Source organism: Brachypodium distachyon, chromosome 2 (genome assembly GCF_000005505.3).
Source record: "Brachypodium distachyon strain Bd21 chromosome 2, Brachypodium_distachyon_v3.0, whole genome shotgun sequence".
Lineage (NCBI taxonomy): Eukaryota > Viridiplantae > Streptophyta > Magnoliopsida > Poales > Poaceae > Brachypodium > Brachypodium distachyon.
In genome coordinates, this window is record NC_016132.3 from 30733068 (window position 1) to 30872761 (window position 139694).

General features: G+C 46.1%; 11 protein-coding genes and 2 long non-coding RNA genes across 27 annotated transcripts; 7 read left to right on the forward strand and 6 right to left on the reverse strand.

The window, feature by feature from the left end:
* Positions 1-9372: 9372 nt before the first annotated feature.
* LOC100843343 lies at positions 9373-21011 on the forward strand. Of its 6 annotated transcripts, XM_024458285.1 has the most exons (13): positions 9373-9548; positions 10455-10514; positions 10951-11445; positions 12555-13123; positions 13370-13420; positions 13514-13633; positions 13766-13885; positions 14222-14341; positions 14444-15463; positions 15656-16212; positions 16365-16627; positions 16739-16920; positions 20773-21011. In XM_024458285.1, the coding sequence occupies exons 3-9, from the start codon at positions 11269-11271 to the stop codon at positions 15396-15398; spliced, it is 2112 nt and encodes a 703-aa protein (XP_024314053.1). In that variant the 5' UTR covers positions 9373-9548; positions 10455-10514; positions 10951-11268; the 3' UTR covers positions 15399-15463; positions 15656-16212; positions 16365-16627; positions 16739-16920; positions 20773-21011. The 6 variants fall into 6 exon arrangements, with proteins under 6 accessions (XP_024314053.1, XP_024314052.1, XP_024314054.1 ...); XM_024458284.1 differs by lacking the exon at positions 20773-21011 and having other exon boundaries at positions 16722-16873; XM_024458286.1 differs by lacking the exons at positions 9373-9548; positions 10455-10514; positions 20773-21011 and adding exons at positions 11848-11958; positions 12078-12249 and having other exon boundaries at positions 11305-11445; positions 16739-16873.
* Positions 17359-22501, reverse strand: LOC104582711 (protein FAR1-RELATED SEQUENCE 5). Of its 5 annotated transcripts, XM_024458282.1 has the most exons (6): positions 22271-22501; positions 21298-21369; positions 21078-21152; positions 20830-20916; positions 18918-20502; positions 17359-18469 (listed from the first exon to the last, which is right to left on the reverse strand). In XM_024458282.1, exons 4-6 carry the CDS (start codon positions 20837-20839, stop codon positions 17530-17532), a joined length of 2535 nt encoding a protein of 844 aa, XP_024314050.1. In that variant the 5' UTR covers positions 20840-20916; positions 21078-21152; positions 21298-21369; positions 22271-22501; the 3' UTR covers positions 17359-17529. The 5 variants fall into 5 exon arrangements, with proteins under 5 accessions (XP_024314050.1, XP_024314051.1, XP_024314049.1 ...); XM_024458283.1 differs by lacking the exon at positions 21298-21369; XM_024458281.1 differs by having other exon boundaries at positions 21078-21369.
* A 280-nt stretch (positions 22502-22781) lies between these two features.
* Positions 22782-28686, forward strand: LOC100830108 (quinone oxidoreductase-like protein 2 homolog). Its single transcript, XM_003568641.4, has 6 exons — positions 22782-23225; positions 23738-23846; positions 25767-25858; positions 25951-26209; positions 27033-27176; positions 28283-28686. Exons 1-6 carry the CDS (start codon positions 22879-22881, stop codon positions 28370-28372), a joined length of 1041 nt encoding a protein of 346 aa, XP_003568689.1. The 5' UTR covers positions 22782-22878; the 3' UTR covers positions 28373-28686.
* A 1237-nt stretch (positions 28687-29923) lies between these two features.
* On the reverse strand, positions 29924-36786 carry LOC100830421 (putative MO25-like protein At5g47540). Its single transcript, XM_003568642.3, has 11 exons — positions 36367-36786; positions 34332-34499; positions 34038-34156; positions 33722-33796; positions 32389-32482; positions 32014-32073; positions 31500-31568; positions 31212-31310; positions 30860-30904; positions 30632-30734; positions 29924-30562 (listed from the first exon to the last, which is right to left on the reverse strand). The coding sequence occupies exons 1-11, from the start codon at positions 36583-36585 to the stop codon at positions 30504-30506; spliced, it is 1110 nt and encodes a 369-aa protein (XP_003568690.1). The 5' UTR covers positions 36586-36786; the 3' UTR covers positions 29924-30503.
* Positions 36787-37843: 1057 nt separating this feature from the next.
* LOC100843958 (putative pentatricopeptide repeat-containing protein At5g08310, mitochondrial) lies at positions 37844-50132 on the reverse strand. 3 transcript variants are annotated; one of them, XM_014897995.2, is made up of 5 exons: positions 46740-50132; positions 41222-41469; positions 41003-41115; positions 39820-40060; positions 37844-39726 (listed from the first exon to the last, which is right to left on the reverse strand). In XM_014897995.2, exon 1 carries the CDS (start codon positions 49415-49417, stop codon positions 46904-46906), a length of 2514 nt encoding a protein of 837 aa, XP_014753481.1. In that variant the 5' UTR covers positions 49418-50132; the 3' UTR covers positions 37844-39726; positions 39820-40060; positions 41003-41115; positions 41222-41469; positions 46740-46903. The 3 variants fall into 3 exon arrangements, with proteins under 3 accessions (XP_014753481.1, XP_003566393.1, XP_024315835.1); XM_003566345.4 differs by having other exon boundaries at positions 37844-39739; XM_024460067.1 differs by having other exon boundaries at positions 37844-39739; positions 41222-42099.
* Positions 50133-63204: 13072 nt separating this feature from the next.
* Positions 63205-68725, forward strand: LOC100844260. Of its 2 annotated transcripts, XR_002963449.1 has the most exons (8): positions 63205-63910; positions 63985-64058; positions 64487-64559; positions 65268-65365; positions 65562-65654; positions 65857-66022; positions 66527-66654; positions 68208-68725. It is a non-coding gene; the product is annotated as an uncharacterized LOC100844260 (long non-coding RNA). The 2 variants fall into 2 exon arrangements; XR_002963448.1 differs by lacking the exon at positions 68208-68725 and having other exon boundaries at positions 63206-63910; positions 66527-66823.
* Positions 68726-69984: 1259 nt separating this feature from the next.
* Positions 69985-73572, forward strand: LOC100830731. Its single transcript, XM_010233263.3, has 6 exons — positions 69985-70274; positions 70623-70799; positions 71185-71310; positions 71592-71768; positions 72094-72258; positions 72841-73572. The coding sequence occupies exons 1-6, from the start codon at positions 70044-70046 to the stop codon at positions 73183-73185; spliced, it is 1221 nt and encodes a 406-aa protein (XP_010231565.1). The 5' UTR covers positions 69985-70043; the 3' UTR covers positions 73186-73572.
* Positions 73573-74453: 881 nt separating this feature from the next.
* Positions 74454-75305, forward strand: LOC104582712. Its single transcript, XM_010233264.3, has one exon. The coding sequence runs from the start codon at positions 74804-74806 to the stop codon at positions 75143-75145; it is 342 nt and encodes a 113-aa protein (XP_010231566.1). The 5' UTR covers positions 74454-74803; the 3' UTR covers positions 75146-75305.
* A 26706-nt stretch (positions 75306-102011) lies between these two features.
* LOC100831035 (RING finger and transmembrane domain-containing protein 2) lies at positions 102012-108409 on the reverse strand. Its single transcript, XM_003568644.4, has 8 exons — positions 107739-108409; positions 106451-106527; positions 105654-105822; positions 104888-104976; positions 103968-104132; positions 103783-103860; positions 103087-103190; positions 102012-102678 (listed from the first exon to the last, which is right to left on the reverse strand). The coding sequence occupies exons 1-8, from the start codon at positions 108304-108306 to the stop codon at positions 102573-102575; spliced, it is 1356 nt and encodes a 451-aa protein (XP_003568692.1). The 5' UTR covers positions 108307-108409; the 3' UTR covers positions 102012-102572.
* Positions 108410-112326: 3917 nt separating this feature from the next.
* LOC100831641 (putative zinc transporter At3g08650) lies at positions 112327-116721 on the reverse strand. The gene is made up of 6 exons (XM_024460123.1): positions 116436-116721; positions 115632-116198; positions 114674-114958; positions 113559-113687; positions 113362-113458; positions 112327-113285 (listed from the first exon to the last, which is right to left on the reverse strand). The coding sequence occupies exons 2-6, from the start codon at positions 116037-116039 to the stop codon at positions 112471-112473; spliced, it is 1734 nt and encodes a 577-aa protein (XP_024315891.1). The 5' UTR covers positions 116040-116198; positions 116436-116721; the 3' UTR covers positions 112327-112470.
* A 1413-nt stretch (positions 116722-118134) lies between these two features.
* On the forward strand, positions 118135-129632 carry LOC100831950 (protein SSUH2 homolog). Of its 3 annotated transcripts, XM_024460122.1 has the most exons (8): positions 118193-118352; positions 118432-118680; positions 118762-118831; positions 123371-123407; positions 125644-125975; positions 127958-128099; positions 128266-128391; positions 128944-129632. In XM_024460122.1, exons 2-8 carry the CDS (start codon positions 118603-118605, stop codon positions 129323-129325), a joined length of 1167 nt encoding a protein of 388 aa, XP_024315890.1. In that variant the 5' UTR covers positions 118193-118352; positions 118432-118602; the 3' UTR covers positions 129326-129632. The 3 variants fall into 3 exon arrangements, with proteins under 3 accessions (XP_010231568.1, XP_003568695.1, XP_024315890.1); XM_010233266.3 differs by lacking the exon at positions 123371-123407 and having other exon boundaries at positions 118135-118352; XM_003568647.4 differs by lacking the exon at positions 123371-123407 and having other exon boundaries at positions 118136-118352; positions 118429-118680.
* Positions 129633-131303: 1671 nt separating this feature from the next.
* LOC112271002 (mucin-1-like) lies at positions 131304-133458 on the forward strand. Its single transcript, XM_024459856.1, has 4 exons — positions 131304-131784; positions 131928-132027; positions 132113-132230; positions 132330-133458. The coding sequence occupies exons 1-4, from the start codon at positions 131592-131594 to the stop codon at positions 133272-133274; spliced, it is 1356 nt and encodes a 451-aa protein (XP_024315624.1). The 5' UTR covers positions 131304-131591; the 3' UTR covers positions 133275-133458.
* Positions 133459-135164: 1706 nt separating this feature from the next.
* On the reverse strand, positions 135165-135664 carry LOC112271006. The gene is made up of 2 exons (XR_002963781.1): positions 135511-135664; positions 135165-135387 (listed from the first exon to the last, which is right to left on the reverse strand). It is a non-coding gene; the product is annotated as an uncharacterized LOC112271006 (long non-coding RNA).
* Positions 135665-139694: the final 4030 nt, after the last annotated feature.

Consider the following 139694-nt stretch of genomic DNA (forward strand, 5'->3'; position numbering starts at 1 on the left):
CGCTCCCCTGCAAGTACCCCGCGAGAAGGAGGTGCTCGAGGAGAGCGGGGGCGGATCTGAGCCCAGCTGACCCTCCCTCCAGTCGCTGGACGACGAGGCGGGCCAGGCGGCTGCGTCCCTGGAGGTCGTCCCCGTGGACGACGACGACGAAAGTAGCGACAGCGCGCCCCTGATCGTGAGGAGATCGAGGGCGTTTGCAGCAGCAGCAGCTATCTCCTCGACGGCGACGTCCGCCCCGGCAGCGGCCACCAACCTTGCGGCGGCGGCCGCTTCAGGGGCGCCCGTCGGTACCTCGATGGCATCCGCGGCCACAGGGATCGCCCGTGCCTCAGCGGCAGCCTCCGCCTCAGCGGCTGCCGCTCCCGGGGCACCCGCCGGCACTCCGGTAGAGCCCGCGTCCGCAGGGGTCGCCGGAGTCTCGGCAACGGTCTTTGCCCTAGTAGCGGGAGCCTCCCCAAGGTCGTTCCCGGCACTGCGGCGGCATCACCGTCAACACTTGGGACACTCCGGGTCGCGACAACCCCGCGGGCGCCTACGGCGCCGCCTGCTCGGGGGGTCTTCCGGGGCTTCGCGATCCGGCGTAACCCCCCGAAGTCCAACTCACCGGCAGGTGCCAGCAAGAGGGCGAGGAGCGATTCCCCGCCCGACACGCCAAGCAAGAGGGCGCGCACAGACGCCAGCGGCGCCGCTGCCCCACCGCCGCAAGGGCCGGCAGCGACGCGATCGCACCCGATGACGGCCCAGCCCCCACGGAGGCGGGGCCGGCAACCGGTATGTCTTCTTTACTTCTCCGCAGCTGCATTTTTTCAGTTGTTAGTCAAACTCATGAACGTACCTCTTTCTGCAGTGGGCAGCAGCTCGCCCGCGGCAAGCCTCTTGAAGGCTCTCCCCGGCGCAGGCGAGGCAAGAGAGGCTCCCCCCGCAAGCCCGACAGCCGCGCAAGGTAACCATGCTGGTCACCCTTGTCCGTTTTTGACAGCTCCATTACTCGCCGATCCTCATGCTTCTCATCGTCGCAGGCACAAGTGCGCCCGCACCTGGAACGGGCGCGACCGGGGTCGATCTTGACCCGGTCGTCGAAATCGCGGGGGCGGAGGTGGAGCCGGAACCGGCTCTCACGTCAAGCCCCACCGCAACTGGCGCGGGCTCACCTGCCGCCCAGCAGGAGACAGCCCCCGCCGGGAGCAGGGTGGCCTCCCCAGCCCCGGGGTCCCCGGGCGCAGGCGCAGGGGAAGTTGCCGGGGAAGGATAGCAGGAGCAGGCTGGCGACCCTGCGCACAGCCCTACATCGGCAGCGGGGGCTTCGTCGTCCTCGGCTGCTCTCCCCGGTACCGACCTCGGCACCCTCGCCGGGGTCGCTTGGAACCCCATCACCTGGGATCCGAGCATCTTCGAGCGGGGGCACCGGTTCCTGGACGCCGTCAGGGACCAGCAACAAGCCTTCGTCACCTCCTTCAACGAGGTGAGGGAGCATCACGCCGCCGCCAAGAACCAACCTTGCGAGGTGCGGGAGGCCATGGAGAGGGAGCGGCGAGAACTGTCCGGCTGCGCATGGAGACGCGCCTCGCCAAGGAGGAGGCGCGGCTGGTCCGGCAAGCCTTGGGGGACGCCCGGGAGTCGGTGGTCCCGGAGGCCGAGCTCCACCGGCAGCTGGAGGCCCAGCGCATGGAGCTTCAGGGGAAGATGGACTCGATGGCGGCCACCCTCGAGGCGACCAGGAAGGAGCATGCCGAGGCGGTCGCGACGGCCCAGACCCGGCTGGACGAGAAGAGTGACCTGATCGCGAACTACCGCGGCGAAATCCAGGGCCTTCGCGTCGTGCTAGAGGTGTAAGTCAAGGCCACTGAAGATGCGGTGGGAGCGGCGGCCTGGCACGAGCTCCAACTTGGCTCCGCCAAGGACAGAGCAGCTGGACTTGAGACCGAGTTGGCCGCCGTCCGGGAGGAGCTCGCTAAGGCCGCCAACGAGATCGCGGTGAAGACCGCGGAGCTCGCGGCAATGGAAGGCAATGTCCGCAAGGCCAAAAAGGCCGCGCACGACGCTCGACTCCATCACGGCACGCTGATCGGGCAGTGGCAGATTGAGACGGAGAAGCTGCTGAAGATCACCTAAGCGCTGCGCGATTAACTGCCCAAGTTCGAGCTGCAGGCGGCGGAGGTGGACGGCACGGACGTCACAACGTTGATCCCCTTCTTCTCCGACCTGGTGGGGAAGCTTGGGGCACTCGACGTCCGGATCGCCCAGTACGGCGCCAACGAAGTCGTCAACTGCGCTCGGGAGGTTGCCGGGACAATCCTCCCGCGGATTCTTCTCTGGGACCCGGAGTTTCCCTTCGAGTCCCTGCTGGACGCTTGGTACGACAACGAGGACGAGCCCACGCGCACCCAAGCAGTGCGTGAGTTCGTCGACGAGGTGGTCGAGCGGATGCAGATGAAGCCGGAGCCCGACCTGCCCGCCGAGCCCCCGGCCGGAGATGCCAGCGACTAGTTGCCGCAGTCCCAGCCGCTTTACTGCTTCCTGATGTATCTTCTTTTGTTTGCTTTCCCTGCAAGTGTGGCGTTCAACGCCGTTTGAACAATTATTCTCTGATTAGCCCATGTAATCGTTCGACTCTTAGTCAATCAAGTTTTTCAACATGTTCATTTTCTAGTTCATTGTTCCCGGTGCTGTCTAGCGGGGCGGCCCTTTTAGCCTTTGTGCATTTTGCCTTGTGTTGGAGGGGACTCGCGCTCCTCACCCTTCACCAGACCAGGGACCCGGGACGGACCCGCGGCGCCGACCTGGGGTCAATCGGTAGCGGGGAGCCACTCCACTTGGGGGTAACTACTCCAAGCCGTGCCCTTCCGGGGCGGACCCGCGAAGCCACACGGGGAGCGCACTCCCCCCGCAAGCGTCCTTCTAACACTCCGGCTACGCGCAGGATCTGGGGCCACACCCAACGAGACAGTGCTCAATTTCGTTCAGTTCTTAGCGAGTTCAATGTTCATGTTCACGCACTTAGCTTTTCGTTCCGTCCGATGCCTCAGGACGCTTGTCGGAAAAGCGCACCTGGAGCACTGCCTTGGTAGGGACCTACCCCGGGTACCTGTTCAAGGAAATCTGTTTCTGAGGGATGCGGCAGGAATGCGGCGGCAGGATCGCCGCCAGCGGCAACCGCCAACAACGATGCTACCACCACGCTCATGCAGCAACCCTCGCCTTCAGGGAAGAACCCTGGCCTAGGAGGACTCCGCCCCGGGAGCGGCCGCAAGACGGCTATAACGTCCTCGCTGCCAACTGCACCCCACCCTGAGTGGCGGCGCGGGTGGCGAGAAAGTTATAGCCTCCCGGCGACAGCCCCCGCAACTGGGGAGACCTGGTTTTTCTGGGGAGCTCGTCCCGAGGGGTGTAACAGCTCTCGTTGCCCGGGAGCAAAACTGCTCGAGGGCTGTGGCAGGGACGCGGTGATGGGTCGGAACGGGCGGTGGGCACCGGCACCGGTGCCATCACAGCGTCCTCGCAACGACCCGCGCCCGAAATAAGGCTCTCTCAAGGGGAATGCGGCCGGGACACTATGGTAGTGCACTCGTCGGCGGAAGGCACGGATGGCATGCACGACCATAGTGTCTCCGCGGCAGCCCCTGCTCCTTGCGGAGGTGTCTTATGGAGGGATGTGGCAAGGGCAATTCACCCCGTCGGCGCCGAACGCTGATGGGATGCACCACCACAGTGCCTCCGCGGCAACGCGCAGCAGGAGCACGGCGGCAGTGCACCTGTCGGCGCGGGACGCTGATGGTATGCACTCCCACCGTGCCTCTGCGACGCCCCTCGGGGCGGGCTCGATGGGGTGATGTGGCAAGGGCGCGATGGCCGTGCACCCGTCGGCGCTAAGCGCGGATGGAATGCACCGCCATCGCGCCTCCGTGGCACCGCCCGCCTTAACGGCCCCTAACCCGGCTTCGCTCTGAGCTGTTTCGTGGCTGGGGCACGCCTTTTATAGGCGTGGAGAGGGACTTGCCACCGCGCGCGACGGATCCGCGCTGCACCCGTGGCATCCCTCCTTTGAAATGCGGTACAGTCTCCGCCACCACGCATGCCAAGCCGCTGTGGTACACGTGGCGGCGCCCTCCCGAGTCTGAAGCCTCGGAGTGCGGTGAGTCCCTTGTGTTGCGGTCATCCCGCACCACAAGGCGCCGGCGCATGCCGCGACCCGTGGGCAACCCACGGGCATCACAGTGCACAAGATTTCATCCTTTTCCTGCAGGTTAGATTCTTACCAGGCCTGAGGTGCTGCAAATTTTTCGAAATCCACGAAAATACACAAAAAGCAACACGGACAAACTCCTCCTGCCTCCCAGCCCCCGGGCACAAAGGGGTCGATGCCAAACTTGGATGTGAGCATTTCATTTCCCAGGCGCAGCGACTGCGCGGTGCACGTTGCGGGGAGCCCGGCAACTGCACGTCCCTCGATGCATGTTGCGGGAAGCCCGCCAACTGCATGTCAAGTGATGCACGTTGCGGGAAGCCCGGCAACCGCATGCCCCGCGTCGGAACGGTCCGGCAACGGGTTTATGTTTTTGAGGCTCCAACAGCCCCCTGCTCACAACCAAGTATGGAAAGACAATTTTGTGCACTTAAAGCAGGAAGCAAAAGAAGGAAGAACATGTGAATAAGCAAGGCGAATTCAAAGCTCAGGAGCGAAACACTTATCTTTATTCACAATAACTAGTGGTTTACACACGGGGTTGCCCGGCTACACTAGTTCGAGAGGTATGCATCGGCGGCATCACCTGAGTGTCGGGCTCCGCCGCTTCACAGGTAGAACTTGCGCAAGTGCTCAATATTCCTATTGGGCACTGGCAAACCGTCTTCGGTTTCCAGCCGGACAGCCCCCGGCCTGGTCACCTGCACTACCCAGAAGGGGCCCTCCCATTTCGGAGTCAACTTGTTCCTGGCCTTCGTTCCTTGTATCCGGCGCAGGACAAGGTCCCCGTTCTCGAGCCCCCGGGGACGGATTCGCCTGTCATAATAACGACGGAGTCCCTGTTGGTAGCGCGCGGCTCGCACAGCAGCCCGGCGTCGAAGCTCTTCGATGAAGTTTAGATCGTCGACCCTTTGCTCGTGTTGGCTGGTGTTGCCGTATGCGCGTACCCGGGGAGATCCGTGCTTGAGCTCGAGTGGCAGCACCGCTTCTGCCCCGTAGACAAGGGCGAAAGGAGTTTTGCCCATTGCCCGACTAGGTGTGGTCCTGATCGACCACAGCACGGGCTGGAGTTCTTCGACCCAGTGCTTCCCGTGGCCTTTGAGCTTGTCAAGGTTCTCGTCTTGAGCCCCCGCAGCACTTCTGCGTTGGCTCGCTCCGCCTGCCCGTTCCTCCTTGGATGAGCGACGGACGCGAAGCGCAGCTTAGTGCCCATGTCTTCGCAATAGGCCTGAAACGCTGCGCTTGTGAACTGTGTGCCGTTTTCGGTGATGATGCTGTTAGGCACACCAAACCGGCACACAATGCCTCTGAAGAACTTGATGCCCGCCTGGGCGGTCACCTTCCGCACTGGTTCCACCTCCACCCACTTGGAGAACTTGTCGATGGCCACGAACAAATATTCATAAATGCCAACTGCCCTCGGTAGCTTGCCAACGATGTCGAGCTCTGCAGACCGCGAACGGCCACGAGGAATGGATGACATGTAGGGCATGCGCCGGCTGGTTGCTATTCTTCGAATGGAACTGGCATGCTTCGCACGTCCTCACCAGCCGCTCCGCGTCGGCCCGGGCCGTGGGCCAGTAGAAGCCGTGCCGAAACACCTTGCCGGCTAAAACCCGGGAGGCCACATGGTGTGAACATGTGCCTCGGTGTACCTCCTCCAACAAAGCGCGCCCTTCATCCTGCGGCACGCAGATGAGCTTGACACCGTTCGCACGCCTGCGGTAGAGGTTCCCATCCACCACAGTGTACATCTTGGCTTGCCGCACTACTCGTTCCGCGGCGACGTCATCTTCCAGGAGAGCCTCCCCTTTCGAGTAGCGGGTGATCTCTTCCGCCCAGGGAGGGATCTCCCTGCCAGCGCATGCCGCAATGTCAGCAGCATGGACCCCTGCTACTGTAGGAGTTCCTTCGGTTGCCGGAGGGGCGTCCCCGGCAGCCGGCTGAGGGGCGACGGAAGGAGCTGCTTGCTTCTGACAGAACACCCCCGCCGGAGGTCTCCGGCGCTCTTCTTCCATCTTGGCCAGCTCGTCAGCAGCGAAGTTATCCTTCCGCTTGACGTGCTCGAAACGCAAACCGTTGAACTTTCGTTCTAGCTTGCGGACCTCCTCCACGTACGGTGCCATCTGCGGGCAGTCGTAGTCCTTGTTCACCTGGTGGATCACGAGCTGAGAATCCCCGCGAACAACCAGGCGCTTGATGTCGAGGGCGACCGTCGCCCACAACCCGGCGAGCAAGGCCTCGTACTTCGTGTTGTTGGTGGAGTTCGTGAAGTCGAGTTGGATAGCGAACCTCAATTGGTCCCCTGTCGATGACTCGATAACGACCCCGGCGCCTGCTCCTTGAAGACTAAACGCGCCGTTGAAGTAGAGGACCCAGTGGTCCTCGTCCAGCGTGCCGGGTAGGCTGGTCTCCAGTTCACTCTCTTCCACGCCTGTGGACGTCCATTCCGCGACAAAGTCCGCCAAGGCTGTGCTGTTAATGCTTTTCGAGTTGGCGAAGTGAAGGTCGAACTCCGACAACTCCATCCTCCATTCGGCCACCCTCCCGGTGGCTTCACGGTTGGTGAGGGCCCGCTCGAGGCAGAATCCCGACACCACCGTGACGCGGTGCGCCTGAAAGTACTGGCGCAGCTTGCGTGACGCAAGGAGAATCCCCAGAAGGAGCTTCTGTACTTGCGGGTACCTCGTCCGCGCGTCGCGCAGCACTGTACTAACGAAGTACACCGGGTGCTGCACCACCCGCTTCCGCAGTGCCGAGGTTGCCGACTCGGGGGTGGTCCCCGGGTCCGAGGCGGTTGCCAGGGGCCGCTCAGCCCCCGGCCTCGCAGCCTCAGTCCCCGGAACATCTTGCTCCCTCTCGGCAACTAGCACCGAGCTGACCACCCGGCTTGGGGGCGATGAGGACGGGCGGCGATCTCAGGTACTGTTTGAGTTCTCAGAACGCCGCCTCGGCCTCAGGAGTCCAGTCGACTGGACCCTTCTTCTTCATCACCTTGAAGAAAGGCAGGGCACGCTCGCCCAGCCTAGAGATCAAACGTCTCCCGCAGGTCATCAATCAACGAGTCCCCACGCTTTGATTTGATGACGATGTCGTCCATGTAGGCCTCCGCGTTGCGGCCTAGCTGGGGCCCCAAACATTCGCGCAGGGCGCGCTGGAATGTGGAGCCTGCGTTCTTCAACCCGAAAGGCATGCATGTATAACAATAACATCCAACCGGGGTGATGAACGTTGTCTTCTCCTCATCCTCGACCGCCGTCTTGATTTGATGGTAGCCAGAGAAAGCATCCAGAAAACTCAGCAAGTCACAACCAGCGGTAGAATCAACTATTTGATCGATACGGGGTACAGGGAAAGGATCCTTGGGGCATGCGCGATTAAGATCCGTAAAATCTACACACATGCGAAGCTTATTTCCTGCTTTAGGCACTACTACAGGGTTAGCCAGCCAAGTAGGGTACAGAACTTCCCTGATCGCCCCGGCAGCCTTGAGCTTGTCCACCTCTTGTTTGAGGAATTCCTTACGCTCTTGTGCTTGCCGCCGAATCTTCTGCTTGACGGGGCGCGTGTCTAGGCGCACCGCGAGCCGATGCTCAATCACCTCCCTGGGGACTCCGGGAAGATCCGACGATTTCCAAGCGAACACGTCGGCATTTTCCCGGAGGAAGGTGATGAGGGCGCCTTCCTATTCGGCGGTAAGGTTCGCACCGACGGTGACGGTGCGTTCCTTGTCGCCGGCCTGGAGGGGCAGCTTCTTCACCTTGGCAGCCTCCTCCCGGTGCTTCTGCCCCTTGCTGGGGCACGAGCTCGAGCCTTGCGGGGTAGCGCAGGCCTTCTTCGTTGCTGGGGCATCGCCCGACAAGCTGTCGCCTCCGGCAGCGTCTTCGTCGCTGGCGTCAGCTGCGGCAGCGGCCCGGACGACTTCGCCAACGCACCAGGCCGCGTCCTTGGGGCCAACGAAATGATGTACTAGAAGTGTGCGCTAATCAAAGAACACATGCAAAGACGTTTTTACCCAGGTTCGGGCCACCCGGAGGTGTAAAACCCTACGTCCTGCTTGTCTATGCTGGTATTGATTGCAGATCAAGTGTTTACATCTTGCTGGGGGAAGGTCCCCAGGCTCTCTCTCTCTCTTCCCTTGCGTACGCTACCTGCTACCCAGAGCTAACCAAACTTGCGAACGTGGAGCCTTTGATCGGAACTGGAACCCATCGGAACCCCAACCGAGCAGAACTTAACCCTTTTACCGCTGGCGGGGCTCCTCCTTTTATACTCAAGGGGATGCCACAGGTGCCACGGTGCATGGGCTACAAATGTCGAGCGGAGAGGTATACAGCTCTCCCTCAGTGAGTTGGTGGCGCATGGACGCCATCTCCGCAGCGCCGCTAGGGGTCTAAAACCCTAGAGTAGGATTGGACAGCCACTGTTCACTTGACTTGGACGGGTAACGCCCCTCCTGTCGGCTCATTTAATGAGCCGCGCGCTTTACTTCTTGCCCCGGTGGGGCCACGCCCGCCACACGCCCGCGTGGCGCTGTTGATCTGCTCACTGGGCCCCACCCCTTAGGCGGGGGCATGCGCCCGGGAACCCCCTGTCCCGGCAAGTCGCTCCCCGGGAAGCGCCCGGGCCCAACGCACCCGGGAACCTATGCCCAAGCGGGAATATTCCCTGAAGCCTCGCTAGCCCTTCCGGGCTGGTAGCTTGCCGGGCTGCTCGTAGCCGCTGTCCTGGATGGAACCTTCCCGGGAACTCGGGGACGGTGCCCACGCGTCGCGCAGCGGTGGTACCTCGGGTGCCACTGGTGCGACATGCAATCAAACGACTTCTACTACACATTTCTGTATTTTGAATTTTCATAGGATTCATTATGCCATGACATTTAAATCATATGCTTTTCCTATTTCTATGTTTTTAAATCTGCAATCAAAGAGGCCCTAAGTATATTTTACTCGCTCCGTTTCTAAACCACGACAAGTATTTGGAAATGGAGGGAATACATTTACGGATTTTATAACGCGTGAACGTTCTCTCGATGGACTCCTTGCGCGACGCGCGCTCGTGCGTCCGATCGAGAGAGAAGCGGGTGGATGTGTTTCTGCTTGGGGGACACCCTGTTCCGGCATCCACGTCAGCGCCAACGTGGCGAGGTGGCAGTTCAAACATTGGGAGCCGTACCTGTTGTTATTCACAGTTGCGTTTAACCCCCATTACTGCCCACTGTCCGAACTGAATCCCGTAACCCCCTCTTCCATTCCACCCGTGTGCGTCCGTCTCCGCCCTATTCGTCTTCATCTCCGACGACCGCTGCGTGGCCGCCGGCGGCGGAATCGCTCGTCTGCTCCGATCAAGTCACGCCTAATACCAGGTACTCATCAGGGGGAGGCTTTTCTCCGTCAGATTTTTGGTGGGGATTTCGGATTTGGGGATTTCGGCAGTGATTTGTAGGTCGAGGAATCAGCCCGTGGCGACCTCGATTCGATTCTAGATGGGGGCAAGGGGGCAGATATGAACCGGGTGATTCCGTTCGCGTTCGTCTATGTGATTTTTAGGAGGCGATTTCGACGTTGTTGGTGCGGCTTGGTAGCTAGTCCTGCAAGACGATGGCCTCATCCATCCCTTGCCGCCTTTCCTTTCCCGTTCGAGTTTTGATTCGGGTTTTCGACGAGGACGGATCATGTGTTTGGCGCAGCGCGATGTAGTGGTTGATTTTCGCGATTTTTGGACCGTGATTTTTTGGGGATTTGCTATACGCGCGCGTTCGTATCTGGTGTGTACGGGGTCGGCATGCACGGCATGCATGCCGGATCCAGGCGATGATGGAGTTCAGAGAGTTCAAACGGAGTTCAAAACCTGCCCCCAATCAACAACATGGGTTGTATCCTTGTGATTCGTTGTGATTTTTCGTTTTTTACGGTCCTTGTGATTTCAGTTACAAGGAGTGTGTGTTTTCGGGGGGTTTCATATTTCTGTCCTATTTCTATTTCCTGGAGGGGATGCCAAATTTTTGTTTGAGTTCGTGCACTGCATGTATGTGGTGGATGCACCCATACACGCTTTAGTTGTTAATTTATGGTATAGTGGTGTGGTTGTGTACAATCTTATAAGTTGTACTTGTTAATTACTGTTTACTGAACATCCATGTCCAGAGGCAACTTAAACAATTTTAGGGTGGAAACTGCAGGATTATTTTTGAACTTGGGTATATTAGTGGCTAGTGGCAAGATGGACTATAAGAATTGCTTGAGTTGAGTTTATTTGTTTTCATTTTCAGGTGTTGGGAGCCATGGTCAGGAAACGGCATGATGTTGCTTCGGGCGAAGAAGACATCAAGGTTAACTGTATATTAATTGTTATTTTTTTACATTTGAGATGGTTACTATTTTCCCTCTCTGGTGGCAATTCATAAACATATACGATGGCAACTTTGTCATCCACATTTCAATTTTATGGTTACTGTTTTCCCTATCTGGTGGCAATTCATCAACATATATGATGGCAACTTTGTCATCCACATTTCAATTTTATGGTTATTGTTTTCCCTCTCTGGTGGCAATTCATCAACATATATGATGGCAACTTTGTCATCCACATTTCAATTTTACTGTATACATGATAACTGCAGTTTCATGCAGTAGCCATATCCTTTCCTCTGTTTTTGTTCACTCACCTGAACATATGCTTTCCTGAACATTCCTCTGGTTAGCTTTTCTTTTTGCTCACTCATCTGAACATATCATTTTCCTCTGTTTTGTTTTGTTGTGTATTAGCATGTCGCTGTAAGGAACAGGGCTTCTCCATTTGGGCTGACCAAACTATACAAGCATTTCAATGTTGCACAAAAGCTTGATATCAGGAACATGGAGTTTACGCCTTTCCTCCATATCAACACCACCAAGCTACACAATAAAGCGATGGATTGGCTTGCGAGTTGTTATGACTCTTCGGCCAGGTGTCTTCTTATCCTTGCCAAGGGCAGGATCCCAATGACCGAAGGATCTGTCTACAATGCTTTGGGGTGCCCCCGTGGTGAGTTGCCTGTCCCATACAGAGTGGACAAGGACATTGAGGCCCGGCTTGCACCATAGATGTTCCCTGGTATCAATCTATCCAAAGCCCCATTGCACAGCCAGGTGAATATAATGTTGAAGGATATGACGGAGTCCGGCGACAGATTCAAGAGGCTTGCCCTGATGTACATCATGAGCACTATATTGGCACCAACCACTAGCACCAGGATAAGCAATAGGTGCTATCCTGTTTTGGTACGTCTCTTGTTATATAACGCCTCTGTATTCTTTTTTTCATTATCACACAGTATGAACTTTAACACTGCCGGAATGGCAGCTGACTTTTACATGTTATAGCAACTCATATATACCCACCATGGCAAGTCATACATAATGTGCATGGCAACTCATATATTTTCATCATGGCAACTCATGTATTTTTCATCGACAGCAAGTCATACATCAGTTGCATGGCAACTTATAACAGTTCTGTATGACAACTCATCAAAGTTTTTTATGGCAATTTTTCATGGCCTATGTTTTACTTTCTTTTTTTTCAGTTTGCTCATGTAGCTCAATGAGATCTGTTTAATGTCCATATATTCTTCATATTTACAACAACAATCTTTTTTTTTGGGGGGGGGGGGGGTGTTCAAGGATGATATCGCCAACGTGCACAATTACAACTTTTGCAAGTTTGTCCTCAACCAACTTCATGAGAATTTGTCCAAGAAGAAATTAAACAAGGGTTGCTGTCTTTACCTTATGGTATGCCATTCAACCTTTTTCATGTGTGTTGTGTCTACAACTTTCTATTTTTTTTGTTTGTTCTGTTTTTTAATTAGATAACTCACCCTCGTGTTGACATCTATTTTTGTGTTTTGCAGCTGTTGTATGTTGATAGTTTGGATATCAGCGAGCTTGGGTTAGATTTGCCCGCTGCTCCGTTTGGAGTCACTGCATGGACAAACAGCTTGATTGATGAAGTTTTGAAAGCAGACACAAAAGAAGATGGATCTTTTGGGAAACGATATCTCCATGTTTTGTCACATGGCATGGGCAAGCGCTTCTCTTTTTGACGTGATGCGTGCTAATTACGTCTTTTTTCTACAATTTTTTGTTTTGTCACAGCTAATCTCTGACCATGCTGTGAACTATTCGTATTTTGGGGGCCCTGATCAGTTTTCCAAGTGGATTAACATGAATAGCCACCCTGATATCGAACCGAAGATTACTTTTTATTTTTTTATTTTTGCTTTTGTCGCATCCAATGTGGCCTCACATCATTTTTCACCTTCCATTTTTTGTTGCTGCTCACCATGATCTTTTCTCACCTTTTTTTTGCTGTTATGATTTTGTTGTAGGAGCGGAAGAAAGTTGAAACTCTCGTGGGTCAGTTTGCGTCAGGCATGACCTGTCTATTGGACAATCTTGTCCAAGGGTGGACTGGTCTGACGCCTCCCGAAAGTGAAGAAATGGCGCGACGTTTTGGTACGGTCACCGGTGGCGCGCCCACGCGCTCTCGTACTGCTAGGGGTAGGTTCGAGGGTTACAATTACCCGAGCGACATTGACGATGAAGATGAACAAGTTCAAGACAGTGGCGAGAGTAGCGACAGTGATGACGACTCACCCTGCAACCCTGGAGGAGGAGAAGGAGAAGGGAAGAAGGATGGCGACAATGAAGACGGGGGGATGGGCAGGGACAATGCTCATGAGGGTCAAGGTAGTGGGAATGACGGCGGCGGGAATAACTATGACGGCTCTGGCCGCAACGACAACGATGAAGCAGCACCAAACGACGAACCTGGTGATGAATCCGGTGGCGGAGGAGGCAGGGGTGAAGCCGGTGACAGAGACAAAGGTACCATGGACGCCGTGCACCGTGAAATCACCAAAATTGTGGCTGGGGAACTGAATTTAAAGAGGAAAAGGTACATTTTTTCTTTTGTTAGCACTGCATGGCAATTTTATGATTTTTTTGCATGGCAACATGTAGGCGTCATTCCACGGCATTCTTTATGGCATTGATGTGGCAACTATACTTATCATTCCTTGGCAATCTTTATGGTAGTAACGTGGCAACTCCACTTATAATTCCATAGCAATTTAAACATAACATGGCAATTATTCCCATGTCCCTTACAAAATCTTCATTTTTTGTTTTTTAATTCCCGAAGTATGAGTGATATGCCACCTGATGCCGATCTCGATAAGTGTAAGAAACCGAGGTATGTTTTTCCGCACGGTATCGATATGAGTGTTCAAAGATCGTTGCCCCCCTTTAAATTTAAAATGGCATGGCAATTTTACTTTTAACACAGATCTACTAAAATGGTTCTGACAAAGAGTACTAGACCTGCAAGGAGGTCTCCTCGGTTTTCTCCAACCAAGGGTGGGGCAAGAGAGGAGGATTCACCCGCCGGCGTCCCTGCTATTGAAAAGTATGGCGTTTTTTAATGGAAATTACATCACGAACTGACATGGCAACTTTACATCCATTTTTTATTGCATTTTTTGTTTAACACGATGCGGTATATTGATTTGAATGCTACATTTATATTTACGTTTGCCAGGGTCTTAAAGAAGGCAGTTACGAAGCATATTGCACCTTCAAAGAGTTCTCCTCGTCTTTGTCGAAACCCAGACGGGGCACAAAACGATGATCTGACCAACGCAGTCCGTATTGCTGTAAAGTATGGATCAATTCCACTTTTGTACTTATTCATTTGCTCCCTTTTATGTTTTCTCTGGGTTTAGTCGCTGCATATGGAAATTTCAAACATGAACATGTGGCAACTCTGGTTAATTACCAGTCACCTTTGTTGGCATTTCTGTTTTGTACATGATGTGGTAACTCATGCACATGAGCCTCCTTGCTATTTTATGCATGGTGTGGCAATTCAAACTATGCACTGATGGCAATTCTAGTGAATTAGTAGTCACTTTTGCTGGCATCTTGTTTATAGATGATGTGGCAACTTTGTTTTTTTTGTTAGGATTTTGATTGGTCTTGTTGTTTCATTCATCAGAGTCACTGAAAAGGCACCTGCAAGGAGGTCTCCTCGTGTTTCTCGGAACGGTCCTTCGCGGAAAACGGATGAGGCATCTATTGATGGTGCAAGCAGCACCGCATCTCGTATTCCTGAATTGTACGATCAATACCTTCCTCATTGATGTTTCACTGTTCTCACATCTTATACATGAAACAACTTTGTTTTTACCTTTGTCTTTCTTTTTATATTCATGTATAGGGCACCACGTGCTCATATTAAGAAGCAATCAGCAGATCAAGCACGAGCACATGCTTCAGTATGCAGAACCAACAGTATTTTTGATAGACTGCGCTCGCAGCTTAGAGCACAAAAGGAGGCAGATCCAAATGTTGCTGATGGGCACACCGTTGATGATCCGAAGGTGGCAGATCCGAAGGCGGCATATCACAAGGCGGCAGATGGGCATACTGTCGTTGCGGCGAGCGCACCCATTGGGTCGGCTGTGAGGCATGTACTGATTGCGTCGCCAGACCCTGGAGTGGTTACCGCCTCTGGAAGCAGGCCCGTCGACGCGGCGTCGCCTGCTGTTGGGACAGCATCAAGGCCGGTTGAGATTGTGTCGCCTGTTGTTGGGTCAGAAGCAAGGCCGGTCAATATCGTGTCGCCTGCTGCCCCATCGGCAAGGCCTGAACCTCTGCCGCTGAAACCAGGTGGTGTATCCGTCTCGGGTCAAGCCGGTGCACCGGGTGGAGAATTGATTGACGAGCTTTCGCCAACTGGACAAGAAGCTATGGAGGAGTTGGTTGGACTACACACGGGGATGTTTCCTGCATCTCTATTGTTTGAGAACCGTGGTCACCAAGTAGTTGTGCCGAAGACCTCCGGAAGAACAAAAGCTTCTGTTAAATTGGGGCTTGGACGGAGAAGTGTTGTTGCAAACCGGCAGTCGCCACGCATTGCTCAACAGCAAAGATGTGAAGCATCAGCAGGCACGACCGACAGGCGGGCAACCCCACTTGATCATGTGCATGCCAGCCACCGCCATCCTTTGGCGTTTACCCCACCCTCATGTGATCTTGGCTTTAGTCTGATACGTCGCCAACCTAGTCCACCTTGGGCGCTTGGCTTGGCTTTAGTCCTTTGGCGTTTACCCCACCCTCAAGTGCGGAGATGTCGTCCTATCAGCTGTGTATTTGTCACCGGAAGAAGTTGAAGCATTTGATATAATGGACAAACAAGCACGGGAAAGGGATGCGTCTGCCTCGGGTTATGCAGAAGGTATTTTGCATCTCATAACAGTAATGAGTAACAGCACCCTCAAAATGTGTTTTTCTTTTTTCTCCATGCATCCATCCTTAAGGGCAATTATTCTTTTACTTGCCTGGCAACTTTGGATAATTTTTGGTGGCAAATTTGTCACCTTTTCCCCCCATTGACAAGGTTATTTTTGTGCTATCTTACATGTGTCAGCCCCCGACAACCTGGAGACTCCTATGAAAAATTCATCCATTCAAAAAGCTGTGGACTGCAGTGCCACTCCAGCGACAACAATTATACCCAAGAGGATTGTGCAGCCCTCAAAGTATATGCGCGGGCCGTACGTCAAAATCAAAGCATCACTGCTGAGAATGAGTTATACCAGAAAGTCAAACGGTTTGGCGGAGGCAGGAAGACATCAAAGACGAATCTTGCCATTTTGCAAACATAGTACCATTATTTTTTAATTTGTTCACATAGCTCCATTTTTTCTGGTTAGTCTTGATCTATGCAGGACAATTGTAATCCAGTGCAAGTCAACATTTGCTGAGCTTGGTGAGCTTGCGATGGCTGTTAAGCCTAGGGGGAGGTTGGGGACCAATCTTGCCGAAGCCGCCATTGAGTACATCCAGCGGTTTGAGTGCCCGGAAGACAAAGTAGTGGTCCCGTATGTTGTTGCTAGGAAGCTATCTGAGGGGCACACCCGTCACAATCTGATAAATAAAGTGTTCAGTCAGGACCCTGTTTCAAAGCTCACTCGCAAAAAAGTTGTAAGTATTTATTTCTGCTCTTTTTTAGTCTGCAGTTACATTTATGTGGTAAGTTATACAGAAGCATTGGTGGCAACTTACATTTTTATATCAGGGATATAATGCTTAAAACTTGGGAATTCAAACTTCCCTTTTTTCTTTTCTTTATTCAGGTTATGCTCCCGTTCCTCCAGCTATGGGGTGAATCAGAGAAGGATAAAGAGGGTCATTGGTACACTGTTTCAGTAAACAGTAACCAATGGAAGTTTGAGATTCTCGATTCCCTCCGCGGCCCTGATGATGAGGAGCTGCGACTTCATTCTGGCGAGATGGTGCTGAACATTAAACGAGCATGGAGAGAGCATTATGCCGACGCCAAGATGCAGATCCAGGATTTTACGACTGAGCACATATCTGTGCCAATGCAAGATAATATGTGAGCGCCTTCTAAAATAGTTGCTTTCGTTCTGTCCATTTTTTCTTTGCTCGTGCGTTAACGTGATATTTATGCCTTTTTTTTGGGGGGGGAGGGGGGGTTGTGGCACAGTGATGATTGTGGCTTCTACATGCTCGAGTTCCTGAAGAAATGGGATGGTAGAGTTGTGCCGGCGTTTGGCCCGGATGAGATTGTCGAAACCAGGAAGATTATCACTCACCGACTGATTACGAACCAGGATTTCAATGAGAAGAAGAATGCAAAGAAATTTATTGAGCAACACTCAAAATAAGGTAAGCGACGCCAAGAGATTACTAGTTTGTGAAATTACCGTTTCATAGTTTTTATTTTTTTTGTGGGGCGCAGTCCGTATGATTACTCATGCATGCTCATGTAAGGCAATTCATACCCACGTTCTGGTGGCATATTTTAAAACAAACACGAACGGCAACTGCTGCTATTCTTGCCTGGCAACTTAATGTAAAAACAGAGAATGCAAATGGCAACTGTTACTGAACCATGCCTGGCAACTTAGTGTGCAATGGCAACTGTTACTGAATCATGCCCGGCAACTTAGTGCAACCATTTTTTCTGTGGACGCATGAATCATCCCCACCTGTTCCACACATCCCCTGGTGCAACTTAGTGTTCAAACAGAATCATTATTTAACGAAAATGGCCAACACAAAGCTGATATGAAAATGAGGAAACAACAAAATTAACAGTGCGTTATTTAAAAACGGTTTCAACTATCATATCACTGTACATGCTAGTTTTTAAGCATGTCATTCAACAACTTGCGTCTAATTTTCCTTTTTATATCATGGTTATTATGCTCCAGATCATAACGCTAGCTGCCATACAGATATATAAGTAGAGGAACATGTCTACCCACGCTCCCTCTAAGTGCATGTCGCGCGATTTGCCATCTTTTGCGGGCATGTCCTTGCGTCATGCTCAGCAGACCTGCAGATTTTGCAACGGCCTCGTTTCTTCGGTGCTTTTGGTTCGATATCCAATGGTGATTTGTAGCGCCTCTCCCTGGGCCTCCCCTTTGTGGCAGTCATTGGCGGATCCCTAATTCCAACCCCGTTGGATGCAGCGGATACTTCCTGTGTCACATTTTCACTTGGCGTAGCGTCCTCCATTGTATTCCCCCTGCCTTCTTCCCTAGCCCCTGCGGCAGATCCTTCAGTCGCAGTCCCTGTGGCAGATCCTACCGGCGCCGCCTCTGACGTAGACCCCTGTTGCGCAGCCGCTGACACCGATCCTTCTGGTCTAGCACCTGACGTAGATCCTTCTGGCAGAAGTCCTTGTCTCCTAGACATTCCCATTGCTTCTCTAGCTCTAGCATCTTTTTCTTCTCTTTTCTTTAGCGCAGCCAGCTCGCTCCTCATTGCCTTCATGTGCCTTTCCACTATTTTTGTCACATCCTGACCATAACAAGCGTCTTTAGCAATATCACTCAAACCCTTGTTCATCGTTGCATAACGCATCAATTTCCTGGAATCTTCCGGCATCTCCTGCTGTGCGGTGTTTAGTTGCTGTGTACCATGCGGCCCAAGTGCGACATCTGCATTCCAGGTCCACCTCTTGAGAATGTAGTGTTGCGGCAGGACTCTGACCCCTTCATGTTGCATGACTCTAAGAATGTGGCAGCACACAATGCCATCCCTATCAAATTTGCAGCATTCACAAGAGTACATGCATGTTGCTATATCTGCTGCCAACCACGGTATGTCTTGCTGCCCCGAATGCCCCGTCATTGACACGGCCTCATACATGGTCGCCCCTGTCCGCTGGCAATGGTATGAGGAGGTCAGCTGGAGTTTCTCTTGGAACCTACAAGTCAAAGCACAAACAATGCCAGGAGGCTAGTGTTAGACTGGCAACTTGGACCATACAAGGTGGCAACTCAAAGATCATACATGTGCTAACTCAAAGTATAGAACAGTGGCAACTTGGACCATAGAACCGATGTAACTAAAATAATAAAAAAATGGCAACTCAAAGCCCATAAAAGTGGTAATTAAAAGCCTTTAACAGTGGTAATTTTTTTATGCATACAACAGTGGCTTTTTTTTTTTACCATATTCCATATTGTTAAATTTTTCTTGTCACTGCAGTGTGGTAACTATAGTCATGAACAGTGGCAACTTGGAGCCAAAAAAATCGGCACTTCTTTTCTTAGATATGGAATAGTGATAATTGGCAACTTTAATCACATGACAGTGGCAACTTTAATCATAGGAAAGTGGCAACTATAAATAGAGTTTTGAACCTTTTTTACCTGTTGAACATCCTCCTTGTGTATATCAGCTTCACTTGCTCTTCAAGTGTGCTGAACCCCCATTTCTTTGGGACGGTAAGCGCTGTTTCAGCTTCAGCTTGTCTCTCCACGCCCAGTATCTTTTGCTGCAGAACTGTGTACTGCCATGCAAAGTCAAATATAGAATTACTGGGGCTGACATATCTCTTCAACACTGCGTTGAACCCCTCGCTTCGTTGTGTCGACTGTAAGAAGGGGTAGAAATTCATCATGAAGTATGCAGGGACCCAACTAGTCCTGTTTTCCCATAGAGCTGCCAGGTCTTCATTGTCATGTACTTGGTACTTTTCGATCATCGCGTTCCATTTCCACTCAAACTCCTCCGGTGTAAAGCTGTTGTCAATGCAATCTTCAAAATCAGCACGCAGCTCCAGGTTTCTCCCCATGAATCCCCCCAGCTTTTCCTGCGCTTTCTTCATAATGTGCCAGCGGCAATTCCTGTGTGTCGCATCCAGGAAAACTTCACTTATTCCGTTCCGCATAGCAAAGTCTTGGTCAGTTATGATATTCACCGGAGCTATCCCATCCATTGCTTCCAAGAATGTTTTGAATAGCCACACAAAGCTCAAGGTGTCTTCGTTCCTCAGGAAACCACAACCAAACTGAACGGACTGCCCATGGTTGTTTATACCAATAAAAGGTGCGCAGGGCATGTTGCATTTGTTCGTCAAATAAGTTGTGTCAAAGGAGATGCAGTCGCTGTAATATTTGTACGACCTTCTCGCTTCTCCATCGACCCAATACAAGTTGATAACCTTGTCCTCGTCATCCATCTCGAAGCTATAAAAAAAGTCACCGTCCTCCTTCTTGAGCTGCTCGAAATACCGAAGCTTGTGCTGCATGTCCATCACAGTGTGCTCCCTCCGCAGCGCTGCCTTGAAGTTAGCCATGTCTGTCCTCGTGTAAGTAAGATCGTTCAGTGTGCCATGGAGGTGGGATAGGAGCTGCATCATTTGGCTCGTCCGGAGGTTGCATTCATGTAGCAGTTTGACAAACTGTCTTTCCTCTCTTGGAATGTGTCGGTGTGACCTCAAGTATTTGCACAGATCAAACTTTTTGATCACGGGGTGATTATGTTCTTCCTCAAATTTTTCCACGATATATGCCGCACCATCAAGCTTAATCTTCATTCTTGCACGGCATCCTGTTATTTCTGTTATGCCTCTCTTCCTTTTTGGAACGACCGACTCGGGCCGCTGTGTGTCTTCTTTGGCCTTCTTGTTCTTGCCCACTTTGTAGCACACAAACTGGGTTCGACTTGTTTCGCCACTTTTAGTGGGTCTCTGGTAGTCAATCCTTATCCCAAAGCCGTTCCACCTCGCATAATTGACATAGTGTTGCTGTGCAGCTTCAATGCTGTCGAATCTCATGTTGACCTCAGGTTTCTTAGGCGGTGAAATCCCATCATCAGCATCATCATCATTATCTTCATTGTTTTCTCCGCCATCTGCCCTTTCTTCAGTTGATCTATGCAACATTGGCTCTGGTGGCAATGTGCTAGCACCGACATTTATAGTGGGCGCAGAGCGACCCATAGTGTTCATACCTGCAGCACGATGTGGAGCAACACAGTTCAAAATCACATGACAAACAGATAATAAATTAACTTTAAGGCGACAGTTGCTTGCAAGGCTGGCAACTTCAAAACATGAGGTGGCATTTTAAATCCACAACATGCGGCAACTTATGAAAGCTCAACACCTCGATTCTCATGCGGCAACTTAACCATACACTATATGGCAATTCTTATCGCACATTTCTCTTACACCAACTATCATGAGTATCTGATCATGACATTCTACAAATAAATCGACAGATAACCGGTCTGTTATGGGTGAGTAAAGGAGATGGGGGCGGGCAGGCTGGGTTCTACCTCCCGGCATCGCTTGTTGCTGTATCGCATGGGCTCAACTACCGTCTTTTTGTGCAAACTGGCAAGGCTGCCTTGTAGTGTATGGATCTGTAGAGAAATAACAATCATACATATATCAAACTATGGAAATCAAAGAATGTGGCACAACTTTCTAATATATGCCACATCAATATACTAGGCAACTATGTGTTGCAAATTCTGGCAACTCGTACAATGTGCGGCATATTCTTGTCCAAACTTTTTTTTACCTTGTCTTAAAACTGGATGCAGCACATTTTGAGTGGGGTTGGATCCATTTTCATCCACCTCTGTAGGGTGTTGACCTGCATTAGCAAATGGAATGAGTAGGCTTCAGTGCATGGCAATTTTAGTAGGGAATAGATGGCAACTTTTAGGATAATAAACAGAACCACTTCAAGTTGACTTTTTTTTGACAAGCTCATCTGGTATTTGGCCTAGTCCCCAAACCTTGCGAAAGTGATATGACTTGCTGTAGTAGCGGCAGCAACGGGTACGAGGAATGCACTTCATCAAAATTTTCTGCCAAAACATCATCCGGTGTCAACGATGCGAAGCTCCATGTTTGAAAAATTTCACCCATGCCTCCATCTATGTTTTCCATCCTTTTTTTCTTGTGATATCCCGTGGGGAGTAAGATACATGACAAGTTAGCGCATATAGTTATTATTTTACATGGTTCAAGTTCAAGCTTTTTTACGATGCATCAACTGAACTTTTTGTTCTACCCATACATGCATCGGTCAGTCTACGTCGACGTGCTCTTCTTGTTTCTTGACACCACACGGCTGAACAACTTGGAGGGGCCAGATATGGAGCGGCTTTAAGAATTCGTGAAGGACATAAACATGGTTATGCGCTAGGGTTTATATGGTTTCTAATCCTAGAGATGGGGATGGGGGGGGGGGGGGGGGGCGCCTGCAACATATGAATGTGCATTGTGGCAGTTGTTCATTTACTCAATTGGCAGTTTATGTACAGTTAAGATGGTAAATTTGGTGTCACCCTAGGATGATAACATGCCTCAGCAACACATGCATGTTGTTTTTTTGTGTCAGCTCACTGTATTTACAATACTTATTCCGTTAGTTACATATAGGATGATAAAATCTGGACTCAATCTGGTACTTTTAGCAACACATGCATCAGACTTTTCAATTAAATTAGGGCTCATGTGTACACAGGAAAACAAACCCAAGATTTTGATCCAACGTACAACTATCAACCGGTAGATACTTGGACCCAGATCCAATAGTCTCATGATTAAAATTGAACCAATATGAATGTAGGTGGGGAGTAGCAAGAATCACGTGACACCCAACTATAAATTATAAACTATTGATCGGCGCAATTTTTATGAAAGGGATTATGAAGATGAAAGATAGAGGGGCCAGAAAATTGTATGGGTTTAGATAAAAGTCACCTTCCTCTTCGGTTGTTTTTCCCGATCAATAACGCAGTGGGGGAGGAGGGACGATGGATGTTCTTCTTTTTTGGACTTTTGTTGTCGATTTCTTGGATCCGATCTCGGTGTTTCAAGAGGCGCCTCCTTTCACAGCCGCCATGGCTGCCGCCCGGAGATTTTCTCTAGCTTCCTTCGTCTCCCGTACTCTCTGCTTTCCTCTTTTCTGCGCCGTCGTGATGACTTGGGGAAGGAGACATTCGTGGGCTGTTGGCAATTATGGACCGCCACGTCTGGCAACTTCATCACAGGCCTCGCGCATGGCAACTAGCATCGCCGCGCCAGCGCACTACCGCGCGCACGGAGCCGTCTCGCGCTCGCGCGCTGCCCCGCGCGTGGCACTCGACGTGGCAGCCAGCGTGGCATGTACGGTAATCACGGCGCGTCGCTCGGAGGATCTAAAGCGCGACGTTCGCGCGGTATTCGCGTCCATACATTTATAGTCTTGAAAAAAGCGCTCCATACGCGCTCCCAACAGTAGCATAGGGAGTTCCGTCTCTTGGTAAAAAAAAAAGGCATAGGGAGTTCCGTCTTCTCGTCTCCCAGCCAACCCAATCAGACGACCGAAAATGGAGGCGCTCGTGGTGCGGCAGCTAGGGGACCCCACGCTGCCGCCTGGCGGCGAGGACTCGCCGTTCGGACCGATCTCCGGTGACCAACCGGTCCTGGAGCTCTCGTCGCCGACGTCCGTACGTGTACGCGTGGCGGCGACCAGCCTCAACTTCGCGACGTTCCTGCAGGTGCAGGGTAAGTACCAGGAGCGTCCCCCGCTGCCGTTCGTGCCAGGCTCCGACTACAGCGGTGTCGTGGACGCCGTTGGCCCCGGCGTGAGCAGATTCCGCCCCGGCGACCGCGTCTGCTCCCTCGCTAGTGTTGGGTCCTTCGCCGAGTTCATCATCGCCGAGGAGAAGGCACTGTGAGTTCGTTTTCGCTCTACTGGTTGGTGATTTCTGTAAGGAAGCGGTAATTTCTTTATGGAAGCTTACGCTTGTTTGTGTTATGTCTCGGTCATTAGATCTGAATAACTCCTGTAAATTTGTACGGGGCGAGAAAATACTTGAAATTCATCTATAGAGATCTTATCTTAAGCAGGCGCCCGAAGTACGGAGTATTATTGTTAACTGTTAGCATTTGGTCAGAATCAGAAACACAGACTTTGTAAAACTAATCCAATCTACACACTGGCGGAGCTAGACAAGAATGCCCGGGGGCGAAAGGGTGAAAATAGACCTAGCTACCTATTTTCTATAATTATAAGCCTAAATAAGTTACTGTAATAAAAAAAATCGAAACACTAAGCTCTGCCGGTGAATCGACAGAAAAATCAACTTACAATCAGGCAACTTTGAATAGCAAAACCTTCTATTTATTGTGATTTATTGTGGTGAGTTCTACTGCTAAATCGGTACCATGTTATTTCTGTACCAGATTCGCAGTGCCTGATGGATGTGACCTGGTTGCTGCCGGAGCATTACCTGTTGCATTTGGTACATCACATTTGGCTCTTGTTCACAGGGCTCAACTAAAGGCTGGTCAGGTGGGCTCCCCATTTGCTTCTGTTCGTCTACATAATATCCATTGGACATTCTGATATGTCATTCTTAGTTTGAATTTTATTTGGAATGTACTAAATTAAATTTTAATCTATGCTTTCACATGAGCTGTGTATTTTACATAATGTTTTCTTTTGTGAAAAATTGGTTCAAATTCTACTTGGATTAGGAAAACATTTTTCCATATGAATATGAATTGAATGGGGCAGTCCACAACTCCAATCCCTAGGAAGCTGCGATGAATCAGGAATTTATGTGGGGATTCTCAAGTTCTGCTCGTACATTAACTCTCATACTAGCTGTTATAAATGCAAAAGTCATATTTTGGTCTTCAACTTGGGAGCTGATACCTTTTGAGCCTTAAGTTTTGAGTTCTCATTTTAAGAGTTTAACTTTCTGTTGTGGTCATTTTAAGCCCTCAAATTGACTGTAATTAGGCCGATACAATCTTTTTGAATGACTTTGCATGTTTTATCATTTGTACAGACTATGCTACGTGATAAACAGTAATATCTCTGATGACATATACAAAAAATCAATTTTGCTCACACACATACTTAGGACCTTTTGGTACAGCTCTAGATCCTCATTTTCTGTCTCCCTTCTCCTGACTCTTAAGGATCCACTTAGGTAGGGATCTGTCTCTCGATCAATTCATAAAAGCTCTTAGCTGTCAGGTTGGCTCCTGAAACAAAAGGTCGCAACAGAGTGGTATGGAGGCAAACAGACCATACTATCTCTGGTTGTACCACTTCAAATGTATTTGTAACCTATTCCTTCATCATTCTGTTAAAAATCTAGATATTTTTTACAGTTGCCCGCCGCATCCGTATAACATGTTCGCAAAATTCCTTGTTCACAAAATTGATTGAATTGAAAAGGAATAAGCATGTGTTCATTCAAGCAACTCTAGTGTTCAGTGCATGTCTGAAATAAAAAATCTGAACTTCGTATATTTACATATATCTGAAAAATATACACTTCCAAACTTTGTATTAATTGTACAAGGACCCAGCAATCCACTGGGGAAAGTAGATTTATCAACTAGACCATGCACTTCTAGAAGTTCAAGCATACATTCTTCAACTGGGTCATAACTTTATTGTGCTTACACGGCACTACCTCGTGCAACTTTCCCTCTCCCGTTACCCTTTAGTCCATTACCATCTCTTGCCATCAGGATATTGGCCAAGTTCAATGCAGAGGATACATTGTGAAATTTGGATTTTCAAATGTGGAGGCAGAGGTGTTGGCTTGGTTCCAGGCTTGAATCTGGGACCCAGAGATGAACCGGGCTGGGCCTTATAGTGTTTATGCTGCATATGCAACTCAAATTCTACAGTTCTGTGGTACTGGGATGTACTTCTTGTCTGTTCAGGATCCCATATGGGTCATGCAACCCTTATAATTTGGACCCCCACCATCTGGTGTTAGATTTTTTTCGTTTAATTAGTCTCGTCAGGTTGATGGAATTAACACATTGCTTACTAATAATATGCATATCAGTTGCTGATGATGGCCCTGTGTCATACCAACCATCCGATTTTGCACCACAGCTTAAAACTAAGATGGGATTGCTCACCCTCGCTTAAATATGTTCTGTAAAAACACCCCGGTCTACTGTAAATTCGTGGATACATCAAGCAACACCACAATTTAGTAAAATAATTAGCGTCTGAACATGTTGTGTGATTCTTTCTTTAGTGTGTAGTAAAGAGTTGTGGTGGGTGATCCTTGTCGTGTATGCCGGTTCTTCTTAACTGGCCAAATATATGTGGTAAGCATGTAGATACCCCTAGCAAATATAATACTGCATAAGTTCATTATGCATTATTCAACCATCTGATGTACTCAGCTTCTCCCAGTACAGTGTTTATTTTCATTAATACAAGTTGTAATTTCAGGTGCTACTTGTACTCGGTGCTGCTGGCGGTGTTGGGGTATCTGCCGTACAAATAGGAAAAGTTTGCGGCTGTATTGTTATTGCAGTTGCCAGGTGATTAGCAAGACAAGCTAATTCTTGTGTCGTTATTTTGTTATGTGACCAATTTTTCTTTGGCCTCTAAATACTATTTGTCTTAATTTCAGGGGAATTGACAAATTGCAGTATCTGAAGTCCATAGGCGCTGATCATGTAATCGACTCAAGCAAGGAGGATGTTATCGGAAGTGCCAAGTCATTCTTAAAGACAAGAGGTCTAAAAGGTGTCGATGTATTATATGATCCTGTTGGGGGCAAACTTACTCAAGATAGCTTGAAACTTCTAAATTGGGGTGCACATATTCTGCTCATTGGATTTGCTAGTGGAGATGTTCCAGTCATTCGAGTTAACATTGCTCTTGTTAAGGTATACTAGTGTATTGAAATATGAAGGTGGTCTTCCTCGTTTTCATTAGTGAAATAGAATCAACCCTGGCTTTCAGTATTTAGCTTCAATGCTGTGTGCCCTTGATTGGTAGAATCAAAAGAACTTACTACATATACTGAAAATAGGCATTTTTCCATGACAAGTTTTAGCTTGCTAAAGGAGAGGTCCCACTGAGGTCCGTTGATTCCTGCAACATCATGTTGAAACTAATCCTATGTGCCTATACAATTGTCCCCTACTATCTATTTTCCTCAACATCTCCATAAGCCATATCATCAAGTAATAAATGTTGGCCATGCAACTCTTTCTCCTCTCTTTAAAGACTTTCTTTTTGGCCTATCATATTGATAGATATTTCACATGTTCACAATTTTTTTTTAAAAAATGGGCATTCGAAGGCCTCTTATATTTTGGGCCCATTTGTTTTGAGAAGTATTTAAAATTTTCTTATTTTGACCATGCATTCAGCATTCCTGCAGCAACATACAGGACATTGTCAAGTTTGATAATTTATCAGTCAGTACTATGGACTGCAATCCTATAATTTGCAACAAAACATTATAAGTAATGAATTTTGCTAATATAATACAGTCAGTTGATCTAAAGTTTTATTTGTTTTAATACGAAGTTTGTTGACAAGACTAGACTATGAGATGGCAATGCTGGGAAATTCAGTATATATAGACTTTACAGCAAGCAATAGAAATGAACTTCTGTAATAAGTATACTGATTATGGATAGAATTTCTTTCTGCACAATTTATGTTTATTAAGACTACGCTAATTGCGGTCTGATGTTTCAGAACTGGACAATCCATGGTCTGTACTGGGGAAGCTACTTAATTCACCGGCCAGCAGTACTAGTTGACTCCCTTAACGAACTCCTATCTTGGCTTTCAAAGGGTTTGATAACAGTTCAAATTTCACACACCTACAGGCTCCCTGAGGTAAGTAACATAAAGAAACTTCACAGTACTTGCAGTAGGTCAGAATGTCTCATTAGTCACTACATCAATCAACGATTGTGGTGCTTCATGATGGCGGAACTTTAAGGTGTCTGTGGACTTCTTCTAAAATATGTTTGTGTAACTTGTAGTTACACTGTTTGCATCATCTGACGGTTACCAGTTCATAGTATTATGTGATGTGCTTGTCATGATAGGCTGCTGGAGATATTATCTAAGTGAACGTTACTTCTCTATAGCCGTGTCAATATTAGTGTTTTGTTTCTAAAATGTGGATTGGTACCAGCTAAATGTAATATAATCTCATGGTTGTCATCGGTCTATTTCTGTTAAATGTACATCAAGCTATTCTTAATAAAATAGTTTGCATGTTCATTCTTTACTGTTAGTGCATGGGAAGTGTGTAGGTCGCTATCATTAATTGTTACTAGATGATGCCCCGCATGTTGTTGCAGAAATTTTTAGTTAACATATGCGATGAAATTGAGTAATCAAAGTGTATCCAAAATTGAAAACATATAATGAAAATTGTATGCTAGGTTCTTCACTTAGTGGGGGATAACTTGATGGAAAGTAGCATGCATGCATGTGCAAAAAAAAAGAGTTTCCCACTAAATAGGTGTGAACAAATTAATGATGTGATGATGTGTCATGCTTTCATGTTGAGAGAAATCAAATAATGGGGGTTCTACTTAGATATGAAAGATAACGGACGCGATGAAATTGAGTTGCAACGAAAGAATATCCAAAATTGAAAACATATAATGAAATTGTATGATAGGTTCTTCACTTAGCGGGGGATAACTTGATGGAAAGTAACATGCATGCATGCGCAAAAAAAATGAGTTTCCCACTAAATAGGTGTGAACAAATTAATGATGTGATAACGTGGCATGTTTGCATGTTGAGAGAAATCAAATAGTTGGGTTCTACTTAGATATAGAAGATACTCATATGTTGCATCTCTTAAATAATTACTGGTAAAAGTTGAGAAATTCATGGACCTGTGTCCAGTCACATGTATTTCTTCTGGGTTTTTGCATTTTTGTGTATGAAAATTTACGTTAAAATTTTCAAATTTTCTACAGGCCCATCTTGCTTTTGCTGCCTTGAGGGATAGGAAGGCCGTCGGTAAAGTGATGATTGTTATTGGCTCGTCAGCAAAGTCAAGACTCTGATTCCCCTCAAATCAAATGGGTTCCCTAGGAAATAATCTACTGTGAACTAGTTGTATTTTATTGTCGGTGATAATAGCATCTAAGGCAGCTGTAGCGTCCGCAGTGCATGCCAATGTAGCCAGCAGAAATGAAATGGGTTCATATGTACACCATGTGTAGCAATACACTTTTGAGACAACTCCTACTGGTGCAGTGGTCCAAGTAAATATGAATGTAATCCAAATAAATACGGTAACTAGTACTCAGGTAATTCCCCGTGCAGGTGTATTTTTTATTCTGAATCTAGAAATGTATGTTAGCTTAATGTTCGGTGCCTTGTTAAGGACCTGACTTCACAAATCTTCACTACTATGAAGTTAGCAACTTAACGAATCTTGCTAATATGAAAATCTTAATTGGTGGTGCCTTTCTGTCCACCTTTGGCCTGCACCTCCTGTTGATCCCGCGTAAATGGTTGGAAAGAGTCATAAGATGAAGGCTTTGGTCTGGCATAGATAGTTGTTAGGGTATAATAAACTTCTATATGTGCGTGACTACAAATCAATTTCAAAAAAAAAATCAATTTGTGGTGAACACCAACTAAAGTATTCACCCACTTAAGGTACCAACGAGGCTAGGCCTAGCTGGGTGGGTCGACATGTGAAGACAAGGACTCAAATGAGAGAAGAATCTTCCCCTTTTGCTTCGTCACTTGTGATGGACCATAAGGTCGTGAATACCCCCGCCACGTGGTTATAGCCTCACTTCATCTCACATTGAATAAGCTCAAGGAAAATGTCGTGGACCGAGTGTAGAGTTCCCGCGGACGCTAACCCTAAGTCCTGGACACAGCTACTAGACCCCCTTGGTGACTCTAACGTAGGACTGTGCTTGCTTAATGAGCGAGACCAAACCTACGAGAACACACAGTCGTGTCACCCTTTTTAGGCATAAGATACATTCATATTTGTTCAAATTAAAGTCACTTAATATGAGACGGAGGGATTATATTATACATACTCTTCTAATCAGATCGGCATTTAAAATCAGAACCTGACTTTGTGAGCAACTGTTGATTAACAACACAAGCATCTGACCCAGCAAAAGAAAAACACCAACTTCTGCACAAGAGAGAACAATTACACTGTAGGAACTCTATACTCTTTTTACTCGCTTTCCTTCTCTTTGCAAAGTTGCATCTTTTATGCTTCCTAAGGAAATGGAAAAGGAGGATAGAGCTCCTGGTAAAATCTCCAGTGTAAACTCCCTCTCCCTCATCTAATTCTTTTTGTTTGAGGGTTAAAGGCTGTATGCAAAATGCCTACAGTCATAAATTAAATAAAGAGTAACTGTACAATGAAAATGAAAAGAAATGAAGAAAGAACTATCTGAAACTAGCTAGCCATGAGGCCAAGTTGGAGTATTTTTTTTCCTTTTAGCTCTTTGGAAGACCAAATTCATCTCCTCTTTGAAATTTGCCTGCATCTGTAGAGGCTGGGAGTTGGTTGGTTGAAGATGAGAGGTGAGCAAGGGAATACCCTCGTCTAATTCTCAGTGTGATAAGAAGCTCGAGAAACAAAACACAGTACATGTCGCAGAACAAAGTGTAATGTAATGAGATGGTTACACTGGGAGGAATGTTTCATAGATATGTGGAACCAACGCAGGCAAATGGGTGGTATCACTTGGTTCTTCAACTCATTCATCTAACCATTCTCTTCTCCGAGCATTGTGTTCTCCGGCCAAACTTGGCCATCTCCGTAAACATAGAACCATTTCATTTGATTCTACTTGGTCCTGCCAACCAAAAACACCCTAAACCCTAATGCTCCTTTTGTTCCAGTTAATTTGCACAAAATTTCTAAATGCAGGGGAAGATTTCAGTTAATCAGTTTTTTTTTCTCAACCACTGTTCTAAATCGTGTCTATGTGGCTGGACATAATGAAAGGATGACATTGCCATTCCTTATTACACTACTATTATTAACTTTGTGTCCTATGAAAAAATAAACTAGTCCCAAATTATCGACTGATGGCTGATGTTGCACATTGTGTCGTCTGCACGTCCGAAAATGGGCTGGCTGGTATGAAGTTGACAGCCAGTTAACACAAGAAGAAACCAATGTGCATTCCAGCTTCTCCTATTCTTCAGTTACAACGCCGATATCTCGGTGATAACCTGAGCTTTGTCAGCTTCGAACTGCTTATCCTCTGCAGAGCACGATAAATTATCTTACATAATCGATCTTGCTTTATTGTGAATATAAATGAACAATTTACCTTTGTCTAGAGTGAAGTCTGCTAAGAACCTAAGGAGCTTGTTTTTGTTAGTGGCAAGTATGCCAACGATCTCAGGTGGCTTGTTCTGATTGGCAGCAAACAACTAGTGACAGATAAAAAGATGTTTAGCTTAACTGAAAGTAGAAAAAGCATGTCTATCTTTGATAATAAATTAACTGATGAAAATAAAGGTAAGGTCTCAAAAGATAAGTGGACTTGATACTGAACTTTGAAGACATGAAAGGCCTCCACTTGAATTGCCTTGCTTTGTCCCTGGTCATGTAGCAGGACAACAAGCTAAAGAGTCAGCATAGCTGTTAAGGAGTACATATGGTTTTGTTTGGTTAGGCTTAAATGTGGTTTTTTACTTTTGGCTTATAAGCCACAAAAACACCTATTTAGGTGCTTTCAGCTTTGAGTTTTGGCTTTTGTCTTGATATTGTCAGATGATGGTATAAACAAAAAGCCAAAGGTCTAACCAAACGGGGCCATGGAGTCTCCAACAAATGCAAATAAGCTCACACAAAGACAGTGTGTGGCTTTTGTTGAGTAACATATTTAAAAAGTATGAATATCTCACCCTCAGAAGATTCATTAGAATTATTAGGTGCTCCTTTGAGCTAACATACCACACCATCACTGTCATGTTTGACCTCTCCATTAGAATATCTCCCAAGAGCTGAAAGACATAGGACATGCCTAGGACAACTCAGACAAGATCGACAAATCATCTAAGAGTTGAGATTGTAGAGTCAAATATTTTTACAGGAAACATAAAGTTCAAAGAATGTTCCATGAATTTTATGTTTAGCGGGCTAAACAGAAATAAGTAACAACAGAGGATTACAGGGAGAATAGACTCATATACCTGAATAGCTTGCCTTCGGATAATGTAGTTGGAAGATGATAACAGTTTTGAGTTAAATTCTGCAAAGAACTGATACACGAAGTGCATTTAGAAATCCCAATGGAGTAGCTATAACAAAGGTTAATATGCATATCCAACTGTACTGTGAATCGCTCTAAAAGATTTAAAGAGAATAAGTAGTGTTAATTTCCAAATACACACACGCACAACGCCACGCCAAACCTTATTTGGGACATGGTTAATCTATGTTACATACCGTATTGTTCTTTAACCTCAAACAAAAAATGAAATGGTTTAACACACACAGTTCAAGAGATCTAAAAAACATGACCATTGTAGTAAGTCTACATGGACCATTAATTAGATATCTCTATATTTGACTGACCGCAAGTAATTTGCTAGTACTCAGTAACTCTTTATGTTCTAATGCACTTGACTTGAGTTACAACTATGTAGGAAATATAATGAGCAAATGTGGACTTGAATACCCAAATAATAAACCAGAAAAACTTACCCAATCATAATTCCTGGAAAAAAACTCAGCAACACTTGATTTATGCCTTGTCAAGAGTTCCTGTTACAAGTCAAATAAAAAACAATATCCAACAGCTAGAAAACAGCAGCCTGAGATTTAAGGAGATAATAAAAAATTCTACTTCAATAATTTCTCACAACTCTTTCTATGTGCTCCCTCCTATCCATAATAAGTGTCGGGGATTTACTACAAAGTTGTACTAGCTTTGTACTAAATCCCCGACACTTATTATGGATCGTAGGGAGTAGTAAATACAAAAGGAAGACTAAAACCAATTATTTATGTATAACGTGCATGATGGTCCTCTTTGTACTCTCTCATTAGGAAGGTGAAGTTTAAAAAGCATCTTCTAACCTTAAAAGTCCTGAAGGCATCCGATGCTATGTTGAAGTCTGGAAACTGTATATATTCGAAAAAATTCTTCATATGCTCAGAGTCTAGTACATACCTATAACATTAATGAAAATATTTTCTTACTTAAATGTCCAAAACAAGAATAGTCCAAACCTAATTTTTTTTGGCACTAATTCACAAATAAAACACAACAAACGATTTGGATAATGAATGTCTACTGCAATATGTAAGAAAAGGTATGGCTTACGAATAAACCTCTAACATTCAGGCTACAAGAGAATAAGCTGATTTTGATTAATGCATTTGTAGGACTTTGGACCTGGAACATTTGTATGAGACCCGAGTTGAACTACACAACCATAAAACCTGATGTCTCGGAAAATGAAGTCTAAAAACCAGTCAATTCTCTTTGTGGTTTTTCTGATATGACATATGATGTACTCACTCCATCCGGAAATAAGTGATGGTTATTTGTATAAGAATCTACACAAACCCATGTCACTTATTTTGGGACGGGGGGAATATAATGTTTCCCAATATGGCAAATAATGTGGTTTACAATGTGGATTTTTGATCCAAAGAAAAATCAGAAAAAAAATAGAAAACAGGAAATAAAACAAAAAGATCTTAAGAAATTCTAATTTCCTAAATTTTGAGTGTTGGGAATTGATATGATTTTTTGCATTTAATAAAGCTTTCCCTTTTTTCCGAAAAGGAGGATAACCCCCGGCCTCTGCTTCGGTTGATGCACACGGCCATATATCATTAAAAAGCAGGCAAAGCCAAAGTCGATCCAGAAAAAAGAAAAACCCGAGGATGTAGACCTCACGACAGTAACTCCACCAGAGTACCACTCTATGGTAAAATGCTGAAACAAATGAAAATACACTGCTCGTAGGCAAAGCCTTCAAGAAGGGATCACAAAGCTTTCCCTATACTGAGCTTTTGGAGAAATCACACCCCTAGCACATATAACGGTTGAAACAAAATATAATAAATTATTTTTTTGACCGAATATAATAAATTATTTTGACTGTAAATTTCTAAAGTTCAGCATAATTTTTGTAATATAGTTCAATACTTTTCTAAGCTCACATTTTATTAAATTGTCCACATTGACAGCACATCACATGACACTGGAAAAACCACCCATGCCATATGCAATGTCAGCACCCTCGAAACCGCCTGTTTCAAAGTGATCTTGTTTTGAATGTTCGGGACCCTGATGTCTGGTTTTATAGTTGAAGATTTAACTCCAATCTCGTAGAAAAGTTCATGGTCTAAAATGTATCATTTCCTTACTGTCATTATTCGCGTAAGATTACGGTCATACCGAGCTGCAACTTGGTGGCATATGCAGTCCCTCAACATAGTGCTATAATGTATTGCAATCTCCATGTTTTCATACCTGCACACAGACGTGAGACGTCAATTGCATAAAATTAGGTGGTTACTTCTTAATAAGAAATAACCACACAGAGTAAATGATGTCAAAATATAGGTTCCTAAATTAATAAGGAACCAAGTTACCAAGAACTTGTATAGTTTGAATCATTACAGATGATAATACGTGAAAAGGAAATCAACCAGCACAAAAATAGCTTGGGGTGAAACACAAATAGAAACTGATGGGTTGAACAGTTACTCACCCAGACATTAAAATATCCAGAAGATCTTGGTTCGCTTCCAAGTAATCAGAGGCAACCATTCTTGAATCAACCTTGCGCCTTTGTAAGTTTGCAATAACTTGAGTAACATCCTTTTGAGCCTAAACAAAATGAATGAAAATGAAACAGATCTCCTTAAACTAGCATGTGGTGACAATCATAAAACTATGGAGTTACCTACATACATAAGATATTTGCTATTGGTGCAGTTGTCTATAAAAGTTACATCAACAATAATTTCAAATAAATAAATATAGAAGGAATCCATTGACATACTTCTAAGTCCAAATAAGGAAGGCAGATTATTATTAGACGCATGGTATTGGTATTCTCTTTGAAGAACTCCTTGGTCAACTGTGTGCAAGCTTCAGCTATAGGATCTCCATCGCCGTTGCCATATAGAATGCATTTCATATCTCTGATGGTTTTGCTTAGCTCAGCTATCTGCAAGACAGTTCACCTCTGGAATAAATATTTATACACAAGAGTTTTGGTACAATATAAAAATTCACTGATAAGCAAATAAAAAAATTAAGTTCATTTTATTTTATTAAATACAACAGTCAATCTCTTACTCCCTCCTTTTCACAAAAAATGACATGCACAAATTTCGATATTTTACTTTGACCAACAATTAGACTAATAATTTTAAAGTTATGTGCTACAAAAATTTAGTACAATAAGTTTGTATTTCAAAAACGTTTCCGACGGTATAAAATTTATAACATATAATCACTAAATCAGCAACACTTATTATGGACCAGAGGGAGTACATATTGGTCTAATCGTTAATCAAAGTTCGAACTCAAAATGCGTGCGCGTCATTTTTTGTGAAAAGGAGGGAGTATTATTAATCAGTTCTGCTGCACGGATTTAAGCAATTGTGTTGTTACTCGCATAACAACTACTCCCTCCATTCCAAAATACACCTCATATAGATTTGTGCACTTGGACCAAGCCAGCCCTCGTTTCTAGTGTTAAACCACTCATATGGGGTTAATAATAAATGGATGTGAGTAGTTATTGGCCTGATGCGGGTACCATGAGAAAAATGAGGTGTATTGTGGAACAAATGAGAAAAATCTATACACGTTGTAATTTGGAATAGAGGGAGTACTATGCACTGGGAGGACTGACAAAAGACAGCATGATAAATAACAAGTTGCATATGATTATAATAAATTCAAGCAAAAATTAACTGAACACAATCGTATACAAAATATTTCTAATGGGTCATGTAAAATCCATGCAAATTTATTAGGTACTTAAACTTTAAACATTTGTTCTATGGAGGTACTCAATACTACTAATTTGGCGTGTGCAATGTACAATTTACAATATTTATTTTGCCGTTTAAACATTCATCAAAGCGAGCCGTCTCTGTCAGTTATTGGCATGGGGTATTTATAGCTACTAGGAGGCCAAGGGAGTTGGTGTGGAGAAAGAAAATAGATCAAAGAATTAATTAACCCACTCAAGTTCATATTTCTCTCCCTTAACTCTCTTAAATATGTGTAGCATAATTTGCAAAGGACCAGCTTGATGTTTAGCCATCAGATCATTTGGATTGCACAAAACTGGTAAGTTCTAGTGACTAGCAATCTTGTACTCCCTCCGTCCAGAAATAAGCGATGTGGATTTATATAAGAATTTATACAAATCCATGTCATTTATTTTGGGACGGAGGGAGTACATGCTTAATGAAAATATCACACAACTTATAGGTTGTGAAATATATACACACCGGCATATTCAACTCAAATGAACGGTGCATATAGCACAAAATATCTATTCACATCAAGTTAGATGATCTTGATTATTTGAAACAAACACAACGCTTTCTTTTATTTGGTATTTATAAGTGTAGAGTTGAGTGACCTTCACTAAAGTTAGTATGGGATCCTGAAACGAGTTTGAGCGGGTGTCACATTAGTTTTTCTGAACACCATTACACACACATTTTTATGAGTTATGCTAAAACAAAAGGTGGCAATAGAATACTAAAGTGTCTCATTCTAATTTTATGCCGTAAAATACTAAAACTTGCTAAACAAATACCCAACTAAAACAAGTAAAAGATAACATGATGACTTGATTATTTTGTGCAAACTTCGTCATATAACCCAATCTAAAATATAATAAAGTTCTCAAAAAATTGAAGCAAACAAAAATGAAGAAACTTTTGAAATATATATACCCAAATATGAAGTAACGTTAACAGAGCCATGAATAAAAATCATTTATTCAAATAAGACTGAAGATGAAACAGAAACAAAATATCAACAAAAAATACACAAGAAAAAAGCATCACCTTGTGATCGCACTTTGCTTCACATTTTCCGCTGCCGCTACTAGCTTCTTGATTCTCAGTGATGTAGACAAGAATCTCCCTTGCATGTTGTACCACCTCTGCTGGCCCCTTCACCCTCGACCGGAAAAGTCCGCCACCCCTCCTCCCTGCACCACTTCCTGAAGCCGTCACCGATGCAGCCACGGCCGCAGCCACACACGGCCACAGGCACCCTGTCATCCTATCTGCAACCAACTAGACTCTGTCTCCTTCTATCTCTTGCAAGTTTTTGGTATCCGGCAACAAATATTCAGCGGTGGTGTTGGCTCCATCGGACATGTCTATGCGCGATAGTTGTGATCCAGGGCTGCTAATTCCTAATGGTTTTGTTATTGCTGCTTTCTTCTTGCATACTTTACCGCTTCTCCGGTACCCAAGGTGGATATTAGATTTGACCAAAATTAGTTGTGAGGTTAGGAACAATTGGATAGTTTATTAGAATTAGGAAGATGTGGAGGTTGTGAATCGACTAGTGGTTCAGCATACACCTCCTTATTAGCTTTTCTTGTTGGCCACTTGCTATTTTTGTTACCTTTCTATATTTGCTACGGTTCTTTCCAAACCTTTTGCATGAGACATTGCCATTGACCATAACGAGTGGTTGTTGTGATGCTAATCGTTCGATACTTTTTATCTTCTTATTCCATGTTTTGTTGCTAGATTAAAATGATTATACAAGGAACTGACTGGGATTTGAATTACTTTTTATCTTCTTATTCCATGTTTTCTTGCTAGCTTAAAATGATTATACAAGTAACTGAACGGGATTTGAATCAAGTGCAAAAGAGAAGGAAGGAATCGCACTGGATCTCCCTGGACCTGCTCAAAGCGACCGGAGGGGTCTAAATCAAACCCGGCCATTCCACATACATAGCGGTGCATGATGTTCGCTCGCATATATCTCTCCATACACGTATCTCTGCATACGCACACCTTGTTAGGTTCCATAACTTCCATGATGTGTTTATCGTGAATTTGTTCTCTAGTCAAGTCATATGTTTGTGACAGCGATAATGGAGAAGGACCAAATATGGCTTGAGGCGTTTTCTTTGTTTTCGTAAGCCGGTGAGCTCAGCTTTCATGTTTGGCATCTTTTCAATAAACTTATGCTTGTGTGCATAAAAAAAAGAGAATGCAAAGACAGAGACTGACTTTTTCTAAGAGTTAAATACGGAGTAAGAAAGACGCCATTTAGAAAAGCCCGCAGCTTTCAAACCCAACTACACATTTGGCCAGTGTGGAAACTTTAGATGCAGTCGGTTACTCGCCGTCTCGCTCACATCCAGTTACACACTTACACCGGTGAATTTACTTGTCTCATCAACCTTCTCCACACAGACAAAAGAATTCCAAAGGCCGGGAATTCAAAATGTTCAGGTTTACAAGGTACCACCTCCATTCTGGTTTACAAGACCCATGCCAATTCTTAGATCATCAATTTGATAAACTAAATATGTATTATATTGCAGAAAAAGCATACATCTAGATTCGTATTCAAAAGAACTTTTCAATGATATAACTTTTTGTGATATTTCTTTTTTAGTCGACGTATCTTCATTTGTAGAAAGAAAATACATCTAATTGTTACTCGGCGCCTCTCCACATTTGCCCTGGGAGTCTATTAGAGGTGTGCATAAAAGAAGAGCTACTACTGAAAAGCTTGGCAGTTGTCCAATTTCTCCATTCTTCGGTGATCGCTGCAAGAAGCTCATTTATATTTGGGCTTTTGTTGTCAAATACTATGCCATCCCTGTGCTTCCATATCATCCAGCAAATCAGGTTAACGGCAGTGGCGAGCTCCTTCCTGTCATTGCCTGCGATCTGTAGATCAGTCCACCATTCAGCCAACCTAGATCCACAGTTGGGGTCCATTGCACCTTGTTCCAAGTGTCGAAGATGTTGACCCAAACATCCCTGGCGAAAGAACAGCCCAGCAACAGATGGTTGATAGTTTCAGGTTCCTGTTCGCAGAAAGGGCAAGCCTCCGGGTGATCCATACCGTGCCTCTCAAGTCTGTCAGCACTCCAGCACCGTAGCCGACGGACAAGCCACATTAAAATCTTGCATTTAGTGGGAGCTTTGGATTTCCAAACGAGGCCCAAACTTGGCATGGTTTCCCTTCCGCCAAGGAGAGCGTTATAAGTTGATTTCGACGAGAATTGCCCTGATTCTGACCAACACCAAAAGAAGTTGTCGTCCCCTTCAGTCAAAGTGTAGTTGTCCACGCATTCCCATAGAAGGATGAACTCCTGCCAGTGTTCTGCAACTACGTTCAGACGTTCAGATCGAGCAATCTAGGCCAGCGATGATTGTGAAGCGCCTCCGCCACTGAAAGATGAAGATCGCCCCTTGGCGCAGCAGCACAGATATTGGGAGCCGCATCTTTCAGTCGGGAGGCGAACACCCATGGATCGGTCCAGAAAGCAGTGGACTGACCATTGGCGTTGCAATCCAAATGGCTTTGGCTACAGCGAACGGATCTGGATTGTCCCTGGCAGGACCTGACATTGGACATCTCTCAGACCTCCATCGACTTATTTGAAGCTGCTACTTCGGCCAAATTGGTGATTTAGGAATATGCGCTAGCCTTATAAACCCGAATGGAAGTTTTAAATCTTGAATCGGACGTGGATTTTTGACTCCCGGGATCCAGTGCTCCCTATAGTTCAAACTTCATGAAAATCAGTTTCAAAAAATCTGATTTTTTTTTTTGTAGTGTTAGTACAGACGTATACTACATGTCTGTGCATTTTCGTGTAAAGATATATTGATTTGTGGTCTGTACAAAAATAACAAATCTGGGGAGGTACGATAGCGCTATTATACATCTCCGGATTTGTTATTTTTGCACAGACCACAAATCAATATATCTTTACACGAAAATGTACAGATATGTAGTATATGTCTATACTAACACTACAAAAAAAATTCAGATTTTTTTGAAACTGATTTTCATGAAGTTTGAACTATAGGGAGCACTGGATCTCGGGAGCCAAAGTGGGTTTCCGATCTTGAATCACCGATGATAGATTGTAGTCCAAACTTTCCATCACGTTCTTTCGAACAGCAGAGCCCCTTTGCGGGATTACGTTATCCATCATCACCTTCTCAGTCGCCATGTTACCATACAAAGCCGCTTCAGCTTCGGCTAGAAGAGGACACACATGAAATCAGAGAGATGGCCATCACCAGATGCAATCGTGTCCCAAAAACTCACGAAGAACAGCTCCCCACACACCACGTTCTACCAGAAAAGAACCATCAACTTTGTCTTTACTTCTCTCAGTTTCTGCCACTGATGGAGGGAGGCTACAATGCAAACTGAAACCAGCCCCTGACCAATGTTATACTGTATTCAGTAAGCTTGCCGTTTGATAATGAAAGCTAGATCATCAACACATTTTGCTTTATCACCTGTAAGTTGATAAACCTGAGGCTGCTGAATGAATGAATCACACGCCTCCAGGCAGTCGGGGTCGCCGGAGATCTGAATTCTCCCAGCCACTTGCCAAAGCTCAAGGTACTGCAACAGGGGGGACGTCGGGAGGTGGCCCTAGATGTTCTGCACCAAGCTGTGCGCGGCAAGAACCCCCACAAGCGGTTCGTATCCTGGGCCGAACTTCATGTCCATCAAGAATGTTCTTAGAAACCCCACCTGCATGGACTAATTGATCAGCACAAGTAGTTTTTTTCCTCTAAGCATCACTATTTTTCTATTTGGGCATGTAATGGTCTCTATCCTTATCTATGGATTGCATTTTAAACATGAAGGAAAGAGAGAACATGCATGAAATAACAAGAGAATGCTTGTTCGAGAACTAGTTTTTCTAAAAGCAAGCCTACTAAGCTGTTGGAGCAGGTGCCGCCCCTGCTCCCACTAAATGATGTATAATCAGCCTTTTAGCTAGTAGGGCGGCTACTTCTTACCGTGAGTAAATTTCAAACAGAAAAACTCCCTAATGGTCTTAGTTGCAGAAACCCCTACTTGTTCTTGTGTCCCTACAATTGTTTATACATTTGTTTGAATTCCAAATTATTTATCTGCCAAAAGCATGAGCTGGCACACACGAATAGCCAAATACATCAAAAATAAAATTCTAGAAAGAGTGAAATTAATCAACAATGTGGTGCCAATAAAGGTCAGATCCTTTTTTTTGTTTAAATTAAGTATCAGATATGCTAATCTAAATAGTACAACGAACTAAGGGTAGCCAGAAACTGTTGGGTGCACCAGTTTATAATCTCAACTATGCTGGTGGTTAAATATGTAACAGATCCTATTGATTGAAATAATGACACACCACACCCACATGAAAATCTTCTGGCTGAACATATATCTATTATATAATGTATCTAATTTTTTTTATAAAATATAGAATGAATCAGGGATAATAGAAAGAACATTCTTTAACAGGGAACTTCACACATAAAATTGGGAACGAAATGTCTTGGTAAACAAGAACTATGTATTTTGCTACTTAGCAATCAAAGAAGTAGGCTATTGTTCTTCACTGTGTAGTGACTGTTGCAAAACCGTGGATTTGTTCAGCCATGGAGTTTTGACTGTTCGATTCTAGCAATATCAACAATATTTTACCTGCTCTTTATAAATCACTTCAGCATCGTACAATATAAATTCCCATGAAAGGTCAAGTCTCCTGTATGTTTATGTACATAACACCAATTTTCCATTGCATTTGCATCGTATCCCTGCTCATGTATTTGTCAAAGAATCAAATGACATAAATAACATAGTTTTTACTAACAAATGATCTGACAGTGTTGATATCAACTGTTTGAGAAGCAATCCACTTACATCCTCTTTCTGGGTTCCTACAGCATGGTCAAAGTAACATCGGATAATCTTGTCCTGCCAATTGTAGTTGGTACATACCAACCCCTTACAATCACCATAAGTGCACATATGATCGTTCACTTTGAACTCCATGCAGACACCATCAAGCATCCACACTCTCGAGTGATGAAATAGTAACTGTTCGATATCTGGTTCTGTGGTCATGACTCATGACATTTTTCAAATCCAAAACATCAGAAAATCCCCCTCTGAAACCATAGCCCATGTTATTGTCAAAAAGATAAGTGCCTTATGACAATAGAAGCCAAATAGCTAATTAAACCTTGCAATATTGTATTGATGTTACCATAAAGAGCACAACAAATAGAATGAGTATTCTTCTAGCCCTTGCAAGTTTTCGCCTTGCAGCAGATTCCTAATACAAGTGCATCCAATTCCAGAACTTATCATAGCCAAAAGCTATGTTAGCTATCTAGCAACCAATATCAGTTTGGTGAATGTGGATCAGCTATTGCTTTCCAGTTCATAACTTAGAAGTTGGTTAGTAACTAAAATCAAGCTATGTGGTAGTTATAAACTCTTATGCCAACTGAATAGTTCTGTTCATTGGATTAATGCCTGTGCTACTGAGAATATATGCGCATAACTTGCACAACGTGCATAACTTAAAGTCACATCGTCCTTCTAACAATGCAAAAGATTGCTAGTTTTCTGATACAACTTCTCAGCGCAATACTATTCTTTACCAGTGGGCAAGTTGGTTCCTGATTCCCAACAGTGAAAAATCTCGAATGGTTTTGGTTTCTGTTTGTATAATCCCACATATATACAGGGTCTCCAGGGACTAAAACAATTTTGAATCCCTGGTTTCAAGCCCCCTGCAATAGTTACATCATGTGCAAGTAAGGATGTGCGGTCAAATAACCTCAAATGTTGTGTGCGAGAAGGTAAAACTTTTAAGGATATTTACGTACTTTTCAATAGATACTAGATGAAAAGGCAACTATTTACTTACAATTTACACCACATCTTAAAAATAATGGTTCCATCACTGCATAATGTGCCTCAAAGTGTCGTCGGGGCTGAGGACGTTCTGGAGGATCTCGCCGGACACCACGGTGCAGAACCACGAGAGGATGGAGAAGTGTTTTGCACACAGTTGAGTTGCCGAGTGTGGTCTGAGAGCCGCAATGTGGTTACCGAGACTAAACTTACCGAAGATGACATGGAAGAATTGACTCCACTGGCCATAGCTGGACTTGTGAAGGTTGAGGATGATGGGTATGTGAGTCCTAATGTTCATGAGCTGGATCAGGGAGGAGGAAATGGGGTTGGTGGCGACCTGCGCACCAAGGTGCCCTAGGTGACTGAAAGCTTGGAGGAGGTGGTGCTCATGGTGGGGAGTAGGATGGCAACGGAAGATTGAGGAAGGTTAGGACCAGAAAGAGTCGGATACCACTATATTTATCGTTAGTCTGTAATTACACATGTAAAGAACATACGTGTGCATATTGAAGTAAGACATAATCTAGCTGTAGACACACTGGGACGGAGCCACTGCCTGGCGTCCCCGGGTGGCTTCCTGGGCTTGACTGAAAATTTTCTACTAATTATTATAGTTATCTGAAGGCTAGGAGATATATTTTTTCTTAAGCCAAATAATGATTTGTATAGGTTTTGCCCGGGCTGCTCAAGCATGGCTCTGCCACTGAGTAGACACAAAAAGGACGGCAAATCCCAACGTGCATGTGCTCGGTATGGCATGCACTAATGATAAGGGCATCACGAAGCATAGTTCTAATTAACATTCTTGAAAGTAGTTTTTACTCTGTTTGATACCAGTTCATATGTTGGAATTGTGTATCACATCGTTAGCTAGCTATTAGGGTTGTTGCTACCGTGTTGTTAAGATTGTAACCACATTTTGTAATCTCCTAGCCAGTTGATGGCTACTATAAGAGGAAATTACACTGCAGGTCCATGAACTTGGCAGCGATGTTCATTCATCCATTAACTTGAGAACTGTTTAAATGACTCACTTAACTTGGCAGCTTTGTTCATTTTAGTCCAAATGGCCAAAATCAGGTGAAATTTGGCCACGTTGGCATGTGTCGTGGACCTGGCCGGAGTGTGAGGGGGCTTTTCACAATTTTCTGGTTATGCACCTTTTCTGCTTAACCCCCTCAAATCTCCAGAATGAGGAGACGCTGCCCTCGCCGGTGAACCCACTTCGGGCCGGCATACGCGGCGTCCACGCGAATGGCTCCGTCGATGGGTTCGGCGGTGGCTACTCGAACAGCCAGATCCACATCGCATGCCATCATGACCGAATTTCGCCCGAATCTGGCCACTTGGACTAAATTGAGCAAAGCTGTCAAGTTTAGTGAGTCATTTGAGGAGTTTTCAAGTTAATGGATGAAACTGAACATCGTTGCCAAGTTCATGGATCCGCAGTGTAATTTCCTCCTACTATAAATATATCACAAGTGGCCTTAAAGGATAGTTGCAGCACCATCACAGATGATTGAAGTGAAGAGGATGAAGGATGATGGTGCCGTGGACTCCGCAGACAGGGGACCTAATGTCCTTTCTATAGAGAGCCCTAACAGTCATATCAAGTTAAGAGAAAGCATTCAAATCCAACCTTATTCCTAAGGTAACTAATCTAATATATCCCTGTCTCTACTTGGTTTTGTAGCTAGGGGGCTCTCACCTTCTAAAAGATGAGCTTCACACACCCCTTCCTCTCTTTTTCTTTGGTATGTAAGTGTCTCACACACTCATACACAAAATATGAAGCTATAGTACAAACTTAGTTTTCTTACAAAGGGAATACATCCTTATATAGGCTTTCTAGGTCGGTTACTGCTCACTGACCAGTAGGTCGGTTACTGTACTCCAGCCTGTAACAGCTAGAAACTATTACAAAACTGATCCTTAAGCTATTCAAAACTGACTTAAACACTACTACTCTTTCTTCTAGCAAGACTCCTACATACCCTGGATACTTCATGACTAAGCTAGCTCCATGTAGCAGCCAGCTGTATTCTCTTAGATATCAGAACAGTGCTATGATGACAAGATTACTCCTAACAATCTCCCCCTTAATCTTGTGCTATCAACTAGATCCACTAATCCAGATCACCTGGACCATGTGCTTCAACTTGTGACAGCCTCACACCACCTCATGTCTAGCATCGGCATCACACCGTGCTTGTCAGCCTCACACTGACTCACTATAAGATGGCTTCACACCAACCTTTCTACTCACAATGGCATCACACCATAGTGGTCGGCCTCACAGCGACGCCTGCGCACGGTCTCCAAAAGCATCACACCGCTGGGCGTGCACTTTCACCACCCCTCTCACAGGAGTGCTGGCTCATCGTCGTCACAGAGAGCCTTAGCAAGGAATGCTTTGTTTTTCTTCTCTGGGCACTCATAAGCATAGTGTCCAAAATTAGGACAGTTGTAGCACTTCACCTTGGACTTATCCCAACCACGTCCGTGACCATGGCCTTGACCTCCGCCACGCTCTCGTCCTCGCGACGAGTTCCCAGCCTTGTGTCTCCCCTTCCACTCTGCACGGGTCAGCAGCAAGTGCTCCTCATCGACATCACCACTTCCTCGTAGGCGCTCTTCGTGTGCCTTCAATCGCCCAATGACCTCTTCCATCGGCATGGTCTTGAGATCGCCAAATTGTTCAATGGACGAAGCAATCTGGAGAAACTTGTTGGGGACAGTGCGAAGGAACTTCTTGACGGCATACGTCTCCTCAAACTCATCACCAAGTGCTCGGATCTGGTTGACGATGGTCATCGAACGGGAGGCAAAATTTTCAATCGATTTTGACTTCTTCATGCGCAGCCCCTCGAACTCTGTCTTGAGTTTGTACCTTGCGTCCTTCACACGCTCAGCACCCATGTGCATGATCTTCAGGGCCTCCCAAGTCTCCTTGGCTGTCTCCTTTCCGTACACCAGGAAGATCATGTCCTCTAGTATCCCTTGGTAAATGGCAGCCAACGCCATTTGATCCTTACTCTCCTCCATGGGCACCTTAGGATCTTTTGGCTCGATAGCGTCCTAAATTCTTTGGGCACGCATGCACACCTTCATCTTGATGGACCATGACAAGTAGTTGCGCTTTGTGAGCATAGGGTATCGAATAGAAACAATCTCTCAATCCTTGTCCATATCTCACTCTGGCTAACACACCTGGGAGCTCTGACACCAATTGTAGCTAGGAGGCTCTCACCTTCTAAAAGATGTCTCAAGTGATACAAACTTAGTTTTCTTACAAAGGGGATACATCCTTATATAGGCTTTCTAGGTCGGTTACTGTTCACTGACCAGTAGGTCGGCTACTGTACTCCAGCCTGTAACAGCTAGAAACTATTACAAAACTGCTCCTTAAGCTATTCAAAACTGACTTGAACACTACTACTCTTACTTCTAGTGAGACTCTTACATACCCTGGATACTGAATGACTAAGCTAGCTCCATGTAACAGCCAGCTGTATTCTCTTAGATATCACAACTGTGCTATGATGACAAGATTACTCCTAACAGGCTTAAGGCCCGAGCTACTTGATCTACATGCTATTCCTTTATGGCGTGCCATCCCTAGGATGGCCTTCTTGCGTCAACTCAGGGTAGGGGCTGGATCCACACCCATGAAGCTGACTTCTGGTATGGCATAAAAACTTCAAAAGTATATTCTAACGAATGAAACCCCGTGATGTTGAAATATGGTAAGCTGACTCCTGATCTAGGCATGTAGCATTAATATAGCATTGTTCTGAATGAAGCCCACAAGCACAACGATTGACAGTTCATGCAAGTATCATGGAATATATGAATAAAAATAATCCAGGATTAGATATCAAATCGGTTTACTGCAGTGTAAAGGTAGAAAGCAAGAATCATAAAGTACTCAAAAAAAACTTACTATGTGCATAGATAGTTGTGTTCTGCTGCACGTGGAGGAACATCACTAAGGTCAAAAGGAGGAGGCTGGATATGTATTGCTGTAGGCATATTTTATTATATGCAAAAGGAGTGTATATATGTTCTTTTTTTCTTCCAAATACTCAAAACACAACAGGCACATAGCTGAAACATATGCATCGGAGTTCGGACCCCATGAACTACATTGAGGGAAACAAAACCCCAGGCTAAACCATTATCAAATCGGGACAGGAGTCTACACCACCTCATTTTTACTTGTCATTCACAAAACACCATAGAGTTCCATCAGGTTTTAACACTTGAAGTCTTGGACACAGCTGGGCCTAAACAGGACATCTGAACTGCACCCAGTATAACTTTGTACTAAATCCTAGACACTTATTATGGATCGGAGGGAGTACTCATTTAGCTATTTCCGATTATGTTAAGCCCCAAGACCCCAATAACATAAAGGATGCATGATATGTATCACGTTGTAATTTGAGGGAAATATATAGTGGTATAAAGAGAGGAACTGAGGGCTGAGAAATGTTCTCCAGATCAAACATACCTTGGAGGAAAATCTTCAAAAGGAAGTTGAATACATGCAGCACAAAAGGCATGTAGATCAAAGCGTCAAAAATCTGCAGCATTTGTCTCCTTGGAAGTACACTCGGGCTAATTTGTTTGAGACAAGGACTTGAGGACATCCGAGACTCATGCCAGCAACAGGGGTCAATTGTTTTCATCTTTCTTGTGCATAGTTTGAGCCCTTGAAACTAAGCCTTTCTGTACAAGTATATTGATATCTGGAGAAGTACTTCCATCTTTAGACAGCTCCTCAACTGCTTTATTTATTAGTCCTGCCATTTTCAAATCACCACTATGTGTGATGTCTTTTTGGAGAACTTCTTTCAAAAGCTCACATCCTTTGGTGGCATTTCCAGTTGATATCAAAAAATTTATAAAATATAAGCAGGAAAATGTATCTAACTCAAAACCTTTCGTCATCATCTCTTCATAGTAGGTCAGTGCCGTATCTACTCGAGCACGCTTGCACAATCCATTTACAAAAGCAGTATATGCTATCTTATTTGGAGCACAACCTTTATCCATCATTTTGTGCCACAAGGCTATGGCTTCATCAGGTCTTCCAGTACTGCAGAGTCCATCTATCAAGCTTGTATATGTAACTACTGTTGGAGACTCTTCTTCATCAATCATTTTATTTAAGCAGGCAATTGCTTTTTCAATATTGCCTGACTTGCACCAAACATCAATCATAAGGTTGTAGGTAACAATTGAAGGAAACAGGCCCTTCTCCAACATCTCTTCCATAACTTCTTGTGCCTCACTTAGTTTACCTGATATACGGAACCCATTTATCAAGATATTATGTGCAACCACATCAGGAAGATAATATTTGGAAGAAATGTCACGGAAAATCCCTAAAGCATTATCCACCTCACCGGTTTTACACAATCCATTCATGGCAGCAGAGTATGTCACAATGTCAGGAAGAAAACCCATTTTAAGCATTTCATCTAGAAATTGTAGGGCTTCTGTTATTCTGCCACTGATGCAAAGCTGTTGTACCATCTCTGTGCAGTTCTTTATCCATGGTCTGTGCCCATTTGTGCGCATATCCCTTAGTAAATCAAGAGCACAATTTGGATCTTTCCTCCTGCAAATGCCATAAAACAATGAATTGTACGTGAACTCTGAGGGTATCAAACCAAGATTCTTCATTAGATTAAACATTTTGTATCCTTCATCTAGCCTATCTAAACTGCATAACTCATGGATTAAATCATTAAACATCAACAGCTTTCCCTTGCAACCAATGCCAGTCATATCCTTTATGAGAGCCAAGGCATTATCCAGCTTCTTAACCTTACAAAGGCCACACACAACAATGTTAAAAGAATCAGAGTTTGGTTTAACATCCTCACTGATATCAACAACATGTGCACCAACAGTAACACCATCACTAATCCCCTGACCACCACGTATCATGGATGTGAGCAACTGATAAGCTGCTTCTGCCTGACCGTGGTTAACAAACCCTTCTAGAACCACATTGAACAATGCGATAACACCGCTAGGTTTCAACTGCCTTGCATTTTCATTTATAAACAGACCAGCAATGGCAAAATCTCCTTCACGACAGAACGCCTCGAGCATCTTCTTGAGTAAGCGGGCATCAGGAGCAACCTCACCTCTCTTCATCTCCTCAAATAATTTTACCGCTTTTCCAATTTCTTTTTTCTGGCAAAGACCCTCAATTAACACACTGTACATCGGCAAACCAGCAACAAACCCATAACTGCCCATCTTGTCAAACATCTCCATGGCTTTGTCGAGCCTGAGCTGCTTGGCAAACCCATGGACCAGCACGCTCAATGTCTTCTCACTCGGCCTCATCCCCAACAGCTCCATCCTCCCCAGGAGCTCAACCGCCCCGTCCACCTTCCCCCACTTGCTGAATGCCACTGCCAGAATCGTCAGCACGTGCTCGTCCACCCATCCCCGCTGGCTCATCCTTTCGAACACACCATTTGCGTCATCTGGACGGCCTGCATTACAGTAACACTGCAGGAGCGAGGTGAGCGTGTATTTATCAACACTCTCATCGCCGCACCTCACCACCATCTCCTGGAGCCTTGCCTCCGCGTCGTCTGCACGGCCGGCCTTGGCCAGCGTGTCAAGAAGGCAGTTGAAGGTGTAGGAGTTGGGTGTGCAGCTGAGGCACGTCCTGGCGCCGTCAAAGACGAGAAGAGCGGCGTCGGGAAGCCCTGCGGCGCCGAGGCAGCGGAGAAGGAACCCCAGGGCGCCGGGCGTCATGGGGCAGCACGCAGCGAGCGCGTCGGCGGCGAGGCGGTCCAGGTGAGCGGCCTGGTGGCGCGGCAGGAGTGAGGCCATGGCGTTGAACGTGTAGCAGGAGTGGCGGAAGCCCGGCTGCTCGTCTGCCCATTGGAAGAAGTCGAGGGCGTGGCGCCAGGAGGGGAGACGCACGAGGACGGACTCGACGGCGGGAGCGGTGAGGTGGGCGGATAGGCGGCGGAGGCGCGCCGCGTCGCGGGTAGCGCGCGGGCGAGAGAATTCGTCGAGCAGGTGGTGGGCGAGGAAGGACGGGGACGGGGACGGGGACGCTGTCTCTGCTGCTGGTGGAGCAACGGTAGCGAAGGACTGGAAGATGGAGGTCGATGCGGTCGAGGCGGTGGCGCGGGCAAAGCGGCGGAGCGCCATTGAGACGGACGGCTTTTGAGGCGGGAGGTGGCCGGCGCCGGCACCGGGGGCTGAGCTGACTCTAGCGAGTTTGGTAGTACGTACTTTGGTTGCCCGCAGTAGGGGCGGGCATTTTAACAGAAAACCGAATTCCCACACCAAAAACCGTAACCGAAACCGATAATTTTGGTGATCAATTCGGTTTTAGAATCTGAAAAACCGAATTTTATTCGGGCAGTTCGGTTGTTATCCTCGGTTACCCGAACTAACCAAATAAACCGAAAAAAGAAAAAGGGTCAACACCCCACGTCCTGGCTAACACAGCCCAAATAAGCCAACTAGGCCCTAAGGCCAACCCATAAACGAAAATCCCCTGACTCCTCGTCCCACGAACTGTTCGATCTCCCTCACGATTCAGAACCTCTTTTCTCCAGTCGTTCTCACACCCCTACCCGCCACGAGATCTCTTCCTCCAATTCGTGGGAGTAGAGAGCGCCCGTTCCGGCCTCGGCGGAGCACCCCGATGCCTGCTCCGCTCTCATCTGCACGCTCATGTACTCCGCCATTCCTTCCCCGCGACGTAGTCTCCTGCACCCTCGTCGTCTCCTCCGCTGCAAGTCGCCACCGTGTGCCGCCCTCAGGAAGCCCCGTCGTCCGGCGGGAGCTCTCCTTTCGTCGGCGCGTTCCTCTCTGGAGCTCTCCTTGCGGCTCTATCCTTGCGGCTCTAGCAGTTCTACCGGACTTCGGTTCCGTTCGGTTAGAACCAAAAACCGAACCGAAATTTCGGTTGGAAAAGAATTCGGTTTCTAGTTTTTTAGGAACCGATCGGTCATGAATTTTCTAGAACCGAATTTTCTGAAAAACCGAGGAACCGAACCGATTTGTTCGGTTGAACCGAACGCCCACCCTAACCCACAGGCAGCGAAACAAAACTGAGCTAAAATGGATCAGAGTTTCTTTCAAAAGTACAGTACAAAAGAAAAAGTAGGCTCAAAATCATACATCTCGGTTGATTAAAGGACAACCGATTAAAAACCTTGATAATGAGACAGGCCACGTAGATAAACTATGTCACAAGGCAGCGACCAAACATCAGCATCCCAACATAGTCCATAGGAAATTAGTGACAACGCTTAGGTGTATATTTGAGGACAGCATTACCTTAGAAAAATCACTGAAAATAATGATATAAACACACGAAAATGGAATACATTGTCATCCCCCCCATGGATACCAGGATCCCGCGAGTCCGTGAAGCGTGCGACTTTATGCCGTCCCGTGGATACCACAGGGTCACATGTCTGCAAAATGCCAGTAACCGATGGGCCCGCCCCACAATGTGAGTATGCACTACCCGGCAAGACCTTCGACCCCGAGTATGGATACGTAAGCGATGACATATGCCTAGTCGCAGTGATGTAGCCCCGGCCGTCGCGGGGTGACAAGACGTGACAATGCAGCGCCGTATTCGTGAGTTTATAAAAGTGCTTGTGGTCTACCATCACACGTGTGATGGTGTCCATAGTGGAGCTACGCGGTGGATACGACCGGTCCATCACCCAACTACGACTAGACAATGTGACATTCGTGCGGAGCAGTGGCAAAAGTACACGAACAAGACCGAGCGGTTGCTAGTTCACTTTACATGACATATCATCGTTTGTTGTGCAGGCACTCTAGTAACCCCTTGATAGTATGAAAAGATATGACTAAAATGTAGCCGTGGTCACTCTACTTGATCCGTATTCTCAATTTAGTCACTGTATTTTGAAAATCGAAAGGTATGGTCACTGAACTTGACGAAATATCTCACATACAGTTACCGATACGGTATTCCTACGTATTCATACGTCTCACGTGACAGCCGGGCATGGCGATTTTGCAATTCGGCCCTTTTGGCGCGCGGCCCCCACAAATCTGGTGCTGCTGAAGCAGGTCAGGAAAATCATATGCGACCTAGTCGTACAAGTGTACAACCCCTCGTCCACCAACCCAATTCCCCGGCCGATCCAACTCCTCGTCGCCTGGCTGCTCACCACCACCGGTTGGAATGGATCACCCTCGCCGCCGGCGTTCCGCTCTGCCTCAGCCTCGCCGTGGGGGCGGACACGGGTTCCGACTGCCCCGCGACGTGAGCTTATCACGTACGTGCGTGTGCAGCTGCTGATTGATTTGCTTGCTTCGCCTAGTATACATGCACATCTCGCTGCAAGTAATCGGTGATTGCAGCGGCAGCTAGCTTCGCAAGGACGTTCCGGACCAACAGCCCCTGCACCTGAATCTCCTTCCCGGCTTGACGGGGCATTATGTTAATCGGGAGAGGAATGGCATTAGGGATTTGAAGAACAAGGGTGGGGAATTATGTTAATGCAGGGGGATTGGTGGGGCCCGCACTCCAGAGGGCCGAATCGCAAAATCGCCGTGCCCAGCTGTCACGTGAGACGTACAAATACGGATGAATACCGTACCGGTAACCGTATGTGAGATATTTCGTTAAGTTCAATGATCGTAACTTTCGATTTCTAGAATATAGCGAGTAAATTGAGAATACGGATCAAGTACAGTGACTGCGGTTGCATTTTACTCAAAAGAGATCCATGGCTACGTAGCGAAGGGTTTGAAAATATTAAAGAAGACACGCTAGCTAGATGGTCTCCTAGAGTTCATCCTTGTTATAACACACACGCACACACACGCACCTACAAGCTAAACAGGAACCGAAAAGAGATTCATGGCTACGTAGCAAAGGGTTTGAAAATATTAAAGAAGACACGCGAGCTAGAGAGAGAGAGAGAACGATCTGAACTTTCTCGCTGCACGACTGAACTTCCCTCGCTGCGGATGTGAACTTCCCCTCGCTGCACTATACTCTGCACGCGCACGCAGTACGGGTGGTCTGTGCGGACGGTAATTTGAAATATGCTCTTAAACCGTACAGAATTAGCAAAAACGTTATAAACGAAAAAGATGTCCCTAGTTCCTAGCTTTCCAACACCGTATTACTTCCATCATTCCGACAAGCGGTTCAAAAATAATTTTAAAAATACCATCCGTCCTTTTTAGATTGATCTGATTTCGGTATTTTTGAAATTAATCTTAAACCGTGAGGAATTTGGAAAAGCATTACATATGAAAAAGCAGCGGATTTTCAGTAGCTTTCCAACGGTATATCGTTTGCGCAAATCCGAAAAAGTTTGAGAAACGCGAAGAAAAAATCAGTACATCGTACGCAGCAACACGGCGTGCATGTTCTGAACTTCCATTTTATAAACTGTGAACTTCATGATGGTCTCTGAACCTCCGTCGGGTGTAATATATTGCCCGCGTCGAAGAAGAAGGAGGTGTACGGGCGTGTACTGAACTTCCCTATATACAAGAGTGAACTTCTTATTTTATAGACCGTGAAGTTCCCTGGTACAAGATTTTTCCCGAGGAAGTTTTGCCAATCCATATTAACAAGGCTACTACACCCCTGTTTTGCAGCGTGCCAGCTAGTGAACTTTTCAAATAAAACTTGCGAACTTGCGGGGATTTGCAAGGGTTTTAAGTCACAAGCTTGGTTCTTTATGCTTTTCATTTGATGGTGCTTGTGAACTTTATTTGTGTGTAGTTTGATCGATACTTTTATTTATGCCATTTGTGTCATTGCTTTGAACTAATGGTGACCTTTCTAGGTCCTTATACTTTGATACATTTTGTGTAAGACATGTTCTTTATATGCTTGAGATGTAATAGCTTGTCATGTGTTTAATGTTCACTTTGTGATATGCTTTGTGACTGGCTATATCTCATATGTGCTTCATATCTATATCATGTCTTGCTAATCATGTGTGGAGATGTTTTTAGTTTTACCTTTGTAGAATTTGCTCCATCACATGATCTATTTGGCAAAGGTATGCCCTTCGTGAGATTGTTTGTGAGACATGGTTAACTTCTATATGCATGAGTCTTAATAGCATAAGTCATTTGGTGTTATCATGCTTTACTCTAAACCTATGACTTGCTATACTTTTATGATCTATTCTTTCATGCATATTTGCTTTATGTCTATATCATATCTTACTAATTGTGTTGTGGAGATGTTTTTAATTTTCCCCTTCTAGAATTGCTCCTTGGCATGATCTCATTGCAAAAGGTACGATTTCAATTGTTGGATGTATCTAACCCATTATGCTTCATGAAATCATTGCTCTATATATCTTGTTGGATAAGTCCATGTCGGGTTCATTCACTTTTGATATGCCTCTTGGAGGTATGATCTATATCTTGTATGAATGATCCTTTACATATCTATGTGAAGCTCTCATTGAAATATCCTTAATCCTTTGCAATTGAGTTGTTGGTTTATAAAATCTAGGGGGAGCGTTGATCCTAGAGTATGTGCACTTTGCATTCCAAAAGCAAATTTAAATGGTGCATATATCTAGGGGAGCCCGTCTATATTTTATATCCCTTTTCTTTAAGCTTTATTGTTATATCTTATTGCAAATCGTTGTGTTGTCATCAAACACCAAAAAGGGGGAGATTGAAAGGGCATTTCGATCTCTAAGTGTGTTGGTGTTAATGACAACATGACTCGTGGACTAACCGTGTACTCGAGTGTTTCAGATGTGAGATCAAATGGCACAAGACGGTTCGTTGCCCTCAAAAAGGAAAAAAGGGTAGAAGGATTTACGGCTTTTTATTTATATTGAGTCGTAGGAAATCCGTACTATTAAGAGAGAGTCCACATAAGAAAGGTTTGCGTGAATCAACTTCACGTACACAAATCTACTATTTGCACTCACATAAAGCCGTTTCCTAAGTGGAAGAGAGACCACCTCATAATCTTAGCCTAAGGGTTTAGTGCCTAATTGTTTCCAGGGCGGCAGTGCAGCTCTATCCAGGCCGGTAGTACCGGGGCCGGTAGTTCCACCCCAGTACCGGAACCGCACCTAAACGTTACTGTCTTCTAGCGATAGTGGGGCAGTACCTCTCTGCTACCTCTCTACCTCCCGGCTGCGCGAAATTCACTTAACGGTCCGATTTTGAGGCGCCCTTTAAATAGGAGTCGTCCCCTACCTCGGGACTTCTTCTCCACCAAGCTATTCCTCTCTCCCCTAAATACAAGAGCTTCAAATTTCTAGATCTCCCTCCCTAGTGCTTCCCCACTTTTGATTCTTTGAGGATTGGAGGAGAAGATCTTGATCTAGGATTTCACCAAATTGAAAAGTTAATTTCCCCTTGTTTCCTTTGTGGATTTTGTTACTCTTGAGATTTTGGGATCCCTAGCCGGAAGGTGTCTCTTCAAGGCCTCCAATCTTGTGAGGAGGTGCTCACTTCCCTAATCTCTCCTAGACTTCTCTAAACCTCTCCCCCTTTGGCATCAAGACACCAAAAAGGGAAGAACGTCCCAACAAGGAGATCAACCGGAGGCTACGAAGGCTTCATCTTCTTCTTTGTCTTGGGGGTCATCTTCTTCATATTGGGTTGGAGGTTGAGGTGGAAAACTTCATCTTCATCTCAAACTCCATGAATTGATTTCCATTCTTTAAGGGGGTAAAAATTGATTAGCAACACCCATCTTGATTGCTCTCAACATCTTCTTTTGATTGAAATGGATGATCTTTGCATTCTTGTTGGAAACAAAACACTTTCTACATCTTCCTTTCTATCTTGCCAAACAAACTCTCATTCTTGCTTGGGGCTCTATGTGGCATCTCAAGAACAATATCATCACAATGAACGAAGTCACCTTCAAAACTAAACCTTGACTCGGCATGCTTCTTTATTTCTAAAGATCTCTCTTTTCTTGGTCACTTCTTTCCATAGCTTTGCTTGAGCTAGCACTTGTGAAAGATCTATAGATACGAGGGAATAGATAAGCACACAAACTCCTAGAAACAAAGCTACTCTAAGACTAGATTCTACCAATAGACATGGCACATTGCTCGCAAAAACACCTAGGGCATCAACCCTAGAGAAAATGAGAAAATTACCAGACTTCATGATAGAGGAGATGAAGGGAAACGGTTCCCGTGGAATAGATGTTTGGGAGGACCGGATAACCGGTCGATCCAAGCATTAGCTTGGGGAGTTCGCCAAAGGGAGTGGAGGAATTATATGGTTGGGGGCACGGATGGAGAAGAAAGAAAACTCCCACTCGACCAGCCCCAGCCCATTCACTCTTTCGAAATCCACTGTCGGTGGTTGTACCGCCCTGTGAAGGGTGGTTGTACCATCGTCCGGTAGTACCGCCCTGGGAGGAGCGGTAGTACCGCCCTGGAATGGCGGAACTTCCAAGTTTCAAAACATGGAACTTGTGCTTTGAGAATAAATGGTTTCAAGGTAAGATTAAAAGCATAGGATAAGATGCACACAAAGTATATAATATGGCAATACACACTCAAATTCCAGGATGCAAATTTAAAACCAATTATGAGTGTTTTTCCATAGATAATCATATAGTGTCATACTTGACTAGATATTCAATGAATTCCAAATAAAAACCAACTCCTCACATGAATATATATGATCTTGACACCGCGAAGATAAATCTTGGGCTCAAGAATCAAAACTCACATTTAAACTCAATGTATAGAAAACAATTTATGCATAGTAGAAGTAGCATTTGCCCATGAGTAGAGCTATGCTCCCCTACATTCATGCCTACACCAAAACAAGATAAATGTCAACCGTGGGTAGGTGTGCAAGTTCATCATACCACATTACTTGAATCTTATGATATTTAGCTCACACCTCAATTCACATAATCTTGCTTCGTCAAGTAGCTTCATGAAAATATCCGCTAGTTGCTTGCCGGTGTCTACAAATGAGAGCTCAATATATATCAACACGTTCCACGTGCACTCAAATGAATATGATGATGAATCTCAATATGCTTCATCTTGCTATGTTGCACGGAGTTGTGGGTAATCTTGATAGTACTCCCATTGTCACACAAAAGAGGCACACTTTCACAGGTGATTCCAAAGTCCAATAAGGTTTACCTCATCCATAACAATTGTGCACAACAACTTGCGGCTGCGACGTACTCGGCTTCGATGGTAGATAGAGACACACAATTTTGCTTCATAGAAGACAACACACCAAAGACCTACCAATAAAATGGCAAGCCCCGGATGTGGGCTTCATATCCATTTTGTCTCCCACCCAATCCAAATCCGAATATCCAATAAGATTGAACTTGAACCTTTAGGATACCATAATCCAAAGTTTGACGTATGAACCAAGTATCGAAAGATTCTTTTGACCGCCACCCAAATCGAGAGTTACCAATCTCATCGAAAGATCGGGCCACCCGCACCCGTATCACCCGTTGGGTAGGAGGTGACGTTGACGATCCGACTACGGCCTAGGAGGCAGCGCCTTAGCAATCGATACACCAACTCCAAAGGGTTATTGATCACGCGGGGGCACGATCAACCTGACCACAAAGGTCTTTGTTCCTGCAAGCAATCGAAGAACAAGTAAGAACAAGATAAATAGCGGATGCAATCTAAAATTGCGAATATACTATATCAAACCAATGTCTCAACGAGACGATAAGTTGGGGTTCCGAAAGCGGTAAAACAGGTGGTCTAACCGACACACGCGATTACACGAAGTAGTAGCGATGGCTAACTTTTAACTAAACAAAACCCAAGGCTCCTTAGGGGGGCTCATGGGGTATATAAAGGAGGAGGGAGAGATATTTTCGTCCTCCTTGAATAAGGAGTCCGAAATCCAACTCTATCTCTAACTTTCCTAACAAACTACAACTCTTTAGGAAACAGAAAAACAGATCCGTCAGCTTGTTTTGTCCGCCACGGTCAGCACGAGTCGAATCTCTTGATGGGGCCAGATCCGTTGGAAAGGTCTTGTAATTACCTTTCCAACAAGTACTTGTTTGCTTGATTTGGACTCTGGATGCGGCCTGGGTGATTAAAACAAATTCGGGTCTCCTGACAGCTCGGACCCGAATCGGATTCAACTTTAATTCGTGATACCTTTCTCTAGTAAGCTCCGAATCATGTGCCGTTTGATTTGTTGGAAAGTAGACTTGATAGGCTTCACTTTGAATCTCCCTTTGCAGGCTATCACACTTCATCTTCACTTTGGACTTGTAAAGTTCAATAAGATGCCTACATAATAAGATTACACAAGATAGTAGCTCCGCCTCTTTGCAAGTAACATATTGAAAACATTTTGTAATTGAATTCACCTGATTATAATTGTTATTAGATACACCAACAATTAGGGTTCTAATGGTTGTATCCATGGTTAGCATGTCCATATCAACGGGGTTCCTCAATGAGTATGATTTTACCTATGCCCATTCTTCGTATGGCTTGGAGACGAATTTCAACATCTACATCAAGAAGATCAACTTGCCCCACATGTGAGCCGTTATTCTCATCAAACTCCATGCTACAAGATTCTTCAACAATTCCAATGGATTTGTTGTTGTCTCTATAAGCATGGGGGTAAGAAGCATAACCAACAAATATGCCATCATAAGTTTAAGTTCACACATAGCTAAACGAACACCTTTGTTGAAAATGAAACACTTACAACCGAATACCCGAAAGTGCTTGAGGTTGGCCTTGTGTCTCACTAGAATTTCATAAGGAGTCTTGTTAAAGATCTTGTGGAGATAGAGATGGTTGGTTGCATGGCATGCGGTGTTAATTGCTTTGGCCCAAAAGTTGTATGAAGAGTTAAACTCCTCCAAGAATGTCCTTGCCGCATCCATAAGAGTCATATTCTTTCTCTCCACTACACCATTTTGTTGAGGGGTAAATGCAGCGGAATATTGACGTTTGATACCCTCGTCACTCAAAAATTCATCCAAGGTGTAGTTCTTGAACTCGGTGCCGTTGTAACTTCTAATAGCCAAAATATTATACCATATCGGCGTTGGGCTTCATTGGAAATGTCGATAAAGGTTTGTTGGATCTCACTCTTGACTTCAAGAATATACCCATGTGTACCTATAATAGTCATCATCAATAACCAAACAATATTTCATACCACCAGACTACCATTAACTACCATTAGTTGGAGGACCGAAGAGATCCAAGTGAAAGAGCTCCAAGGGCCTCTTGGAAGTGATAATACATTCTTGTGGGGAAGTCTCTCTTCTCATATAATTTACCTTCAATGTAAGCACTACAAGCACAATCTTTGACAAAAATCACATTGGTTAGACCAAACACATGTTTCCCCTTTAGAAGACTTTGCAAAGAACTCATATTGACATGGGGGTTAAATGGCAATGCCAAAACCATCCCATATCAAATTTAGCCTTTAGACATGTTTCGGTTTTAGTGGGTTTCTTGGAGAAATCTACCACATAAGAACCATTTTCCACATATCCAACAAAGGCTATTTTAAGAGTCTTGCTCCATACAAGGGTCACATGGTGTAAACCAAATAAAGATGAAAAACTCATAAGTGCTTATTGACAAATGGAAAGTAAATTGAATGAAAGAGTCTCAACAAGGATAACATTCTCAATGGAGGATCCAAAGATGTTAACAACTTGCCAAGACTCAATACCTTTTAATTTCAAGAGTCCCCAAATATAACTTGGTTGTAGCTAGATGAGTAACGTTTAAGCTCAATAACCAAATCATTGCATGCTCCCGATCATATGATTTGTAGAACCGCTACTAATTATCCATGACGCACCACCGGAAGCAAACACCTACAAGATCATCTTGGTCTTGGAAACCCGTTTTTCAACGGATCCCCTTTTGTTAGCAACAAGGGTCTTAGGAACCCAAATAGACCATTCAACATATTCATAAGGAGAACCAACAAATTTGGCATAAACATGCCCATCATTAGCATGACAAAGAACATATGAGGGATTAAAATTCCCGGCACTATTATCATAAGTGGCCTTGCCATTCTTCTTGTTTTTAGCCTTCTCCTTAGCCAACTCCCCTTCCTTCACAAAAAAAACGTTAGTTTGGGGAGTAAGCTTGGTCTTCTTCTTGTTGTTGTTGCATTTGGACTTAGGCACATACCCAAGCCCTTCCTTTCCAATAGATTCCTTTTGATTGCTCAAAAGTTCATTTAGGTTCTTCTCCCCTTGGATGCAAGTGGCTAGACCCTTTTCAATTTGGGCCTTCAACCTAATGTTCTCCTCCACAAGATATACATGCTCACAACAAGGGTTAGTTGAAGCAACATTAACACTAGGAGGACTATTAGAACCCATTTCTTTCACAATAGAACATTGAAGATGATCACGAGACTCTTTGAGTGTCTTAAGCTCACTCTTCAAGGATTTGTGGTCCTTTTCAAGTTGCTCAAAGTCCCCTAGGAGTCTAACATGGCCATCCTCAATATTTGCAATATTAGCCAAATATTCATCCGCAAGCGACATAGCATGTTTATAAGAACCTTTAACCTTAGAAAGTTCTAAAATAAGAGATTCCTCAATAGCTTCCCTATTTGCTTGCTCTTCTTCCAAAGCTTGACAGAGCTCTGCGATCTCATTCCCGGCTTCATGTTCAAAACCTTCCTTCTCAATGATGATCTCTTTTTTCTCCTCAAGAAGGTCATTGGCTTCACCTAATTGTCCCAAGAGGACTTCAAAATACCTCTTGGTCTCTCCCTTTATGCTAGCTATGAACTTATCAAAGCCATTTACCTCAACCTTGGCCACATCTTGTTATTCCACACAATTCATCAAAGATACACTTGGTTGCATGATTATTTTATTGGAAGGAGTTACCATGTTACCTTTGGCCATGAGGCACTTGTTGGTGAAGCTCTTGTTTTCATTGGGGGAGTCGAATACGAAGGTTGAAGGTGAGGAGGAGGTGGAAATGGCAACAAGGGCCACTCCCACTACCTCGTCATCTTGTCCTTCTTCATCATCTCCCGACAAGTATTCTTCTTGAGCCACCGCCATACTTTGTGGCTTTAAGCTTGTAATATACTTTGAATTACTTGGTTTGAAGTTCTTCTTGTTGTCCCAAGATTTTCTTGAAGCTAGAGCCATATGTACATTAAGCATATTGTATTCCTTCGGGACAACTCTCCTCTTCCTCTCTCTCTTCTTCCTCTTCTTCTTGATGTGACACCTTGGCCTTCAAAGCAAGGTTTGTGACAAGATAATTCCAAACTTCTGTGGCGGTGGTGCACGAATGCATATGAGGAAGATTTTCCACTTGAAGAGACTTTTCAATAATATGCAATGCACTTGCATTGGGTAGAAAATCAATATACTCTCTCGAAGTTAAGTTTCTTTGATCATGTGGCTTGTACCCATTCTCAATGATTCTCCATAATTCAATTGAAGTTCTACAAATATAAGATCTCATACAAAATAACCAATTAGAAAAGTTAGATGCATTTAGATTTGGTGGAGGGCCTTGAGGGATAAAATGAGGCATGGAAATGGAAGGGGATGCATAATGTTGACATGAGAACACCTCACAATATGACCCCAAACCACATATTCCTTGGGAATGGTTTGCTCTCACATCACTAGCATTAGCCTTAGCTTTTATTGCTTTGGCATCCACACCTGGGTTTTTCCATTTCCTCAACGGGAGAGGATTTGGGCAACTCGGGTTGGTATAAGATCTAGTGGGAGCATTGGCTTTAAGGCACTTGGCCACTACGGATTTAACCTTAATGAGTATGGATGGCTTAAGATATCTCAAAAACTTAATCAACACGTCCATAATCACTTTGGTGCCCATAGTAGCTTTGTTTCCAACCACCTCACTCACGTCGGCCATACTCTTAAGGCGGTTAAGCCCTATTTAAGAGACGAGGCTCTGATACCAATTGAAAGATCGGTATGGTCGACTAGAGAGGGGGGGTTAGGCGACTAACAAATTTTACTTTTTCTTTTCACTTTTATGGGATACAAGCATCAATACATGGGTTCACTAAAACGTCTAAAAGATGAACACCCCTAGTATGATGCAATAGCCGAAGCACGAGCACAAGCAATAGATAATCAATTGAAACTTGCTTGATAGCCGAAGCACAAGATAAACAATTAAGCTTTGCAAGTAAGTAAAGGAGCAAGAATGATACCACACGGGGAGACAAAGATTTCATCGGAATTCCACCTATTGGGGTTGGTGTACGTCTCCGTTTGGAGGAGTGCTCTACCCCAAAGGTAGAGGTGCCACAAAGGCTCACTCTATTCTCCAACTCACCACATCACAAAGGTGGGATGAGCTCCCATAACACCACAAAGGTGACGTGAGTTCCACTAGTGGCTTCCTTGAGGGCGAACGCCGAACCTTACAAATAAGGAGAAGGGCACAACTCCACAATTTAATTGCAGACTCCTTCCCGAATCCTCAAGCACCTCCTCACAAGATTGGAGCTCTTGAAGAGACGCCTTTCGGCTAGTGATCCCAAAATCTCAAGAGTAACAAAATTCACAAAGGAAACAAGAGAAATCAACTTTTCAATTTGGTGAAACCCTAGATCAAGAACTTCTCCTCCAATCCTCAAAGAATCAAGAGTGGGGAAGCACTAGGGAGGGAGATCTAGGAATTTGAAGCTCTTGTATTTAGGGGAGAGAGGAATAGTTTGGTGGAGAAGAAGTCTCGAGGTAGGGGACGATTCCTATTTAAAGGGCGTCTCAAAATCTGACCGTTAAGTGAATTTCGCGCAGCCGGATGGTAGTGAGGTAGCAGAGAGGTACTACCGCTAGAAGACAATAGCATTTATGTGCGGTTCCGGTACGGGGGGCGGAACTACCGGCCTCGGTACTACCGGCCTGGATAGAGCTGCACTGCCGCCTTGGAGACAATTAGGCACTAAACCCTTATGCTAAGATTATGAGGTGGTCTCTCTCCCACTTAGGAAATGGCTTTATGTGGGTGCAAATAGTAAATTTGTGTACATGAAGTTGATTCACGCAAACCTTTCTCATGTGGACCCCCTCTTAATAGTACGGATTTCCTACGACTCAATATAAATAAAAAGCCGTAAATCCTTCTACGTTTTTTTCCTTTTTAAGGGCAACGAACCGTCTTGTGCCATTTGATCTCACATCTAAAACACTCGAGCACACGATTAGTCCACGAGTTATGTTGTCATTAACACCAAAACACTTAGGGATCGAAATGCCCTTTCATATCTGAACTTCTGTACAAGTAAAGTCTCATGAAAATTAGCTAGTGAACTTCTCAATCTGCATACATGAACTTTCCTAAAAGCACATGTGAACTTCCCAGCGTACCACGCCAATAACTGTGGTCTACGGACATGGACATTCTGAACTTCCATCGACCACACTAGTGAACTTCCGTTTTATAAACTGTGAACTTCCTGACAGTCTCTAAAGCTCCGCCGACTGTAATTTTTACCCGTGTTGGAGAACAAGGAGGTCTACGGACGTGAACGTTCTGAACTTCCATCGATACACGAGTGAACTTCCATTTTATAGATTGTGAACTTCCTGACGGTCTCTAAACCTCCGCCGCTTATATATTCCTCGTTTATATCCTGTGAACTTGCTGACGGTTTCGAACAGCGGACGGTAATGCGAAATCTGCTCTTAAATCGTAAAATTAGCAAAACCTTTATACATGAAAAAGTTGCGCCTAGTTCATAGCTTTCCAACGCCGTATCATTTGCATCATTCCGACAAGTGCTTCAAAATATATCGTACAAATACCGTTCTCTGTTTTTTGTTTGGTCGTAATCCGGCAGACGGTAATTTGCAAACTGCTCTTAAACCGTTAAAAATTAGAAAAAACATTATAAACAAAAAAATTCCGCGTGTTTCGTATCTTCCTAACACCGTATAATTTGCATCATTTCGACAATCGGTTCAAAATATACTGTAGAAGTGCCGATTGCCTCCGCGCCGCTCGCTCGCGCGTGCCGAAGAAGAAGGTTCGCTCGCCCATGACGGAACGCGACGGGAGGTAGCTCGCCTGTTCCGTCAGGCTCCCTCGCGTCGGCCTCCGCCGCCGCTCACTCGCCCACGCCGGAGGAAGAAGGTGGTAGCCCGGGGGCGCGTCAGGAGGAGGGTGCCGCGGGCGGCCTCCGCCGCCGCCTACTCCCGCGTGCCCACCTCTCCACTGATAATTGCGGTTCCAGTCGATTCGGGGTCCCGTTGGCGAGCGGCGAGCGGGACGAGCGTAGGCGGCGGCGGCTTCTGTCGGATTTCCGGCGGCGAGTGGTCGGCGGCGGCTGTGCTGCGGCGTTCGACGACGACGGAAGGGGCGACAAGCAGCTTACCGCGAGCTCGGTTCTGATTTTGACGGCGCGACCGTCCACGGAGGAGCAGACCCGAGCCCCTGATATCCACCGGCGGCAGCAGCCGTCTCTCTCTCTCCCTCCCTCAGGCCAAGAGCATACAGGTGATTCTCTCTCCTCCGGTGAAGAAGCTCGTCCCAGTGGTTAAATCTCCTCCGGCGAAGCCAACTCTCCCTCCACTTCACCCCGGTCGGCAGCGGCTTCGCACGACTCGACCGTCGAGGGGCCCTCCTGCACCTGCAGCACGACCTCCGACCCCCTGAGCCGCTGCCCTGCCGCCGAGTAAGAGCTCCATGATTAATTTTCTGAGATTAATTTTACTGCACTGCTAGCTAATTTTGCAACGATTTGCACAGCCGCAGGTCCTCATCTTCCCTTCACCGACGTGTTCGACGAGCTGCACGACCGCCCGCACTCATCCATTGTTAAGGTGAGAAACTCATGTTCATGTATGCCACCTGTTCAGCAGAATGCCTGTGAGAGATGTGTTCATCGTTTCTTACTTTTTTTTTGCTAAAGCCAACCTCCTTTGTGTGATTCGTGTAGTCATTATTCTGCTGACTATGGGGAGATTGCTGTTAGTATAAATTTGCTGATTTAGCATTTGTTCTACGATGCCCTGAGAAGATTGCTTTTCCATGATCTAAACGTCAAAATCTGGGGAGTTTCTTCTGCTGCTCATGGACATGTTTACATGAAAGAAACATACTCCCATACACGCACAAATCTGGGGAGTTTCTACTGCTGCTCATGGACATGTTTACATGAAAGAAAAATACTCCCATATGCGCAGCGAGCCGGTTTGGCTTGTCAGGATATGATTGTATTTACCTTTACATTATGCAAAACACATTACAGGGTGCTTATGCTTATGATATCAATGGGAAAAAGTATATAGATGCTCTTGCGGGACTGTGGTGTACAGCTCTAGGTATGTGCAATGTGCAATCTATAGAGATATATTTTATGATATACCTGAAATTTGTTGCATTATTTAGATAATGTGAATTGTATCACCTATTATTTCTTCACTGTCTTAGTGCAGTAGACAGGTAGCCAAATTTAGATTTTAGACTCAAAAGTCGTTGCAATCTAACGAGCTTTGACAGGTATTTAAGTAATTACCAGGTAATGTAGGTGTTGCGCACTGATCACTTCTGGATTAGCAAGAGTATAAAAAGTGATGTGTGAAAGAATCACTTAATACTTTGTCAGAAATTAAATCAGAACTATTAAGAGCTACCTTATTGACTAATCACATTTTTTTTAAAGGACAGGCTATTCCTACTTTAAGTTTCTGTAGTTCAGAATAGTGCCAGAATGAACAAGAGAATTACTACTTTCTTGTTCAGTTTTAGCATTAATTTGAAATCTGGTGCTATCATTACACTACTTTCCTGTTTTGCATTCCTGGAAAGATTTTGTTTTTCTAGATTTCTACAGAGCAAAGTTGTAGTTTATTTCTAGTATCTAATGTGTATCATGCATCTAGCAAAGATTTTCATGGAGTCATCATGTATGAGGAAAATATATATATATATTTGTCCATTACAGCTTGTGGTCACCGTTAATTTCCCAGTGCTACATTTTACAGATGGTTTTAGACATATTTTTAGCTTACTGGTTGCATTGTGTTCAGGTGGTAACGAACCTCGACTTGTGAAAGCTGCAACAGACCAATTAAACAAATTATCCTTCTACCATTCGTTCTGGAATCGTACTACCAAACCCTCACTGGTACATTCTTTATTCTTTCAGTGAGCTTTGGTCTTCCAGTATCCTCATCAGTACTTCCTTGTTATTTAAATTGTAGAGTATGTATTTTTCTTGTTGATGATATCCTGTTTGAAATGATTCTACCACTTAGAAAGGAAAAAATTGTTTATTAAATTTGCTTCAATGAAATTGATGATTAACGCTCTGTTTCTTTCAGGATCTTGCAAATGATATTCTGAACATGTTCACTGCAAGGGAAATGGGAAAGGTATTCTTCACAAATAGCGGTTCAGAAGCAAATGACTCTCAGGTACAGTAATTAGCTAAACAACCTTCCATCCTTTGGAGTTTATGCTAGTCATATATAAATACCCTCATCGGTACTGAAACATTGACAGTAGGATGGTTATGAATTTTATATTGTACTCAGATTATCATATTTGCATTCAATGATTAGTTTTTCCCTTGCCTGACTATGTGTATTATTGAATTTGCATTGGTCATGAGTGCAGACCACATGACCATCAGTGTGTTTCGTGCGAGCTCGACGAATAAGTGAACCTTTTCCTCCAGTGAGTTCTTGCTCCAATGGGTTCGCTGCTGGTGAAATCTCCTCCACCTCCTGCTCCAGTGAGCTCTTCCCCTGCATCACCGCCTCTCCGCCAGTAAAACTGCATGGTAAGCATGATTCTCTCATGTTTGACTCTGGATGATTTCACCCTTGCATACTTGTTCGGTGCAATGCAGCATTAGTGCAAAGTAGACAATGGCATGATTTAGGCTGTATATCCATTGCCCTCATAGCATAGGTAAAACTATCTTCGGACAATACAAAATTGGCTTAGCAGAACATGATCAGGAGTGCATGTTATTACTTTGGATTTTGATTATTTCTACTTGGTGAATGCTTATGTTCCAAATTCTGGCCGTGGTTTACATAGATTGTTAAGATTTATCTTTCCTCTCATTATTTCTGATTCTTCATTTTTACTATCCTTGATCTTCCTTGTATCTAATTTTGTTTTATTTTCTTGCATGATGATCTGTAGATTTACAGGACCGTTGATGATGTTCATACTGGATTTAAGTTTACCATATTTTGGTTAAATCCAGATTCATTTTATGTAGTTGTGATAATCATTCATCATGTGATTTTAATTCACGGCCTTCTTTCAATTACAGTGCAATGAAGGTTACAGGCAAAACTCCCGATAAAGTAAAAAAAAATCAATATACAAGGGAGCCAGGATTCAGCTTCGTTTCATTTTGCTGCTCCTGTACTTGCCGCCTGCCACCGCAGACGCCACCCGGTACGTCGTTCATGCTGCCCCTGAATGCTTGCTGGATGACGATGGACCTTGTTTTCTGTATGCTCGTGTTTTGACTTGTCTTGCGATTAAGTGTATCAGCCATGAGAAATATCATGTTGGATCAAGTTTAGATTATTAAGAATGCAATGCTTACTGTGTTTCAAATTTATTTTCCATGATTCGGAGGGTTGCTTGTTGTCTATTTTGGGGAACATCAGGTTCTGATTCTAAAATTTGACACCTTGGATTTTTATAAATTGGTTAAGTTTGTGGTCTCTAGTTAGTTTTTATAATGAGGTTTATTGAGGGAAACAACAGGTTTTGGTTCTGAAATTTGGGACATTAGATTTATTGGCTGATTAAACAACAGGTTTTGGTTCTGAAATTTGGGACATTAGATTTATTGACGTTAGATTTATCTCTGGTTCTGAAATTATGCTTTTTTCCCATTCTAATGTATTTTAAAACATAGCAAAAGCATGGAAAAAGATTGTTATTTGCAAGAATGATTTTGTTGTTGGATGGGTCGATATGAATTTCTAGTACGAATTCGTCGCACTTTCAAGTATAAATATTTCTGACCTATGAATTAAATGTTTTCTTGTTTTTAGTAAGTACCAAAAACCTGAAAATAATGGTATGGAATGTTTTACTCCCCAAAATTGTTAAACCACCTTTGTTTGTCTTTGATAAGGGGTGGCCCGATCTTCTCGTTGAGCTCGTAGTAGATAGATGATAAGTCGCGAGACGCTGACGAATTTCTGACTGGTCCTTTGCTGCCAATGCAACAATTCTCAACCCTATTTGATATTCGCAACACCATACGCTTGCGCACATAGCCGCCGACCACGAAGCGTTTCTGCAATCTACCAATTCCCAATGGAACAATAGATATCACTTGAGTCTTCAGTAGCAAAAACACCAGATCGCAACAAAGTGGTGAAGGTAAATTCCTGATCGAATCAAAGAGGATTATAATTTCAGATGAATGCTTGCAGCAATTCAACGAAAGGTTCTGAATAATCTAAACGTGGTCTAAACTTAATCGTGGGTGCCCCTCAACTTATATAGGAGGGTGGACGTTCAGCAACCTAATTGGACTCGGACTCGAACTTGGTTCAACCCAAACTTGATACAAACTAACCCAAAACGTTGGGTTCAGCGCAAAGTAGGGGCACGCAGGTCGAACTCTCATCTTGCACACACTTAGGCAAAATAACATGTCGTAGGCAGCCCTATGTGTGTCACATATCCCTCAACGTGCACTTAGTTGATTTCCTCCTCTTCATGTGATGCGCCGGCCTCCCTCACGCTCTTCTTGATATAGGAAATCATTGGCAATAAATCTTGCTGCAACTCTCCTCCTCCACGTGCAATGCTTGAGTCATCTTCAAATCTGATCATACATAGATGCATAGACTTAGATAGTATAAAACTCTCATCAATAATAACATCAGATTCAATTAAGAGTGAGTTCACCTGTTGTTCAAGTAGCTTTGCACGTGCTCTTGTTATTGGCCCAAGTCTAACTTCATTGGTTTTGTCTTGTGCAGCAACATCATCAATTGGAGTTGATGACAAAGGACTAGGGATGTCCTTGTCAATCTTTTTGCAAGAATAACACTGATGTGTTATAAAGGTTTACCAGATGTATCAAGCATTTCAAACATAATAAATTACATCGAGGTCGTTGGACCACCGAACGAGTTTTACCGCTGCCAAAACAAGCTGACGATGTGTCACTATCATGGCTCGCCTACCGGAGCTGTATATGAACGCCGAGAAGTACTCATGCTCGTGCCCTAAGGACCAACGGCCTGGAGTTGTAGTGGTCGTTATCGAACCCTTGAAATGATTTGAACAAGGTGACACCGAATCTCACTAGCACGCATGCACGGCAAATAAAAACCCTAACCACGTCTCTCAGAGGGGACAACATGAGTCTCCGAGGGTGTATCTATAGTAATTTATGGTGTTTAAATGCTTTAGAAACTTATAAGAAAAGATTAATGTAATATAAAAATGTAAATCCTGTTATTAGAAATTGTAGGAAATACTTATAATTATCCAATAAGTTTGTACTGATTTTTTTCTTTCAGATTATATAACCTTGTAATGTTATGCGAAGAATAAGGATTTTTAGCTCCTGTTAGCGTAGAAAATGCGATTGTTTGCATGGTAAAGTAACTTGCCGAGCGTCGCTAATTTTTTTTTTAAATAATACTAATTATTTAATCATTATTGAAAATAATACACGTTTTTATCGGCTTGGTCTAGGCCGATTAGGCCCACTCGGCCTCGCCCAGGCCGACTGGAGGCCGGCCTGCCCGCCCACAGGCTGACTGGCCCCAGTCGGCTTCGGCCAGGCCGACTGGGTGCTCGTCTTCCTCGCACGTACAGGAACAGAAGCTTGAACGCCACTCCTGCCCTTGATCTTCCTTCGATTCTCCTGATGTCCACTCATTCTCTTCGCATTAACACATGGGAATTAATCCCCACTATTCCACGAACCAGTTCAGGCGCAATAGGTCTCCCGTCGCGGCCGGAGCTCCCGGCATGGCTTCGGCATGACGTCGGGAACGACACGGCCAACGGCGACGGTTGTTCGTGAAACCTTGTCAAAAAAGGTGAAGGGGGTCAGACGAGTCTCCCGGTGAAAGGAATCGAGGAATAGAGCTTCGGAGCAAGGCCCCCTTCAACAATGGAGGCGACAAACGGCGGAGGAAGACGGTCGTGGCACGAGATGTAGAGAGCTTGAGGGGACAACCTCTCAATAGGATAATGAGAGAGGAAGGGCAGAGGCACACGGTGACGCGCTAGGTATCGCCTTTTATAGGGAGAGGAGGGAGGTCGGGAGACGGATGCCGATGGGCGGCATTCGGTGCGTGTCAATGGAAGTGGGCATTAAAGAAGGAAAACGGGAGACCTAACGCCTGAACTGGTTCGTGGAATAGTGAAGATTAATTCTCATGTGTTAATGCGAAAAGAATGAGTGGAGACCAGGAGAATCGAAGAGAGATCAACCGGCGAGCAGTGGCGTTCTGTTTCCGTACATGCGGTGAAGACGAGCACCCAGTCGCCTTGGGTGAATCCGACTAGGGCCTAATCGGCCTGGGCTGGCAGGCCGAATCCAGTCCGCCTGGGCGAGGCCGAGTGGGCCTAATCGGATTGGGCCAGACCGATTAGCTCCAGTCGCCTGGGAGCCCAAGGATGTATTATTTTTGAAATTTTTCTAAAACATGTATTATTTTAAGTAATAATTAAATAATTTGTATTATTTAGAAAAAAAGCCGAAGCCCCAAGTCCACCCCCAACACATCAACATCGCCACTATAAAATGCGCACTCCCCCGCCCCGTCGGAAGCCACCGTTCCGCCGCCGCGACCTCGATGGCGTACCGCCGGAAGCCGCAGCCGCAGCCGCCCTTCGAGCGCCAGCAGCAGCCACCCGTGGCCCCTTCATCCCCCCCGTCGCAGGATTCCCTCGCCGCGCAAGCCATGCGCGCCTCCGCCGCCCACCGCGACGCCTCCTCCCTCTCCTCCGCCTACTCCTCCTCAGCTGCCTCCGCGGCCGCCGCCGCTCGACGGAGCCACGAGCCCTCCGTATCCACCCCTTCCCCCGTAAGCTTCGGCAGCCTCTTTACCTATCCATCCGCTCTCCGCCCCTGGATGCGCGTGGCGGATCTGGTCCGATCGGCGGTTCCCGCGTTGACGGGTTTTTGGTATTTGTGATGGGGATCCGATTCTGTAGTGATTAGCAACGTACTGCTTCGTGTTTGGGTGGACTAACTAGTCTTTTGATTCGAGTGCGACTGACGGTGAACTCTTGATGCCTGCCTTCTTGTTTGCTGTTGGATTGCTGCTGCTCTTTGGTTGGGGCTCCCTGGAATTGACAAAATTGTTTAGTGTCTTACTTATTGTTTTGGAATGTGATGAATTTACATTTATTGGCGTTTTTTCTGTTTGTAGGATTCCTCGGGCTATGGGTACACATCCATGAAGAGCTTAAACGAGGCCAAGTACGGATTTTGGGGGACGCTTGCTCGGAAAGCGAAATCATTTATCGACGAGGATGGTTCTCCGGGGCAATATGATTCTCCGGCGAGACAGCAGCCGCCAAGAGATGGTCCATCGCTAGGTGTCCAGGTGAAAGCTGCAACCCTGCCATTATCTTGTTGATAATACTACATAACTAAACTCTGAAGTACAAGTAGTACTTAATATTGTTTCATTAATGCTTCACGGTCATTCCTTCAATAGGTACCGGTACACTATGAACTTTGACTTCTGCAATGAAACTTAGTAATGGCAATTGTTGCTACCTGTATTCTGGACTTACATCATGTCCAGTGCGTGTTTGTATAGTACACCCTCAGTTGCAAAAATATATGTACTTCGATTGGCTAAGACACTACTTTGGCCAACCATTAGTATGCAATTTATGTGACAAAATTTATGTGTTAGATGATTGTGATTTTGCATCACTTTGAGATGATCAGGTGGCTCATCGACAACCTTACTGATGTTGCAGATTCCACGCTCACAGCAGCCACCAGCAGAAACGTGGAAATCCGAGACACCTCCATCTCAGAAGAGGTCTGAGGCCTTAGCTTCCTCCCTTAACTATATTGGCGGCACAATAAAAAGTGTCCTTGAAGTAAGTTCATGTTTGATAATCTTTTGTTTGGGGACTGTCCAAAGGTTAAACTGAAATTAGATCTGTCAACATCAATGCTATCTTTCACAGTTGAGGGAAAGCAATTCTCTTACTTCTTTTAGAACCTTGAAAGCATGAACTAGACTGTACTCTCTTTATTTCAGACAAGACAAGCAGCACTGCATTTTTTATTATATGATAGCTTAATAAGATTATTTACTTGTATTTTCATTCTTATACCAGTTCTTTTTTTTGACTTAGCTATATATGATATTTTTCAGGAAGGTCGGACCATTGTAGAGAATAAAACAACCAACATTATTCAAGAGACGCGTAAACTAAACACAAGACGGAAAGGAGCTGGTTCAGATCCACAAGAAGTCGCTCAGAAATTTGCTCAACGAAATTTCCCTCCAAATCCACTTGATCACGAAACTCAATTGAAGGCATCTCGCGACGTAAGGTGGCAAATGAGTGTCACTATATTTTTCATCAATGCTCTATTTTGCATCTCATTTTGTTTTGCAGGAAGTTTTGCAATTTTTTATTCCCCAGTGCAACTGAATGCCATATTATTTTGATTGGCTGATTTCTGAAAACTCCTTTCCTTGTTAGATCAGTGTTCAAGGATCTTTATTCATCAGGATATGGGGCTGTCTATATTCTTTGAAAAAATGATTCCACAAACTGCACTCTTTCAATTTTCAGTCCATATTTTCAGTGCCATCAATTGAGTTAATCTTAGGAGGAAATTATTAATGGCCCCATCTTTTGCTCTTACAGGTTGCAAATGCCATGGCAGCAAAAGCAAAACTGCTATTACGTGAACTGAAGACTGTTAAAGCAGATTTAGCTTTTGCAAAGGAGCGGTGTGCTCAGCTTGAGGATGAAAATAAAATGTTGCGGGAAAGTCAAGACAACGGTGATAACCCAGAAGATGATGATCTGGTTAGTATTTTTCTTAAAAGTGGACAAGAAAAATAAACCACTGTTTCAAATGGAGACCATCAGACTCTTGTTATTTTGCTAATGCCAAAATAATCCTCATCTAAGTTTTAGAAGGCTAGTTATTTCTTTGTAAACATCGTTCCTACATTTTATAATCTGTAGGTGTTGATAATCATTAGGAAATCATGTGAAGACTATGTGCACAATCATCAGAGCTTACAAGTTATCATGTTCTATGAATGTTGTCTTTGTATTATTTCTCGAAGGCCGCTGCTGCAACTCTTATGGCTAATACCCACTCTTTGGAACTTGCCAAAAGTTTGTGTTATGATCTCCTTCCTTGCCACAGTAATAAACAAGGCACTTGAACAATGTTTTCTACTGAAGAACAACATGAAAAATGTCTGAGCCATCCGTAACTTGTTAACTCTAACAAGAAGCTTATATTTTGCTCAAACTTGTATGGTCAAATGGTGAACTATATCAATTTTGTTTCTTGAAATAAAACAAAAATAAAGGTTGTGAGGTTTACTGGCTTAACACTGTACTTAACCTTGTGTATCTCTTCCATTCTGTTTGCAGATCCGCCTCCAGTTAGAGACACTATTGGCCGAGAAGGCACGACTCGCACATGAGAACTCTGTGTATGCTCGAGAAAACAGATTCCTCCGAGAAATTGTGGAGTACCACCAACTTACTATGCAGGATGTCATATATGTGGATGAAGGCATCGAAGAGGTCACGGAGGTCTACCCTACTCAAGTACTGCCACCAGCGGCTGCTCGCACTGGGGCAGGCCTCGGTCGCTGGGCGACACCCAAACCTGCCAGCTCATCTATGTCATCGACATCTGTCATACCAGAATCATGCTCAATTGTGCCAGCCTCTCCAAAGTCGCTTTCACGGGCTTCATCTCTAAGCAAATAGAGGGAGCCCGGCACCACCAACCATCTCTGAAGAGTAAATATGATCAGTGGTGCGATGCAGGTACCAATATATATACATTGTCGATGCGCCTGCAACCGAGGTTGCTGCAGCATTCATTGCCTGCGTGGTACGTACGTAGCCTGGCGTTCGCAGAATCTGTCATGTTTGTATGCTCTCTGTTGTAACTTATGATAATTTTTCTTTTACATCATCTTGGTTTGGCCATGGCGTCCGTCTTTTCAGTTGGCACTTGTTGTAGGTGTGCTGTTTATTCTCTGTTGCCATGCGTGTCGAGCTCACTGATTAGATGTTTGGGCTATGATACAGCGTACACGAGTACTCGTAATAATGAAGATAATAAAGGCATAAAGAAAAATGGAATGCAAATGTGCTGTTATGAAATGTTCATCAAGGAAGTTATGTTCAGCAAAATTGGCAGCTTATGCAACAAATTTGTAGAACACTGCAATGTAATTGTATTAATAGTGTGCACAACTAGTACTGTATGCAACTGATGGGTTGCTAAAACTCTACAGGTACATTTTATAATCTAGCCCTTGATTTTGCTAAATCAGTATTCCTCGTCTCTAAATCAGTCCACTCGCCCGGGGCACCCCTCCCATGAAATCCTTAGCATGGTAACAACTAAGGGGTTGGGAGCACCAGAAAGTCTCTTCAATCCCAAGGACATCCAACAATATTCGGGCCTTTCAATACCACATGAGCAATTCCAAGAGATTTTGAGATATGTGAGCAAGATTCTATGGTCTACCAATATTTTGGCAACCAAATGAATTTGAATGGTACTTCCTCCGTCCAACAAAAGATGTCTCAAATTTGTTAAAATTTGAATATATCTAGACATGACTTAGTGTATAGATGCATTCAAATTTAGTCAAAATTGAGACATCCTTTGTTGGACGAGAATACAAAATTTCATTTGACTGCCAAAAATTTTGCAAGGCAATTTGGTCACCGACCAAACATGCGCTAAAGACTTCCTCATGCCGAGTTAGTTTGGTACTGATGGTTGTGAAAGCTCATCATCCACTTAAAATCTGGTCTGTGTAGAAACACTTCGATTTACCGAGCAACACAGTAATGCAGTAAGTTATAGGAGTATTTACGAAGTAGTTTTTAGTAACCATGTACGGATGCATTTCTTTTTCTTTTGAATCGATCCGTAGCAGCAACGCAAGGTACATTTCTGAATGTCATCCCTGCTAGTCGATATACAGGCCCGATGCAACTCCAAAAGAAAAATAATTGTGTCGATATATTTATTCTTCTTCCGTACGTAATCCAAAATTTTATTTTGTAATAGTTCAAAATAAAGGGAAAAAGAAAGAAAGCTCTTCAGTAATTATCCAAAGTTTCCTGGATATTTACGGTTCGTTCTTTCCAATCATGTTCTTCTCCCCTGCTCCAAGCAATTCAACTTCCGGCCCCACCCGGCGCCCAGCTTCCGTTCCAAGCAAAAGTAAAATACCACCCCTATATGAACCACGGCGCGCGGGCGCGGCCATACATACACAATTAGCGACAGCATCTGACTTGACTTGCTCTATACGTACGTCAAGATTTGAATCGCGGCGAGCGTTGCGTTGGGAGTTGGGCGATGGAGAACAAGGGTGCGGCGGAAGGCGTGATGCAGAAGGCGGCGGCGCAGCAGCCGGAGAAGGAGTCGACGGCGGCGTCCTCGTGCTTCCGGAGGGCTACGGCGGGCGAGGAGGAGGCGGCGGCTACGTTGATGGACCGGTTCCGGCAGTTCAAGGACGCGCCGCGGTCGGAGCACTGGGTCTGCCTGAAGAACAAGGTCCGCGCCGCCCGGGAGTACGCGGGGCTCATGACCCGCCAGGGCGTCTCCATGTTCGGCGAGCCCAAGATCGGCCCTGTGTTCCAGCAGGAAGCAGGCGCCAAGGAGAAGATGCCTCCTGCAGCTGCTTCCGCCGAGTCCTAGACGACGATCGAGTAGTGGCCAGTATTGTGGTGCGTTTCTTCATTAATTCTACCGTAGTCTAGTTCAGGTTTTGTTGCGTAGTTCGGCTCTTCGAAGCTGAGGACAGTTTTGTTGTTATTTTACGGATTTTGAGTCTGGACATGCATACATTTTTGCGTTATTTCAAGTGTGCAGACCTCCAGTTTTGTTATCTCAAAACGGCGATTCGTATAATTAAGCGTAGTAATCCTGCCACTTCTGCTGAACAGCCAGTTTCAAATAAAATAGTGGGTTTGATTCAATCTTTTGTTGAATCTTTTTCACTAGATAGAGAATTTGATAAGCCAATGATTTTTTTTTCCGTCTTTCGTTATGCGGTTAGCAACTATGTTAACTAATCAATCACCAAAAGATTCATACGGTTTTATAGTTCTCATGTTTTTTTGAAAGGAGGACATTCTCCCGGCCTCTGCATCAATCGATGCACACAACCATAATATTATTGAAGTCGCAAATAGCGAACAAATTTCAATTATTACAACTCAAATGACAACAAACTAGAAAAACCCTCCAAAGCTTATCAACCTCATGTCACACCCAAACAAAGAGACCATTCAAGGTCGCTTGCCATACTTCGTAGCAGCAACATTGATGACAGTGACGTACGACACAACCACACCAAATGTCATCACATTGCCAGAAGCATTGCCAACAATGGCTACGTCTCCATGATTGAGGACCACCACATGGTCTTCAAGACCAGGACCTCTAATCGCAGTGCCATGACCGCCATGCCTGACAGCTGCGTCTGGGCCCGACTTAAGCAGGCATAGGGTATTACACCTCCGGGTGGCCCGAACCTGGGTAAACTCACGCGGCGACACTTCGTGTCATTAGCCACGCCGGCGATCGCCGAAGCAATCACCTTCGCCCTCCACCGAACCAAAAAGGGGTGCTCGGCATCCCTGATGCTGGAGATCCGTGCTCCGCCATCTGGCGTGCCAGGTAGGGGGGCGTGCAGAGAGCTTCGGGTGACCACCGGCGTCATCGTCTTCACCACCGGCTTCATCAGCGACATCGTGCATGACTAGCTCGCCATGCCAGCCAGGAAGGCAGACGAGCCCCGGGTCGATTTGCGCGACACCCTCGCCATGCGCACTTCATCCCACGACGTCGCACGTGCGTTGCAAGGTCAAGGGGACCAGGGGTCCCCTCCACGACAGCAGCAGCAACCGCAACTGCCACCCCCACCTCCTCGGCCGTCGACGGACAACCGTCCGAGGGGGCCTGCGGCGCCTAGCGCCAGAGCCAGCCGCGCGAGCGACCTCAACGTTTCGCGCCCAAGGGAGCGAGCCCACTCGCGGGCTGAGGACGCGCAGCGACAGCTGCGCCAAGACCACAGCGCGTCGCGTGTGACGTCAACGGAGTATCGGCCCTCACATACGAGGGCACCGGGCGACCGGGCGGAAGGCAGCCGGTCGGAGAACCAACAGCCTCCCGCCCAAACCCCGGCGGAAGCTATCATCGCCGCTCGTGTCATGGTGCGCTATTAGCCACCGCAAGGCACGCCAGCGCATGACGCATGGAGTGCGGAGTTGGACGCCCTCCTCGCGCTCGCTGCCCAACAGCCACAAGGTGAGGGTGGCCCGGCCGGTTCGGGCCGGGGACAGAACCCAGGACGCGGAGACGCGCTCACGTCTCGGGGCATGGAGAGCACCCTCCGCCATCAGAAGGACAAGGTCACGAGGATCCCGAGGGCTACTCGGACTCGTCACCGACCGTCACGCCAGGTGACGCGCAAGGCGTCCTGAACGCTCGCCAGCAGGAAGATCTCCGCCAGCGCTTGCAGCGCCGGTGTCGGCGCGAGGTGGAGCGCCAGCGTCCAGAGGAGCAGGAAGACACTCCCATGGGTGCCGATGACGGCGGCGCCGCGTTCACTCGCGAGCTGCGCCGGGTGACATGGCCCCGCAAGTTCCGAGTGCCAGCGCTCGGGACGTACGACGGGACCGTGAATCCCAAGGACTTCCTCTTGACCTACACACTGGGCATGCACGCTATCGGTGCCGACGACAAGGTCAGGGCCAACTGGTTCCCGATGGTCCTAAAAGGGTCAGCGAGGAGTTGGTTGCTCAACCTGCCCAGCGGGTCCATTGCCTCCTGGGCTGACCTGCGCGAGCAGTTTGTGCACGCGTTCCAGGGCGGCTACAAGCGCCCGGGAACCATGGCGGAACTGCACACAGTAGTGCAGAAACCGGGGGAGACGTTGTGGGACTTCACCAACAGGTTCTCCAACCTCTTCTATTCCGTCGCAGAGGCGGAAGCAGCCGCCATCATCAACACTTACGCCATCAACGTCCGTGATCCGAAGATGCGTGAGAAGTTGAACACGCACCGGATCTGGACCACAAGGGATCTTTATGCTCTCGCGTACAAGTGCGAGATGGCCAAGGAAGGGCGCCTAGCACCTAAGCTTGCCGCCAAGGCGGCGGCGAACCCACCCGAGGGCTCCGGGAAGAAGGGCTCCCGGAAGCGCGGCGGGAAGCAAGTGCTTGCCGCGGAGCCAGGGGCTCCCCAGAGGCCCATTAAGAAGGCGGCGGCGGCCGCGCGCTGCGCCATCCACACCAACGCCACCCACGACGCGCATGGCTGCCGCACTCTCCAGACCATCAAGGAGGAGCGCCGCGCTGCCAGGGCTTGCTTCAACTGCGAGGATATTGGGCACCTCTCCAGAGATTGCCCGAACAACGCTCGCCACGGAGCAGGCCGGGCGCAGCTGGCAGCGACAAGGGAGAACCTGCGGGGGGTCGCGGTCAAGCCCGCGGTGGCAAGGACCGGCCTCCACAGGGACGCGACAAGCCTCGCGCCGAGCAACGCGAGGATGACTGCAGTGACGACACCGACGAGTCCGGCTTCCAGGGGCCCCGCGATGTCGCCTGCATCTACGGGGGAGCATACGCTCTCACGTCTCATGCTGCCGTGAAGCGGCTTACGCGTGAGGTTTGCGCTCTACTCCCTAGCATGGAGGCGTAGCAGCTGTTGAGGTGGTCGCATGTTCCGATCACCTTCAACTCGGACGATCACCCGATTTGTCCCTTGGGATCAGGGGTACTCCCCCTCGTGGTGTCGCTGATCATAAACAACGTGACGGTGACCAAGGTACTGGTGGACAATGGGGCGAGCCTTAACCTTCTGTCCGCCAAGCTGGTGGAGAAGCTTCAGCTGCCTCTGGAGCAGATGAAGCCCACCGACCCGTTCCGGGGAATCAACCCCGGAGTGGTGCAGCCCATGGGGCGAATCACGCTCCCGGTGACCTTCAGGTCTCGGGAGGCGTTTCGGACTGAGCACGTCGTTTTCGACGTAGCTCACACCCCGTTGCCGTACAACGGGATTATTGGTCGGCCGGCGCTAATCAAGTTCATGGCGGCAACCCATTACGCCTACGGCGTGATGAAGATGCCGTCAACGTACGGGGTACTCTCCATCAAGTGCGACCTGAAAGACGCTGCTTGGTGCGTGGGCAAGATCGTAAAGCCTCCGCAGCGGCGGGTCCCGGCGACTACGACGTTGCCGGGAACGAGGATCCGCTTGCGGGTGAACAACCCGCACAGAAGAAGGCACGAGCCGCTCCCGGACAGGACACCGGGGGCAGCTCCCGCTCCAGCCCGCGCGTTAGCAAGGGCGCAAAGCTGAAGGAGGAGGGCACCAAGGTCAAGAAGGTGCCCCTGCATGCCGGCAACGAGGCACGTACAGTTTCCATCGGTGCGAGCCTCGGTGACAAATAGGAAAGTGCCCTCGTCGCCTTCCTCCGGGAGAACTCTGACGTGTTCGCTTGGGAGCCGTTAGATCTTCCTGAAGTCCCCAGGGAGGTGATCAAGCATCGGCTGGCGGTTTGGCTAGAGGCGCGGCCCGTCAAGCAGAAGGTTCGCCGGCAAGCACAGGAACGCAAGGACTTCATCCAGCAAGAAGTGGAGAAGCTCAAGAACGCCGGGGCAATCAAGGAAGTGTTGTACCCTACTTGGTTAGAAATTCCTGTTGTAGTCCCTAAGGCTAGAAATAAATTGCGCATGTGTGTAGATTTCACTGATCTCAATCGTGCATCTTCTAAGGACCCCTTCCCTGTACCCCGAATCGATCAAATAGTAGATTCTACAGCAGGTTGTGAGTCTTTGTGCTTTCTGGATGCCTTCTCCGGCTACCATCAGATTAAGATGGCGGTCGAAGATGAGAAGAAAACAATGTTTATCACCCCAGTTGGCTGCATGTGTTTCAGGCTGAAGAACGCGGGTTCGACATTTCAGCGCGCTTTGCGCGAGTGTCTGGGACCCTAGCTAGGCCGAAATATCAAGGCTACATAGGGACTCGCTCGTCGGCGACCTGCAGGAGACGTTCAACAACCTCCGCAGGATCAAACTCAAGCTTCCCCGACAAATGCACGTTCGGCGTGGACTCGGGGCACTTGCTGGGCTTCTTGGTGTCTCACCGAGGAATCGAAGCCAACCCACAGAAGATCGAGCCGATCGAGAAGATGGAGGCACCCCGCAAGGTTAGAGACGTCCAGCGCCTCAACGGATGCATTGCGGCGCTCGGGCGTTTCATCTCAAGGCTGGGAGAGCGAGCCCTGCCTTTCTTCAAGGTGATGAAGAAGAAGAGCCCAATCAATTGGACCCCCGAGGTGGAAGCGGCGTTCCAGGACTTGAAGCAGTACCTGAAGTCGCCGCCAGTCCTCATCGCCCCCAAGCCGGGTGAGCCGTTGCTGCTATACTTGGCAGCGACGGACCAGGTAGTGAGCTCCGTGCTCGTTGCCGAGAGGAAAGAACAAGTCCCGGGGGCTGAGACAAGGGGGACGGGGGCTCCCCGCGAACCGGAGGAACCCCCGGCTACAACCTCTGCCCCTGGACCCGAGGGACAGCCCACGCAGGCTACCCCCCGCAAGCGGCTAGTGCAGCATCCCGTGTACTTCGTCAGCACGGTGTTGCGCGATGCCCGGGTACGGTACCCGCAGGTCCAGAAGCTTCTGCTTGGGATCCTGCTCGCTTCACGGAAGCTGCGCCATTACTTTCAGGCGCACAACATCACGGTGGTGTCGGGGTTCTGCCTAGAGTGGGCCCTCGTCAACCGTGAAGCCACCGGGAGGGTGGCCGAGTGGAGAATGGAGCTGGCAGAGTTCGGGCTGCGTTTCGCGAATACCAAAAGCATCAAGAGTGCCGCTTTTGCCGACTTTGTTGCGGAGTGGACATCGACAGGGATAGAGGAAGAAGAGCCAGAAGGAAGCCTCCCGGCAGATTGGATGAAGGGTACTGGGTCATGTACTTCGACGGCACCTTCTGCCTGCAGGGCACCGGTGCCGGAATAGTGATCGAGTCGCCCACTGGAGATCAACTCAAGTTCGTGATACAGCTCGACTTCGCCAACTCCACCAACAACAAGCAGAGTACGAGGGGCTGTTGGCCGGGCTACGCGCGGCGATCGCCCTCGACATGAAGCGCCCGGTTGTTCGCGGGGACTCACAACTCATGATAAACCAAGTAAACAAGGACTACAACTGCCCCCAAATGGCAGCGTACGTGGAGGAAGTGCGAAAACGGGAGTTCAAGTTCAAGGGACTTCGATTTGAGCATGTGAAGCGCAAGGACAACTTTGTTGCGGATGAACTGTCCAAGTGGGCAACGGAACGCAGCAGGGTGTCTCCTGGGGTGTTCGTACAGAGGCTGTCAAAGCCCTCTGTCGATCCCAAGACGGTTTTCGGGGAAGCCCCTCCGGCAACTCAAGGAGACCCCATAGCTGCGGGGCACCATGCCACGAAGCTTGTGGCATGCACGAGCCTGGAACCGCCACCCTGGGGGGCGGATATTATTCGCTACCTCAGGGACGGGATCCTTCCGGAGAAAGACGTTGCCGCGGAGCGAGTGGCCCGGCAAGCAAAAATGTACGCTCTGGTGGACGGGGACCTCTACCGGAGGCGTCCTAACGGAGTTATGCTCCTTTGCGTGCCCCAGGAAGAAGGGCGCATGCTGCTGGAGGATATCCATCGAGGCACATGCTCGCACCATGTGGCCTTCAGGGCGCTAGCGGGGAAAGCATTTCGGCACGGCTTCTACTGGCCGACAGCATTAGCCAACGCCGAACAACTAGTCAAGACCTGTGAAGCGTGCAAGTTTCACGCCAAGAAGAGCAACCAGCCAGCGCAAGCCCTGCAAGTCATCCCATCCTCATGGCCGTTCGCGGTCTGGGGGCTTGACATCGTCGGGAAATTGCCGAAAGCAGTTGGCAGCTACGAGTACTCGAGCCGTCACAGCACAGGCGGCCATCAAGTTTTTCAGGAGCATCGTGTGCCGATTTGGTGTGCCTAACGGCATCATCACCGATAATGGCACACAATTCACTAGTGCGGTGTTCCAAGCTTACTGCGAGGACATGGGCACTAAGATTCACTTTGCCTCCATCGCTCATCCGAGGAGCAATGGGCAAGTGGAGCGAGCCAACGCGGAAGTGCTACGGGGGCTCAAGACGAGAACCTTTCACAAGCTCAAGGGCCACGAGAAACATTGGGTTGAAGAACTCCAGCCCGTACTGTGGTCGCTACGGACCACACCAAGTTGGGCGACAGGTCAAACTCCGTTTGCCCTTGTCTACGGGGCAGAAGTTGTGCTGCCCCTCGAGCTCAAGCATGGGTCACCTCAGGTACGCGCGTACGGCAACAAGAGCCAACACGCGCAGAGGATTGATGACCTCACCTTCATCAAGGAGATTCGATGCCAGGCTCCTGTGCGAGCTACAGGCTATCAGCAGGGACTTCGTCATTATCACGACAGGAGAGTCCGTCCCCGGGGGCTCAAGGTTGGAGACCTCGTCCTGCGCCGGATATAAGGAATGAAGGCCGGGAACAAGTTGACTCCAATCTGGGAAGGCCCTTTCCGGGTAGTGCAGGTGACCAGACCGGGGGCTGTCCGGCTGGAAACCGAAGAAGGCTTGCCGGAGCCCAAGAGCTGGAACATTGAGCACCTGCGCAAGTTCTACCCGTGAAACGATGGCACCTTACCCACGGGTGACGCTGCTGCAGCGTGCCTCTTTAAGCTAGTGTAGCCGGGCAAGGCCCGATTGTAATCCACTAGCACAAAGTTGAATAAAGATAAGTGTTGTGTCAATGAATATTATGTTTGTTGTTAATATTTGCTTCTTTCTCCTGCCCTAGGTGCACAGAATTGCCTCCTCATCCTTGGCTGTGAGCAGGGGGCTGTCGGAACCCTGAAAACCAAGCTCATTACCGGGACGCCCCGGGACGAGACTAGCAGTTGCCAGACCCGTCCGCAACGTGCTACGTGCCAGAAGGCACCGAGGAAGTATGAAGATGCTCGCACCCAAGCCCGAGATCGACTCTTCTGTGCCCGAGGACTGGGAGGCAGGAGGTTATCCAGTTTGTGTTGTTTTTCGTGCATTTCGAATTTTTTTGCTATGCACCTTGGGCACTGCAAGAATCTGACATGCAGGGTAAATATGGGAACGGAGGCACACTGTGACGCTCGTGGGGCGGTCACGGGTGTTGTCGTCTTGCGAGTAAGTTGTACATATATGGCAATTACTTCGAGACTTGATGCAGGAAACTGAGATAGGGCCAGTGCCTCCACGCGTCCACTGGTGGTACCGCGTGCGTGGTGACAAGGGCAGCGTTTTGGCTATTTAAAAACCGGAGCAAGCGCAACACTAGCAACGGGCAAGAAGGCAAGAGATGTCGCAGAGAGGCGATGGTGGTGCATCCCTCTGCGCTTGTCGCTGAGGGTGTTCCCACCATCACGGCCCTGCCACACCTCATATGAAAGGACACCAAAAATGGCGATGCAAGAAGCGAGAGGCGTCGCGAAGACGCGGTGGTGGTGCATACCTCCGCGTGTGCCGCTGGAGGGTGCACTGCCACCGTGTCCTTGCCACGGCTCTTGACAAGGTGCTCCAAGAGCAAAGAGAATGAAAAGCTAAGTACTTTGTTTTGAGTCCTTGGTTCTTCCTTTAGTAACGCTGGTTTGCCGAGGTAAGCTCAATCCCCGTGTAGCCGGAGTGTAGGAAGGACGCTTGCGGGGGGAGGACGCCCCCCACAAGTGGCTCGCGTTTCCGTCCCGGAGGCATGCGCGCTGGGGTAGTTAACCCGCAGGCGGAGTGGCTGGCCGCTACTGTTTGGCCCTAGGTCGGCACCGCGGGTCCGTCCCGGGTCCCAAGTCTAGCCGAGCACGTAGTTGGCAAACCCCCGGATACGCAAGGTTAAAACACGGGAAGGACAGAGTTCCTCCCCGGCAAGCTAGTCTTACGCGGAAAAGCGAATAAAATGGCATTGGATAAAATAAAACTTGAACAAACGAGTTCACAAATAGCACTCGGAATGACAAAAAAAGGCTAACACAAAGAAGTTCTATGCAGGTGGTGCTCCCGGGGAAAGTAAAAACAAAGAACGAGCAAATAACTATGCAGGTGGTGCTCCCGGGGCAGCTGCGTCGACGTCAAGTGCCTCCTTGATCCCGAGGGCTTCTCTGGCGGCCTCCTCGTCGACAGCTTCAGCTTCATCGACCTTGCCCTGCATCCGCGCCACCATCTCGCCCACCACGACCTGCACCGCTTACCGGTGGTTCTTGGCCTCTTCGTCGTCTGACTAGACGTCGAAGACCGACTCTAACGGGAAGTCGGGGTGGGCGGAGTGGACCCGGGTAAGAATTTGCCCAGCGACCTACTCGGCTACGAGGCCGGCCTGCCGGTCCCCGAAAGCCGTGACACAGTTCTGCAGGTCGTGCAACCGGCCGACGAAGTCTGCAAAAAAGGAGGTGAAGCTGCCCATGTTCGCCCCTTCGAAGGAGGTCACTGGGATGTTGAACCCCTGCAGCGCCTCCACCGCTGAGTCCGCCAGCTTCTTCAGCCAGGCTACCTCCCCCGTCGTGCGGGCCCGCAGCTCAGTGCACGCGCGCGCGAGCCTCCTGGGCCTGCAGCTTGTGCTCGCGGCATTCGGATTTCAGCTTGCCGATCTCGGACGCCTTCTTGGTGTTGTCCTCATTGACGAGCCGGAGCTCCTGCCGCTCCATGTCTAGCTCGCCCTGAAGGGACGAGCTGGCATCCTTGGCAGCCTTGAGCTGCCCCGCAAGCTCGCGCTCCCGGGAGCGAGCCTGGTCTTGCAGCTCCTTCTCCCGGCGCGCCGAGGCTTCGGCTGCCGTCGCAGCCGCCGTCTCCAGCTCTCCGACCTCGCGGCGGAGGCGCTGGATCTCCAGGGAGTAGTTGGACAGTAAGTCCGTCTTCTCCCGGAGACACCCCTGGAACTTGTGCAGGGCCACCTGGTGCTCCTCCTCGCTCTTGGCGTGCGCGGCCTTCACCAGCTCAAGCTCCCACTGGTGCTCTTGCTGAAGGTCCCACAGTTGCCGGAGGACTTCGGCATCTGGCACTCCTTGTAAGGTAGGCGCCGCCCTAGCTTGCTACGCCTGCTGGAGCTCCCCCCGGAGCCGTTGCAGCTCAGTGCGCTGCTCCTCCGCCTCCCGTCGCGCGGCGCCCAGTTCCGCCACCACGCAAGCATGGTGCTACTGCGCGTCATTGAAGAAATCGACGAACATCCGCTGTTGCTGCTGGATGTTGTCGATCACTTGGTGCCCCTGTTGGAACACGTTGGGGGTCGAAAGTGATCCGACCCCACACTGCCTGGCGAGCTCCCCTGCTCCCAGGTTGAAGGCGGCTCTGGCGGAGGAGGAGGACCCCGCCGCAACCATCTGTGACCCCGAGGCCACATCAGGTTCGATGATGCGCCTCCGGCTTGGCCGAGCCCTGCCGCCCCTTGCCCATCCAAAGGGGCGGGCTGGGGGCTCGGGGGCTTCTCTGGGGTGCCGCTGCTTCCCTCGGTTGACAGAGGCTGCCCCATGTCACTTGCCACAGGTGGCGCCGTCTGCGTGGCGTCACCTGTGGTAGCAGTCGCGTCCCCGGCAGGCTCTGGGGCAGGTTGTTGAAGGTCTTCGGCGGGGGCAACCTCCTCCGGAGCATCATCGTCGACCTCGCCGGTGAGGTCGATTACCCGCACAACGGTGGGCGCGGGCGCAGCCAGAGCACCCCCGGTGGCTGCACGAAGAGCGCCTGCATCAGTCTAGGAGATGACGCAGATGAGTGAAAGAAGTGTTTCAGCTTGCACGTACCTGCTGCCAGGCCGGCGCCCTGCAAGCTTGAGGGTCCGTTTGTTTGGGCTCTTAGGAGCTGCTCCAACGGATTCTAGGCCTTATAAGCTGGAGCCCAAACAAACACTCATCTTTGGGGGCTGGATTCTCGTAGCTGCTCCCGTGGAGCACTCCATCGAAACGCACTGCCGAGCGGAAGCTGCGAAATAGGTGCTTCTCGCAGTTGCTACCAGCTCCAAAACGTAACTTTTACCGAAATACCCTCCCACCAAATAACATACAACATCAAAATTACTCTTGTACCACTTCAAGCTTCTTTTCATCTCCCGACCTGTCTGCTGCATCTCTGCTCCGAAGCCATTCGCTAGGGTTCCTCCCTTGCTGGGCTGCTCCCCACGCCGCCGCCAGCCGCTGCCCCATGCCTCCCCACGGCACCGCCGCCGCCCCTTACCTCTCCACTGCATGACCGCTTCCTTCCCTATTCCTTCGCCACACGCCGCCCCCTCTCCTTCCTCTGCACGCAGCAGCCGCTCGCGTGGCTGCCGCTCGATCTCCCCAATCCACGACCGCCGTCCGACGCTGCCCGGGGGAGACGAAGAGCCACGGCCCCCAGAGTCCTCCTCGATGACCTGCTTCTCCAGCTGGCCCCGACGCCCCTCCTCCGAGCCGCGTCGCCCCTCCTCTGCGCCGGCCTCCTCTCCCGCTGCGCCGCTGTTGCGACCTGCGCCGCGGCCCTCTGCTCCAAGCTGCGTCGCCACCTAATCTGCTCGTCGAATGCCAAGATGAGCAGTGCTGGCGGAGTTCTCGCCATCCCTACGCATCCAGCCTCTCGCTAATCACCGGTGCCCAGCCATTTGGATGTTGCTTCTTGCAAGTTGCAGCATTTTCCCTCAGACACGTACAGAACTGTATTGGTGATTTGTTTTTCTGTACATACGGTGCCTTCCACCTTATTGAGCAAGTAATTTGTTGCCTATATATATTTTTCCAATGTACCAGTATCTCGATTGCAAGACTTGAATGTGACTATATGAGTACACTAGGATTTTATTATCATGTACTCCCTCCGATTCATATTAATTGTCTCAAATTTGCTCAAATATTAATGCATTTATGCCTAAAAACCGTCTCGATACATGTAATATTTCGACAATTAATATGGATAGGAGGGAGAACTACGGATTTAATCTACAGAACTATAGGGTCATTCAGGTCATTTCAGCACATTTCAGTTGCAGCTGCAGCCGGACCAACCGCCCAAACGAACAGGCATCAGACAGCTCTAATCTTCCAGCTGTAGCTGTCAGGCACAGCTGATTCTGGAATTTGCAGATGTAGAATCTGCAGCTGTGGAGCTCCAGCCCAAACAAACACAACCTGAATCGGGGACCCTTGTGTCCCCAGCGGCCGCTGCCGCCACAAGAACAGTCGCATCAGCGGCGTCCTGGTCACCGGGCGGGCCTTCTTGGTCGGAGCCGCCGGCGAAGTGCTGGCCTGCCCCCTCTTTCTCGAGGACCTAGGAAATGTAAAAGTAAGCTAACAAGATATGTTAAATTCGTGAAAACCAAAGTGTTTAGAGCAACGTCCAACTCACCCCGACGGGTTGAGCTTGAGCGCCCTGTCCGCCAGGACGCTCCTCGCCGGGGGGCCGCTTCGTACGAGGGGAACTGGCGGAGCCGCCGAGGTAGCCGGGGCGGCTCCTACTGTCGCACCGCTGCCGACGAAGGCCACAGTCGCCGCATCGGCATGAGGCTCCTGAGGCTGCGGGCTGGCCTCCTGCCTGCTCGCCCGCTCCGCCGCAGACCGCCTCACCAGGGGGACGTCGTCTTCATCGTCGTCCTCCTCCGGCGACCCCGCTGGCTTCCGGGGGAGCGCAGCCGCCGCCGCCGTCGTCGTCGTCGGATTCGGAGTCTCCTCCGACACCCAGCGAGGAGTCGTCGGAGTCCGAGTCCTCCGGCCTGGCGGAGCCCTGGTCCTGGCCCCCCTTCCCCAAATCGGCACTCGGCTCCTTGCCGTTGCGGGGCCTGGGTTGCGGGGGGGAGGGCTACGCCGAGGGGTCTTCCACGATCCCCCACTTGTCGCAGAGTGGGAGATCCGAGCTCCCGGGTTCGGGATCCCGGCGTGGAGCGGGTGCGCTCCGAGCGGCGGCAACCGGAAGGCTTCATCCTCGCCGGTGATGCTCTTCACTCAGAACGGCACCTCGTCCGGCAAGAGCTCTGTGCGCTGCAGACGGGTTCGGTCGCCCGGCCCAGTGTACATCCATGCCGGATGTGAGCGCCGCTGCAGGCGAGCCATGCGCCTCCCGATGAAGTGGCGCGCCACGTCCGTGTCCGTGAGCCCAGCCTCACGGAGTGCCTTGATCTTGGCGCAAACCAGCTCCTCGTCCTTCTGGTCGCGGAGTGTCCAGTCGTCAGAACCCTTTGGGGGTCCAAAGGGCTCCTCGTGGAATTCCTGGAGCTCGTCGGTGCGCACCCAGCACCAGTCACGGCGCCACTCGTGCTCTTTCTACTTCTTCCCCAGCTAGATGAACTCCGACTTGAGCCTTTCGCGGAACCGGAACACCACACCCAAGGACAGGGGAGCCTTCGCCTCCGTCCTCGGGTAGTAGTAGTGGCAAAACAGAGCCACCAACGGCATCACCCCCACGAATGCTTCACAGGGGTGTTGGAAGACAGCTAATGTGAAGAACGATGTGGGGTGAATTTGAGCCATGATGAGCCCGTAGGTCTCCATGATGGCAGAAACAAAAAAAGAATACGGCGGCACGAATCCAGCTAGGATGAACCTCCCGAAAATCCGGAAGTACTGCGGGTCGCGCTCTGCGCCGACGGGGAGAACCCGCGTCGGCCCGTGCTCGTTATGCTTGGTGGCGAGCGCCAAGATCAGCTTCTCCACCCCCTCGCTGTTGTATCCGGGGGGGAAGAAGGCGAACTTGGCCCGCATCTCTTTATCCTTTCGAGCTCAGTCTGACAGCTCCTTCTTGCTGGCCTTCTCACGCTTCTCTCCTTTGCTGGTGCTCCCCTTGGGTCGGTTCTGGCCCTTGGAAGACATCGGCGGGAGTGGGGGAATGGTTTGGTTGGAGTTGGGGTGCGGAGAGCTTGGGAGGCAATGGCGGAAGCAGGAAGCAATGGGGAGTGCCCGCCACCAGCCTCGGGTATATATCGGGGCTGGCGTGCTGCAACGGACACCCCCACGATCGGCAATAAAGTGCCCTAAAGAATCGGGAATTAAGATGGGGGTGCGCGACGTGGCCTTAACTCCCTAGCGATTATGGGGGAAAAGGCACGAAATGTAAATGGGGCCCACAAGGCCGGGTGCCGAGATACTCCCCTCGGGACCCACGCGCCGGATAGGGCGTAGCCCGGCAATCGACCAAGGATAGCACTCACCGGGGCCTCAAGGCTGCCGGCCCACGTCCGGGGGCTACTGTCGTACCAGTGGCCCACGGGGTCCCACTGATATGGGATGCGTGGGTTGCGAGTGACAAAACCCCGCCAGGTTGGCCTCCCAGGAACGATAGGCCCGGGAAGCCCGCCCCAAGGAGACGGTCGTTGGTGAAGACAAAGCCAAGGGTCGGAACAGGAGAAGCACCCACTTCGGTGGGTACCCGGGAACTCTGGTCCCGGGAAGTGGAAGGAACGCTGCCCTGGAAATGGGCCGGGCGCGCTAGCCGGGAAGGGGCTCCCCAGCAACCCGCGCTCGGGCATGCAGGCGAGGCCCGCAGAAAGTGAAGACAGAACGAGACAGCGGACGCAGAGCATTTAATGCACCGACAGGAGTCACATCGGCAGGGCTAGTCTTGCTCAGCAAGGCTAGGGCGTCTACCCTATAATAAATTTTTTCTACCGTGTACAGTGGCTTGGGCGCTGCATGGCGCCCAGCGTGGACCAACAGTAATGTAATTTTTGGCAATGACACGCATGTAGGAAACGTGTCGCGCTGCATGCATCGGCACCTGTGGTGTGCCCTTGTCTATAAAAGGAGGACCAATGCCACCGGTCAGAGGGTTCTAGTTCCAGTTGGGTCATAGTCAGTAGTAGCAAGGAGTGTTGCTCCTGTACACAGAAAACTCTCTTAGGAGAGCAAGTAGCTCCCTCGGGAACCTCCCGGGTGATATGGACATGCTAACCATGGATACGACCTTTGGTACCCTCAATTCTATAATATTTGACAAGATTTATAATCAGGTGAATTCAAGTAGTAATTGTTTTCATTGTCATATTTATGAAGAGGCGGAGCTACTACTATCTTGTCTCGTTTTATTACGTAGGCATCTTGTCGAGCTTTTCAAGTCCAAGGTCAAGATGAGATATGATGGAGGCGAACGGGAGGGCCAACAAGAATCAAGCATTCATACAGCTGAGAGGGAAGGATTTCAAGTGTACTTTCCAACAAATCAAACGGCACATGATTCGGAGCTTGCTAGAGAAAGATATCACGAATTAAAGTTGAATCCGATTCGGGTCCGAGCTGCCAGGAGACCCGAATTTGTTTTAATCACCCAGGCCGCATCCGGAGTCCAAATCAAGCAAACAAGTACTTGTTGGAAAGACAATTACAAGACCTTTCCAACGGATCTGGCCCCATCAAGAGATTCGACGCGAGCTGACCGTGGCGGACAAAACAAGCTGACGGATCTGTTTTTCTGTTTCCTAAAGAGTTGTAGTTTGTTAGGAAAGTTAGAGATAGAGTTGGATTTCGGACTCCTTATTGAAGGTGGACGAAAATATCTCTCCCTCCTCCTTTATATACCCCATGAGCCCCCCTAAGGAGCCTTGGGTTTTGTTTAGTTAAAAGTTAGCCATCGCTACTACTTCGTGTAATCGCGTGTGTCGGTTAGACCACCTGTTTTACCGCTTTCGGAACCCCAACTTATCGTCTCGTTGAGACATTGGTTTGATATAGTATATTCGCAATTTTAGATTGCATCCGCTATTTATCTTGTTCTTCGATTGCTTGTAGGAACAAAGACCTTCGTGGTCAGGTTGATCGTGCCCCCGCGTGATCAATAACCCTCTGGAGTTGGTGTCTCGATTGCTAAGGCGCTGCCTGCTAGGCCGTAGTCGGATCGTCAACGTCACCTCCTACCCAAATCGAGAGTTATCAATCTCATCGAAAGATCGGGCCACCCGCACCCGTATCACGTGGTATCAGAGCTTAAGGTTGCTCAGTGAGATTTTTCCATTTTATCCGTAGTTTAGATCTGTTTTAACTATCGTCCAGAAAAAGCCAAACAAAAATTAGAATTAGTTACCTTGTCCTAGAACCAATCTGAGCCTTGCAATTTTCACTTTAGTATTTGCATTGTTGAATCTTTGCTGCATTAATCGTGTCGAGTTGCTGGATTAGATTGGATCGTTTTTCAGATTTTTTCTACTAGATCGAACTTGCTTTTGGTTTTCTTGTTCTTCGTGTGACGCAGGTTTCCTTCATCAATCTTCCGCCGCCAAACTTCCTGCCACACCACCGCCATAATCTCCCGCCGCCAACATATACTATACCGAGTCCCTCTTTGAGTCCTACACCGAGTCCCTCGTCAAGTCCTACACTGTGTCCCTCTTTGAGTTCTACATCGAGTCGGCAAGTTATACTTTTCAGCCGCGAGTCCGAGTCCGAGTCCAATAAGGAGTGCTTTTGGAAAGTGTTTCATCATAGATCAAATTTTGTTTAGAGATCAAGTTGTTTGGAAAGTTGAAAAAAAAGAAAGGAAAGAAGAAAAAAAAAGGAAAGAAAGAAAGAAAAAAATCGAAAAAAAAAAGAGAAAGAGTTTGAGTCAGTTTCGGACCCGAGTCCGAGTAGAATTTTAGTTTCGGGTGGGTTTGACCCGTGTTCAGTAAAACGGGCGTATCTTTTGCGTACCAACTCGGATTTAGACGTTCTTCGACTTTTTGGAAAGCTCACGACGAGACGCATCAGAAAATATCCAGGGCGTTGCCCTGCACTTTGACCCTCAAATTCGGTTTGTAAGGTGCACTTTCATAGCTTCCAAGTTTCTGCATCCGTTTTCCGGCGTCGCTGCAGCCCGGTTTTTCTCAGTTTTCTCCACCGTCCGACATCCGTCTTGAGTGATCTTGCCTTTGCTGGAAAGCTTGTGTCGATACCCTTCTAACCCATATTTTTTCGTATTTTTATGAATTTTTCTTACTGCAGCCTTTGCTGTTCTTCGACAGACCGACGTACAGTTTTCCGGTCCTTCTTTTGCGTGAGTTTCTGGGGTTAAAAAAAGAAAAAAAAAAGAAGAAGAAAAGAATAAGAAGCCAAACAGAAGGCCACAAAAAGAAAAAAAAAAGAAAAAAAAATCCCAGGGATTTACTTGTTGTGCCATCTTTCTATCCTACCTTCTTCAGTATCTAGGCTTAGATTATTTCTGTAATTCGTTCTTATCGACTCCAGCAGCTAGGACTAGCATTATTGAGCATATTTTCAACTTTGCATTGCTGATTTGATTATTTGCTATTCCTTGCTACTCACAAAAGCCTCCAAGCTCCACAGATTCTACACCTAGGTTGGTTTGTTACCGAGGCATTGATACATTTAATATTCGGAGGGCTTGGTCACGCTGCTGGCCATCACCTTCCTGTTTTGCATGGTAAGAACTTGTAAGAACTTGATTTTTAGCTTGAGAGTTGAGCGACTTGTAGCCACATCCTAGTAGTTGATAGGAACATATTACTGTGATTTGTTTCTTGTTTTCTACTAACCATGACAGGACTTACACGAAGCATGGCAACTAGACCGATGCTATCCCGTGACCGCGATGAGTGCTTTTCACCACGGCCATCCTCCACGTCTCTTGTTGATAATGCCACGGCAACGGTACAAACAATCCTTCTAATACAATTAAATTGTGTGTACCTTTCTTTGAGGGGGAAAATGATGCTGAAACGTATATAGATTGGGAGCTAGCTTTAACTGAACAATTCACATGCTTCCATGTACTAGATAGTCGTAAGGTCCAAATTGCTAGTAGTAAATTTCGTTTTGATGCATTATCATGGTGGTGTGAGATAGTTAGAGAAAACAAAATACCTCACACTTGGATTGATATGAAGAAAATCATGAGAGAAAAATATGTTCCTCCAAGTTATGCTTATGAGTTGCGTTCCAAATTACGACGTTTGACACAAGATGATAAAACAGTTGATGATTACTACCATGAGTTCTAAATTTTAACCTTGCGATCTGGTTTAGATGAAACCGAACAAAGAAAAATGGATAGGTTTTATTGTGGGCTTAACTTTGATATTTCTTACATAATTGAATACGGAAAATACGACTCTCTATTGTGTTTGCTTAATCTTGCTCGTGAAGCGGAGAGGAAATTGGAGAGAAGGTGTACAAGAAACGTGTTAGTCTACAAGGTAATGATAAAGATGATTGTGTTGCTGAACAAAATATGACATATGATGAAATAAATGAGATACCCGTTGAATTTTGTGCACCATGTGAAATTGTTGATTTACATGCTGATTTGAGTGCACCTACTGCTGAAATTAATTCTTCTAATGATTTGAGTGCACATATTAATTTTGATATTGATGAGAATGAATCATGTGAGGAAATAACTAATGTTTTGGGAGAAACATGTGATGTAGATAAATTTGGTTTAGGTTGTGTCGACTTAATTACACATGGAGTGATTGAGAACGATCCACCTATTAATTCTTTGTGTTATATTGCACTTGATAGTCCCATGTATTTGTCGCATGCAATGGATAAACTGTGTGAGTTAACAATTTCGAAATCTTTTGCTGTTCATGGATACACAATTCATTTAATTGGACAACATGATGTGAACAATAACATTTTGGTGCATGAGATGGTGCATGAGATTTGCATTACTTGTGATAATTTTCCTCTCTTGGGAGCAAATAAATTTTTGCACATGCTTAATCATTTTGATAGGACCTCCAATATAGGTGTTGATTATTTGCCAAATAGTTATTTACATGCTTGTTTGAATATTAGTGCTTTGACTTGCTCTAAATTTCAGCATATTGTAGTAACTAATTTGAATACTATTCATTATTATTCTCCAATGTTGGGATGGTGTAATGGTGAGCGGTGCAAACCAAATACAAGAAATCGTTTCGCTTATAAATGCAAACAATATTGTCAATCTTCTTGCTGGAATGTTATTCATCATGATTGTTTTACTAATTATCTCATAAGACTTTGTTATAAAAGATTAATTGTGCAAGAAAGGAGATGTATAAAGATGGATGACATATACATATACCATGCACACACTTTGTCTATTTTGTCAGTCTCTTTACAGCACAAACGACGCCGAGGACGGCTTTCCTTTCAAGAAAGGGAGGATGATATGGACATGCTAACCATGGATACGACCTTTGGTACCCTCAATTCTATAATATTTGACAAGATTTATAATCAGGTGAATTCAAGTAGTAATTGTTTTCATTGTCATATTTATGAAGAGGCGGAGCTACTACTATCTTGTCTAGTTTTATTACGTAGGCATCTTGTCGAGCTTTTCAAGTCCAAGGTCAAGATGAGATATGATGGAGGCGAACGGGAGGGCCAACAAGAATCAAGCATTCATACAGTTCAGAGGGAAGGATTTCAAGTGTACTTTCCAACAAATCAAACGGCACATGATTCGGAGCTTGCTAGAGAAAGATATCACGAATTAAAGTTGAATCCGATTCGGGTCCGAGCTGCCAGGAGACCCGAATTTGTTTTAATCACCCAGGCCGCATCCGGAGTCCAAATCAAGCAAACAAGTACTTGTTGGAAAGACAATTACAAGACCTTTCCAACGGATCTGGCCCCATCAAGAGATTCGACGCGAGCTGACCGTGGCGGACAAAACAAGCTGACGGATCTGTTTTTCTGTTTCCTAAAGAGTTGTAGTTTGTTAGGAAAGTTAGAGATAGAGTTGGATTTCGGACTCCTTATTGAAGGTGGACGAAAATATCTCTCCCTCCTCCTTTATATACCCCATGAGCCCCCCTAAGGAGCCTTGGGTTTTGTTTAGTTAAAAGTTAGCCATCGCTACTACTTCGTGTAATCGCGTGTGTCGGTTAGACCACCTGTTTTACCGCTTTCGGAACCCCAACTTATCGTCTCGTTGAGACATTGGTTTGATATAGTATATTCGCAATTTTAGATTGCATCCGCTATTTATCTTGTTCTTCGATTGCTTGCAGGAACAAAGACCTTCGTGGTCAGGTTGATCGTGCCCCCGCGTGATCAATAACCCTCTGGAGTTGGTGTATCGATTGCTAAGGCGCTGCCTGCTAGGCCGTAGTCGGATCGTCAACGTCACCTCCTACCCAAATCGAGAGTTATCAATCTCATCGAAAGATCGGGCCACCCGCACCCGTATCACCGGACAACATGTAAACACACACATTGTCGTGAATACAACTCCAAGCAGTCATAGGGTATTACACCTCCGGGTGGCCCGAACCTGGGTAAACTCACGCCTCGACACTTCGTGTCATTAGCCACGCCGGCGATCGCCGGAGCAATCGCCTTCGCCCTCCATCGAACCAAAAAGGGGGCTGCTCGGCATCCCCGGTGCCGGAGATCCCTACTCCGACAGTACATGCTAGGCTCGTCAAGTTAACCAAAGTATTTCTGCATGTATAAAACTGGCTTACACCCGTTGTATGCGAACGTAGAGTTTGTAACACCCGATCATCACGTGGTGCTTGAAAACAACGAACTTTCGCAACGGTGCATACTAAGGGAGAACACATTATTATCTTGATATTAATAATGAGGGGTCATCTTATAATTCTACCGTTGTCAACTAAGCAAAATAAGATGCATAAAAGGGATAAACATCACATGCATACATAATGTGACATGATATGATCTTTTCTTCATGTGCCTTTGATCTCCATCTCCAAAGCACGGGCATGATCTCCATCATCACCAGCCTGTCGCCTAGGTCCTCAGGTGACAAGTATAGTTGCCTCCACCAACTATTGCTACTACAACTATTGCTACTACTAGCGATAAAGTAAAGCAATTACATGGCGATTAAAACGTTGACACGAAGGTCATACTGTTGGAGATATGCCCTAGAGGCAATCATGTGATGATGTTATTTCCTATGTATTCATGAGTTATTGTTATTGTCCTTGAACATCATCACTGATATGTATCAATAAATACGTGATTTGTTTGTGAGACTATGTATTCTATGATGTTGTTCTAATGGTCCCTAGTCATTGAGGTTATGCGGACACATAATCTAGACTAGCAATGTGAATCAGTATGATGACTATGTTTCACAAGTCATAGGGCAAGGTGTTGCCGACTGATAGCATGGACTCGACAATGAGATTGTTGAGTCGGACAGACCCGCACTGAGACACAACGAGATGATTGTCATTTGTTAGTCTCAAGTACGATGTATATGCCAGTCCTAGACCTGAGGTCATCGTATGAGCTTGGGATGTGAATCGGCCTACTTAGGGGTTGCCAAACGCTACTCCGTAACTGGGTGGTTATAAAGGTAGCTTTCGGGTTTGCTGAGAAACATACTGCGAGTCATGGTTGATCAAGATGGGATTTGCCCCTCCTGTTCGGAGAGATATCTCTGGGCCCTCTCGAGTGATCAGATTCGGAAAGCATGGCCATGCGACTTGGGTTAAGTGTTAACCCGTTCGGGAATCTGTATCACAGGAACGAGAAGAGACTCGAGCTATCCACGAGGATGACACGCACTCGCCTTGAGCTCGACACACATATCGCGAGGCAAAAGGAATGTTGCATATGACACATTGTATGGTTCGTCAATATACCTTGTGGTTACTCGGGAGTTGGCACGTGCTGCTAGGCGCCGCTACCAACTATCGACTTGAGTCGGTGCCAGTGGACGAGTAAGGTGTTACTCGGGCCCGCAGTCCGAGCTCGTAGTCGTGGCCGACTGACCGCGAACCTGAAGGGTCACACGCTTAAGGGGTGGGAACCGAGTTGGATCGGATCCAACTCGTATCGGGCTTGGACTCCTAATGGGCCTCAAGTGTTGAGCCCACTAGGGACGTCTATATAAGTGGAGGAGACCAACCCATCTAGGGTAACCCCAGTTGAGACGCGAGTTAGACTCGGCCGTCGCACCTCCACGCCCAAAGCCTTGCGATCGGATCTAGCAGTCCGCCGCACGGAGTTCCTCCCTGTACGTGTGGATACCTCGGAGGCGCGGCACCTGCGGCGCTTGGACGAACTGTTCGTGGGATCGGCGAGGAGGAGCAGGCTGTTCGACTACTCGGCATCGACGCGCTACATCGACTCTACTTCCGCTACGGGTCTGCGCGTCTAGTGGTAATCTCGTGATCCATTATCTACAGCATTGATCCGGGCGGAAGCGGTAGAAAATTTTATTTTGTGCTAGCGTAGCATACCGCGTTCCCCAACACATACAATAATTAATGAGACAACCATACGGCTCTTGCCGGTTGCCAAACTCATCGACATGCAAGTCGTGAAATATTACAAAACATGATCATCTCATACATCAAATATATCATATCATATCTTGGCCATACCACATCACATGCCCCTGCAAAACAAGTTAGACGCTTCTACTTTGTTGTTGCTGTTGGGTTCGTTGCATAGGAAACAAAAATTTTCCTACGAGAAGTGCGGAAGAAACCCAAGAATATATATACTAGATGTATGTAACAAGAGGGATCATGAACACCATACCCTCGTAGACCGCTAAGCGTTACGATCACGAGATCGTTGTTGGTGTAGTGGAACTTTCAATGAGATCAATCTCAGTGCCGAACGGACAGCACCTCCTTGGTATCCACACGTTCAGCTTCACGTTGTCTCCTCCTTCCTCGATCCAGCAAGCGAGAGGGAGAGGTAGACGAGATCCCGGCAGCACGACGGCGTGGTGACTATGGTGAATATTCTCACGGGCAGGGCTACGCCTTGCGCATGAGAAGAGGAGGAGAGGAGGGCTCAGGGGAGAGAGATCCAACTGAAAGCTTGGGGTGTCTCTCTCCCTTGCCCCCCCTTCTATTTATATAGGGGTAGAGGAGGCGTGGCCGGCCAGGACTATCCCGCGGCCAGGACTCTCATGCGGCCAGGACTCTCCCGCGGCCAGGACTCTCCTCCTGGCCGCATGGGCCCTGTGGGCTAGCCCCTCGGCCCATTAAGGCCAGGGTGCTCCCTCACAGGCCCATTTAGCCCAGGGATAGGTGGGCCTCAAGGTGGAACCCTCCGGATCCCTCCGGAACCTTCTAGAAGCTTCCCGGTCAAAACCGGGAAATATTCCAAACTTTCCAGAACCCTGAAAACAACTTTCCATATATAAATCTTTATCTCCGGAACATTCCGGAGCTCCTCGTTGCGTCTAGGATCCCATCCAAGACTCCGAATCATAATTCGATATCATCATCATTTATCTCATCTAACCCAAGCAACATGAAACGTTAAGTGTGTGACCCTACGGGTTCGAGAACATGTGGACATGATCAAATATCAATAACCAATAGCGGGACCTGGATGTCCATAATAGTTCCCACATATTCCACGAAGATCTCATCGGTTGAACCACTATGTCGAGGATTCAATTAATCCAGTATCCAATTCTCTTTGTCTCGCGATATATTACTTGCCCGAGATTTGATCGTCGGTATCGCCATACCTAGTTTAATCTCGTTACCGGCAAGTTCTCTTTACTCGTTCCGTAATATAATACCCCCGTAACTAAACACATTAGTCGCATGCTTGCAAGCTCATTAGGATGTTATATTACCGAGAGGGCCCAGAGATATCTCTCCGTCACAAGGAGTGACAAATCCCAGTCTTGATCCATACAACCCAACAAGCACCTTCTGGGATACCTGAAAAACACCTTTATGATCACCCAGTTACGAGATGACGGTTGATGCCCACAAAGTATTTTCCGGTACTAGGGAGTGGCATGATCTCATGGTCTAAAGAAATAATACTTGACATAATAAAACATAAGCAACTTAAACTTAAGTGACACGATCAAAAGCTATGTTTAGGTTTGGGTCTGTCCATCACATCATTCTCTTAATGATATGACCTCGTTATTAAATGACAACACATGTCTATGGTTAGGAAACCTTAACCATCTTTAATCAACGAGCTAATCTAGTAGAGGCGTATTAGGGACACGGTATTTGTTTATTTATCCACACATGTATTTGAGTTTCCAATCAATACAATTATAGCATGGGCAATAAACATTTATCAAGAACAATGAAATATGATAATAACAAATTTATTATTGCCTCTAGGGCATATTTCCAACAGTTGCATGTTTTACGTGGCTTTAGGGGCTGCACTAAAAGAACCGTTCTTACTTACGCAAAAAAACCACAACGGTGATATACGTGCTTATTAACTGTATAGGCCTCTCGTTGCAAATCAGATTTCAACTATAGTGGGAGAGATAGACACCCGCCAGCCACATATGCAATACAAGTTGCATGTCAATTGCGGAACCGGTCTCTTGTGCGATGACAAGTAAGGTTGGTCCGAACCGCTTCATCCCACTATCCCGCAAAATCCAAAGTGCACAAAAGAGGTAGCAACATGAACATCAACGCCCACAACCAAGTTGTGTTCTACTCGTACAAAACATTTACGCATAGATCTAGCTCTGATACCACTGATGGGTTCGTTGCATGGAAAATAAAAAAATTCCTACGAGAAGTGCGGAAGAAACCCAAGATCATATCTACTAGATGTAAGTAACGAGAGGAATGATGAACATCATACCCTCGTAGACCACAAAGCGTTACGATCACGGGATCGTTGTTGGCGTAGTGGAACTTTCGATGAGATCAATCTCAGTGCCGAACCGACGGCACCTCCTTGGTATCCACAAGTTCAGCTTTACGTCGTCTCCTCCTTCTTGATCCAGCAAGCGAAGGGAAGAGGTCGATGAGATTTCAGCAGCACGAGCGTGGTGGTAGCTATGGTGGAGAGCTCCGCGGGCAGGGCTTTGCTCCGCGCGAGAGAGGAGGAGGAGAGGGGCTCGGGGGAGAGAGATCTAGCCGAGAGCTTGGTGTGTTCTCTCCCCCTGCCCCTCGCCTCTATTTATATAGGGGGTGGTGGTCAGGGTTTGCCCCTCCTCCAAGAAGGGGCTAGGGCCGGCCAGGGGAGTCCCGGAAGGATTTCTCCTTCTACCCGGCCTCCCCACGCACGTGGAGTTCCACCACGTGGTGGAGAGCTCCACCGAAGGCTTCCTTTTCCCCTAATGGGCGTGCATAATGGGCGTGCATGGGCCCATCGGGGGATAATTAATTAGATTTCTCTAATTAATTACTACAGAGGCCCAATTAAATTCTCAGGAATAATCGGGAACATTTTAGAACCTTCCGGAACTTTCTAAAATATTCTCGGTCAATACCGAAAAATATCCCGAACTTTTCCAAAACCCTGAAACAGCTTTTCCCTATATAAATCTTTTATCTCCGGACCATTCCGAAGCTCATCGTGATGTTCAGATCTCATCCGAAACTCCAAATCACAACATTCTCCTAATGATATGAGCTCGTTAATAAATGACAACACAACACATGTCTATGGTTATGAAACCTTAAACATCTTTTAATCAACGAGCTAATCTAGTAGAGCTGTATTAGGGACACCGTATTTGTTTATTTATCCACCCATGTATTTAGTTTCATGTCAATACAATTATAACATGGATAATAAACATTTATTAAGAAAAAAAAATATGATAATAATAAATTTATTATTGACTCTAGCCCATATTTCCAACACCATCTCCTCTCCCGGCCCCGCCGCTGCAATTGACGCCCTGGCACCTGGCCGGCCGACACGCCGGTTCCGCCGGACGCCGTCCTGATGCCGCCCCATCGAGATCGCCTGATATCCTGCAGCCTTCGCATCCTCTCCCAATTCCTCCCGCGCCAACGACTCAACACCAGCCACGCCTGCCACCAACGAGTGCGGATCAGAGGGAGGCGCTGCGTCTGGCTCCTCATGTGGGCTAAAATCACTTTCTCATAAGGTTCAAGAATCTGTTTTTTTTCTAACTCTTATTTTCTAGCTAAAATAATTTATTTAGTTAGTTTTTTACCCCATATTGTAGGGTGGATCCGGAAAGATCTTTCTCCAAGCCGTATATACAACTTTCATTGAGTACGTTTTCCGTAGAATTCTACAGGGATCTATGAGATCGACTATCGAACTACAATTTTAACACTTTAAGTTGAGTAAAAGATGCACATAGCACTTGCTTCATGTAGCTAGAGATCTCGGGTTAAGGGCAATCCTCAAAGGTTGGCTTTTAGCCGACTCTTATTTGAAATTTGCTTGTATGGAGGAAAGAGAAATATGAGAGAGAAGGAAACTGACTCTTCGTGAACAGCTAGAATCTTGAGGAAAGAATTGATTGAGTCATCTAAAAGTCAACATCATTGTACACTCGTTACATTTAATGTTAACAAACCAATTATAGTAAGTCTAAAGACACAATCTATTACATGTATTATTTTGTCGTCGACTCTGGATGACGCAAAGAGTCAATGCAGAAAAAAAAAAGAAAAGAAGCTGCTGTTGCGGATGCCCTGAGTGCTTTAGGCACCAAATCACCAATTATGCAAAGACGGACTTACCTTTATTCCTGAGTCAATTTCCCTACAAATTGCAGGAAAATAAATCTTTTTCGAAGTACAGAACCATAGTGTATTAACATAGAAGCAAATCAACTCGTGTTTTTGAAGTAAATGGAGCACATGCAAATGGAACAGAACTAGCTAAGAGCGTCTCTAGCAACCCGGAGTTTAAAATAACTACTCTTTTATGTTTTCAGACGAAACAAATGACCTCAGCGGATCCCTCGTATTTGTGAAACCACATAAAATAAAAGCACGTCCCTGCGCTTATATATCCCAGTTTCCGCGAGGGATTTTTTTGGTACCTCTTAAAGGCTCCGAACCATTGGCGTCCTAAATTTTCAACCACCATGCTTCAAACCGCCTCCGCTATTCGACGTGCCCATCCCGTACCCCTGGGAGCTCGTGGCTCGTCGGGTGCCTTCTGCCGAGTTGACGCGAGCTCAGGACAGCCATGGATTTGGCATGCAGCTCCACGGGGTGCCCTGATTCGGCCACGCCGGCGCAACAATAGATAAGTTCTATCTTCTATGGCTTTTGCGGTACTGATATATAAGGATGCTCCTTAAATAAGGACTGTATTCAAACAACGGTGTAGTGCCAGCTTCAGTAAAATGGGATTTCCCTTATATTGCACCACCGGTGGTGGCTTAAATAGGAAAGTAGACCACCATGTATGTATATATCTGAAAAACTTGCCATGGAGGGTTTAATCGCAGGGGCTGTCTAATCTAAATTAAAGAGAAGAAAATTGAAACCAGCAAAGAGAAGCATCTTCCAGAAACGGTGGATAGATCTAGGGTTCAATTAGAGGTTCCTAGCATAGCGTATGCACTCAAAAGATCCAAGTTCCGTAGTACAATCATGATGCGACCCGATTCATGGCTTAAGATGCATGAACAAGAACATGGTAAAATTCGTTGTCTCTGCAACAAACCTAGAGCTAATATTGCAACATCAACAATGTGCATAGATCTGAAGATGTCATTTCTGTAACTGAATAAAAATGGCTGCATGTTTCAAGCTGATATTACTTGCAGTCAGACAATCAGCTTCGTCGCTCCAGAAATACTATAATTGAGATTACTGCCGAAAGACATAGCAGCAAGAGCGGAGTCAGAAACTAGCAAGAATGAATAGTTTGACCGGCACTTTCACCTTACAACGGTACCAACTCATTTAAGATATGTGTAAAATTGTGGTCCTCGTAATATTTACTGTTTGTTACAAGTACAATTACAATTTTATATGGTTTTCAACTCCATGTACCAAAGCTTTACAGGTTACATTTCTACCACCTTGCCAAACAGAATCACTGCTAGCAAACAGAACTTGCAGGCTCCAGTACCAATTATACACCAAGACACATCACTTGTGATTTTTTTACCAAACTTTACATAAAAGCCAACAGCAGGATGCGATCCGTCAATTCAGGGATTCGCATTTACTCTATCACTCATCCAGCATCATTCCAGCTCCGGATCTTTTGTTGCAAGCTATGCTGATACTGCAACCGACCAGCTCTCTAACTGTCGCTTGAATATATGGACAAACAGAATGGTTTGTAGTAAGACAATTTTAATGAACATTCTCACATTGACCTCGGTACATATGGCGACAATGGTGCCACATGATAAGGAAGGATTTCTAATCTTTTCCCCCCTACAGGCAATTGCTTGTCATTGTTATATGTTAGGGTTTGCCAATTAAAGTCTAAAAGAGCTGGAAGAAAAGACTGGTAGAACCATCACCAAATGACCGAATGTCAGCAGGCTTTACCAACGCTCTACACAAGGGGCAAGTCCGTTCTCGCTCAAACCTACAAAAGAAACAGGATGGAGTCAGTAATTTGTCAAACTTCCAGATACGAATCGCAGATAAAATTAGCGCAAAAACTTCAGTACTGAAAAGAAAGACGATTAAATCCCATTGCATTCCTGCTTATTACAAATAAAAAAAACTCATCACCCAAAGCTCTGGTCCGTATGAAAGCGCACAATGCGACTGAGATACCGCACAGACCAAACTCTAGAACATCTGGTTCATCATTCTATGGACCATACATCTCACCAATTCAGGCACAAAAGAATATACAAGAACCCACTGTATATCCAAACAATAAGAACACGCATATCGATTATGCATCAAACTAGATGCCTTGAACAAGAAAAAAAACATAAATGACACAATAAGGCACAATAAAAGACATATAAGCAAAGAATGTTACCATTCAGAGACACAATCCTCACAGAAAATATGTTTACAGCGAAGGAGAACAGGAACATGCATCTTCTCCTGGCAGATGGCACACATATCACCAGCAGCAATTGCCTGCACCAAGTTCCATCAACACAGATTTTTTTAATAATTGGACAAAAGATCCCACATTATCCACAGCATGTTTCAACTCCTAACCAAAATGGTAAAACAGTCAGAAGGACCTATCTGCTACTTCATATTCTTTAAATCCCAGAGAATCAACACCCTAAGAACTTACAAAGAAAGCTAAATAAGAAAGGTGGTATAGTCATCTTTAAAAAGATTACGGCCCCGCTTGGAATGGGTGTAAATTTTGTGGGTGGGACGGTATTTCGTTCAACGGCCCACCCATAAAATATACCACTTCCAAACAGGGCCTGACACTAAAACCACAAAAATCCTCAGGGGTCATTTGTTGATCAAACATAGTTAACTAATACATAAACTCCTATTTAGCAAGACTTTTAACTCTACAAAAGAAATAGCTAAATAACTTCTTGGAACAAACAAGACTTTAACACTTTAGGGGGTGTTATTAATCAGTCAATGCTGGAAACTGCCTAGGTTTCAAGGAGTGGTAGCATAAGTATTATCAATTGTATTATGAATATTTACAGCAAATTACACTTTCAGTTAAGATACTTGACAACACAGTATTATTTACCTGTTCTGCTGTCGCATAAGACCCATAATGCACATCTTTACGCGACAATGCTTTTACTGCAGATAAGAATGATTGAACCTGGAAGATAAATAGCCAAAAACGAAAAGATGGTAGCCATGTGTAAGATAATGTTTTATGCTTCTGACCCATGAAATTTGCATGTACAATGCATTAAGCAATAGTACCTTCTCAACTACCGAAGTCAACTTGAAAGTGAGGTATAGCCCAGTGGTTAAGGATGAGAACAGACTCCCATATTCCTTGTTCAGAAAGAAACGGTACCAAACAGGCGTCGGCAACAATGCACGATATAGAAGTAGAAGGTACTCCACAAGGGTTAGCATTTGTCCCTAACAAAATAAGAACGGAAGAATCTTCAAAACCAGGTGCAAGCCCATCAGTGTTTAGCAAAGAATCAAAGCAAGTTGTCTGCTTGCAGTAACAAGGAGAATTTAGAAGTAAGAACATACTCCCTCCATTCCATAATTCTTGACCCAAGTTCATTCTAAAATGAACGAACCTACGCACTAAAACGTGTCTAGACTAAACTGCGTCAAGAATTATGGAACGGGAGGGAGTAGCGATCAATTGAGATATGACTCATCTCGTAGCATCAAATCACAATGATAGGAAAACCAATGTTTGGATTTTTTTTAGTCGTCTACGTGCTACTCTAGTACACATCAGATGAAGACAGCAGCATTTCAACAAATGATGAATTTTCAACGTTATTCACTAAGCGGCATACCATCAGAGACTCCATTGTGAGAAAAAAAAATACCAACCTTCCTAGGAGAGAATGTAAGAAAATATCGCTGAATCAAAACTGCATGTTCTGATAATGTCATGGAGCATTCAGTAGCTGTGCACACTAATGCAGTAGAGTAGCTTGGTATTTGAGGGAACAAGACTAGTACCACTATTACAGATAGACAGAATGCTCTTAGAGTAAATATAATCCAGTTTGGAAACAGAACAGAGTTTCATGCCTCCAGTTTAGATTTGTGGTCTCCAGGGTATAACACTCCACACAAAATGTAATATAAGAACGACTACAGGACCATCACCTGAAGAAATGTAAAGTACAACAACAAGAAATCATCACCTGCCTACGGTAGTTACGGCCTCTGCTGTTCTTGTAATACATAAGTAATATGCACTTTGCGGCCATTGCTGCCTGGCGGACCATTGTATCTGCAGGTAATTCTTGTTTAGAAATGTCTATGCTGGAAATAACTATGCTAAAATACAGGAAATCAAAATGGTTTCCTGTATTTCGAAAAAATAGACAACCATGCAGCCCAGCTATAGAGAGTTATTTTTAACTTAACATAAAATATCAGTTGCCAGTATAAATGAAGTACCCTGAAACTCCGAAGGAAACACAATCAGGTTCATGCTGTATTTCTAGTCTAGCATTCCAGGATTTCTGGCACCGCTAAATGTTGAAAAAAGTTTTCAAACAATTACTTCTCTTTTTGTGTTTCACCGGAACTGTTTTAGTTGCTCTGAAGGTGAATTATCTATCGAGAGGACTTGAAAAACTTCAAGCAAAGCCTTCAAATGAAGGCACCAAAAAATTACTCTTTCCACTGCACTATGTAATTTCTAAAAATCTAGCTAATTGATGAAAAGATCAATGCTAACTCCAATTATACTATATCAGCAACAAGTCAAAGTGACCAGCTGAATTAGTCCATTTGCAGTTTCAGAATGAAATTTTAGTATAAATGAAATTGTAAAAAATGATTCAAATAGGCCAATATCAGCCAGAAAGGCAATTCTGTGTAGCTTGGACAAGATTCAGCTATTGTGCATTAGCGTGTACTATGAGAGCAAATCTGAACAACTGTTTGTGGGAGTAGCAATACCATTGACCATGATGATAAAAATTGCATGCCAGAATGGTGGTATATCTTTTGGAGGAAGCATGAACAGAGGTCTAAGCAGATAATCGTTCCTGTACCACCAATAGACGCCAAAAACATGGATCATGAAGATTAAGGTAATTCCAACAAGCGCAGCAGCTTTTCTCTCGCTCTGTAAAAGAGAAAGAAAAAAGAGAGTTAGACATCAATATCTTGGCAATGGGAAGTATTTTCATAAACTAACAAATAGGTTTCAACTTCTTTGGCCACAAAAAGTGTGACAGATAATATGATCAACCCACTATTATATGACCTAATGTTAATGGTAAACATAACTCCACATCAGCTGCACTGAAATTGTCATTTCCTATACTAACTTGTAATTACCGAAGTGAGCGGGGGATAGAAGGAAGGCCATTATGAATAAAAAGTAAAACCCTTTAGAGTTCATGAATGGCGCCGCATGAAATGTATTATTTGACCATGCTTTTATTTTGCTGAAGTTATTATTTTATTAATGCAAATCATGACTGAAACATGTGTTCATTTCAGACAGTCATTATGGATCCATACAAATTTATGAGAATAACGGAGAGAAAATGCTGTCTCAGTAGGCTTCTACATCTTTTATACTCCCTCCGTCCCATATTAAGTGATGTAATATTACATGTATCTAGACGTTTTTGGGGTATAGATACATTCATATTTGGGCAAATGTAAGTCACTTAATATGGGACGGAGGGAGTATTAAAAATAGTTGCTTAAGATATGCTTGCAAAATTGAAAATACAATATCAGACCTTCAACGCTGTTTGCTTCTTCAATATATCATTTGACTTGAACATTACAGCAGCAATCCAAATTGTGACAAAGAAACCTGCAGATCAACCCTTCCATTAAAATCCTCAATCGCAACATTGCCCAAAAACAGGATTATACAACTAAAGGAGAAAATTTAAATCTAACTCGGTATAATTTGATAGAAGAGTAAATCTGCATGCCCATAGGTTTATAAGGGCAGTGAATAAAAGGAATGGATAAGGGAGAAATAAAAAGCAATCCAATAATCAAAATTTTGGATAGGAAAATGATGGTTCCACTAGTATTACTGATAGGAAAACATTAGCTGTAGGACTCTTTATGCAGATCTCTTCTTGTATGGGAACAAGGTTGGCCCATAATTCACAAGCTACAAGCTGACTGGCATTATGGCATGGACTTCCCTGGCAGATACAGCAAGTGCTAAGAGAAAAAGACAGATATATCCATATCCATATCAAGTATAACTGCAAACCATGAAAATCTAAACTCATCACACAAGAAATTATGTCTTATTGGTAGATTTTGATGTTCCTTTTGAGTCATCACTTAAAATAGGAAGAAAATGCATATGTTTGCATGGATGGAAGACTGGCTCGAACAGTTCATCAACTAATCCCAAGATCTTCCAGATTGGGAAGGAGAAGGAATGACATTTCACCTAATGAAGAAGACCTACTTTGAGCCAGTCCAAACATGTTAGATAATGGAAACTAACTCCTGAGACTTGGCTATAAATATTTGACACATTGGAAGCTAATGGGCACCATATCAGACTAAAACACATTATCTTTTTAACCATAATGACCCAAAAACTACCTGAAGTAAACCCCCACAACATTGGAAAGTTCAACAGACGCTATTCCAAATCAAAATGCAACATGAAGCAGCCTAGTTGCAAGCATTGACCATCAGAACTAAGTTCTTGTGCACCTAACCCCCGAAATAACTAAATAATCTCCCACAACATCAAGTTAAAATGTTAAATAGAAGTTATGACAAATCAAAATGCAACATATGACAACTAGTTGCAAGCATTAACCACCGGAACTAAGTTCATGTACTCCTAAAAATGTATTATCTTGTGTTTACTACTACCACAAACATTAGCACACACAACGATGTTCTTGTGGAATTGTGCTGTAAAAGGACAGCCATTTTGTTTAACAATCTTACGAAGGTCACAAAGCTCATAGCCTCTGCAACATTAAGACAGACAGCACAACATTCCTGCAGAAAGGACAAAAGGAAGGGAAATGTGTATCAAACCTTGAAGATGCTGCCGTATGAAGACGACGAGCAGGAGCAGCGAGAATGGTAGTATCTGCTCGATCCAACGCGCGACATGGTGCACGTCATACCGTTGATAGGCGCGGTCCCCGGCCCCATTCCCCGTCGCCCCGCCACTGCCACCGCCGCCCGCCTCCGCGTCGGCACCAGCACCCCTCCCAGCCGCGGAGGCCGGGTCAACATCGGTGGCAGCGGTCGCCTCGATCGAGTCCCCCGGGGAGGCCCCGGTAGACGCCGCGCCCGCCGCATCCGAGTCGTTGGGGCCGCCCTGGATCCGAATTGAGACCTCCCCGTTCCCGGCCGCAGCGGCGGAAAGTAGCCCGTCGGCCTCAGACGACGACGAAGGGACCGCCTGGTGTACCGTCTGCGATGGCGGCCCGGAAGGAACGACGCCTGAGTACTCGAGCAGCGCGGCGAGCGGAGCCTGGAGAAGGCTGGATGCGGAGAAGTTGAGGCCGTACCGGCGGAGGCCGGACGACGCGGCACCGGCGGAGGCGCCGGACACGGCTCCCCGGCGATCGGTAGAGCCTCCCGCCGGTGGGTCCATCGCCAGCGGCGAAACCCTTGAAAGCCGGAGGCCGACGGGGCGCACGCGCAGGCGGAGACCCCTGGAATGGGAGATTCGGGAGATTCCCCCTTTGCTTGGGTTGGTTTGCCTCGTATTTTTAGTTTGTTTTTGCCTTTTGGCTTTTCGTCGCGGTGGAACTCGAGGTGGCCCCCACCCTGTTTTCCTTGTTTTGTTTTCATTTTTGGCTCTATTCTTCAAAATCCGGCAAAGCAAATACACAAGAAAATATATTTCAAAAACGCAATACAGTTAAAGACAGTCAGAGCAGATTAGGTGATGTCTATTGGTTCATAATAAATGCTAAGAAACCATATCCCAATGTATTGTCTCTTAAAGTTTTGTTTGGATGTAGATATTCAAGAGGTGGAACTGAATTGGGCAGGAATTCTAATTCTGAGTGGAAATGAAATTGTCCTACAATACCATTGTACCTGTTTGCTTGTGCATGCAATTGATAGTTGGTTTGGAAAGTACATCCAGTTCCAATTCATGTTGGATGTAGAAACAGTGGAATTGTATAGTAAAAAATGTTTGACCATTGTAAAGTACAAACAATAGAATGCTTATATACCACTTTACAACCAGAAATTTCTCCACACAGCACAAAGTCTCCATCTAACACAAAAATCAAAGAGGAAAGGGAAATCTCATGGGCTCATGTCCACCATCGATTGAAAGAGAAGGGAAGGGAGGTGTGGCACCGGGCTAGGCCAGAGACGGTGGATCCGGTGAAGAACGGGGCGGCAGCAGGAGAGAGCGGGGCGGCCGCAGGTGGGCACAAGGTTGTAGCAGGCTGGCGGTTCAGCGAGAGGGGACAGGATAGCGACGGGCGGGCCGGATCCGGGGAAGAACGAGGACGGAGCTCTGCAAGGGATTCTTTGGGGGCAACTGTGGTCCTTGATGGAGAGGTACAAGTGCCACAGAGGAAGAGGTGGCAGTGCTCCGGGGAAGCTCGCCGCGGCGGCGGTGCGTTGATGGAAGGCGCCGGGGGAGCTCCAGCGACAGTGGTCATGAAGGCCCTGCAGTCTATTCTCCTCGTTGGTTCGGCACTTGTTTCCTTGTTGTGTTTAGAGCCAGCGAACCGGTAAGTGGGTGCACGTGGGTAGGTGCGTGGAAGAGGGCTTATTCAACCCAAAACCGAGCGACGGGGGTCAGAATTTGCTGAGGACGTTCGCAGTGTAATGTGGTACCGGTTGAAATTGGAGGCAAATTCCGATGCCAAATTCTTGGACCATCCAAACAGAGCTGCAACTTTGTGACTCTCAGGATACCCTTTGACCCTCCTTGGTTCAACCAAATGAACTAAAGTTTTTAAAATGACATAACTTTTTGAAAAACTAGTTCATTTGTTTGAACTAAGGAGGGTCAAAGGCCTGAGGTTCACCATGTTCCACCTCTACATCCAAACAAAAGAATTGAAGGTATCAATTCCAATTCCAAATTCTGGAACTGAATACATACATCCAAACGGGGTGTTAGGGCACTTTCAGTGCTTTCTATCTAAAACAGTATCTAATTGCATTAAAATGTGACTACAGATATGATTTTCTCCAAGGCTCGTATCTTATCATTCTATTTTTAACGATTAAAGAATTGTACCGTGCTTGATCAATGTGAGGATTCTTTGTACAGTGATCTCCCTATATTTATGCTTAGAGAAAGGAAGAAAGAGCCTAGCATTTATTTATTGCGTTTCGGTTAGCAACAAGAATCGTATCAATATTACGATACTACTCATCTCTCTATCTTCTTAATTGCATTGCCAGGTCTTTTTTTTCTTCTCGGCAGTTTTTAGATACGGTACAGATCACCGCGTTGGGAGCACCGTTCTTAAGTGGTATCTAAAGTATCAATTATTTAATAGCTTTGTGAGAGTGAGTTAATGTCTTTGTGTCGGTTTTTGTGAAAAGACGGTCACTAGTATAAGAGACAGTTTCATCATTAAAAGGGTGTCATGTCAGCAAAATGCACTTTGTTTCACGTCAAACTTAACTTTGACTAAGTTTTTCGACAAACTTAGTCAAAGTTAGTACTTCTTACATTTATGAATGAAGGTAGTAAGAACCATGTTGGACTATGGTTTGGATAAAGCCATGAGACAATCAATTAATGTCTTTGTCATTAAAATGTAATAGGATCAGTCGTTCCTTGTGCTTCTTGAAGAAAATTAAACCACCATCATTGGGCCTATATATGTGGAACCCAAAATGGTAGATCGGAAGGAAATGGGGAAAACCTCCCAAATCTATAGTCGAAAAATGATATAGAAACAAGAAGAATTAGAATCAATGAGTTGTCGAACAGTTTAATTCTAACCCAGTTTACAAAGAAATCAATTGTGCGGAAAATTTTAAGGAAAAAAAGAGGAATATAGAAGATGCCCACGTCGAATATTTTCTGATGCAGAGGTCGGAGTCGGCCCCTTTTGGAAGAAAAAAAACCCACACATCCTCCGAAGAGGAATTTTGTTGTGCAGGAGGCCGTCGGCTCAGCTGTGCATCAGCATCAGCTGCGTGGTTGTCTCTGGCTTGGGGATTAGCTTGGACCATGGACATAGTTTCTCTGTCTAACCAAGGATGTCTTAGTTTTAACTAAATTTGGATGCATCTATACACTAAGTCATGTCTAGATACATCTAAATTTTAACAAATTTGAGACATCTTTTGTTGTACGGAGGGAGTAGTACTGAACCGAAGTAATAACATTTAGGACTTATTTGGTTCACAAGATTTTGAAATCGCAGGAATAGAAAAGGTAGAGAATTGAAATGTCATGCACACTCTAATCATCATAATTTTTTATGAGGTCTCACATAATGCTTAGAGTTCTTAAGAATTATGCCAATTTGGACACGATCATTAGGATCCAGCACCTCTATTCATATGAAATGAAATGCTACACTTTAAAAAAATTCATAACAGCCCATTTGGTATCCATCATTTTGACCTAGAATTCTGAATTCATTTTGAATTCCAGAAACCAACTTGTTTGGTTGGCACGGAATTGGTCGCAGGAATTCAATCTCAAATTCCATGTATTATAACTAACCATAGTGCCTTTCTAAAAGCTCTCATTTCTCTGGAATTGTCTCTCATCCTAAACAATCCATGTGATAGGCAAACATGACTTTTGAACCCGGAATTCAAATTCAACAAAATAAAATTCTATCAAAACTTGGATTTATCTAATGAAATGAAAGGATGGATGCTAAACGAGCTGTAAGGATTAAATTGATCTAAAAATCTTTTGAGAATTTTTCAAACCAAATGAGCTCTCAAAAACAGCTGGGGTTTAACACGGATTCCAGAAAATAGGTTTAATTACGTGCAATGCGGCTTCTACGTCGCGCATCCGATCCAGGAGACAACATGCATGAATTCATTCATCGCCACAGCAAGTCAGCAGCAGGTACAGTATATGCATTGTACTACTCTGGTTTTGATTTGGAGTAGTAGACACCGACAGTGGAATTCTTGGTCTCTACTGTACTGCAGCAAATCTTGCATCTTACAAAATTCTGTCAAGATATGACTTTGGAAAAATCCCCACGCATCAAAAAGATGTGACTTTGATTGAATGAGTCCGAGAATACAGGTTGAGTTGGTGCTTAACGATGCTATTTTCAGACTTTGAGTATGGACTACAAACTGCTGGGTCTCTTAGGTTAAGGATTAGATTTTGCGTGATCCAACACCACGTTCTTCAATATATCGAGCCAAGTCTCATATTTAGGCTATCTGTGCTCATCTGACTGAGACTAGTCTCATTTTAGTTAGGGCTATCTGTGCTCATCCGGTGGCTTTGAGTTTATCCACCTTTGCAAAGATCCACACTAACTAATTTTCTGTTGTGTGATAGTAATGCTAGTACTCCCTCCGTCCCATATTAAGCGACATGTATCCAGACGCATTTTGGACACAGATGCATTCATATTTAGGCAAATTTAAGTCACTTAATATGGGACGGAGGGAGTATAATTTTATAAGACTATTGCAGGGGTTTTTTCTGTATAATGCCGGTTGTCCTTTGACTTTGTTCATGCAAGGAGATCCCTCAGCCTCAAGGCAATAATCTTACATCTGATCTGTATTGCCATGTCATTACATTGATGTTACATTTGTTACTTCAACAGCAGCATAAGAATCATGTGACAGCTTCTGGAGCTGAGTTGCAGTAAGGAGTGTGCAAGCAGATGAATCTGGTTGACATCAAACATACAGATGCAAAACCAAAACCTATCAGGAGCCCACATACACTCTTCCGCATGTCTAGCCGCATTGATCGTCTCAAGACACGACCAAAACCTGGGATCAAAGCTCCGCATGCAATTACCATCCAGTAGTCCAGTCCATCGTAGTCCATCTTCGCAAGGATCGCACTGATGGCGGCGCTTGGTCCTGCGAGCCCAGTCAGAGCTGCAGCTGCCAAGGCTCCACGCCAGCTATCAGTGGTGCCGTATACACAGCTCGCGACAGCAGCACCACGTGGTAGACCGTGCAAGGAGACTGGAAGAACCATGTAACGGCCTAGACCATATGCCTTGCGTGCTGCGACACCGAGTGCAAGCCCTTCGGCATAGGCATGAAGGATGACGGAGCCACACGCAAGGAGCGACTGTAGTGTCAGGACACTAACAGAGAGTCCAGAGGACGATGTAATGACATTAACAGAGGATCTCTTGCGGTTAACAACCCTAAGGATGCTTGCTGTGGCGACATGGTAGAAGATGGAACCTCCTATCAGGAGGATTAAAGTGGTGAATATACCCATCTTTGTTGATATTATTAGTTGTAATGGCCTCCATGCAGCAAGACGGAAGGCTATGCCAGATGCTACACCAGTAAGAAGAGGGTGCGGCATGCTGAAGGCAAGCGAGAATGCAACAAGTATAATTCCTCCAAAAAGTGGACCAAGTCCAAATACAAGTGATACCAAAAAGCCTGATGTATCTTCCGTGCAGAACAAATCAACAGCATCAGTTGAAAGTTATACTGATCCAAGTAAGATCCCGAAAATATTAACAGGAAACTTACCCTTGGCCATCAGTGAATCCCTGAAGCACAGTACCTAATGTTTCCATAAAAGCAACAGCAAGCGTTCCGGCGGAGGCAACTTGAGATGGAGTGGCTTCCTGCAAGCAACATAAGAGTTACTCAGAACTGCATTATGACATGATCAAAACAGACTTCCATCATTTACAGTTCCTGGTACGAGATGAACAGGGTAATCACCTTAAAAGCATCAGGAAGAACCTCTGCAATAACAATCCATATCATGCACCCCGCAGCAAAACCAGTACAGAAGGGAAGCACCTTTTGAAATGCATCAGCACAAAGGAATGCAGGAACAGCAACAATTGGCTATACTACCAAGGAAAATGAAAGCAGGGTCATCAGAGTCTAAGGAAATGGATGTACCACCAAAATGTAAAGTTGAACCAACTTGGAAAGTCATTGCATATGATCATATTCTTAACAATGTAACACTAAGAAAGGGTTGCACTAGTACTCTAAAACAGAAGAGGCAGTCCTTATTAACAGAATATTCAAAGGTAATGCTATTTTTATAATATTAAATGGTGATTGTAGTGCCATTTGGCATTCATACAGAGCTCATTTCCACAAGGTCTTCCTCGTAAGTGCTGATTTATCTCGAATAAATGCTACTGGTTGTTTGTTTCTATATATCAGGCATGAGCTCGGAGGAACCTTTTGAGCTTGGAGACTAGTTACGGGTTACCAAACTAGTATGTAACACACTTGCCCTAGAGAACTACAATGTCCGCAGAAAGGAAAGGACATGGCAAGGAACTGCCAGTACTAAAATAATAGTACTGACCAAGGAGCCAACCAGTATGAGCCACTATGGTATTTCTCTAAATTCAAAAACATGTGAAGTCACTAGAAGTCTAAAATTAAAAACCACACAGGACAAAGCTAATCACTGTACAATTCATACGAGTATGCACATTAAGAGTGCATGGCAAATTGGCGACTTTACATGGGGGCTTTAATTTTCCACCACTTTGCAAGCACACATGCGTAGACCAACACAGTCTTTGAACAATCAAACACAAGAGCATCACAAGTGGACACAAAAACAAACATACTAAAGGAGCGGAGTAGTTAATTTACAAAAAAGTTTCCCATTCTAGCTCCTAACTATTGCAAATAAACAAAAGGAAATACGGAATTTATTGTTACTCTTCTGGTTAAGAAATGAACTATTATAACTCCAAGGTTGATGGATTTTCCATCACCATCTCAAGAATGAGAATAGTATATTTAATTATTTATCCATGTTACTATTTCATATTTCCAGTCAAGGATTAAAAAAAGAAGTGTACCTGTGGTAAAGATGTTATGATACTCCATAGCATTGCCTTCTGGGGTGACACACCCCTAGATGACAGTACCATGCTTACAGCTAGGCCCTCAGGTATGTTGTGCACTGCTATAGCTATAGTAACTAGGAGACCTTGAGAGAATCCTTTTGAGCCAGCAAAGGAAACACCCACACCAGAGCCCTCACCAAAAGAATGAAGTGTCATTATTCCAACAACAAGAATAACTTTACTTGCATCTGCACCTTTTATATCCAGCATGCTTACTTCTCCATATTGCTCAAGAAGCTGTGGTCAATGAAATGATATAAGACAATCAATCATACAAGCAATAAAGAATGCATAGAAGGGAATATATTGACTAATCCTGAAAACAAAGCTACCAAACTAAGCTGATATGATGCTGAATGCAGTTACATGGAAGATCACCCAAGTGGAATTCACAATACTGAGCAGGCCCAATAATATACATACCATACATGCATTGATGTTTAAGCTTTTAGATAATCTGACCAGTCTACATATGAGCTACTGGTCTAGACTGATATAATGGGTACCATGTTCAAATGAACCTAGTGATTTTGTTTAATTCCTTCATTGGCATATCCAGTTAACTTAATTGTTGCACTTTCTTCAATTGTCTGAGCTTGAGACTTGACACTCACAACTAAAAATTCATGGGCCCAAGGTTATATAAGTAGGCTGCACACTGCTAAACTATAAGTATGCTCACAGATACTTGGCCAGAAGAAAGCCTTTTAAGAGCTTTTATTTAGCTACAGCACATATCATAGATACCATATGAATGAACCTAAGAACTGCATGTATTTCTAAGACACTCATTACTAGTTATACCAAGTTTAAAGCCATTGAGTTGTGATTGTATATCTGGAGATGAAATTGCTTGATGTAACTGGTCGATGATATCAATAAAATCCAACAAGCGGGAACTATAATTTACCTTCTTGCAAAGCCAAATAAAGATCCCTCCACTCAAAATCCCGAAAACAACCCAGCTCCCACTGCCATACATCTGCCCTTCCTGCACAAGATCGAAGCTTGCAGCCATCATCACCCCGGCTGCCAGCCCATTGCAAAGGCCCGCCCATTGGGCTTCTAGCTCCAGGAAAAAGAATGGCAATGCTCCCAACCCGGTTGCCGCGGCCATCGCAAGCGTAGACCATGCAATAGTAGACACTGACACCCTGCCACTCTTCAATCCATCCTTCCTAGCAGCAGCCTCTAGCTTCCCATGCGGTGCCTCTCGTGCTAAGCGCACATCACCAATCTCGGTCTCAGCAACGGCCGACACTTCCCCAATGAGGATGAAGAGCAGGAAAACTAAAACCACTCCGGCACGTCTTCCCATGGTTACTCGTACTTTAGATGGTCGGCACGTTCCTGAGCCCCGGGCTTAATCAGGGCACTGGCGGGAGTGCCAAATTCACGAACAAATCATCTCAACACCCGGCCCAGTCCAGCAAAAAAATATTCACGATGCCTGCACGCAACTGCAGAAGCTCCCAACCTGCAACAGAAGGAGGTCACGTTTAACACGGCTGGATAGAGAAGTTCACAAATTGAACAAACAAACCGGACAGACAAAACGCATCTTTCCCTCATGCTACGACAACAAGATTTGGATCAGGCGCATCCAATATCACACACGCCCGTAACGCCCAACCCCGACAATTAATCCAGGAAAGATCCAAGCTTTAAGCAAGAAACCAATGCTTGAGGCTAGGGGCATAAGTGAATTACGTACCTCAATTCGTCGGCTGAAGCGCCTCCAAGAAACCTCCCAATTCGACCGACGGGACGGGTCCGAGTTGGGGGGCTCCGATCGGAAGCGGCGAGCCGCCGGATCACGGGAGAGTGGAATCGGTGGCGGAGGAACCCACGAGCGACGGGGGCGGAGGAGGAGATATAGGAAGGCATGGCAGAAAGCGGCGCCCACGGGTTTGGTTTTTGCGAAACCGGCAACTCCGTGGCTCGGTCGCCGCAGGGACTGTGCTGCGACCGCACGGTTCATGCCATCACGCGACACAGTTGAACTACGAAAACACGAACGTTCGGCAGCCGGCTTAACTACCGAACGTGTGCACGCCGCTTTTTTTACGCTACTCCAGACCCCTTTTGAAAAGGCATAAAGAAGACATAATAGAAAGAAAAAATAAATATTATATTAAACATTGAAAATATCAGTACCTATCGAGATGAAATGTTGATATGAAAACAAAACGCTACTCCCTCCATTTCATAATTCTTGTCTTCAGTTTGCTCAAATATGGATGTATCTATTTTAAAAAAATGTCTAGATACATGTAATATTTCGACAAGAATTATGAAACGGAGTGAGCAGTATCAAATCAGAACTGACTCGCTGCATGTAAGGGAATTAATGTTGAAATGGAAAACAAAAAAAAATATAGTTTTTTAAACGAATTAATTCATGTAGTTAAGATAGACATGTGAGAGAACCCTTGTAATCTTGAATTGTAAATTTAGAAAAGAGAGGACTCTATAAATGCATGGGGGAGTATATTATACTCCCTCCGTCCGGCTATGTAAGGCTCGCACATAATTTTGACCAAAAATTACATTAGTTATATGAGTTTATTGTACCAACAAAAAAGATACTGTTTGAGTTGTATTGGAAAATTCTTTCTAATGTTATAACTTTTATATACATATTTTAAATATTATTTGTATAATTGTTGGTAAAAATTTGACAGAAAACCCAATAGATGTCTTATAAATCCGGAAGTAAGTAGTATCTTAGTTTACGGTTGTGACAGTGATGGCCTCATGGTTGTGGTACGCCTCTTCATACATGCGTTGACTCAAAATAGTCATATGTTTCTGCATACACATATCGTAGACGCTGTCCTATTCGTCCACCTACCTTTGTTGCCATCCCCAAACCCCCGCTCACGAGTACGTCTCGCACTGTAGCGGCATCGTTTCTATTTTCTCTTTCTTTCACAATATACGAGGTTGAGCTTCCTCATGGTTCCACAGTTACCTGTTCGGCTACCTCGAGCGATGGCGACCTCGGTTAGGGGTTTGCACGACAATGATGATATCTTATCATATCTATCATATACTGTATGACTGGGCCGGACAGCAACCTGACACTACTTCCAAACTACACACGTGAAGGCAGAGGTTTATGTGAAAGAAGGCTAATAAAGTATCGGCAAGGAATCTGACCATCGTACGAAGATTCGTACGAAAATCGTCATATGGCTAGCTAAATTCCCACAAAAAATTTCTTTCTTTTCTTTGAATCGTTCCGCTGTCAAATTTTTTCTTTTCCACCCGCTCGATTCGATAGTACGGCGATAGTTTACAATTTTTAACCGAACCAAGGTTTTGCACGGATAATTCTGAGTATACAATTGTCTTCTTGTTGTGGGCCCCTTCCACGTTGGATAGCAATTTGCGAGGGAGGGAGGAAGCAGTGCCCGGCAGCGCTTCGAGAACTCGACTTGTTTCCTTCGCGACGAAGGCTGCAAGACTGTTTTCATAACCTCAATCATCTCCCTCCGGCCTCCACTCGCGGTCAATCCACCAATTCAGCCGGATCGAATCGAATCGGCTTCACCATCCATGACCATGGAGGCCGAACGCGAGGGCGAAGAGCAGCGGCGCCCTCTCATCTCATCCGCCTCCGCGCCAGGTTCTCCATCCGCCAACCAAACCACTCGTCTGATCTCATCTCTCAACTCATCCCTTTCGGTGGGATTTTGTTTCAGCAGCGGAGCACCAGCAGCAGTACCAGCACCTGGGGCGGAGCAGCTCGTCGGCGCTACGCGGAGGCGGGGGAGGGTGGGGCGGCGGGGGGCCGGAGGTCAGCGCTGCCGAGGTCAAGTCTGCCGCCTCCTTCTCCTCCAACCACTACCCCCCGGCCCCGGATCCCAACAACCAGGATGTCTACCCCCCGTCCATCCATAGCGCCGTCCTCTACCAATCCCCGTCGCCTGCTCCCACTCCCCCGCATCCCCATGGTAATTCGTCCGTAGTACTTCATCTCTACCATTTGTATGTCATAATAATCGTATCTAACTACTGGGTTCGAACGCCACAAGGTTTGGCGATCGTTCCTGGAGGCCCGTACCCGTATGGTGGTGATTACCAGCCTTCTCAGGGCGTCACGAGGTGAGTGGTTCATATCAAAATTGCGTTGCGCCCTATGTTTCACTCTCATGTGTCTTCGCTGTAACTAGAGCTTGGCCAATTAGTTGCCGATTGCCGAATTACGGGAAGAAACTGTCGCATTAGCGATGATGGACCATGGTGCTTAAACTTTCTCATTTGTAATGTGAGAATGCATCACATTCCAACTCGTAGAGTGATCAGAGATTAATACATTTTGTTATGTTCTGGGTTCAGCTCTGAATACTCCGGCAATTAGTTAAACTAGTGTAATAGGATGTTACTACACCCGTACAATTGTCTGGTGATTGTGGCCTAGCGCATCTCTACATGTCTGCCAGCGCCTCTCTAGTTATGGTTCGAGAGATAGTATTGACATTATCAAATACTCCCTCCATTTCACAAAGGTTGGCGTATTTTGTTTCGTTAAGACAAAGTTTTGACCAATGATAATAACTCTATTAATATATGTTTTTTCACAAATGAAATTTATATCAATAGATTCGTCTTTAAAAGTTCTTGCTAATAATCATGATCTGATTTCATACAAGTGACATATTCATAAAGTAATTCTTAGTCAAAGGCTTGTCCTAACGAAACAAAATACGCCAACCTTTGTGAAAAGGAGGGAGTAGAACAGTAATCATTTTGTCTTGCGAACTCAATGTTCGTGGGTTGGTGCTTAATGATGTAACTAGACAGGCCATCAGCTCTACTTGAGTTCGTGGGTTGGTGCTTAATGATGTAACTAGACAGGCCATCAGCTCTATCTAGTACTCCCTCCGTCCCGAAAAGATTGGCACAGCCTCCTTCACAAGTGAACTTTACATTTAAGTCCAACAGTTTCAAATAATTACATTTACGACCTCAACAACAAATCAATCAACACAGACCACGATCCCAGGAAAGGCAACAGCGGCGAAATCCCTCAGATCACGTTCCCAGGAAAGGCAACAACAGCTAAAATCCCTCAGATCTCGATCCCATTTTAGGCAACAGCAAGATCAAATCCCTCAGATCTCGATCCCAGTTTAGGCAATAGGCAGCAAAATCAAATCCCCCAGATCTCGATCCCATTTTAGGCAATAGCAAGATCAAATCCCTCAGATCATGATCCCAGTTTAGGCAACAGGCAGCAAAATCGACTCCCTCAGATCACGATCCAGTGAAGGCAACTGCAGCAATCAAATCCCTCAGATCACAATCCCAGTGAAGGCAACAGCAGCAAGATCAAATCCCTCAGATCACGATCCCAGTGAAGGCAACAGCAGCAAAATCAACTCCGTCAGATCACGATCCAGTGAAGGCAACAGCAGCAATCAAATCCAATCACGATCCCAGTGAAGGCAACAACAGCAAGATCAAATCCCACAAAACAAGAGTACAGCCGCAAGTTCAAATCACAGAAGCTACAGCCGCCAATTCACTGGGATCAACATCATCACTGGGATCAAATCACAGAAGCTACCGCCAATTCACTGGGATCAAATCACAGAAGCTACAGCCGCCAATTCACTGGATCAACATCATCACAGGGATCATCATACTCACCTGGGATCAACATCATCACTGGGATAAACATACTCAGCTGGGATCAACATCATCACTGGGATCACCTCTCGCATGCCGTCGCCCGCTGCCCGATGCCGTCGCACGCCGCCGTCGCCCAAGGAAAATCACCTCTACCTTCTCGCATCTGAGGCAGAGCTCTGCCTCTGCCTTCGTGGCCTCCTCCGCCTTCCTCCATCTCAGGCAGAGCTCTGCATCTGCCTTCGCTGGGCATGCCACCATCCCACATCTGCGGCAGAGCTTTTCCTCTGCCTTCGCTGGTGCCGCTGTACAGAAACAAGCACAGTTACATGCAGTACAATTGAAAGCTCAAAGTGTTCAGAGACAAGCAAATTTACTCAATGCTGAACTTAATGCTGAAGCTATACAGAATCAAGCACATTTACATGGTGTAGGAGTACAATTCAATGCTGAAGCTGTACAGAAAGAAGCACATTTACATGCAGCACAATTCAAAGCTCAAAGTGTTCAGAGGCAAGCAAATTTACTCAATGTCAGACTTAATGCTGAAGCTATACAGAATCAAGCCCATTTAAATGGTGTAGGAGTACAATTCAATGCTGAAGCTGTACAGAAAGAAGCAAATTTACATGCAGCACAATTCAAAGCTCAAAGTGTTCAGAGGCAAGCAAATTTACTCAATGCTGAACTTAATGCTGAAGCTATACAGAATCAAGAAGCAGATTTCCAATACAATGCTGAAACTGTACATGAAGCATATGTGCAAATCAATGATGAAACTGAACATGAAGCAGATTTCCAATACAATGCTGAAACTGTACATGAAGCATATATGCAAATCAATGATGAAACTGTACAGCAAGAAGCAGATGCTCAATTCAATGTTGAAACTATAGAGCAAGAAGAAGATGGAGCAGGTAAAGAGAACTTATCTGTTTGTGCTCCAGCTTTCTCTACTTGTAGATCCACTTTTGTGCTCCAGCTGTTTCGACTTGTTCATGCGGTTATGAAAAACAAAAAACACAGATAACATTAGATTGTTCTAATTTTGCAGGTTTAGAGCAGCAAAAAGGGAAAGATCTCCCAAATGAACATAGATTTGCAGCTTATATCGCATTAAAAGCACTCAGCAACGATCGACAGGTAGAGTTGAAAGATAAAGTACTTGTTGCTCGACTTTTGAATACAAGTGTGAGAACAATTCAGAGAATTTGGAAAGAAGCTCAAGATCAGATTGCAAGGGGTCAACAAGTGGATGTTTCACTTAAAAAGAAGGGCAGATGTGGACAGAAGAGGGCTGACCTCAATCTATCTAGCATACCTACAATTCCACTTAGCAAAAGAGGCACCATTAGGGCTCTAGCAAGGGAACTGCAATGTAGCTGTTCTACACCGTTCAGGAGACTCCAATGGGGTAATATAAGCCGTCATACAAGCAGCCTAAAACCAACGCTAAAGCCAGAAAATAAAATCAAGAGACTTAAATTTTGCATTTCAATGTTGGATGAGACTACATTAGGAGATGCAAATCCTAGTTTCATTGACATGCAGCAAATTGTTCATATAGATGAAAAGTGGTTTGATTTAACAAAGAAGAAGCGCACATTCTATCTATATCCTGAAGAGACAGAACCACTGCACACTATACACAACAAAAATAGCATTGGGAAGGTAATGTTTCTGTGTGCGGTAGCAAGACCGAGGTTTAATGAGCATGGTTATTGTACCTTTGATGGAAAAATTGGAGTCTGGGCTTTTGTAAAGGAACTTGGCGAATTGAGAGGAGAGGATAGACCAGATTGTTGTCATTGTTGCTGAATTGAGAGGAGGGGATAGACCAGATTGTTGTCATTGTTGCTGAATTGAGAGGAGAGGATACACCAGATTGTTGTCATTGTTGTTGTATTTGAAACTGTTGGACTTAAATGTCAAATTCACTTGTGAAGGAGGCTGCGCCAATCTTTTCGGGACAGAGGGAGTAGATTTAAGTTCATGTTTAAGTTAGACTGAGAAGAGAAGAGATGAGAAGCTGCTGTACCATGTTCAGTTAAAGTTAGATTCAGGTTCAGTTAAAATGTAAGTTCAGGTTTAAGTTAGATTCAACTACAGCAAGAGAGAAGAGAGAAGAGAGATTAAGAAGAGAATTTATTCAGGGAACTTCATTCTTGGCACAAGAACAATGTTGTTCTTAGCACAAGAACAATGTTGTTCTTGGCACAAGAACAACTTCATTCTTGGCACAAGAACAACATCATTCTTTCAGGTTCAGGTTCAGATCAGAGAAGAGAGGAGAGAGAATAGAAAAGAAAAAATAGCACATGAACAATGTTGCTCTTAGCACAAGAACAATTTTGCTCTTAGCACAAGAACAACATCATTCTTGGCACAAGAACAATTTTGCAATGAGTATACAGCAAAGCTAATCTAAAACAGATATGGAGTAATCGGCAAAGCTAATCAACACAACAGTATACAGCAATCAGCATATATACAGTATACTCCTAGCAATCAGAAAAGATAGAATACAGTAGGAGTACTTATCTTGATATGGATTCCAGATATGGAGTAGATCTTGTACTCCTGTAGATGGTGTTCAAGTAGATGATTCTAAGCAGAAGGAGTAGATCATTTTTAGCACTATGTTGCATGGGCATCACCAAATCACATCATAAACTAATCAACAAGATTAAACAAAACACTCTCGAAAACAACGCTGCTGTCCCCAAGTTCTGAGAGAAGACACAATGGTAGTGCGGAGTAACAAACATGGTTACTTCTAATGCTTCGGGGTAAACTTTGACCAGTTACTTTGATGTAAGAGTCCCAGTTCCAAACTACAGTGACAGCTCCATTAGCTTTGAATATGCCTACATTTCTTTGCACTAATGTGGCAGATAGCCCTAATTTATAGTCCCAGATATTATTTATTTTAGAAGGGCAGGCCTAAGAGAATCTGAGTGAGCTATTTGAAACATAAAGTTTGTAACAATGTAACTGGATATTACCTTGCAGAAGCCATTGGGAGTGTCTTGCATGACACAGCCAGAAGGTAGCCTCCTGCACTTCAAATTTGCAGCTTTGGATGTTGTAGCAGAATTTTGATCTCTCATCAATCCATCAATAGATACATCCACTACTGCCCAGGCACCTTCAGCCAGCTGCTTGCAAAACCTGAGAAATATAACCTCCCTGATGGGGACCAAAGGTGAGAGCACCTGTAGTTCAGCCTTCATCTGTTGCAAGAAACACAAGCGAAGCTAACAAGTCAGAGGTCACATGTTATACACTCCATGCATGTGATGAACATTGGGGATAATTAGGCACTAACCAGCAGCAACGAGCCATTTCTGCTTCCGGCAATGCCGGTAGAAACCTCCTCGAGGATTGTGGCCTTGGCAATCATGCACGAGAACATGTCAGACCACCGTCTCTGTGAAATGAATGGAGCAATAGCAAAATCAGCATAATAAAACTCTTCTATAAATAGGATCAAACTTATAAAGAGAAAAGGTGGTATGGGTTCGAACCTCGTCCATAAGGGTCTCTACAAGTGCAACGCTGTTGTCGATGATGACCAGGCCGGACTCCCTCGAGGCCTCAGAAACAAACCCAGCAGGCTTCATGCCAATACCCGGCAGGAAGAAGTGATACTCCTCAAAGTCTGCATTGACAGGTGTGGCTGCAGCTGGAGCGGTGACATGAGGGATACAGGTTTGCCAAGGAACTTGGTGGCAAGGGCACAGACTCGGTTGAGTTCATCCTTGAGCCGTGCGTTCTCAATGCGTAGGTGCTGCCACACAGCTTGTCATTCTCCTGCTTCAGCAGCGTGTTCTCGTGCCGCTCCAGTTGCGTCTTGGCACGGAGAGAAGCCGTGTCAGTAATTTGCACAAAGCCACCTATATGTACTGGCTGGAAAACTAAATGAAAATGGTTCGATTCCTCGCAAGCAATTTACCTTCATCTGGGTGCGACGGTTCTGGAACCAGAACTTGACCTGCCGTGCATCTAGGGAAAGCCTCCTGCTGAGCTCGGCGTGCTGCTTCTCGTCTAGGTGGGGGCACTCCTTGAACAGCCTACACAACGCGGACGAATCCATGCATGAGATGACAAGAGAAAAAAGGCGGAGGGAGAGAAGGATGCGGGCACGGGCTATGAGCGGGGCTTTTACGCTTCTTCCGCTTGCGGGGGTTGCTGGGCTCGGCGTCGTCGTCGTCTCCGACGCCGGAGATGGCGTCCAGGTGGTCGCTCCCCGACCGGCTGTCATTCTGGGCCTCCGCGTCCCCCGCCATCGCGCCGTCCGCGAACATCGACCCGCCGATGCCGCCGTCTCGGCCTCCGGCGTTGTCCTGTTAACACGGGACGAGAAAAAGAAACTCGTTCAAGGGCCAACGGCAACGGCAAGCAAAAGCACCCGGCCGCAACAATCGTCGAACAGGACAACAAGAAGGAAAGAAACAAGACAAGAACAGAGACCAACAGTGATAAAGAACTAACCTTCGAAGACACCGTCGTCGCCGCCGGATCCGTCATCACCGCCGCCGGACCGTCCTCTCTGCCTCTAGATCCGGCCTCACCGCCACCGGATCCGGCCTCGCCGCCACCGGTTCTGGCGATTCTTGGCATCCTTTGTCACCGGCGATTCTTGGCGAGAGGGAGCGTGCGGAGGCGAGCTGGGAGGGGAGTTGAGCTGGGAGGAGAGGCGGAGGCGAGAGGCGAGCAGGGAGGGGAGGGGAGGCGAGCTGGGAGGAGAGGTGGAGCGTGGCGTCGGCGAGCCGAGACGCTCGGGGTCGGGAGGGGAGCGGCGTCTCGGGGTCGGGAGGAAGACGAGAGGGCAGAGGGGAGGGGAGACGAAATAAAAAAAAGAAAGAAACAAAGGGGTATGTAAAGAGACGTAGCGAGGGTTGATTAGAAGAAATGGGAGTGGCGTTTTTGCAAAAAGACCGCCGGCGCCAATCTTTTCGGGACGGAGGGAGTATCTAACAATCATGCACATTGTAAGAATGATCAAGAAGAGGCAATGCCCATGCGAATATGATTTTGGTAATGTATCAAGATAGTAAATGCCCTCGGACAAAAGGAGAACACCTGGAAACGAGCAGTAAGAACTGAGATGCAATGTATTATATGATTGTGCATTACGCCTATTTTTCTCTGAAGGCAAAAACAATTATACTATTATTGCCTCCCCATTATTATTTTCCTTTTGTCCCATTTATGTTCTCTGCAATGCTTGCTTTCCTCAAATACCAACCAATGGTCCATGAATGATTGCAATTTTCTAATAGGGATGTACTAGATGAGGTGGAGATCCGGAATCTACTTATTGAACATGTTGGGCATCGGTGCTGTTGGGCAAGTCGGCCTGCTCGCACATGGAAAATTACATCTATTGAGGACTGCAATGTATATGTTGGAACTTTGGAAACCTTTATCGAGGAAAGGGATATCATAACTAAAAAGGAACCTTATGATGGTGGGAAAATAGATGGAAGACACAAGGGTCCTGTTCTTGGTGTATGGGAACTAGATTTGAGGTCTGAGTTTCCTCTGCTCTTTGTACCAGAGAAGGAAGTAATGGTCAAGATTCCTCATTCAGAAGTTACTGAAAAATGCTTAGGTACGATATTTGTTTAGAACATCATGCAATCACGTAATTTGTTCTCCTACATTGTAGCCATAAGCCCATAAATAAAACATTATATTGACTTTTGCTTGGTGCGGATACCTTCTTTATTTAGCTTATCTAATTTAGCGGTAAACATAAGTTAGGTCTCAGTTCTTTTCCATCCATGTAATGGTCCTATGACTCCTATCTACAGCTATGGTGTATATTGTGTTCTTTTCTGCTGTATCCTGCATTATACATTGTCCGCAGATCCTTGTAATTTTTGCAGCAGGTCTAGATACATGCATCAACCAAAGTTTTTCTCAAGCTCATCAGATGTGTCAAAGTGGCACTGGAATTATCAATTAGTTAGAGATAGATTATATTTTTTGAATGGGGAAATTGGCCACAGGACACTGTTATTCTGCAGCCTTTGCCCAAACACACTGCTCGATTGTGGATTTGCCCAGTGCCATTACAATTCTTGGGACATTTGCTGAAACACACCGCCCGTCCAAAAAGGGAAAGTTGACCTTTTTGCCTTCTCATGACTTTTTTTTTGCATGGGATGGCTGTTTTGAATAGTTTTTATTTTCTCTAATGAAAATATTGGCCCTGAAAGTCAGTACGTAAGTGCCAATTTTGGTCATTTGTTTCATTACAAAATTGGTCAACATTTTGCCTCAATTCGAACCATAACAGTCCACAAAATCATGGATTAAAAATGCAGGCATATATCAGATAGAACACATGCTTATATCAGTCCACAAGATGGTAATTCTACACATACAAAAAGTCAACTTTCTGTTTTTGGACTGGCGGTGTGTTTGGGCAAATGTCCCAAGAATTGTAATGGTATTGGGCAAATCCAAAATCAGGCGGTGTGTTTGGTCAAAGGCCACTAACGGTGTCTTGTGGCCAATTTCCCCATTATATTTTTTTCAATTCCTTAAAGATAGAATTAGAGAAGTTGTTTTCTGAAAAACACTTGTTATTTTATTTAAATCATGTTTATTGTTCCCAGACGGCATCGGACTATGTATAAAGATAGAAAATATGCAAATTATCTAAGCATTGAGAATTATCTGATGTCTTCCCAGTTCATCTCCCTTATCTTATAGTCTATGCTCAATTGCTCATCCCCAATCAATCTGAACCGTCCTGGCTATCTTCTGGGCAGTAATTACTCCGTTATGATCTATGGATCATGAACATAAGAGTTGAAGCCAGTGAACAACTGTATGGCTTTTAAAAGTATCTATTTTTTTAAAATACTGAGGATAAGTGTCAACTCCAACTTCAATACAGTAAAGAATCTTATAGAGCTAAAAGCAACCTCACATTTGGAATTTCATGGTGAAGAAAAACCTTTAGGAAGAAGAAACTAGTACATCCAGTTTTTGGGTACATATGGTGTAGGATGTGACAAATATCCTATCTCATACTATGTGTCATGCACCAGTAGTATTCATCGTGTCATAAATTTATGCTATGTTCAAGAACTATGTTTTCCAGTTCATGATTGAATGCCCGTCATTTTTTGACCTATTATCTTTTCTATCTATATCTGTCGAAAAATAATAGGCATGATTCATTCAGACTTATTGACTGTTTGATTCTTATATAGACCTAAATTCTATATAAACTACTTACTGATGTAGCCACCTATAAGCTTTGTCCATTAATACTTGTTGATTGCAATAGTTCTGGGCTCAAGTCATTGCCTTCTAAAACTCACTGGCGAAGAAATAAAAAGGATGATCTTCCTTCATATTTGAATATTGCTTTTCTTCTTATTAGTTGAACCTTAACTAGTGGTTGCTAATGTAAAGTTGTCAGGAGCTAGGACACCTTTGATAAGTGTTAATTTTCTTTTACAGCCTTAGTTGGTAGTTCAGTATTTATATTTGAGAAATGTAAATATCAAAATTTATCCACCATTGCTGTTCTGGTTTTGAGTAGTTTTTATATCGATAATATAATGTTTCTGACAGATTGTGAGAGCCGTGGAGAGATACCATGTCCTACTTGCAACGCTGGTCAGCAGCCTGGATTTTACAAGGCAAATCAAATGACCAGATGCAGTGCATGTCATGGCAGGGGTTTACTCGCTCGCCAAGATGGATCTGATACAGTGTTAGTCCTGCCACTTTCTTTTAATTAGTTCTTCAGCATGTAATTCACCTCAATTCAGAATACAGATGTCATAAGAGCTCATTTGTTGTCACAACATAAGTAGATTAGCCCATACCCACTGTTGTTGCAGATGTTCATTTTGCTTGTATGTCTTTTTTTGTCACAGATGTGGAATGTGCAATGGTCAAGGAATGTTGCCCTGTATAGCATGTGGATCGCGTGGCCTAGTAACATGCAAGACGTGTAATGGCTGTGGTTCCCTTGTTGCACAAAGCACTGCCCATGTTCGATGGTAATTTCATTCAGATTTTTCCTAGAGCTGGCCATATATAAATATGCATTTTGACATTTATTGATCTCTAGTCTGAGATGTTAGTCTTCCATTTGCTGAATGCACCCGTATCTAGTGGCACTTCAATAGATAAAATCTTGCAGAGCATGTGCATTTTTCTATCTATCAATGCATCGAGATGCAAAGCTATAGTGTTTTAACCTGCAGAAAATCATATTTTCAGGACTGGCTCATGATTTACTTCTAGTTTTTCGGTTATACCGCAACCTTGCTTTATCTGCAAACAAGTAATGCAGTATTTATTACAAAATCATGAGATTTAGTACACAGTAGCCTGTACTCTGTACAATTGTTTTCCTCTGTAAGCATGAGCTTAAGGTCGGTGATGAATACTTGCACCATGGTTACAAGGTATAGTGATGCCGGTTAGGCACCAAAGAAGATTAATCTTGCTACTCCGTATTTGTTTTCATTTCGAAGTGACTACTTTGCATAGTTGTTTGAGTGGCTGCCTTTTTTCTTGATCTGACTTGCAATTCCTTCTGTTTTCAGGAAGACGCTATCAGCGAGAAAAGTTAGTGCAACAACAGGAGCTGCTTCTGTTCCTGAAGAAGTTTTTCACAGAGCCAAAGGGGTGCAACTATGCAACATTCAGGCATACCAGTGCACTCCTGCTTTCTTTGCTGATTCATACCCACTGAACCAGTTCTCCTCAGAGGTTGTTGCTAGCCGGCTGCCAGTTCCACCATCTGCAAGGGTCATTTCCGAGAGACACATAATTTCAGTCGTGCCTGTAACTCGTGTCACAATGGCTCATCGCAAGCGATCTTTTAGTTTCTATGTTGTTGGCTACAGCAGGGATGTCTTCGTAAGGGACTATCCTTCGAAGTTCTGCTGGGGACTGTGCTGTTGCTTTGAATGGTTGGGGAACTAGTTGTATTTGTGGGCTTGTGGCGATGTGTGCCGCCTTCTTTTGGGGTGCAATATTTACACTAGAGAAACTGGTATGTAAGTGTGAAGAGGGATGTGATTTCTGGTGTGTTACAGTACAGAAGCTGTACAGCACGACTATACCGATTGTGCAGTGTGAATAAAATCATTCATATTTGGTCATAAGGAAGAAAAAAAATGTACGGACATGAACTTATGTGGTTAGCATGTAAATGTATTGATTCTCAACAGAAATAAGTGGCATCTGTTTAATTCCCAAATAAATACGGAGTATAAGGTAAATGTATCAATTGTTGTTTTGGGAGTCTTTGGTGTGTCCAGTATTTGCATGTTTATTGCATATTCGTGTGCATGATATTTTCCAGGACAAAATACTGTTGATAAGGACAGGAAAATTTGTCCAAATTTCACTGTGATATTGTTAGGATTTAATTAACTAATTATCAAGGTATAATCCCTACTTGTAACTGCACATACATTTTAGTTGCTTTTTGTCAGACGTCTTTCCTTGCACCCCTGAACCGACGCATCTCTTGGCACTGTATACAAGGTCGTCAAGAATTACTTCTGCTAATCATTGACATTAGTCTCTAGTTACACTTACACTTTTTTTGACGGGGAAATCACATTTACACGTTATTATCACGCTCTTCACAGAGCCATCACACAAAAAGAGAGCTAAGAGCAAGGCCAATGTATTGATTTTATAGACCTGACACAAACACCGGTTCTACAAACTGAAATACTAGTGCAACTAGTTAAGTGACCGTGTGTTGGAATGGAAACACAAATATTACAACGACCAAAATTATGGAACGATGAGTCGGGAATGATTAGGAAATAACCATCGATTGCTAGATGCCTAAGATTGCAGTTACAATTAGGGTACACGTTTTAATTGTTGCCTAATTAAATTGATTGATTTTAGCTGCGATTGGAAATCATGCTGCGATTGAGTAGTTGCCTAATTAACATGTGCCTGATTGCTTGTTTTGGGCGATAATCTGGGGATGCAATTTCTTTTTTGTGGTCTCGATACTCTTTCTGAGGGGCAGAATCATGGAAGTTTCCTTTTTTTCTGTTGGATGGCTGATGGGAACCGGTCTTTTTACGATGGTCTTTTCGTTCGGACGTGTGAGGACATACTTATGACCGAACGCAACTATGGCTTAAAGAATAGTAAATATGTATCATGTGATAAGCTTTTTCTTGGTGGAACCACTAAATATTTTCTAGCAAGGTGGGGGGAGAAAGAATGAAGGGGAAAAAGCTGCGCGTAGGCTCCACCAGAGTGAGCCAACCTGCTCTTGGAACTGATGGTTCTACTTAATGCGGTTCTAGCAAAAAATTCTTGGCACCGGAATGCTGCAGCGTGTAGAACTGGTGCTAAAACTTCTTAGCAGTTGTGTTGACCAACGTTGCACATGCTCTAAGTTTTTTTGTCTATTTCCTTCGGTTCCTTCGGGAGAAGACCTAGCGGCTATATAAACGTTCTTGCACCGGAGAGTGCCAAATTAGAACGCCCCTAAACAAAAAGAACGGCGATACAAGTGGTTTAAGGGCTTTTTTTATTCTTAGAACATGGAACAGGAAAAACATTGAAATAGGATAAGAATCCACGTGCAAAACAAATGATTGAAAAACAATGAAGATTTGTAGATTTGATCATTTCATTGGGAGGAAGAGGAAAAACACAAGAATCTTAATAAATATAATCAAGTTAAGTCAAACAACGTGGAAAATAAAGTTCCAATATTGTTACTCCACCAAACACCCTTGTCGTATTTTTCATCCAAATGAATCCAAAAAATCCTGCATTTTTCCTTTTGGAACAGGGATCACTTGAGACTTTCCTGTATTTTTCCTTTCCTTCCTTCTTTTCAATCAAATTGATGAATACTATAATCAAAGGAAATTTCTCTATTCATATGCTTTTTCCTCCGTTTATTCTACAAATCGAAGAGAGACCTAAGCCAGGACTAGAAAAGCTGCACTACGCCACTACGACCATACGAGCTAGGGAAATTGCATCTCCACACAATTCCAACGGATCCATAGTTTTATACTCCCCTGCTCTCCCTGAAAGCTCTCAAGACTCAAGTTATCCTTTTTCGTTGTTCCATTTCATGGTTGCTTAACTGCCTCCCCTGCTCATGCCATCCTTCACAATAGAGATAAACCAGTTCTACCCATTGCCAACTCAAGCACGGCGAAGGTGATCTATTATTTCGCAACACCGCACACAAGAAATGAGCAGCAGCAACAGGCTCCCCTGTGACCCGCATCCGAAGAAGACGAAAAAGCCATGGGCATCTGCTGCGGCGGCACGGCTTCTCCTGCTCCGCGGCGGGAGGGCCGCGGCCAAGGATGAGAGCATTGAGTTCTTCTCCGCCCTACGGCTACGGGAGTGCAACCCTGACCCTCCTATCTCCGGCCAAACCGGTGAGATTATCTTTCTGATCCCGAATTAATTCCTTCAGAATTCTTCTTCTTAATTGACAGGACAGCATCATTTTACCTGCCTCAGTGCCTCTGATGCTGATGCAAGAAGAGATTTTTTTCTCTCTCTTGATTTTACAATGCAGGGCGAGGAGCGGCCGATCGGAAGGGAAAGGCAAGGCGGAGCGCCGGCGACAGTGGCGAGCTGCTGGTGTCAGCGGAGATCGGGAAGCACGACTATGATTGGTATGGATCTCATTGGCAAGACGAGTGTGATGATTCCAACCGTAAGTTGACATTGTTCCTCTCTTTCTCTCTTGTGGATTCATAGGCTTCTTACTCCGCCGGCAACGCGTGTCTCGTCTCCGGCGACGAGCGGGGCCGCAGCGGCGGCGCTGAACCGGCTAGCAAGACCTACATCGGCTTCGCACGCAAAGAGTAATTCGCCGGTACAGACCGTGATTATTCCTCGATCTATTCTTTGAAGTTTGAACCACGGGTTTTCTTTCTTTCTCCTGCTGCAACGATAAGTGGTTCTGTGAATGCAGCTCTCCCTGACAGCACGACGGGAGAACCGGAACCCGACGGCGTCGAGGCTGGCGAGGAGCAGCTCCGCCCCCGACACACCGGCATTGGCGTCGTACGGTCGCCCGTCGCACGTCAGGACACTGTCGTCGGCGGCATCATCGTCGTCGTCGATCAACGCCGCAAGCATCGCGTCCGGGAGCTCTACGAGGACGCTGCCGGCCGGTTCCACGGCGACGAGCCCCCGCACGCCGGCCACCAAGGACAGCAAAGCACGACGACGACCGAGCAAAGTCAACCAGCTGGGGTGGACGTCAAATTCTTCCAGGCCACGTGCTCCCACGACAGGCGCCGAGTCAACGAGGGTGACGTCGTCAGAAACAGAGCAACGACCGGCACTGGCGGCAATGGCAAGACGTGCCAACGCCGTGGCACGTTCCAGGTTCGCGACCACAAGGTCAACGTCAACGGGCCAGACCGCGCATAATGCTTCGCGACCCAGCAGCAGCGTCAAGCCGCGACCTGTGCCAGTGGCGGCGGCCGAGCGGTGGCGCCGCCAGTCCCCGTCCACGCCTGATGGGACCCAGACTCATCAGAGCGCGTCCGGATCCCGGGGCTTGGTTGCCAAGAGATCGCCAAGAAACGGTGGAAAGGCCAGTGTTGTTGACAAGGACAAGCCGGCGCCTCAGCGGAGTACAGCCGGTGTTGCGGCCTCAGCCGGCGCCATGAGAAGCGGCGCCTCTCGGAAGCCGCCGGCAAACAACTCTGACGCCAAGCCGCGCCGCCGTGCTGACGCGTTCCCGAGCACGCGCTACGACGCCATGCTGCTGCGGGAGGACCCCAAGAACCTTACCTGGCTCAACGGAGGATGTGGCGACGACGATGATGTCGACGATGGAAGCTACCGTGCAGGTTTGGTCGAGGGCTCGCTGGAGCCGTTCCACGTGCCGGCCGGGGTCCTCAAGTGACTGTCCATGTCCATCAATGAAATCAAGCTGTCGTTACAACTCCGATCTATACCGATGTTGATGTATGCAATGCACATCATCATTTCAAAATGTTAAATGACTGCATTATGTTATCTCAAAATGTTTGCACAACATCAATTCTCATTTTTTTTGTTAACTTTGTTGCTCGTTTGGTCTATACACACTGGAAGGACTACGACAAATCCCTAAAAGGGGGGAAGTATGCGTCCACGCGTCGTGATCCTAGCCCTTGGCGTGTCCTGATAGCTGCCGTTGGAGTTGGCGTGTACTTTTGAGTTTAATTCTGTCCTTTCCTCTGTTATACTTAGGCTTAGTTTGGCATTGCTGAACTGTGTTGCGCTGAACTTATTTTATAATCTATTGTGAAAAAATACACATGAAGTAGTGAAAAGTTGATTAGCCAAACACAAAAGCATTGGAAAGCGGGTGAAAAAAAAATTATGATAATCCACCGCAATGCCAAACAAGCGTTAGACAGTGGAAGCAGTTGTAGATTAAGACTATGTTTCAGAAACCACTCATTTTTGGGATAGGGTTTCAACAGAACACAATCAAAAGGGTTCATCCGTTTGCCACGTTTAGGGTAAGTTTTGTGGCAACCCAAAATGATCCGAATTAGGGAGTTTGACAGCAAACCCGACAGGTCAGACAAGCATGCTAGGTGGCTCGTGTCCTGGTAATGGAAGCGACGTCATATGGGAAAAAAGTCTTCCGGCTCCATCCCCGTACTGGATAGTTATCACGGTCTACCATGAAGTCATTGGTTCTTTCAGTTTGTACTTTCATTCTTTTGGTGTTCTTCTCTGTCGGTTAGGTGACAAACCATCAGCGTAGCAATCTGCTTTGGAAGACTCTTTAGTCATAAAGTGTTCAACTATTTTATGTTCTCGAACCACTCACGTGGCTAGTGCAATTTGTTCAAGTCTAGTCTTCTGCGGTTTTATCACATACACATGAAGAGATATCAAGATGTGAATGAAAGACCCAAATATTTTGTCTTCAAAGAATCATCATGCAATTTTATGTTTTATCATGTACTTTTGTTGTTGATTTTCAACCTAGCAGCCGTGGCCATCATCGTTGTCGGCACCACCATGCTGTAGAGAAGGTTCATGAAAGACTTCTCAGATGACCTAGAGGGTGCCCACGCCATGGGTACACAGATCGTCGGTGAGCCCATTGGCGACGTTCAACTTAGAGGCCAAGACCACGAGGCTGTTCGAGGCCATCCTGCAGCTGTCGCTCCCGCGGTGCTTTTAGAAGGGACATATCGCTCGGATCAGCCATGGCGGCAAGGGATAGGGGATTTGGAGAAGAAGACCAGTAGACAGAAGGCTAAGCTGGTAAGTTTTTTACCCTCAACAACTTGGTACCTCTGGCTCTACCATCTATGTCTATCCGTTGGATAAACCTCAATAGACGGTTGGAATTTTTAAAAGCACTGCAGAACATCACATAATACTTCGGCTATTGGTTCCCCCCTCCCCCACCCCACCCCCCAACCCCACCCAAAGGTGGCCAAGACAGTTGCTTGCCTCGCTCTTGGTTGAGAGCGCTTCACGTCTGTGTCATTCCATTCATGGAAAAAATGTCCTCTGCTTTTATCATATTTACTCCTATTGCCACCATGCCATGAGTCCAGCCCTGTTGCATGAGAGGATCAGAAAAATTCGTTGCATTAATCATAGCTTAATTAGAAATTTCATAGTTTTTTGTTAAACTGAATTAGCAACCAGGAAGCACGGATACGTTGATACGTATCCGATATGCGATACGGGGATACCGCGATACACCGGTTTTTGAAAAACATAGATACGGAGATACGTTTCTATATATATGTTAAATAATAAAAATACAGAAAGTAAAGGCTGAATACAGAAGATAAACAATTAACATTAAAAAGAGGCAATGGTCCAAAAGATCACAAGTTCACCCCTACATTCATACAACCCACAAGGCCACGAATTCACAAAATAACAGCAGACAGTCACTCAGTCAGGCAGACGTCCAATAGCTAATTAAGGACTTAAGGTTGTCAAAAACTGCAGCAACTAGCAGTAGCACAAATAAGGCCTCTCTACTCCTCCATGGCCTGGACAGAGAAAGGAGAAGGAGAACCAGAGAAGAAAGAATCAGAGAAAGGAGAACCGGAGAGGAGAGAATTAGAGAAAGGAGACTGGAGAAGAGAAGAGGGGAAAGAAGGGTGATAAATCACCTGGAAGCTGCAGAGGAAGGAGCGGCGGCGGTCCGGCGGCAGAGTTCCGGCGACGGAGGTCCGGCGGCGGCGTCCAGCGGCCGTGCCTGTGGTTCTCGTGGGCTGGGCTTATTTCTAGTCGGGGTGGCTTTTCCGTATCCAGACCGTATCAGCAAGTATCTTTGCCGTATCGGGAATTATTTTAATTTTTTAAAATCGCGAAATTATGTGATACAGGCAAAATACGTATCTGGCCGTATCCGGGCGTATCCCTGTATCCGTGCAGTATCCGACACGGTTACGTTGGTTTCTGGCCGCATCCGCGTTTCCTAGATTAGCAAGGCCTAAAATTTAAATTCAAGTTTTTTATTTACCTTATTTTCTTAAAATTTCAGGACCTCGTTTGTATTTTATTTTGGATATTAAAGGAAAAAGCCTTTTCATATTTTCTGGGCCGAAGCTCAGTTTTTTCGACCGGCTTGACGGCTGGCCTACCTTTCTTCTCTCCTTCCCTCTTCTCTTCTGGGCCGCAGCAGCCCATCTTTCCTTTCTCTATTTTCTTTTAGTTTCTTCTTTCCCTGGGCCGCACCTTCACTGGCCGATCAGCCAGCCCAGCCCAGCCGCACGCCTGCCCGCTCCCTCCTCGGGCTTCTTTCACGAGCACACCAAGCCAGAAACGCACGCAGCGCGTCTCCTCTCTTGCAAGTTGCAACCCTCTTCACTTCTTTATTTTCTGCCCCGCCTCCTCCAGTCCACAGCGCCGCAGCCGCCGCGCTGGTGGTGGCCGCTGGCTGTTTCCGGTGAACCGGTGTGCTACACAGCCTTGGGAATATTCAAGTAAAAGTCAGACAATGGTGTGTGTGCGTGTCAGCGTGTGTGACTGCGTGTATGCATGCGTGCGAACTCGTGTGCTCCAGCCCCACGGTTAGGTTGGTAGACCTATGTACCGTACCCTTTTGGTGTTTGTGATTGTGTGCATTCGTGACAAAAGAGATGATGAAACTAATTAACCGACGGTTTTCCTTGGCGTTACATGGCAAGAAAGCGACGTCATCTCCACCCATGGCGTACCTGCGTGTGGACTAGAGCGCATGCGAGTACAGGATCGTCGTTGATGGTAACTGGTTGATCACTATTCTCTTGAAAAATCGAAATCTTCCTGTTAATTGGGCCGCGTAGGCTGTCTGGACCAAGCTGGGCCGAGACAGCCCTTCTCTCTTCTTCTCGGTGCCTGCCTACCTGTTGGCCAGTTCCTCTAGAAAAAAAAACGGTTGCCTAGTTTTCTCAAAAAATAAAAATAAAAATAAACCTGTTGGCTAGCGATCCATCCATTCCTCTCCCCGACCTTCCCGTACACTTTCCAGGATGTTGCGGCTTGCATGTTCCACTTTTGTGCCTCAATCCGTGTTCCCATGCTACGTGGCGACGCACTCCTCCCCATCCGCAATTTTATCAAAGAAAAAAAACCGATATGCCGATACTCTTCACTGTCGGATCTCGAAGTCCCCGAAATCTTCTCCTCGATGCCACTTGGTCAGAAAAATCATCGTCTCCTCGATGCCGCCGGTGACCATCCTCCGCCGGTGCCCTTCGCCTGCAAGCCGCGTCCCTCAGGCTCCGCTTCCTACCCTTGTGGCCGCCCCCCTTTCTCCACGCCCCTGACCTCCCTGCTTCCGCAGCTTGGCGAGGAGCTCTGATCCTCTGACAATCCGTCGGTGCCGAGCTATGAGACCAGCCACGACGAGATCGTCCTTGTCCAGCCCCCTCTTCCTACCCGCTCCCTCACCCTCGCCCCTGACCTCGCGCAGCCCGTCAAGGAGCGATGAGATCGTCGGCGGTCTGCGGTCCTTGGACTCGACATCGGCAATGGCGTGCATTGCGGGTGGAGCACGAGCCATGAGCGGATGAGGTGGGGGTGAGGTTGGGGGTGCACTTGCGGGCGAGCGCCATGGACAACGGGCACATCAGCGTGGCTGGTCCGCTGATTGCTTGCAACTTGAGAATTTGCCTCCGCTTCCTGCTTGTGCGTTGTTAAGTGGCTATGAGAATTTGCCCCTTTCCGTTTGTTGATTACTTGATTGCTTGTAAATTGAGAATTTGCCACAAGCTTGTGCCTTGTTAGGCTGATCATAGATGTGGTTCAGCCTCAGGTTGTTTGTCTTTGCATTAGTTTAGTGGATGGAAGATCAAGAGATTTTGGCACGTGGCGGCAAATTTGTTCGCGTGCGAATAGAATTAAAGACACCGGGCGGCGCGGATTTACTGTTCTAAAGAAAAAATAAAGCACGGACTGGAGGGAAAGTTTCGAGTTCATCCAATGGAAGCCACGTGGCAGGGGAGCACGGATCGGGGCACAAAAGCAGAACAGGAAGCCACATCCCACTGCCCATCTCCCCTCTTCTCTTCCCGTGTGAGCTTTGTCGCCGCCCTTTCTAGTCCCTCTCCTGTCTTGCCTTAGCGCACAGAGACGCAGATTCACGGGGCGGGCCGGGGCCGGACGAGCCGAGGGAAAAAAATTCGTGGGGGGCGGGGTTTGCTCGCTTCGTCGCGCCACGGAGGAAAGGGAGGCGGCCACGACACCACACAAAGAAGACGGGAGTGGTGACCTAGCATGACTAACCGTACTTGACTCTGCTATACCCGGTACAACCCCGTTGGGGGCCCACAAGAAAGCATACTACGACTCCAGTAGTTTACATGTCAAATCTTGTGACTCAAGACAAGAAAAATTAATTAGAGTATATTCCTTCATTGTAATTGACTTGGACTCTACCTTATACCTGGGTTCCTGTATATATAAAGGACCAGGAGGGGGATCCAAGGACACCTCCCAACTTAGATACAAGTCACCTAGACGCACTCATCGACTCTGTGCATTTAAACTCTGCGGCATCCCATTGTAATCGATTCAGCAATACAGATCCGACAAGCAGGACGTAGGGGTATTACCTCATCGAGGGCCCTGAACCTGGGTAAATCGTGTCCCCTGTGTCCTTGTTAGCCGACGAGTTCGCCAACGCATACTTGAAATCTTTCCTTTATACAAGTCCATCAATATGCACATTGTCAAAGTCACATCTTCGTCATTGGCGCCGTCTATGGGAAAGACGTGTGTTGGAGTCGCGATCTCAGCGGTTTCAGATCCAGAAAAACCATCATCGACTCAGGCGAGTCGAGGACCCTCGAGTCCCCTACCGCTCGCCTCCAAGCCAACCCCGCAGTCCTTGACAAATTTGATGCTCGCCTAGATCTCATATTCAGTGAGTTCCACGTCCGATCCGGTATCCTTCGACTACCGTGTCCGACTGTCTCGACTCCGGAAGAGTTGCTTCTTCTTTCTCCCTTAGAGAAAGACCCGCCGTCAGGCTCGGCGGGGCCACTCAATGAAGCATAGCAAATCTCCTCTGGAACCTGCTCTGATTCCAAAGCAGATCCGTCTCCGCGTGCGAACAGCCCCGTTCCAAGCGACGCTGGCGACCGCTCGGAACAAGGAAGGTTCCGTGACGACCTCACCTTGTCGGGTTCACCCGACGAAACATAACGGGTTTCCCTTGGAACCTGCTCCGATTCGGAGAGCCATCCACTCCAGTCTGCAGAAAAGCCCCGTCCTAGTCGACACCAGCAACTGCTCAGAGCGGGAAGGCTGCCATAGCAGCAACGATCTTGTGCCCAAGTGCGCCATCGCTCAAGTCTTCATGACAAATCTCGTCGCCCCCGAAGCTGACTCCTCCGACTGCGAGTGCATCCGCAAATCCACCGGCTGGATATTTAGCGGCAGAGAAGGCTCGAGTCCAGGCAGCTCTTGAGTCGGGAGTCCTCATGAAGGACCCCATCGCCGTTGAATTGCAATTGTATGCCAATTCTCTTGCTAGGGCTCAACACGACCTGAACAAAGAGAAAGAGGATTTCATCAAGAAGCAAAAGCTTGAAGCTGAGAGGTTGAAGAAATTGGATGAAGATATCCAGGCACACAAAAGAACTCGCTCGGGACCACCCAACGATTCTGATGGGGCCACCCCTCCTAGAGCTCTCCCGAGACGAAACATCTTGCGTCATGACCACACAACCCGAAACCTGGCTCCAAGCTTCATGTCGGTTGACGGCCACAGAGATATGATACCAGAAACCCCGAAGGCTGTCTTGCTTGCAGCCAATACCTACCTACAAACAATCCAACCACCCGACAGTGACCCGCGCTCGCGGCT

Bases quoted from the DNA above. Each gene is read 5' to 3' on its own strand.
- LOC112271002 (XM_024459856.1), top strand. From the start codon at position 131,592: ATGAGCAGCAGCAACAGGCTCCCCTGTGACCCGCATCCGAAGAAGACG. The intron at 131,785-131,927 runs GTGAGATTATCT...TTTACAATGCAG, and splicing joins TCCTATCTCCGGCCAAACCG to GGCGAGGAGCGGCCGATCGG. The intron at 132,028-132,112 runs GTATGGATCTCA...GTGGATTCATAG, and splicing joins GGGAAGCACGACTATGATTG to GCTTCTTACTCCGCCGGCAA.
- LOC100830108 (XM_003568641.4), top strand. From the start codon at position 22,879: ATGGAGGCGCTCGTGGTGCGGCAGCTAGGGGACCCCACGCTGCCGCCT. The intron at 23,226-23,737 runs GTGAGTTCGTTT...TTTCTGTACCAG, and splicing joins ATCGCCGAGGAGAAGGCACT to ATTCGCAGTGCCTGATGGAT. The intron at 23,847-25,766 runs GTGGGCTCCCCA...TTGTAATTTCAG, and splicing joins CTCAACTAAAGGCTGGTCAG to GTGCTACTTGTACTCGGTGC.
- LOC100830731 (XM_010233263.3), top strand. From the start codon at position 70,044: ATGGCGTACCGCCGGAAGCCGCAGCCGCAGCCGCCCTTCGAGCGCCAG. The intron at 71,769-72,093 runs GTAAGGTGGCAA...TTGCTCTTACAG, and splicing joins AATTGAAGGCATCTCGCGAC to GTTGCAAATGCCATGGCAGC. The intron at 72,259-72,840 runs GTTAGTATTTTT...TTCTGTTTGCAG, and splicing joins ACCCAGAAGATGATGATCTG to ATCCGCCTCCAGTTAGAGAC.
- LOC100831950 (XM_003568647.4), top strand. From the start codon at position 118,283: ATGACCATGGAGGCCGAACGCGAGGGCGAAGAGCAGCGGCGCCCTCTC. The intron at 118,832-125,643 runs GTGAGTGGTTCA...ATTTTCTAATAG, and splicing joins CCTTCTCAGGGCGTCACGAG to GGATGTACTAGATGAGGTGG. The intron at 125,976-127,957 runs GTACGATATTTG...TGTTTCTGACAG, and splicing joins AGTTACTGAAAAATGCTTAG to ATTGTGAGAGCCGTGGAGAG.
- LOC100843343 (XM_024458285.1), top strand. From the start codon at position 11,269: ATGTTCCCTGGTATCAATCTATCCAAAGCCCCATTGCACAGCCAGGTG. The intron at 13,421-13,513 runs GTATGTTTTTCC...CTTTTAACACAG, and splicing joins GATAAGTGTAAGAAACCGAG to ATCTACTAAAATGGTTCTGA. The intron at 13,886-14,221 runs GTATGGATCAAT...TTCATTCATCAG, and splicing joins GCAGTCCGTATTGCTGTAAA to AGTCACTGAAAAGGCACCTG.
- LOC100831035 (XM_003568644.4), bottom strand. From the start codon at position 108,306: ATGGACCCACCGGCGGGAGGCTCTACCGATCGCCGGGGAGCCGTGTCC. The intron at 104,133-104,887 runs GTGATGATTTCT...TTATTTTGTTAG, and splicing joins GCCGTAACTACCGTAGGCAG to GGACAAATGCTAACCCTTGT. The intron at 102,679-103,086 runs GTAACATTCTTT...TTTCTTTTGTAG, and splicing joins GAGGATTGTGTCTCTGAATG to GTTTGAGCGAGAACGGACTT.
- LOC100830421 (XM_003568642.3), bottom strand. From the start codon at position 36,585: ATGACAGGGTGCCTGTGGCCGTGTGTGGCTGCGGCCGTGGCTGCATCG. The intron at 31,569-32,013 runs GTAAGTTTTTCT...TTCGTGTATCAG, and splicing joins TTTCCAGGAATTATGATTGG to TTCTTTGCAGAATTTAACTC. The intron at 31,311-31,499 runs GTATATGAGTCT...TATGTCTTTCAG, and splicing joins TCCGAAGGCAAGCTATTCAG to CTCTTGGGAGATATTCTAAT.
- LOC104582711 (XM_024458280.1), bottom strand. From the start codon at position 21,451: ATGGAAAACATAGATGGAGGCATGGGTGAAATTTTTCAAACATGGAGC. The intron at 21,153-21,297 runs GTTTGGGGACTA...TTGCTAATGCAG, and splicing joins AGTCATATCACTTTCGCAAG to GTCAACACCCTACAGAGGTG. The intron at 18,470-18,917 runs GTAAAAAAGGTT...TTTGACTTGTAG, and splicing joins ACAAGGAGGATGTTCAACAG to GTTCCAAGAGAAACTCCAGC.
- LOC104582712 (XM_010233264.3), top strand. From the start codon at position 74,804: ATGGAGAACAAGGGTGCGGCGGAAGGCGTGATGCAGAAGGCGGCGGCG.
- LOC100843958 (XM_014897995.2), bottom strand. From the start codon at position 49,417: ATGGCGCTCCGCCGCTTTGCCCGCGCCACCGCCTCGACCGCATCGACC.
- LOC100831641 (XM_024460123.1), bottom strand. From the start codon at position 116,039: ATGGGAAGACGTGCCGGAGTGGTTTTAGTTTTCCTGCTCTTCATCCTC. The intron at 113,688-114,673 runs GTACACTTCTTT...TTGGTAGTATAG, and splicing joins TCATAACATCTTTACCACAG to CCAATTGTTGCTGTTCCTGC. The intron at 113,286-113,361 runs GGTAAGTTTCCT...TTGATTTGTTCT, and splicing joins GGGATTCACTGATGGCCAAG to GCACGGAAGATACATCAGGC.